At 45.5% G+C, this 144,179-nt stretch overlaps 1 protein-coding gene across 3 annotated transcripts; it reads left to right on the plus strand.

The window, feature by feature from the left end:
• The first annotated feature begins 3,575 nt into the window (after positions 1-3,575).
• On the plus strand, positions 3,576-96,307 carry LOC102217216 (transcription factor COE3-like). Of its 3 annotated transcripts, none has more exons than XM_023329010.1 (16): positions 3,576-4,300; positions 23,697-23,853; positions 24,913-24,976; positions 29,922-29,977; positions 35,366-35,439; positions 41,146-41,214; positions 69,565-69,646; positions 69,717-69,834; positions 70,665-70,795; positions 71,823-71,949; positions 78,770-78,858; positions 86,661-86,726; positions 87,848-88,022; positions 89,101-89,286; positions 93,134-93,223; positions 94,456-96,307. In XM_023329010.1, exons 1-16 carry the CDS (start codon positions 4,167-4,169, stop codon positions 94,485-94,487), a joined length of 1,650 nt encoding a protein of 549 aa, XP_023184778.1. In that variant the 5' UTR covers positions 3,576-4,166; the 3' UTR covers positions 94,488-96,307. The 3 variants fall into 3 exon arrangements, with proteins under 3 accessions (XP_023184778.1, XP_023184777.1, XP_023184779.1); XM_023329009.1 differs by having other exon boundaries at positions 3,578-4,300; positions 70,662-70,795; XM_023329011.1 differs by lacking the exon at positions 93,134-93,223 and having other exon boundaries at positions 3,578-4,300; positions 70,662-70,795.
• The last annotated feature ends 47,872 nt before the right edge of the window (positions 96,308-144,179 follow it).

Consider the following 144,179-nt stretch of genomic DNA (forward strand, 5'->3'; position numbering starts at 1 on the left):
GCCCTCCTTCACAGCTGTTCCTAATTCCCTGATTAACTCACCTGCAGCCAGTCTCCTCCACATAGAAACTCACATGTAGTTGTCATGATGGGTGGCAGCTTTCTGACCCACATGCAGAATCACACACAGAACCAGAGATAAGTTCGTCTAGTTACAATATATTCAAGAATATAAATAAGAATCTGTTTCTGGGTCGGGTCAGACCCAGAGAGAGGAGAGGCAGGTTAAGGTGAGCAAGATCATTGGATGTTTCTGACGGGTTCCCAGGAAGAGGAAGGGATAAGCAGGAATTGTGGTGAGTCTTTAAGGTCTGGGGAAACCGAAATGGACCGGACCGGAGCGGGTTGGCGGGTAAGGTGGTTCTGGTTCTTGCTCCAGAGCAACCTGGCCTACATGGCCCAGCTGATTTCAATTGGCAGGTGTTTGCTGAACTGAAGCAGGGAAACGAATGAAACATGCAGGGCAGGAAACGTTGAGCTACAGCAAGCGAGTGATCGGCTTATCGCCATAAATGATCCCAGAAGTTACTGTAATAAATGATGATATTGTTGTTCTGAGATCATTTACAATAGTGGAAATAGTCTAAGTGCAGGAACAGTTGCTCAAAAATCAAACTTTAAATCCTAGTGAATATTTAACGTTTGAAATATCCAAAATAAACAGAAAAAATTCCTAATGAAGTTTCTGTAGACAATAAAAAGGTTTAGCTGAGACCAAATCACCAGATGGAAGATTTTGGTAGAAAGAGAAACAATAAATGTTACAAATGGAAACTGAGTTTGTTTAGATTTTTTTTTTTTCATAAAAATCTGAACCACACAGATTGGATTCTTACAAATGTGAATAAGACTGTTTTCATAAATGTTCCTAAATCCAATTCATGTCTGATCTTTTCAAATGTGACCTGAGTTATTGACACGCGACGCGTCACGATTCTGGATCCTGATGAGCAGAACCAGGAAGAAAACCAGCAACCAACGGTGAGAATGAAGTGACTCAAGTTCTGGGCAACTTTAGATCTGAGCCACCATTAGATCCATGTAATGACTGTGTGGGGCTCTACTGCGCATGGGAGACACTTTCAGGTTGTTTGCAGTTCACACAGTTCGCATATGATCCACATATGTTTGGAAATATGCATAACAAATCTGATCTCGCAAAAAAAATCAAAATTGAGCTGTTAAGCCTGCAGCGTGAACATAACCACAGTTCTTTAAAAAATAATGGCAGTTTGAGCTGCTGAACCCGAAGAGAACGTCAGTCTGATGTTTCCTGAAATCCTCAGGCTGCAGGTTGAGATCCAATCAGGACAGAGACTCAGATCCACGTCCTGCTTCCTGCTCCAGTTTAGTAACTTCTTGGTTTTATTGTCGCATCCTCCAACATGTTTATTCCACTTCAGATCTGAATTGGATCGGATTCTATCGGACCCCTGAACCACTCAGCAGATTTGCTTTTGGATTTTTCTCATAACTCCTCAACTGGAAGCCTGAGCCAGCTGGAAATGGTTTAGCTGAGGTTCTGCTGCAGACAGATGTCCTCCAATACATTTGTTTAGTTGTTTTCTAGGAATCGTCTCTGTTTTCCTGCCTTGGATTTGCTGTAAATACATTCAAGATTTTCTGAGCAGTTTTAATATTTCTCTTAAGACGTTTCCTGGTTAGTTTCTTTGTTTTCTATCACAACTGATTTTTTCTTTTACCAGTTTTTTTTCTGTATCTCCAGTTTGACTAAATCTTTTAGTATGAAAAGATTTAGTTGAAACAGCAGCCAGTCTCTCCAGAAGCAGTTCTTCTAGTGTCCACTAAGAGGCGCTGCTGGTCTGCAGTAAGTTTTGCAGAGCGAAGCGTCGCCTGTGATCAAAGATTTTACAAAATGTTCGGTTCCGTAAGATGATGGCAGATGAGATGGAGACTTAAAGCTGCTAGAAGGTTCTGCTACAGCCAATCAGAAACTGTCTGAGGAGGTCAAAGGTGACTCCCTGCAGGTCTGAACGTGTTCACGGAACCACGGCTTAAAGACACTGAATTATGGGGCCCCACGTTTGGAGGCCTTAGTCCTCGACGCGGACGTCGCGGGTCCGACTCCCGGTCCCAGCGACCTTTGCCCCATGCCCCCCCTCCTTGATCCCCCCCCCTGTCGCAAAAAATACGAACCTCAAGCGCCGCAAAAACTCTTCAGAGAAAAAAATGGAAAAAAGAAAGAAACTGAATTAGAGACCAAACCATTCCTGAATATTATTCCCAATAAAATCAAATTAATGGTCAGTTTATGGAAAGTTGTTGCATCATTTCAGAAATTCAGTAACTTTGGTGCTTTAATAAAATCAACAGCTTTATTTTCTCAGTACTGTCGTTCAGGAATCATAAATGTAAAGTTTTATTCACTGACTGGTTTAGTTGCAGCTGAAAGCGGTCCGGTCGGGTCCGGTCCGTGTTGTTGGTTCTGAAGCTGCTGGGTCTTGATTCGGGATTCAGGGAAGTTTGAAAGGAATGAAATAAATTGGATCTCAGCAGGTTCGTTTTCAGTTGGTCACGTGTTTAACCGTCTGGTCTGAAATGATTTCTGATGAGACTTTAATTGATTTATTGTTGAAAAGCTTTTAGGATTTTCTAAATGTGTGGCTTTAAAGGACCGAACTCCAAACGGACTGATGAGGAGGAGGAGGAGGAAGAGGAAGAGGAAAAGCACATTTGCTGTAAAGTAACGTGAATTAATATCTGCAGTGACTGAACCGATATTTCATTGATGATCGATGGATCTGTTGTTTTCCTCCTCTTCATCATCTTTCTCTTCATCTCCATGTTTGCAGCTTCAGTCTCGATACTGAAGATTTTTCCAGGATTTCCAGACGTTTCTGTTTCCCAGGAGGAATTCACTGGGCTAAAGGAGAATAAATATTTAATCAGCGCTGCTCTGGAGTTTCTGCTTAATTAGTGGATTTGTGAAAAAAGAGAAAATGCGCAGGAATCTCAGCATCTTCATCCTCAAAACGTCAAAAGCCGCGATCAAACAACTTCCAGGATGTTAGTGATGAAATGTGTTTCTTGTTTTCATTGGAATCGGTTCCGTTTTAATTTGATGTGAAATAAATCTCTGGCACTGAAACGCATCTTATTAGCGGCTCCTGCTGTGCGGAAAGAGAAGCAGAGCGCCAAATGTCTGCGGAGTTCAGGAGGAAAAATCTGCGCCAAACCAGCGCAGCGCAGCCCAGCGCCGTCAGCCTGAGCCGCAGATTCTTCCGCAGAAGTTTAGGAAGTCCGGATGGATCCGGGTCTGGATCCCGGGTCCAGAACCGGGACCAGAACCGGATCCAGACCCTGTAGCTCCCGAGCTGCTGCAGACTAAATCAGCTGTTAATGGATGTTGAGCTTCTCGTTGCCCTGGTAACCCTCAGCGGTCACGTGTCATCAATCTGAGCTGTTAACTTTTTCTTCAGCGCGCGCAGCTCAACACGCGGAACCCCATATTTGGAGCGGGCAGTGACGCAATCAGTGCACGCAGCCAATCAGGCGCCGGAAGTGAGCCTCGTATTCAGATGAGCAGTCCTTGTATGGTCGCGCCCCGCCCCCTCCCGCTCCACGCGGGTCCCGCGGGACCTGCGGAACCGTGGAGCCCGAGAGAAGGAGCTCTCCGCCGGGACGGAGGAGCCAGAAAGAGCCGGGGAGGGAGGGCAGATTCTCGCCGCCCAATCCCTCTGCTCCCCCGGGAGCCGCAGCCTTCCTCGGCTCGTCCCTCCCTCTTGTTTGCTAATCATTTCATTTTAGCCCCTTTTTGAAGCGCTGCCTGGTTTTTTTTAGCCCACTTTTCTTTTCCACTCGGTCCGCGGCGCTCGCCTGTCTCTGATCCCGGATCCCCGGACTCTCTGCCCGGATCCTCCGAGATGCTCTCCGCGCTCCTCCAGCTCCGACCCGCTGCTGGGATCTAAACCAAGCCCGCTGAAACCCCGAGGAACCCGCGGCTCTTCTCTGGATCAGGACACGGCACTTTGAGGAAGCTCCATCCCTCCTCCTCATCCTCCTCCACCCCTCCTCTTCATCGCTCCTCTTTTCTCCACCTTAATCCAGGTGGTCCTCTGGCTTGTTTGAGCGGCTGGTGCAGGGAGGATTATTCTTCATCTACTGTCTTGTTCCTGGTGAAGACAAAGCTCCCAGAAGGACAATCTGATGTTCTCCATCCAGGACAGCCTCCCCCGGGGGGCCCTGACCATGAAGGAGGAGCCGCTCCCCACCGGCATGACCCCGGTCCGCTCCTGGATGCAGGGCGCAGGGATTCTGGACGCCAACACTGCGGCCCAGAGGTAAAACCTCCCCGAAGCGCAGCTGCGTTTAGGCAGCGAAGGATCTGCGAGGCTCCGGTTCCGCTTAATGCAGAAAACAGGCAGCGGGACGAAGTCCGCCTGCAGGGCTCCGGAACCAGAACCAGAACCAGAACACGAGCTTTTTAGATCCAACTTCAGCTGCATGGAGAGACAGAAACTTATAGAGTTTTAGTTGAATCTGAACTTTAAAAGTTTCAAAGATTAAAATTTAGATCCTTTCCTGAAGCTTTGCTGCTCCGCGCTGTTTCCTCAAAACCTGAACAGATTCACTCATTCACACATTTCATACATTCATAAATGAAATGTATGAAAGGACATTTATTGTCCTAAATGTCCAGGAACATTTAGGACAATAAACCATAAAAATTGTTTATAGTTGGGCCGAAAATTCAAGAGTTTTATTCATAAAACATTAAATAAAATAAAATAAAGGATACATTTATTTATTTTTTATTGAAAAGAAAAAAAAATCAATTTAAGGGAACCACGCGGTGATAATTATTTGCACATTATTAATAATATTATTTTCAATCATACATGAACTTTTTACAGTAAGGACAAAAATCTGCGGCCTAAATTAAATCTTATTCTAAAAGCAGAAGTTTTTCTTTAAAAGTTAAACTCGCCGCTGTTTTGACCTGAAACCTGAAACCAGTAAATAACTATTAATATAATTATATTCCTCTACAAATTCTGAACGCAGCGCTTTATGATTTGATTAAGAGTTTGAAATATTTGTAGTTTTTAATCAAGCAGAAATTTCATGTTTAACTTCGGGTTTGAATTTAAAACGCGTAAAGATTAAAGATTCACGCATTTCCTTCAAATTAGTTTCAATCATTTTTCTATCTTTTATTTTTCAGACACAAGCCAGAGACTTGAATTATTCTAATTTATAAAGTCAGTTTCTTCTATAAAAGTCCGTAAACGTTAACAATTGATTGAATCCCGGTCCAGAACACGGAACCGGGAACGAGGCTGGAATGACGGGAAATGTTCAGAATAAATCCCAGTTTAGTCCGAGGGGACAAACTGCGAAAGTTCTGAATCGTGACGTGTGAAGCTGGTTCCGATCCTACAGCAATGGGTCCAAACGAGCCCAGATTCCGGGTTTGTGAAGCAGCGAATCTGTAATTGATTCGTTTGGTCTGCAGCTGAATCAGAGTTGATCAAATGTAACAGTTTCCATTTAAGATGATCGATAAACTGATTAACGATCATTAACAGAGAACGAGACACAAATTCTGTCTGTAAGAATCAAAGATGAAATCAGAAATAAATCAAAATGACGAACCTCTAAAGTCCAACAGGAAATGGTCGAAATTTGATTTCTAGAAATAAAAAACAGGCATAAAATCTGGAGAAAACGATTTCAAGTTCTGGACTTTGTTTCTGAAACAGAACAGAACCCGTCTGGTTCCGGTCCAGATGACGAGTCAGTCCGGACAAATCCGGCTCTTTAATCCTGAAATATTGTGAGGCGAACTTTGACTGGATGTTCCGGTCCAAATGGACTCGGTTTCGGCTGTAAATCAAATGAAAAATGTTTGTTGGAAATGAAACTTGTGACGGGATTCTGTGGAAATGCTTTTATATATTAATAATATTTTATATTGAAATGTGAATAATTAGTGCGAATATTTGGAGCTTTTCTGGACCCGCGGAGTCAATTCAGTCCGTGTCACATGGAATATGAATTATATTACAAGAGCTGCACGATTAAAGATTTAGTCTGCAATTAGAAAATGGAGTGAAATAAAATCTGACAGGAATTAATAAAGTGATCAGAAGTTCAACTCTGAGCCTGAAACCAGATGATAAAAATGAAATAACAGAACAAAAGAAATATTGAAACATTAAACCAAAAGCATTTTTTCTCTTCACAAAATGGGAGTTTTTACTTTTGACTGATTAATAAACGACTTTTCTTTTCCTTCTCAAAGATTTAAACTCATCGCAACAAATGTTGGTTTGATGCATGAATGAAAAAACCCCAAAACAAATCAGACATAAAATCATCTGAATCAGTTCCAGTTTTTTAAATGCTGCAGTTTGGACTGAACTGATGATGATGATGATGATGATGAAGAAGAAGGTGTCTGAAAGGATTTGAAATCTCTGGATGTTTTGTCAACATTTGGTGATTATTTATTTTATGAAAATTATTCCTAGATTTTTCCCAGAATGAAGACGAGAAACGAAGCAACGCTCCGAGTGAAACTCCTTCAAATTATACATTTCTGCTTTCATTTAGCTGATATTCTCATCTCCTCCACAAATAATCAGAACTAAAACTGAACATATTTAAACATTTCATTAAATCTCCCAGGTGTCAAATTTTCTGAAAACAAATTGGAAATATTTGTAATTTTCTCTGAAGCTGGAAAATTTTTAGAAAGAACTAAAAGAATCTGTTTGTGTTGAAAACATTTCTCCTCCTAACAGGATGAGTTGTCTGCTTTCCAGACCTTAAAACTGTCCCTGAACGCCTCAGTCTGACTCTCCTGCTCAGGATTTTTGCAAACTGCCTCAAGTTGAAAGATTTCAGTTGAAACCATGAAACGTCCTGAAAGCTCCAAGCTGCAGGTTTGACTTTCTAAAAGATCTTTAGTCGTGAGAAAAGTGGAAAAGAAGAACCTGGTTTAATTCGCCGTCCGTTTCAACCCGACATTTTGGAGAGAAAACGAGTCGATGAGGGGAAATTTTTGCTTTTCAGACGAGAGAGAAAAGAGGCAAATATCAATTTTTACAGATATTTATGGTTTATTTTATAGGAATCTGAAAGTCTAATGTTATAAAGTGTGTGTGTGTGTGTGTGTGTGTGTGTGTGTGTCTGTGTGTGTGTGTGTGTGTGTGTGTGTGTGTGTGTGTGTGTGTGTGTGTAAACATGGAGGAGGCTCATACTGCCATGTCACTGAGCAGAACAAGCCTTCATCCCAGCTGACCTTTGTCCTGTGGGGTTAGAGGTCATTAGCACCTGCAGCAGGTGACGGTGCGTTCAGGGCCTCTCTGGGATCAGGCGTGTTTTTCCTCTTCCTCCTAATTACCACGGAAACACGACCTGGAAAACTTGTCTAACAGAAGCAGGAGCTTTTCTTTCTCGGCGGCTCAATTGTTGAAACGCAGCAACTCGTTGGTCGAGACGTTGCTCCGTTGCATATTTCTGTGCAACTGCATGTTTTTGATGGACCGGCGACCCGTCCGGGTGACCCCGCCTCTCGCCCCGTGACCTCTGGAGGTCGGAACCAGCAGCTCCACTGGGGATAAGCGTGTTAGACAACAGATGGATGTTTGCAGCGACGCTCCGGCTGATCAGGAATCATGGAAATAAATGGAGACGAGGAGCCGGAGCTGCAGGTGAGCTGAACTTTATGACAGCAAGCCGCCATAAAACAACTGGAGAATATTTTCCATCATCTCTGGTTTTTGTCCTGTTGAATCAATTTATCCCCAGAGTTTTCCGTCACCTTCTCCGCAGCCTCTGCTGAGATCGGCTGCAGGATGTTTGACAGAATAAATGATGCATTTCAGCTCAAACGGTGGAGCAACGGCAGCTGCAGCTGCAGCCGCCCGGCAAACATCCATCCTCCGCCCACAAGAGGAAGATTTCAACTTCACCAAACCGGAAAAAATCCCTAATCGCTTCAAGACGAAGCTGAGAAAACAGGAAAACACCTGCAGACCCCAAAGCTTCTGATTTACTGAAACCTGAACACGACACCGACAGAACTGGGTCAAGCGCCTGACACGTCTGAAAGGCAGCGGGGATTTCCCGCAGGCCCTGAATGCAGCACGCTGACGGATTACAATGCTTTATTTTGGTGTGGCCGGTTTCATCGCCACTTCCGACCCAGAAGGACGGAGACACATTACAAGTGAGAGTAATCTGATTACAGCAGACAGATCCTAGTGACCGACCGAGCGCCGGGTCCAGTTTCCAGGTCAACACATCGTAGCAGGAGGTCAAAGTTCACAGCTACGGCCAGTTGATCCTCACTCTCAGCAGGGTCAGATATTTACATACATTCATGGAAAAAATTCATTGTCATATCAAATCAGAAAAAAGTTTCTATTCAGCTCCGAGATCGGCTCACCTTTGACCTCCAGGTGATGAAGACGCCTCCATCATTATCATCAGACGTCCAGTTTGAGTTTGGTGTCCCACAGATTCTTTCCACACGTGAAGCACGGCGGTGGCTGCATCATGGTGAGGGGCTTCAAGAACCTCCAGAACCTCCAGCGTTGCTACAAAGTGGATGAAGGGTAACGGTTGCCGTCCTGATGCCCGGAGCAACCAGTTGACCCGGTTCCTCCGGCTCCAGGAGGAGCAACGGGTCAGAACCGCAGCAATCTACAGTGAGAAGTAAAACCAGAACCTTTGACCTGCATCTGACAGTTGATCGGACCGATCCACCGATTTGGCAACCAGTCAATTTTCTGGAAGATAAAAATCTGATAAAATTTTGCTGAACTGAGCCGGTCCGACCCAAACTGACCCGGTCCGACCAGGATTAGTTCAGTGTCCTTCAGATTGGAGGCTTCATGGCTCAGCAAGCAACGAGCAACGGCTGCTGAGCAACTTGTAACATCCACTGAGACGTCAACCTGCAGGGTTTGGCAACAGGGCTAGTAGTGGAGAAGGCAATGGCAGGTTGCCAAATGTGGCAATCAGCCTGCTGCGTGGCGGCAATTTGCCGGGGCGGCGGCGTTGTCTTTCCTGCAGCCTCGTGGCCTCAGGGGGCGGAGCCTGCTCTATCGCCGCCATGAAAACTCCCATGATGCATTTCTCCCAGCTGCAGGGAAACATGAAGGCGATGAAAACCAGGCGTGTCTCTTCACAGATTGATCATGAATATGAAACAATAAATAAAATATGGAAATGAAAGCAAAATGGCGCAAAAGCAGAAAGTTCCAAAATGTCTTCCAGCGGTGAAAACTGGAATGTTTACCTTCCACAGCGTTTCACCAGTCGACTCAGCAGATGATCCCTCATCATGATGCTGCCGACGCAGGAGTCCAGCTGCTCGTTTTGTTTGTCGTTCTTTATTTCCGTACAACTCAGGAGTTTGAACTGGAACTTCCTAATAATTGCTGCAAATGTCTCCCATTGCCTGTTGCCCATTGCCCATTGCCTATTGCCACCGGTTTGGTTTGAATGAACCTAGTTGTCTGTTCTTCATAGAGAGAGAAAGAGAGAGAGAGAGATCATCTCCTCGTGTTTCAGTGTTTAACTCATTAGTGCACATTACACAAATAAGAGCAGACCAAACAGGTGTGTGTGTGTGTGTGTGCATGCGTGCGCGTGTGTGTGTGTGTGTGTCAGAGACGGAGTGTATTCAGAATAAATCAGCTCACACAGAGGAGCGCAGGACAATATGTGCATATTTTAACAAGCCAAGCTCAACATCCACAGTAATTACAGATGGGGTGTGTGTGTGTGTGTGTGTGTGTGTGTGTGTGTGTGTGTGTATGTGTGTGTGTGTGTGTTTGCTTGTTTGTGCTAATTATATTCATACCGGATGTTTGCGGCGCCTCCTGCATGTTTTAACGCGTTGAGTCGGATGTCAGGAAGTTTTTGTTTCATCCAACAGATTTAGAGGAAAAAACCTTCTGATTACCTGAAATCGGGATCCGACCTGCAATTTAAGACTTACTTAAAAATCCTTTCAAATGGCGACGATTACCATGAAAATGTCAAACATTTAAAGTGAATAAATGAGACCAAACTGTTAGGAGCACAAATTAAATCCGTTATGATCTGAAAATGATGTGTTTAAATAAAACATACAGCTGCTTTCATTTCCTCACTTAATTTCTTTGTAAAATATTTACTGATTTTTCACAGCAAAACTTCAATAACCATTTAGAAATATTCAATCAAATTTGCTAATCAATCGAATTTGATTTTGACAAAACTGAGTTAAGTTTTCTGTCTGAGACTTTCTGTTCAAAAGTATTCATCCATGCAGCAAAGACATGTGCATTATTATTATTATTATTATTATTATTATTATTATTATTATCCTAACTGAATATCTGACTGGATGAAAGCAGATCAGGAAGTTTTAACACCACAGGGAATCAAACCAGAGACGCTGGAGGGACACAGTGCGCTGGCTCCGCCAGGGAGTGTGTGTGTGTGTGTGTGTGTGTGTGTGTGTGTGTGTGTGTGTGTGTGTGTGTGTGTGTGTGTGTGTGTGTGTGTGTGTGTGTGTGTGTGTGTGTGTGTGTGTGTGTGAGGTGAAACCTGCTGACGGAAATTAATCCAAATATTCTTGACTCTTATTTAAATATATGGTATGATGTGAAGAGCTTCTAGTCAGTAAGACAAGAGACAAAATGGAGACAAAATGGAGACACCATGTCTCCATTTTGTCTCCATTTTGTCTCCATTTTGTCTCCATGACTGGAGAAGTTCAGTCAGTTCAATCTGAGGACAAATTTAACATCTCTTAGGTGTAGAGAGACATTTTATTCTATTTATATTTTAAAATCTCAGACTGTGTCCACTCTGAGGTGAAAGGGGATTTTATTTATTTAGCACATTTTCAGCAACCAGGCCGTTCAAAGTTCTTTACCTGAATTAGAGGAAATACAAATAAAACAACAAAACCAAAAGACAAAAAGGAAACAGCAACAAAAAGCTAAATGTTGCTTCTCCATGTTGGATTCTTGTTCTGGGTTGATCTGGACTCCACAACCCATAAACTAGCAGCAGTTTCTCTACGTTTTGCTCCAATATTTCTACGTTAAACTTTAGCTTTAAAGTTTAAAGCTAAATGTTGGTCTAAAGTAATAAAAACTCCACATTTCATGATCTAGCAGGAGCTACAAGTCGACATTCCTGCCAAAGTTTTGGTATTTTGCTGTTTCAGAGTCTTTATAAAGATCAAGACGCTTCTGTTTCTGGCTTTGAGACCCCGGGTACATAATGATACATTTAATAACATAATACATTTTAATAATAATCATAGTAATAGATGTTCTGCTGCAGGTCGTTTGGTTTGCGAGGAGCAGAAAACTGGAAAACTGTTGGTTTGATCTCAGAGAACGAGTCAGTTCTCCGCTGAGGCTCTCGCCTCGTCCTCCTGACAGAAATGGTTTAATCTGCAGAGTCTTTACTGGGATCACTGGTTTCAGGAGATCCTCCAGTTAAACCCGGAGTGAAGCGACGGATCTGGCAAGTTTTTCTCAGAATCAAGTGAGGACACAAACCACTGGCTGTGCTGCTCAGTAATTGTTTGCAGAGCGCTCCACATGACTCGTGCTGACCTTTAATTTCAGGCTTTGTGGTGAATCCGTGTGTGTGTGTGTGTGTGTGTGTGTGTGTGTGTGCGTGTGTGTGTGTAGTGAGCTACTCTCCGGGCGTGCCTGTGCAAGCCGTGTGCCATCGATACTGTTTTTATTGCACCTTGTGCCAAGTGCTAACAGCCGGTACGAGTGGATGCAGCTGCAATTAGCATAATTGAAATAATAATATTGCTGACGAGCGTTGTGAGTGGAGGCAGAGCGTCGCCGTGACGATGGGCCGTCTGGCCGGCCTGCAGCATCCCGTTTAATTGGGATAATGGCTGCTTTAGTGATGCTGCTGCCAGATTCACTCCATGTTTGTTGATTTGTTTTTTTTATCAGGTTTTGGATCAAAATCTGTTTCCAGTAAAAAAAAAAAAAATCTAATTTAAAAACTGCTTCAGATATTTTTCTACATTTATTACTGAAATTATAATTCAAAGAAATGATTATTTTCTGACTTATTTTTTATGTCTACAGACTAGGTTCTAATTTTGCACCCAATATTTAAATTTTTTTCCATACATGGAAGTTTGTTTCATTTAAGATAATCTTCAGAAATCCTGAAAATAACAAATGATATATTGTTTAAACTGTAAAATGTTCTGTAAGGAAAATCTCTAATTTTTCTTGCACTTTTGCTCCCGGCTGAGGAATGTTGCTCCGACTTATTATGGGATGTCTGTCACGATTTGCGGTAGAGAGATGGTGAGGCAGACGCAGAGGACTCAGGTTCGTGTGAAGGAGATGAAGATTAATGAAGAAATGATGAATAATGATGAAATAAAAAGTCCAAAAATCCAGGCAGCACAGAATGAGTGGAAGGTTACGTCTCAAAAGTGGTAGCAACTGGAAAACCAGAGATGTCTGACAGCAGACCAGACAGAGAACAAGGAGCACCGGTGGGTTTAAACACACAATCAGCAGAAACTAATCAAGAAGTAGACGACACAGAAACAACCAAACCCTTCAATGTCTCTGTGGGTCCAAACAGAAAGAATGAAAACTGTTCAGCTCTGGTGGTGAAGCGTTACCACGTAAGGAGGCGTTAGCCACAGGTTGGACTCCTGGCATGGTGACCTTTGCCCCCTAGAGCCAATAAAACTATTCAGCCTCAATGGCTCGACTCAATTTGAATCCTTCTGCCACTGAAAGGAGAGAAAAATAATTGATTTATAAATTATTCTTTTAATAATTTATAAAATTATTATATTTTAGCACATTCACTTCTTTCCTCTAAGTCTTACACAAATACTTTACAACAATGTAAAAGTTTTTCAGTGTATTGCAAATTTATTGAAAGTAGAAATCAGGTCTGCATAAGTTTTCCGAGTCTCTGCTGAATACTTCCAGTCCGACGGCTCCTCTAACGGCCGGTTCGGTCCATTCTTCTCCAGCTGCATCGGTTCAGACAGACGTCTGTCGGCCATTTTCTGATTTCACCAGACGTTCAGTCTTCATTTCATCAGACCAAAAATCTGGTTTCTCCTGGTCTGATGGTTGTTCAGGTTTCTGTAAGGAGCCTCTTTGGTCGGGCCGCTGCCGTCTTTCTGTTCTGCTCTAGTTGGGTGAACAGTTTGAAAAGCCAGCCAGTTCAGTTCAGTGGTACCAGAACTGAAGGTTTGTTCTGGTCCACTTTCCATCCAAGGTGGTTAAAGTCTTTAGTGCAGGTCTGACTGTGACCAGAAATAAAACCAGGAGCTTTTTAAACCAGACTTCAGCTGATTGAAAAAACAGAAAACTTCTCTAGAACTCGACTTCCAGCCAGCAGCTTAGAGACCGTTGTGGAACGGCCCAACATGGCGGCTGGCCCAACATGGCGGCCAGGCCGTTTACAAACCATTTATCCTGTTTTTGTAAACACCCTTTCACGGGACACTGATGATGACGGCGTATATAGACATTTAATTGTAAGTTTGCATAAGATTGGGTAATGTCTTCTGGTTTCCAGATTTGTAGTGGATCCTGTGATCTTCGCCTCAGAGATTCATCTTTGTACCTGGATCGCGGCGTCATGGTGACGTTTGAATTGGCCTCGCTGTCTTTGACTTCCATGTTCAGCTGCTGCCACAGGTTGTCATCAGAGAAAAAAATAAAATGCATTCATTGCAATTACATGGGTGATTTGTTAGAACGTTAAAATAGAAATAAACACAATTAACAATCATGACAAACCTGAACTGGAAGCAGATGGTTGAGCTGAAGGTCTAGTTCAATCATCTGTTTTCTGGAAACTCCAGGGTTCGTCCCAGAGTGTTAACCGGTTCATCGTCCTCACGGTGTTCTGACTATCAGTGCTACCTCATCAGATCTTCCTACCGCAGCACGGATAGATGGCTATGTCTAAAACTGCTACTGTCATGCTTACAAATTAAAACTACATCAGGTTGTTGATGTTAAATATATTGGATAACATCATTTGAGTGACTGAAGTGGAAGCTTAGCAGTTATGGTTAGCTTAGCATTGGAACAATTTCTATCAATGACGAAACCACAATAAGATCACTTCCTTCATCTGAACATCTACCTGTTTAAAGTGAAAAGCTGTAGATGTTTGTACTAATCCTTTACTAGAATATAATACCTGTTAAAAATATTTAAATACAGAGGTTAGTAAGAATAAAACAGTATCAGACAGAGGAAACAGGTTTTTATTTGAATTAAATTAAACACAGAAAAATACAGATCACAGCAACTTTTTTAGCATTAATCCATTTTATGTCAGTCTGTTATCAGCAGCAGCCACAATGTGTCACTTGTTGTTGCGCAACACCCCCCCCCTCCTTTCTGTCTCTACTCTCTCACTCTCTACTTCCTCTTCTGAGAGGGGAGATGTGCTACCAGCTCTCCATCTAACGGGTTAATTGAGTTTCCTAAATCTGCCGGGATTTACCCTGTCCAGAACTGAAGCAAACTCTGTTTAAGCTGGTTTCGAGAAACGATTCACCTGATTTTTAACGGCCTACATCCAGGTGTCTCACCCTTCTTCCCTCTGTGAATTAGCCAGACTGAGCAGCCTACAGCCAACTAGTTTCACAGAGCACACCTGTTAACGGTCGCTCGTTCTCTATTTTACAACTTGCATTTGTTATTGAACCAGGTAGGTTTTAGTGACTCGGGCGAGTCCCAAGGATGTTGTTTTACATTTGGGCTACCAGCAACCTATAAAACATTTTCCACCTCTTCCTCTCCAGAATCAAACATCATAGCTATTTTACAACCATCAAAGAACTTTAAGGTGACTCATTAACTGAATGTCCACAACATCTTTTAGATTTTCTTTATGCTAAATATTTTATTAGTAAGGCATTTTTGCAAGGGTCAGTACAGCTTAATTCAGTAGCAGAAATAATCAAATAAGTAAAATCAGTCATCTAGTCTGTCTTTCCCTACTGCTGACTGAGAACTAAAAAAAAAGGGAACCTTTGAGAGAGACGGACGGAGTTTGGTGTTTCGAACCCCAGACCTGGCCTGATGATGAAGAAGGTGTTGCAGCAGGAGGAAGACGCCGATCGATGAAGGCCAGGATCTCCGCAGGTCTGATGATGAAGAAGGTGTTGCAGCAGGAGGAAGACGCCGATCGATGAAGGCCAGGATCTCCGCAGGTCTGATGATGAAGAAGGTGTTGCAGCAGGAGGAAGATGTTGATCGGAGAAGGCAGGAATCTCTGTAGGTCTGATGAGCTTCTTCTCCGCATGGATGGTGAGGTCACACAGGACTTGGTGCTGGCAGGAAGGAAGGCACCAGTTCTTCTTCTTTGTCTTTGCCTTTGTCTTCATCTTTGTCTTTGGGGTCTGAACCCAGCCGATGAGAGAAGTGCGATTTGAAGCCACAGGTTGTGGGGCTGACGGGTTGGTCCCCATGGCCGGACAGTCTTCGGCTCCGTGGCCCCGGCTCTTCTTCAGCTGCAGAGTTCTTTGTCCATCTCGATCTTGGCTCGAAGCTGCCCGGAGGATCCAACGAACGGTTCCTCTTTTGCACTCACCTTTTATAGGGTTTCTGACTGCTTAGACAGATGATCTCATATCCATCACTGTCTTACAGACATTTCCTGATGTCTGTGCTAATGTCTCAGAGTTGCTCAACCTCCTGTCTCCATTGCCTGCACAACCTTTCACCTACTCTCTAAATAAGGCGTTGATCATCTCTGCTCTCCTGTTAGTTCCTTGCCTTTCACCTTTCACCTACTCTCTACCTCCAACATATCAGTGATGTTTAATTGCAGTTACACCTTTTACACCATTTCAAGTTCAATGTCAAAATCACATTTATATCACATTTATTTTCTTTAGCTTCTCTGATCTAGCATTCATTTATAATTTTATAACCATAACTTATATCACATTTATTTTCTTCAGCTTCTCTGATTTATCATTCATTTATGATTTTATAACCATAACTTATTAATTATACTTATTATAATCTTAATGTGAGTTATTACAGATGTTTTTCTGAAAAGAAACCAAGAATAATACATGATTCTAATTATTTAATACTAAAGTTACAGTTACTTGTTTTTCTTGTAAGTGTTCCCACAAATATAAGTGTAAGTATTATTACAAGTAAACCAATATTAATATAAGTATTTTACTTTGAATCTTATGAAATTACTCAAAATATTTAGATTTCATTCTTTAAAACTTTCATGCTTTAAAATAAAGAATAGTCTCATTTATTTTTATAAATCTGCAGGCCGGAAACTTACTTCCTCTTTTTCCAGGAAACCTGCTTTCCCTGTTCAATGACTCTCTCTGACTGACTATGATTTCTTATGATTAAATAGAGAAAAGTAGAATTAAAGCAAAGTTTGCATGAGACAAAAACAACACACACAACTAGATTTATTTTATTGACACTTAAGTCTACTGTTGGGCCTTGATGTCACTTGAGTGATTCATTTTAAAGATAACTTTATTTATTATTACTGTTAAACTAACTTTATTGACACTTAAGTCTACTGTTGGGCCTTGATGTCACTTGAGTGATTCATTTTAAAGATAACTTTATTTATTATTACTGTTAAACTAAAATCTCCAGCATGGGGAAGTGGGATGAGCTCGGATTTTCTTGACACCCCCTCCACGAGGTCAGACCTTTCACATGCCGGGAGTCCATCACACTCCTGCAGTTCGCCGTCCTCATCCCCTGGAAAGAGAAGATGTTCGTCTGGGATGTGAAGATGCAGATTCTTCATCCTCAGTTGTCACAGAGAGCTCAGTGTAGTCATCAAAACTCCACTTCTCTTGACACCCCCTCCTTGGAGTTTTGATTTCCCCCATGAGGTGATGAATGTCGAAGAAAACTTGGATCGCTCTGATTCTTCTACAGGAACCTTCGCTGGATGAACTGTCGGTTCTTCAGGATGTGGGATGATTCTTTAGGGAAGGGAAGATGGGCTGAGACAGAAGGCCTCAAAAAAAAAAAATTCTGGCTGTTCAGCAGAGCAAAGCAAAAAGCATAACGCTTTATCCGTAATCATGATCCTTTTCCATAGCTGGGGTTGTTAAGGGGTACTGGAGTTGTACTTTAGCATAGTCCAATTTCTTCACGGCCCTCCCAGTCCAAAGCCTTGAAGTTGTTCTTTGAACGGCAACCTTCCTGTAATAGTGGCCAGTCTACTGTAGGATGGCATGGTGCTTGATTCTCTGGCCATCTTCTCGTAATGTTCTGGTTTGCTGTAGCTAAGAACTGGCTTGAGCACTGCTTCCTCATGGACCCCTTTCTTCATCAGTAGTACTGTGTTGAAGTTCAGTACTTACTTTACAAAATCTTGGGCGTTGAATCTCAGCTTGATCCCCGTAGCTGCAGGCCGATCTTGAGCTTTAATCCAAACTCTCTGCCCTGTTTTCAGTGACACTTTGAGCTGCAACTTCCCTTTTCCTTCCCTGAGCAAAAAGGAGAAGCGTCTTCGCCTCCCTGCTTTCTGTGACGTGAACGGAGTTCCTCTGCAGGGGAAGACCTGCTCTTCTAGCAGTTGTCACTGTGTCCATCAGCACCAAGAGGTACTTCTCACCTCTCTTTCCTGTTGTCCCCATTGGCTCTGCTACATCCATGCAGACTGAACCCCATGGGACTGTGCTCTTGATGAACAAACCTTCCATCCGCTGCCCTCGGCGACCTGCGTTGTATTGACCACACACTTCACAGTCCCTCAGCACGCGTTGGACTTGTTTCACTGGGATCCAAAGATCTTGCTCCTCCAGCTCCTTACGGGTAGGTCGTACGCCTGCATGTCCAAGGGCCTCATGCACGCTCCGCACGACCTCGACCACGCCCCACGTTGGGCGCCACTTGTTGTTGCGCAACACCCCCCCCCTCCTTTCTGTCTCTACTCTCTCACTCTCTACTTCCTCTTCTGAGAGGGGAGATGTGCTACCAGCTCTCCATCTAACGGGTTAATTGAGTTTCCTAAATCTGCCGGGATTTACCCTGTCCAGAACTGAAGTAAACTCTGTTTAAGCTGGTTTCGAGAAACGATTCACCTGATTTTTAACGGCCTACATCCAGGTGTCTCACCCTTCTTCCCTCTGTGAATTAGCCAGACTGAGCAGCCTACAGCCAACTAGTTTCACAGAGCACACCTGTTAACGGTCGCTCGTTCTCTATTTTACAACTTGCATTTGTTATTGAACCAGGTAGGTTTTAGTGACTCGGGCGAGTCCCAAGGATGTTGTTTTACATTTGGGCTACCAGCAACCTATAAAACATTTTCCACTTCTTCCTCTCCAGAATCAAACATCATAGCTATTTTACAACCATCAAAGAACTTTAAGGTGACTCATTAACTGAATGTCCACAACATCTTTTAGATTTTCTTTATGCTAAATATTTTATTAGTAAGGCATTTTTGCAAGGGTCAGTACAGCTTAATTCAGTAGCAGAAATAATCAAATAAGTAAAATCAGTCATCTAGTCTGTCTTTCCCTACTGCTGACTGAGAACTAAAAAAAAAGGGAACCTTTGAGAGAGACGGACGGAGTTTGACGTTTCGAACCCCAGACCTGGCCTGATGATGAAGAAGGTGTTGCAGCAGGAGGAAGACGCCGATCGATGAAGGCCAGGATCTCCGCAGGTCTGATGATGAAGAAGGTGTTGCAGCAGGAGGAAGATGTTGATCGGAGAAGGCAGGAATCTCTGTAGGTCTGATGAGCTTCTTCTCCGCATGGATGGTGAGGTCACACAGGACTTGGTGCTGGCAGGAAGGAAGGCACCAGTTCTTCTTCTTTGTCTTTGCCTTTGTCTTCATCTTTGTCTTTGGGGTCTGAACCCAGCCGATGAGAGAAGTGCGATTTGAAGCCACAGGTTGTGGGGCTGACGGGTTGGTCCCCATGGCCGGACAGTCTTCGGCTCCGTGGCCCCGGCTCTTCTTCAGCTGCAGAGTTCTTTGTCCATCTCGATCTTGGCTCGAAGCTGCCCGGAGGATCCAACGAACGGTTCCTCTTTTGCACTCACCTTTTATAGGGTTTCTGACTGCTTAGACAGATGATCTCATATCCATCACTGTCTTACAGACATTTCCTGATGTCTGTGCTAATGTCTCAGAGTTGCTCAACCTCCTGTCTCCATTGCCTGCACAACCTTTCACCTACTCTCTAAATAAGGCGTTGATCATCTCTGCTCTCCTGTTAGTTCCTTGCCTTTCACCTTTCACCTACTCTCTACCTCCAACATATCAGTGATGTTTAATTGCAGTTACACCTTTTACACCATTTCAAGTTCAATGTCAAAATCACATTTATATCACATTTATTTTCTTTAGCTTCTCTGATCTAGCATTCATTTATAATTTTATAACCATAACTTATATCACATTTATTTTCTTCAGCTTCTCTGATTTATCATTCATTTATGATTTTATAACCATAACTTATTAATTATACTTATTATAATCTTAATGTGAGTTATTACAGATGTTTTTCTGAAAAGAAACCAAGAATAATACATGATTCTAATTATTTAATACTAAAGTTACAGTTACTTGTTTTTCTTGTAAGTGTTCCCACAAATATAAGTGTAAGTATTATTACAAGTAAACCAATATTAATATAAGTATTTTACTTTGAATCTTATGAAATTACTCAAAATATTTAGATTTCATTCTTTAAAACTTTCATGCTTTAAAATAAAGAATAGTCTCATTTATTTTTATAAATCTGCAGGCCGGAAACTTACTTCCTCTTTTTCCAGGAAACCTGCTTTCCCTGTTCAATGACTCTCTCTGACTGACTATGATTTCTTATGATTAAATAGAGAAAAGTAGAATTAAAGCAAAGTTTGCATGAGACAAAAACAACACACACAACTAGATTTATTTTATTGACACTTAAGTCTACTGTTGGGCCTTGATGTCACTTGAGTGATTCATTTTAAAGATAACTTTATTTATTATTACTGTTAAACTAACTTTATTGACACTTAAGTCTACTGTTGGGCCTTGATGTCACTTGAGTGATTCATTTTAAAGATAACTTTATTTATTATTACTGTTAAACTAAAATCTCCAGCATGGGGAAGTGGGATGAGCTCGGATTTTCTTGACACACTGGAATGATAATATTACAATAATATTACACAGCTATTACAGCTTCAATCTATAGTATCGCTACCAACATCTATTTAGCAAGGTTCAATTAAAAAAGAGTGTAATTAAACTAAAATATTTTAAAGTATGGGGACAAAATAGCCCACAAAACAACGTATTTTGTCCTGATTAACAATAACTTGTTTACAGTAGTAACAACATCACAGACAAAATAAAGCCATAAATATATTTATAAGCTGCTGTCATGTAAAGTAAAACCATGAAGTAACTCAGCAGCTTAACGAAAGCCAGGAATAAAATAAATAAATAAAAACTTACCGTAATCTGCGATGAAATAAAACACATGAAACTTCCACAGGTAGGATAAGAAATCTGCTAAGTCAGCAGATTGTGACGTAGCATCGATGTGAGCATCACCACGAGGTAGGACGGCTCGATGGGCAGCACAGATAAACAGAACACCTGTTGGTGAAGAGCTCAGGTGGCAGTAAGACAAAAACCTGGGAGCAAATCCGACGTCTCACCTGCAACAGAAATTAAAGTGAATCCATGTAAACTAATTCAAATATCCAAAAGAAAGGAACTGGAATAATCTGAAAGAAAAATGGTCAAAAGTGAAAATGACAACGGAATAATCATTATTTTCCGTGATAAGATCAAAACGATCCAATTTTGATCATTTTGATCTTAAAAACTTCCTCTTCCATGTATAGATGAACCATATGCGAACACAAAGTATCTCCATCCAACAAAAGTCAGTTTCTCCCTCATAAATACAATTTATCCAAACGACACAGGAAGTGTATCGGTCACGTGGTTTTCCTTAAAGGGACACGCGCACCGAGGTTTCACTAGATTTCTCTCAGGATCAGCAGAGAAAACTCGGCTGTCAGGGATTCCTGGAAATGTTTAGCAGGAAAATAAAGACATCCGTAATCCAAGAACGGGTCAGAACCGCCATGTGGCCAACATGTTTACTCCTAACTGAGCCAGGTTCTGGTTCTGCTGGGAGTTCTTCCTCCACTGTCGCCCTCTGCTGGTCAGAAGGACTGATCCTGCAGGTCGACTTGAGGCTCTGCTGGTGTTCTTCAGACTGAGCCTCGTTTGGGCCCAGCTGAGTTCTACTGGACCGGCTCCGAAGCCGGGTCTGACGGGAGCAGGGTTGAGGTTTGATGCCGGACCGGGTCGGCTTGTTTCCTCTGATCTCCTTCGGTTCTGGCATCAGATTGGACCCGGCTTGGTGGAGGATCAGAGGAACCGGTCAGGAAACGATGAACTGTCTCAATTGTTATTTCTGATCCGTTCTCAGGGTTCTGATGATCCTGATTAGAACCGGCTGGTTCTTCTGTAACCGTGACGATCGCAGCCAGGTGACGATCTTCCTGTTGTCCCTGAAAATCTGGATGTTCATCAACATTGGGCCGATTTCTTCAAACTGCAGCCATGTTGGGACGAGTCCGAGTGTCACATGGTTTATCTATTGTTGCATCCAACACCCTGGACCGCCTTGGGGATGCAACACCGAGCTTCACAGAAACATTTGTGTATGTGGGCTGTTTATGAAAGATAAAAAAAAGAAGAAATTTAGCTAAATGTGTCACTCAAGAAGCTGTAAAAACATCTGCTGTTCTCTGCCTAATAATAATAATAATTTATTATTATTAGTCCCTTGCTGACTAATTATCTGATTATCTGGGCGTTGTCATATATAGACTTATTACTAGTAAGTAATAAGTAATAAGTCTGATCAGATGTGGATGATTTTATTTCATAAATCTTACAGAAATCAGAAAAATCTGAGATTTATCACCAAAAGCTGAACTTTAGTGTCACTGAAGCGTTTTCGCTCCTCAGCAGAATAACAAACAGGAATCGTTCAGATGTACCTGAGACCTGCTTCAGCATATTTCATAAAAATAACCGTCATGATTAATGATTGCAGCTGAGCCAATTTCCTCTCAGATGTTTAAGGATTCATTGCTCCCATTGTTTCCAGTGTGGGAGTTGGAGGAGGCTGCTGGTTGTACTGGCAGACAGGTGTGAAGCTGCTTTTTCACACAGGAACACACTGATTTCATTTGATGGTGAAAGTGTTGAAGTCATGGCTGCCGTCTTTCTGCTGCTGTTATTTTTATCTCCACACTCGGCGGCTCTTATTCCCAGCGAGCCTCCATTAAAACGGCCAAACACACCTGAGCTGCCGCTCCGCCTGGAGTTCCTCTGCAGCCTCTCCACTCGGCGTCCGGAGGCCAAACGCTGGGAGTCGGGAGAATTCGCTTTCAACAAACCGGCCTGCAAATGAGGCATTAAGCATCGGTAATGGAGGCTCAGAAAGGTCAGGGCTGTATTAATCTGCCGTCGGGGGAAAACAGCCCCGAGTCAGGAAGCGACGGGAGAGCCGGCCGGCAACTTTCCAAAAACAAACCCAGAGCATGAATAAATATTTCTCCGTGATCTGGCGTTTTATTGATCATGAAGTGTTTTAGGAAATGAGATTGATGTGAAAATATTTGGCTGCTGTTTGGAGCGTTTTCCCCTGTTGGTTCTGAGTTCCTGCCAGCGAAGGTCAGAGGTCGCCTCCTGCAGGAACATTGACCCGTAGCTCATTTTTCACAGGCTTTAAATCACCGCTTAGATGACCTCTGACCCCTGTGATTTTTACATCAGAACAGAAATATTTGCTTAAGCAGTTTAATTTTCATATTTACATTTTTTTTCAGATGTTGATTTTTGCATCAGTTGAATTTTTGGAAAATTGATAAATGTTCTCTTCCTTAAAACAGGAAATAAGTTCATAGTGTTTCTGTGAATCTGTAAACATAAATAAATATTTTCTCCACACTTTGGTTTCATGAGACCCAATTAAATCTTTTTCACTGTAAAAATCTCTGTGACTTTAAAACAGCAAGATCTGCTCTGATTGGTCCAAAGTGGGTCGTTAGGTCGGCTGCTGTCTGTTCCAGGAGCGAGAAAAGAGAACAGTCCTTTTATTGTCCATAACCTGATTTTTTATCATTTCATTGGACCAGATCCATTTCCAGTAATAATGAACAAAGTTGATCTTTTTGTCCATAACAACCTGCGGTAAACGGTTCAGGTCCGTCTCCGTTGGATCTAATGGCTAAATCCTCCTTTATTGCCTGTGATTAATGTTCTCTTTGCGTTTCTCAGAGTTTTCATGTAGAATCACACATAATTTCACAACAATTAGCCGACTTCATGTAGAGACACGTTTGCTGATGTCAAAGTGAAAATGAGATGAGAGTCGGTGTCGTCATAATGAAGACGAGTCCTAATTTTCTCCAGGTTGTCCTGCATGTTCTAGAAAAGACTCAGTGATCCATTCACGGCGTTACGCATCCAGAACACGCAGGGGGTTGACCCACCAGAACCAGACGTTCAGCTCTGTTGAGTTAAACCTGGTTACTGCAGATTTGTCAGACCTGAACTCAGGTTGAAACCCAGAAAGCTACAACCTGCATATTCTAGCTGCAGGTCCACCATGTTTGATGAGAGCGCTCAGACTGCTGTTGTGTGTTTCAGCGGCGTTGGACTGGCCCGGGCCCACTTTGAGAAGCAGCCTCCATCCAACCTGAGGAAGTCCAACTTCTTCCACTTCGTGCTGGCGCTGTACGACCGGCAGGGCCAGCCGGTGGAGATCGAGCGGACCTCCTACGTAGACTTTGTGGAGAAAGACAAGGTAACTTCAGATTCACTGTTTGGACTTTGAGCTGCATTTCTGAACGTTATCTGGCGACTTCTGCTGTACGAAACATACTTGAACACGATTCCTGACCACAGTGTCCGCCATGACCCAGCTTATGATTAACTTAAGTTTAATCAGCTTCTGCTGAAATGTTCTGAAGGGCCCAAATCTTCCAGAACTTCGGACATTTCTGAGCCAGAAAGCCCAGCAGACCTGCAGAGGAGTCTGTGAGGAGAATATCAGGACCCATTTAGACAAAACAAACCCTAAATTGGATTTTTCTGGCTGATTGGTGCAACCTTCAGTTTTCTCCCTGTAAAGGAATCCTGAGGTTTTCCCGTCAGGGTGAACGTTTCTCTGCTGCCTCTCAGTGAAACCAGAGTCACTGTAACATCCAGGCAGGTTGGAGCTGTTTGTTCTTTGATCTGCCGCCAGCTGGCACCAACTTTGTCCGCCCACTCGCTCACCTCGGCTTTGACCTCTAGTCTCTCGGCCCTGCGCACTGGGACTGGGCCAACGCTCACAGCCACGCTTGGCATCGCACGGCCGAGCAGTGAGGCTCTGACGCCGGAGGAGAGAAATAAAATGGGGAATAAATGTTGTGACGAAGGAGAGCAGAAGGTCAGGAAGGCAGGGAAAGTACGGCAGTATCCAAATATATTCCAACTCTGTCAGTGTTGCTTCATCTGATGAACGTGTGCAGGGCCCTCAGTCCAGCTTCCACCAGCTCAGAGGGACAGAAACTGGTCCAGGCTGCATGAAGGGAGTCTGAACATCAACTCGGTTAATTCATTATTCCAAATTCTCGTCCCATCAGTTGTCGAAAACATAACGTTTTTCCCATCGCAGGGATTCCTGCAGGCTCCATTACATGAACTTCCCCAAATCTCAGAGAACATGGTTTCCAGGAGAGCTGATTCCTCAGAGTCACTAATCTGATCGGTAACCCTGACCGTAACCCCTGACCCCTACCTTGACCCTGAACCCAGACCCTGACATGGTGCAGACTTGGTGTGACATGTTTACAGCAGGATTTCTGCTTCTGTTTGGCAGGAATATAACGGAGAAAAGACCAACAATGGGATCCACTACCGCCTCCAGCTGCTCTACAGCAACGGTAAGTCCAGCAGAACCAGCCGAGGTCCGGTTGGAACAGACAGCGGGTTTGATCAGAAGCATTTAGGAGCCACATTATTTCCCAGCACGAGTGAATCGTTTTAATCAAGATTTGGTTCTGGTTCTTTGGGCCTGCATATTTTACTGAATTTCTCTAAGTCAAGTTTTCATGGATGATGGTTCTGGTCAGGTTCTGCTGTAGAAATCCACTCTGTTTAAGATGTCAGTTTGTGTTTAAACTCACTGTATGCATGAAGCACTGCAGGAATAATTTCCTGGAATGACAGAATGTCAACAAAACTCTTCTAGTTGCACTGAATCCAAGTTTTTGGTGAAACTTTGACGGGTTGTGACATGACAGCGTCATAAACATGAATAAGCTTTTTTTGGACTTTGTTGGATTTCTCATCATTAAATATCATCGTTTATCACTGCCACCTGGTTCCACCCCGTCTGCCTCACCACCCACCACCACTTCATGACAAACTTAACATTAACCAAGAATCATCATTTGTCATAAATATGTCATAACAGTTTCCAGTTGACAAAAATTAAAATGTTGTTAGTCTTAACTGTGACAGCTAAGAGATTATTACCATTGTATGATTAATATTTTCCCTTAAGATGGCGCCGGTGCAGCTGGCTGCCTGCAGATGCAGCTCCCGTCGTGTGTGTTTGTCTGTGTATATTTGCTGTAACCGATTAAGGATCCGTGCTTGAAGAACCCATGGATCATCAGTTGGGCTTTCCACAATGGCTGGATGTGGTTCTGTCGATGTTCTCCGCGTTCTTCTGCTACTTTTTATACTCTTGGTTGCGGAGAACCTCGCCGAGCGGAGTAGCGGCATTGTTTGCTCGCGTGAACGGCTGATTGCGCTGTGTGGGCCTCTGCTGCTGCCCGGAGACGGGCCTGTGGTCCCGGAGGAGACGACTGGGCTGCAGGTCTGGAGTTAAACGGAGGTAGAAGAGGAGACGGCGCAGGCCAGCGGTACCGGCGATTATTGTGGGGAACGTGAGGTCTTTGGGAAATTGGACAGACGAACTCACGACGCTGGTCAGGACCCAGAAGGAGTACTGGGAGTGCAGTATCTCTGCTTCATGGAGACCTGGCTGCACTCGCTTATTCCGGACTACAGCATGGAGGTCCCTGGATTTTCCTTGGTGCGGGGGGACAGGGACTTTTCCAAGAGTCGGAAGAAGAGGGGCGGCGGGATTGCACTTTATGTGAGTGAGAGGTGGTGTAATCCCGGCCATGTTAACGTGAAGGAACAGATTGTAGCCCGGACATTGAACTTCTGGCTGTGGGAATGTGCTGTGTTATTTACCGAGGGAGTTTACGTCCGCCATTTTGATCGCTGTTTACATTCCCCCATCAGCTGATGCAGCGGTGGCCTGTGACGTCATCAGCTCTGACACAGCCAAACTCCAGACTCAACACCCGGACCTTGTTATTGTGTCTTGTCTCTATGCTGTAACTGCAAAGTAATTTCCCTGCTGGGATGAATAAAGTACTTCTATTCTATTCTATTAAACATTGTACTTGTTACAGATTTCATTAAGTTTTATGACACTGTCAAATGCTTTAATAACAGAGTCATTAATTCCTGTTACATCAAGTAGAGTGAAACAAGTATCAACAGTTATGAAGATGTTATTAAGTGTTATTAGTGTCAAAAGCTTTAATAACACAGTCATTAACACTGAACTACTTATAACTACCATCATAGCTGTAATTATACATTTATTCCTTTATACATTGGAATAAAACAAAAGATAATTTGTTCTTCAAACAGAAGGTTCAACTTCTGGTCAGCTTATTGTAACGCTAAAATACTGATTAAAAAACTAAAACAGAATGAATTATTCTTTAACTGAAGGAAATCGGTTCTTTCAACAGTCCTAATATTTTTGCTCTGATCGTGTCAGCCATCTCCTTGGTTATAGTCTAACGCTCTGATAACAGAGACCTTCTCGCAGCTGCTGTTACAATTTCTTGAGTTTATCTGACCCATAAAAAGCGTCACAATTTTAAAGGCTTGCTTTCTTTGGTCCAACACTGATAACTAGCACAATATTTAGTTCTCATGAATTTTACATCCAACAGTCCACATACAGTTTGCAGTATGTTGCTTAATTTTGTTCTATCAGTTTTAGATACTGAAATGTCTCCCCACCAGCAACAGTCAGAGGCAACATGCAAAATATACATAAACAATACAGACTTCTCAAAAAATGCTATGTTGTTGCATTTTGTTCAAGCTGCAGTTTATAACTTTAATTAAAAAATATGTTTTCTCCTCATTTGTTAAAGCTGTCATCATATCAGATAATCTGTGAAAACTATCAATCTCCTCCACTTGAGCTGCTATTGCTAGCTAAAGTAAAGCAACGTTCCGACCAAAACAACCAATTAGAACCAGGAGGAGGGGCTTAGCACTGTCAATCAACCTCATTCACTCACTGCTAAATGTGCTAATGGTGGAGAAACAAGTTATTACAGAAATACTGTTTATCTGCTGTCACTGGTAGCTAGACTGAGCATTCACAACAGGCTATGCTAGCTGCAGCATAGGGATGAGCAGCACCACATGAGATTGTGATTGACAGCACTAAAACCCGCCTCCTGCCTCTGATTGGTTGTTTCTAGATAATACTGGGAGAAGAAAGAGGAAATAGATTTTTCACAGATTATCTCTCATGCCAAACTGTCACAACATAATGACAGTTTTAACAAATATGTAAATATATATAGATATATATCTTTTTGAAAACCTGACTATTATTTTTCTTAGCACCATAGCAACAGCTAAAGTCGTTCTTGTTTGGAACAAACCATTTCCTGCAGATCCAGGGGGTTCAGGTGAAATATGGATGTGTGTTTTTTGTCTGGGAGTGGGAACATTTAATTTTTACTGCTAGAAGAAATTTTAGAAAACACAATATAATTAATTTTGTAATACAAGGGCCCAATTTTTTCAAATTTCTATGAAAAAAAAACACTATTTTGTGGGGGGTCCCTGTCAGTCAGGGGCCCTTGGAATTGTCCAAACTTTTTCCCCCCATCCAGCGCCCCCTGCTGACGGGACAACCCCCCTCTTCTCGACTGTCCGACCGTGACGTCTGCCTTGCTCCTCCTGAGCGTCACACAGGAGGTTAAAGGTTTCGGACGTTTTGGAAGGATTTTTGGCTTTAATGGTTTTTCTGTGACACTGAATTGACAGGAAGGTGGGTTGAGGGGAAAACCTGCGGCAAAAGTCAACAGGCCAGGACTCAAACCCATGATGGCGGAGTCGAGGACTGGGCCTCGGTGCGGGGGTCAAACTCTGACCCCGTCAGTCCAGGTGAACATTCCCCCTGCATGTTCTCCAGCCACTTTAGTCCCTGGACCAGGATGAACCCATCCAGAACCACAACCAGTTGGCTTTGTTGTGAGGTCAAAGGTCTTCCATGGTGTGAAAATGTTTGAAGGCTTTTCTCTGAGCTGGTGAAGAGAGAAGGAAACCGGGAAAGTTCTGATGGGTTGGTTCTGATCCAGTCACCATCAGATCATCAGAGCAGTTTGGGGAATGCTGGCGGTTCCTCTGTAGACCGGCGGTTGGTTCTCCTGGTTTCCGTCTGACATCAGGCTTCTACAGACTGCAGATTCCTGGAGCGGCAGCTGAAAGAACCTCAGACGGGTTTTTATCTTTGGTTTCTGCTGAACAAACTGAACCCTCTGTCTGAACCACATTAAGCCCAAATTCAGCCTTTTTGAGCAGCTGAGATTTGCAGCATGGATTGGTGAAGTCGAGTTAACGATTGCCGTTTTCCCAGGTGAGGCAAAGCGACTCACATGATTTAAGATGCGTATTAAAGGTCACCTCAGCTGTGCAGTTTAAAGTCTGGAAAAAGTTTCTCATTATCAGAGCTGCAGACATCTGGAATGTGTGACGGAGCGGACCGGTCCGTCCATCGCGTGGTAGCGGGGTTCCTGGGCTGATTGGATACACTCCGCTCGGCCCGCGCCGGCCGGGTCCGGACCCCCGCAGAAGACCCGCATAAAGCGGGACATAAAGGAGCGTTTTCCTCCTCAGGCCAATAAATCCCCTTAATATGCAGTGGCGGATTAGCGTGGTACGGAGGTAATTGACCTCATCTGCAACCGGGATGGATAGACGCCATTTAGGCTGCAGAGCGAGGAGTGAATCATGTCAATTAGAAAGCAGAGAAGAAGAAACGGCCCAAACAACGAGGCGGCGCAAATCCATTTCTTCCAGTACAATTAGAGGCGCCGCGCCGCTAACAGGTGTTCCCGGCAATTTTCCTCCTCCGCCCCATGTCGCGTTTGTGTCACATTTACGCCCCGAAGCATCGCTAATAAAACACAAGCAGTCCTGATTGATATTTAATTTGTCTGAGAGCGAGGGTTGCTCCATCCGGTGGAGGCAACGGGGGGCAGAGCGGCAGCGAGAGGCAACCGCCGGGAAATAATGATAAACGCTCTGCAGCATCGCTAATGCTAACCCCAAAACAATGCGGCAATGCAGCAACACGGCAACAACGCTGCAACACAGCAACAACAGAGCAACAACGCGGCAACAACAGAGCAACAACAGAGCAACAACGCTGCAACACAGCAACAACACGGCAACAACAGAGCAACAATGCAGCAACACAGCAACAACGCTGCAACACAGCAACAACAGAGCAACAATGCAGCAACACAGCAACAACGCAGCAACACACCAACAACGCAGCAACAATCTGGAAACACGGCAACAACAGGGCAACACAGCCCCTGGCAGATTGTTGCAACATTTCTTTACAAAATGTTATCAGGACTCAGTTTGTTGCAAGACATCTGGATTCATCACATATTCATGTGTTCATGTGTTCATGTGTTCATGCTGTCGGCTCCCAGAGCGTTTGGTTTCATTTTTCTCTGTTTTTGCTTTTTGTGTTTTCAGGAATCAGAACCGAACAGGATCTTTACGTCCGGCTCATCGACTCCATGACCAAGCAGGTGAGACGGCCGGCTAACACACCTGGCTAACATACCTGGCTAACACACCTTGCTGACACACCTGGCTAACAGCTTGCTAACACAGCTTGCTAACAGCTTGCTAACCCACCTGGCTAACCCACCTGGCTAACATACCTGGCTAACATACCTGGCTAACAGCTTGCTAACACAGCTTGCTAACAGCTTGCTAACCCACCTGGCTAACCCACCTGGCTAACACACCTGGCTAACCCACCTGGCCATTAAGCTCCAACCAACAAACCTCAGGATGATTCTCATGTTGGTTTTTGACTAAATGTTTGTTCATCTTTTGCTTCAGGAAGTTTTTCTGGTTCAGCTGCTGAAATGTTTTATTCTGACTCACCTGGCAGCTTTTACTGCGTTTTCACCTGAACTCACTTCACCTGCAGAGAATCAATTGTCATCCAGTTGCTGCAGAATCACGACCTGACTGGGTTAACTGAAATTTGAACTGTAATTTTATGTCTACTAAGCTAAAAACATATAAATATCTGTCTTGTTTGGATGAGGATATTTTAGCTCAGGTTTTGGTTTGTTTCAGATCAGGATTCAAAACGATCCCGCCTCTTCGTCCTCCTCTTCCTCTTTAGTTTCTCTTGTTCCTGCCTGCAGCTCTGATGCGTTTTCCTTTCCAGTCGGTGTAACTCGGTCCTGCAGGTTTTCCCATTTTTCCCGTTTTCACTCAGAACCCCTTGTGGGGTTTCAAACTGTGAACGACTTTTCCTCTTCCTCCTCCTCATCCTCCTCGTCTTCACTGCCAGTGGAAAATGTTTCCAGTCAGTCCGACCTCCCAGCCTCCATCAGCTGCTCTTCCTTCGTTTTTATGCTTCAGCGACTTTAACGACGGCTCAGTTACCCTCACACCAAACTCTACATGAACGTTTCCAAACAAGCTTTAGTGATTAACGTCACAATTCATCTGGACAAAATCCAGAAAAACAAACTTTGTTGAGGTTTTCCTGAACTGAGTCTGTGACGTTTCATGTGTTCATCCAGTCAGGCTTCAGCCTCCGCTCAGAGCCCACACATTGTGGACCATCTTGCTGACAGTGAATGTGTTTCACGGAGAGCGCAGCCTGAACGCCTCATGAACTGCTGCTTTCCACCGTTTTCTTTCAGCTAAAGTGAAATCTCAGTCGGAGTAAAAAGCCTTTGATAAAAATGTGACTGAAGCTGTTTGATCGCCTGAATCTGTCAGGATCTTCGGTGGTTTTGGTTTTTTCCTGGGTTTGTAGTTTGGTTCATTTATTATCTTGAATAAATGATAAATCATTTTGATCAGATCAAACTCCTTCTGCTCTTAGTTATTACAGTTTATGCTTCTGATTTATGTTGTGCTTATATTTTTGTCTTGTTAGGTTTTCCAATGGTTAGGGTTTCCTCTCCCTCGCCCATTGTGCCATTCTCTCTCCTGTCGGCCAATCAGCTGCAGCCTGTCTCCCAGTATTTAGCCTCCTGCTGCTTCCTGTGATCTCTGATTTTTAACTTCATGTTTATCATTTTTCATTGAATCATTCATATTGACCATTTCTGCCTTTGGGTCGGATCAAATGACGCATCGTGACAGATTTGTGAAAATGAAACAACAACATTTTTTGCAACTTTTGTTTTAAATAAAAGAAATCAGTACAAATAAATGTATACTAAAATAAAAGAAACAGATATTACAAGTGTGACATTTACATATTAATAAGTGCTTTTAGTAGTAATATCTATAGTTTGCCATTTATTAATGTTGCCTCCAAACTTACCAGATGGAAAATATTGTGTTGAAACATAAAGGCTGACTTTAACAGGAACTGGTTCTGAAGCGTTCATGGTTTACTAGTCCTGGTTCTTCATTCGGTCAAGAATCTCCACTTTGGTAGAAAAGAATATTTCTGTCATGATTTGCAGTTTCAGAGGTGTGGACCCAAAAGCAGAAAGGTAGAGGCAGCAACTGAGTTTGATGATTTAATGAAGATCACCAAAGAGAACAAAAGTCCAGGCAGCACAGGTGAGAACTGAAGCTAGAAATTCAAACACTGGTAGCACTGGAAAACTTGACAAGGCAACGACACGACAAGGATCCGACACAGATGACTATAAATACATGAGATAATCAATGGAACGAGACAAACTGGATCAATGAAGAGCAAGACACGCAGACACAGGGACTGAAACAACCAGAATCACACAGAAATCCACATCCTCACAATTTCACACAGAAGTGAAAAAACTTTATAAAAAAGTAATTAGGTAACAAGGAAGGGACTAAATTTCTAAGTTTAAACTCGCAATTTTTCTAATCAGGCCCAACAGAACCAAAGAGCAGTGTCCCATTGGGTGGCGCCACTTCAAGTCAGCTGTCGATTGGCTGATTTGCCGTGGGGACAGGAACCAACAAAACCCCAACAACACCAACACTCACACCAACAAAACCAACACACACCCCAACAAAACCAACATCCACACCATCAAAACCAGCACCCACACCAACAAAACCAGAACACACACCAACAAAACCAACACGCACACCAACAAAACCAACACGCACACCATCAAAACCAACACGCACACCATCAAAACCAACACCCACACCAACAAAACCAGTACCCACACCAACAAAACCAACACGCACACCATCAAAACCAACACGCACACCAACAAAACCAGAACACACACCAACAAAACCAACACGCACACCAACAAAACCAACACGCACACCATCAAAACCAACACGCACACCATCAAAACCAACACCCACACCAACAAAACCAGAACACACACCAACAAAACCAACACGCACACCAACAAAACCAACACGCACACCATCAAAACCAAACAAAACCAACACGCACACCAACAAAACCAACACACACACCATCAAAACCAGCACCCACACCAACAAAACCAACACCCACACCAACAAAACCAACACCCACACCAACAAAACCAACACCCACACCAACAAAACCTACACGCACACCATCAAAACCAACACGCACACCAACAAAACCAACACGCACACCAACAAAACCAAACAAAACCAACACGCACACCATCAAAACCAAACAAAACCAACACGCACACCATCAAAACCAACACGCACACCATCAAAACCAACACGCACACCAACAAAACCAACACGCACACCAACAAAACCAACACGCACACCAACAAAACCAACACGCACACCATCAAAACCAACACCCACACCATAAAAACTAACACCCACCCCAACAAAACCCACACACACACCAACAAAACCAACACACACCCCAACACCACCGGCTCGGCTCTGTCTGCATGTCACGGATCGATGAACCGAGCCGCTCCAGCCGATCAATAATCACTAAAGTGGCACAGTGACGACACGCTGGAGACAAGAATCCTGACACACACCTCACAGTGACAAACACACACTTTGCTCCCAACTTCACCTCCTGGAGACGACTCCCCATTGGTCGAAGCCAGACCTTTACAAGACTCCCCATTGGTCGACGTTCCTCAAATTTTGTCCTTACTGGCAGAAAACTCAGATTTTTTCACTAACCATAAAATAAAGCAGAGATGTGAAATACTAAACATGACATCAATGATCCAAACTCTCTAAAGACACTCGGCGCAGCTTGGACCCAGAGTCCGGGTTCACATGGACCATCAGAACCTCCAAGGTCCAGAATTGGTCACCAACTCAGTGAGACGTTCTGGACTGTCTTGTCCATCATATCTTTTAGTGATGAATGTAAATGCTGACATTAGCCTTAGCAACTACATGTTTAGTCTTGAGATGCTATTTTAGACTAGCATAGCTTCTGAGAGGCTAACTATCAGCGCCGCCAGCGTCAGACGTTACGATGAAGCAGCTAAGGAGCGTCCAGCTGTTTCCACCAACGCAGCTCCTGATGCGGCCGCATGCCATCTGCTCTGGTCCAGAGCAACAGAGCAGGATCAATAACGCTCAACTAGTCGTTATGCTAAAAGTATCGTCCCCCAGGGGTGTGTGTGTGTGTATGAGGTTTGTTTCCAACATAACAGTGGATGAGGTAGTGGGAGGTCAGAGCAGGAGAACACACACTCAGGATCTTAGTGGAGAACATTTACAGTCATTGTCAAGTTCTGTTAGGTTTAATTTACTGTTTAATCCCCACTTGAAGAGGACAGTCTCTACTGTGGAACATAACTGGATTTCACTCATGGAGTCTTCATTTTGGTTAGTCCCTCTTTATTTTTCACAATTTTTGTGGTCCAACCACATAGGTGAAAAACCTCAAAACAAACAGAAACGCATCTATTACAATCTGAAATTAACAAGATAAATTTCCACCCCTTCAAACCATTTAATCCTAAAGTATAATAAATAGCAAATGTTTTATAATAAAATTCAATGCCAATAAATAAATTAGCATATTTAACAACATTTAATTTCATAGTCAAACATCCTAACCAACATTTTTTTCACTTTCTACTTCAACCAATAAACACCAAGTGTATTGTCTTTTTTTTTCTTTTTCTTTTCAATATTAACTCTCAAACAATCAATCCAAGTCCATGTTTATGAGCAACAGTATTGTAAGCTTACCGGCTGTCCTTCACAGTTTTTTAGAAACTTTTGCACAGTTTCAATTTACGTGCTACCAGGATTGTTTGCTGTCATGCTGTGTCACTTCAAAACCAGGAGTGACAGCTCAGTCACCCCTTAAGGACCTACACTCTGATTGGTAGGAGATTGAATCCACCTGGTTCTCATCACTCCAGCAGAGAAGAAAGCTGCAGCAGAGGGGAGTGGCTTGCTGGCAGTTTGTCAGAACAGTCATTGTGCTAAAACACACACAGGTTCACAATCTGAGCTCTGACAGGGAATTCTGGGAAGAATGAGGGAGGGGCGGAGGTCCGTCCTGATCAGCTGATAAGAATCCTGGTTCTGGTTCTGTGGGTAGAGCAGCCATCTTGTGACCAGAAGGTTGTAGGTTTGATTTCAGCCCCTGAGCAAAGCACCAAGCTGCATGTGGCTCCAGAGCAAAACGTTTACAACTTCAGTCCATTGATGATTCCAGCGAGCCGGTCCAGAACCTAAAGGGGACGAGTCCTAAAGGGGATGAGTCCGAAAGGGGAAGAGTCCGAAAGGGGAAAGACTCTCAGGTTGAGGAAGTGATGCGATCATCACTTCCAGGAAGTGAGGAAGTGATGCAATCATGTAGTGATCTTTACAGCAGGGAAATCTAAACCCTGCTGGAATCTGCTCAGCTGCTGAGTCGGGATTCTTCTTTGTTCCAGTGAACTGGTTTATTCCCAGATTAAACTGGTTTGAATGAAACGGCAGAGTGTTAGAGAAATGTTCTCCATGTCAGAAGTGACCTGCGTCTCCCACTTGTGTCTCTGCAGCCGATCCTGTACGAAGGTCAGGACAAGAACCCAGAGATGTGTCGCGTCCTGCTCACCCACGAGATCATGTGCAGGTAAGAACCGGCGGCCAGGTGAGTCTACAGGTGACCCGTCGCCCTGCGGCGCCTGCATGAGCTCTGCTGTCCTGCAACAACATCTGGAACAGCACCAAGCATGGGAACCACCAGGAATCTTGGGCCCCATGACAAAAAATTGATTAATTTTGTAATTGACAGGGCCCCATTTTTTTTAATTTCTATGAAAAAAATAATCTGCGGTGGGCCCCCTGTTGGTCAAGGGTCCTAATTTCAAGGGGCCCCTATACAGGGCCCCTGGCACCAAGTACTGGTGAAGGGTTTTATTGGACAGTTTGGTCGGTGGTTTCTGGACATTAACGTCTCTAAAACCAAACGATGTCAATTGATTTTAGAAAGGATCCGCTTTATGCATCCGTTTTATTCAGATTGTTCAACATTATAAATATCTTGGAACAATTATCAATAACCGCTTGACCTTTGAGGTCAACGCAGATGCGGTCTGTGCTACGACTCAGCAGCACGTGCATTTTACCAGAAATTAAGGAGTTTTAATGTTGACATTGTTTTAATAAAAAATATTTGACTCGTTTTATTGAGTCAGTTTTAACCTTTTCTTTACGTTGTTGGTTTGAGGGTCTAACCCTGAAAAATAAGCAGAGAACAATCTGCATTATATGGTAGTAATTGATAAGAGCGTTAGCGCTACAGAGCCAGAGTAAAGAGGAAGGCTAAAGCGATCCGATCTGACCGTCATCGTCCTGCTTTCTGCTCCTAGATACTCGGCGATTAAATGTAACACAAAGACGTCTAGATGTTCACTAGACCTAAACAAACTGTGGTGGCGTATATTGTACAGCGTGCTACATGGATGTTGTGGTGTGTTTTTATTGTTATTATTTTTTATGTATTTATCTGCAGTTGACCTTGCTGTCTCCAAAGCTAATTTTCCAGTGGCTAACAGGAGCTAACAGGTGTCTGATGTGAACTCTGAAACATGCAAACACAAAAAAAAACTAACAAAAACAAAAAAAACAATTAATCACAATCAAAACTAAAACCTCAATAGCCTTATTAGCTTAGCTATACAGCTGCTGCCCAAGCTGCCTGTATGGGAGCTGAGAGCAGCTGGCAGGAGGGGGGAGGGGCCTAATCAGTGCTGTTCCTCTGTTATCATCATTTCAAACATAAACAGCTGTTAAGTCATAAAATGCTGACTAGAAAAAAAAATTCCCCTCTAGAGCAGCGCCCCTAGGCGTTGAATACAGTGCATAGCCACCTTTTGCGCCACTGTTTGTAATAATAATAATAATAATAATAATAACTGTGAATTAAATAGAAAACCTTAAAAGTAAGGGGGAAAACAGAACAGTTGGGAAACAGCTATTAATAGCATTTAAATTACTTCAAATGAACAGACACATCGTCACTAGATACTGTCTGGGAAGTTGTAGCTAAAATATTAAAATGTTCAACTAGGAAACGGTTGCAGAAAGTTGGTGTTGAGTGAAGTTTGCTGTTAGTAATTACTTCAAGTGAACTGCGCCTGTTTCCACGTTTCAATGAATCTGTATTAGTACATATGAATGGTTACCGTCTCATCAGTCTTAGAGCTAAGAATAAGTTCGAATCTGCTGGTTCTGATGGGATTTGTTACACACTGGGGTCTGGTACCGGTACCGGTAAAAGATTTTGAGAACGGCTTCACTGTAGGGAATTTAAAACACAAATTCATCTGTTTATACATTATAGTTTTTTTCTTATTCTGAAATGTTTCTGGACTGTCAGCGCTGTGATGGAGTCTCTCTCTCTCTCTCTTTTCCTCTCTTCCTCTCTCTCTTCCTCTCTCTCTCCTTTCCTCCCTCTATCTCTCCCTTTCCTTCCCTTCCTGGAACTCAAACCGTTAGCAGCCAAGTTTGATGTCTGTCTGCGTCTGCTGGACCAGCTGATGCTAGCACTCCGTGTGGCTAACAGCTGATGCTAGCCCTCCGTGTGGCTCACAGCTGATGCTAGCAGTCCGTGTGGCTAACAGCTGATGCTAGCAGTCCGTGTGGCTAACAGCTGATGCTAGCAGTCCGTGTGGCTAACAGCTGATGCTAGCACTCCGTGTGGCTAACAGCTGATGCTAGCCCTCCGTGTGGCTCACAGCTGATGCTAGCAGTCCGTGTGGCTAACAGCTGATGCTAGCAGTCCGTGTGGCTAACAGCTGATGCTAGCAGTCCGTGTGGCTAACAGCTGATGCTAGCAGTCCGTGTGGCTAACAACTGATGCTAGCAGTCCGTGTGGCTAACAGCTGATGCTAGCAGTCCATGTGGCTAACAACTGATGCTAGCAGTCCGTGTGGCTAACAGCTGATGCTAGCAGTCCGTGTGGCTAACAGCTGATGCTAGCAGTCCGTGTGGCTAACAGCTGATGCTAGCAGTGCATGCATCTGGACCGGACCTCCAGCGATGGGAGAAGTTGTAGTTTGAACCGTGTGAGGTTCTGCCGCTGCATCGATCCGTTGCTGCAGCTCCAGCCGCTTCTAATGATTCATTAAAGCTCCTAACTGGAATTATTGTCAGATGGAGCAAGAAAATCTGATTTAAATGCCAGGAAATTCATGCAGCTGATCAATAATTCAAGGCCTCGTCATCCCAAGAATTCTGTTGGATCGATCAGAACCATGAAAGTTCTGCTAACTGAGATTCAGCGCAGATTTGAGAACATCTGCAGCAAAGGAAATCATTTCTAACCGCTAATCTGATGGTTCCTGCAGACATGACGCCGTTTCATTTGGAGGGAAAGAAGTTCTGCTGCAGAACAAGGCCCGGTTCTGGAAGAACCGGCCCGTCGTCCTGCTCGGTTATCAGAGCGTCACGGCCTCGGGGCGCTGGGTTTCACAGGATGTGACATCACAACCCGGATGTTCTCTGGGGGTCCTGAAGTGCAGCTGAGCGCTGCAGCCGGATTGTTCTGTCTGCAGCAGCTGCAGCAATTTGTTTTATTTCACCTCCAACACACACACACACACACACACACACCTCTCAGTCATTAGCCGGCCGCTGTCGGCCGCCCGGGGCCGGGGGGAAGCGTCATTAAGGCGGCACGCTGGACGCTCAGCCAAGGTTTGTTTTGGTGTTTGGAAAGGGGCCCCGGTCCCCGGAGGGGCCCCAGCAGAGGCTCCTGGGGTCCGGTTTGTTTATAACATTTCTTTGGCGGTTTGGAGGAGCTTGTCACCACAGCAGCACCACTGGGTTTCCAATGCTAATTGGTCTCCTGGAACTTTCACTAATGGTTCCTCGTAGCTGGGGAATAAATTATTATGGCAACAGTCGCGCGGCAGCAGCCGCCCAGACACAAACACTGCGCTGATTTTCTGATTTTTCTCTACTTACAGATCAAACGGCGTGATAAATGATTCATAAAGCGTCTCATTTGGCATTCGAAGCCTCGATTTGACGCTTGTTTGTCAAATGGCAATTTGATTCAGGACAGCAGGGGGCCGATGCTGGAGTGTAATTGGACGTCACGGGTCAGATGCAGCGTGATTAATTTTTAAGAATTACCGGAAGATATGCTAATGCTGCTCAGCGCCGTAAGAGAAGAAGAAACTTGTCAGAAGATTAGATCTGATGTTGACTTCATGTCTGGTTATTAATGATGGATAAATTCCAGGAAATTCATTGGAACAAATCTGGGAATGTTTCCTCTGAGGCTGAAACGGGAACGACTCGGATCGTCTGAACCGGATCCGATTCATTTCATTTTACTGTGAAAATGTTCATAATGGCAGCTAGCAATTTTTCCTGCGCTTTGACTGTCAGGCAGCTTTTCGCGAAGGATTATGGGAACAAACTCAAGCAGGTCCGTTTACATGTGAACCTTTAAATGCATTTCTTCTGATCCAGGATCAGTGATGCACTGGAACGCTTACTGCGCCTGCAGGCGAAACTCAGGGCTGCAAAAACATTTTAATAATCCTCAAAAAAAAATTAAAGGTGGAATCAAAATGATCCGGTTCGGATTCTTTCACTTTTCATACAAACTTTATTTTCATGTTTTAAAAAATGTTAATAGAATCTGTTTTGATTCTTTTTTAAATTTGTTTTATTGTCTTTTTTTTTTCTTTCGAAAAATTTTATTGTTACTGTAAACATTTAAAAACATTACATTGTTGCAATTATTCAGAAATTTCTAAAAACTTACAAATTCATCAGTTTAGGCTAAAAGAAGCTAAGAACAAGAATTATAAAATACAAAATCTCTGTGGGTTAAAAGTTGAGCAGGACCGGGGTGACTCCCTCCCAAGTCCGGAGCCGTCCCGTCTTTCCAAACAGCACTTGGTGCTCAGAGGGGATCCCGCCCTAAAGCTCCTTCCCTCCTGCCTCACCCGGAGAGCCAGGCCGCCGCTGCTTGGACCTCTGTTCGTGGAGCGCCGGCTCCTTCGTCCACGGAGGCGCAGGCGATTCTTCTTGGTGGCTGTGTCCTTGGCGCGCCACCTGCAGCCCTTGGTGTTCCTCTTTTTGCTGCCGCCATCCGGATCACAGCCACGGGGGGCATCTGCCTGCGCCTGCTCACCAGCAAGTTTCTGGAGGTCCAAGTGGCGTCTTTGATGGTGGCGAGGGTGAGCCACATCTCAGCGAAGTCCTTTCTCGTCATTTTCAGCTGGCTCACCCCGTACAGCACTAGCTGTGCATGGAGGACCTCCCTTGCTGGCAAGTGTGGGAATTGCAAGGAGCCGGCCTTCGCCCACAGGTCCACAGCAGCGCTGCACTCCCACACCAGGGGCCACACCGACTCCGGCGCGCCACAACCGGGTCGGGGGCAGATGGACGTTGCAAACATGCCGCGGGAGCATAACGGCTCTGACCGGCAGGATCCCATGAGCCACCATCCATGACATCCTGGAGTCTGTTTGGAAGGACGGGATGGCTCACGTTTTATTGTCATAAAATTATCCTTAAATATTTCAGCTGGATTTTTAGGAACATAAACTTTTTTTTTTGCGTCATGAGTTGAAAACCCGTTCCGGTTCCGGTTCCGGTTCTGATCTTCACTTTAAAGGTCCAAATGTCAGGGGCGTGCTATGGTGGCGCAGCGGGTTAGCACGCCCCACGTTTGGAGGCCTTAGTCCTCGACGCGGACGTCGCGGGTTCGACTCCCAGTCCCGGCGACCTTTGCCCCATGTCCTCCCCCTCTCCTCGCCCTCCTTCCTCTCAGCCTGCTGTGGAAAAAATCCGCAAAAAGTCTTCGGAGGAAAAAATGGGGAAAAAAAGTAAAAATGTCCTGCGGGACTCAAACGCTGAGCTCCACCCGGCTCTGCAGCGCCCACATAGAAACCCAGCGCTCCTCAGAGTTCTAGTTCTGGACGGCTGCAGCAACATGTGGGGGCGGGGCTGTGACCTCTGACCCGCAACAGTTAGCGGTTAACCGCTAGCCACTCTAATGTCATTTATTCAAACTCCTGAAATGTGTTTGGGTCAGAACCATCCAGCGGTTCGGCCCGTCTGGGTCGGTTCTGGACTCAGCCCGGTTCAGGCTCCAGAACTGCCTGAATGGGTTTTGTTCTGGTTCTGACTGATCGGTTCTGTCGACATGGGGAAGATCCCTTCCAGGCCCGGTTCTGAGATGAAGACGATGCTGCAGACATGAGTTCAGATTGGGTGGAAGAGTCGACAGAACCAGAACCAGAACCAATCTGCTACCAGGTGGTTCTGAAGACTCTGGCCCGTTCTAACGGTTCTCTTTCTCTTCCTTCCACAGTCGGTGCTGCGACAAGAAGAGCTGCGGGAACCGGAACGAAACGCCTTCGGACCCGGTCATCATCGACAGGTAGGAACACGCCTGACCTCACTTGACCTCACTTGACGCCGCTCTGATGGGTTCAGCTTCCTGTCTCTCTTCACTTCAGGCTGGTCAGTAATCTGGGCTCATGGTACTGGTTCTGTTGGTCGGTTCCGGTTCCGGTCGGTGAACAGCAGGTGTTTCTGAGCCTTTGGAGCAGCATCAGTCTGAGCTGCGGCCTAATTAAAGCACGGCGCAGCTGGCGCGGCGGCGGCTCCGTTTCTGCTTGTTTCTCACCTCCCACTTCCTGCGAACCGTTTCATCAACACCAGGAAGCGGCGAAAACACGATCAGAGCGGCGGCAAGTCGAGGCCGCCGCCGCCGCTTCTCCTTCATCTCCGAAGATCCGGGAAACAGCTGCCGGTTCTGATGAGCCACTGACTCTGCACCAGAAACAGCAGAACCAGAACCAGGAGCCTTCTGCTCAGTTCAAACCGAGTCAGGAGCAGCAGAACTCGTCCTCGCTCCGTCCTTGGACCCGGCGTCCGTCTGTGATTGGCTGAGTTGCTGCAGGGGGGCTAGGGGGGGTTGGTCTGTGGCCAGGTGAGACGCTTCATCCAGCAGAGCTGCAAGTCCCAACCTGCCAGACACACCCACACACACACGGAGCGACCTCTCACCTCTGATGGGTTTTTCTGTCGCCTCTCGATGTTTCATCACACAATTCGGCTCAGACGGCCTTTCACAATAAAAGCACAAACTGGGGACTCAAATCTCAGCGGACTTCTGGTTCTGGAGGTTCTGGTTCTGGAGGTCCTGGTTCTGGAGGTTCAGGTGTTTGGTTAGAAATGCTGTTGATTTGTTTTACTGTGTTCTGCTGGTTCTGAGTCCAGTTGTTATCGGACCACTGAGGTTCTGGTTTTTTTGGTTTGGACCTTTCCTTCAGTTCTGTTCCAGTGCAGAAATAACAAGTCAGTGTTCTGGTCTGATTGGACCGGTTCTGTCCTGCCTCCGATGGACCAGCTGAAGCTCTGCTTCCTACAGCCGGGCCCGATCCAACCAGAACCAGGTCAGGTCTCAGTGAGTCAGTGTTTCCTGTCCGAACTTATTGGTTCCTTCGGCTTCTCTGCATTTGACTCTGTGACTCTGACACAGGAACCGACAACCAAGACACACACACACACGCACACACACACACACACACCCCTACACACACACACACACACACACACACACCCCTACACACACACACACACACACACACACACACACACACACACACACACACACACACACCCCTCTCTCTGGACCTTTGGTGTTGTTGGTTCTCGGTTCTCTGCTGATTTACGGCTCCACTGGTTTTGCTGCGTTTTGGAGCTCGTTAACAAATGCAGGGATTTATTGCTGTGTTGCCCCCCCTTCCCCACCCTTCTGCCCCCCTGTGTAGGTGGGTGGGGGATTGGAGGGGCAACATGGCGCTTTTCAGTGACACATCATGCAAATGATGCAGCTGCCGTAAAGTCGGCCTCTGGCTGGATTTAATCAAACATCGTCTGTTTCTGGACTCCAGTTTCTATTTTCCCTCCATCACCTAACATGGTGCAGCGCCACCTGCAGGCTGCCTCAGGTTTAACTGTTTGCAGTGATGCAGTCTTTGGTTGCATGAGGCTTTCAGAGGCCGCCCCGCTGCAGCCGCCCCGCTGCAGCCGCTGTGTGTGAATATAAATGCGAGCCGATGCTCCTCTCATTCGCTTTGTTTCCCCGTTTGCCGGTTAATGGCTGAAATCCTGCCGAGGCAGCAGATCGCGGCGCTGACGGATCGCCGCAGCTTCACTGTTATTACACGCTAATATTGCAATTAGATGGGTGGCCAAGTTGCCCGAGCGGGGCAATAAATTGCCACAGAGTGTCAAAGCGGTGGAGGAGGCTGGGCTGTAATTACCCGCAGCGCCGGCGGTGCCCCCGCCTCCCTCACCTCCTGAGCCTTACATGGAGGTCACGACCCCTCAGAGGCTCCATTTACAGCACTGGGGAGGCACGCTTAGCGTGATAGAGAGTGACCTTTGACCTCAAACAAGCAGGGGCCTCACACAGACAACTCGCACTAATGTGAAAGGACTGACATCTGAAGCCGCGCCTGGCCTCCATCTTGGATCTTAAAACAAGTTTTCAGGCAGAAAAGGCGTTGTCCTCTGGTTCTGGTTCTGAACCGGAACCGGAGCGGATCTCTAAGCCGCTCCGTGATTTCTAAACTACCAGCAGTGTTTTACAGTGCATTCTCTGAGCCCTAACTTCCTGGTTTTAGGCAGAACGCCAGCTGCAGCGTTCAGGATCAACACTGAGGTCCAACAGAACCAGAACCAGCTTTGCGGTTCTTCCAGTCTGTGTTTATGTGGATGCCATTGAACACTTTGACTAGGCCAGTCTCAGCACTGTTGTCAGTGATGCTGATTTAACCAGATTGTTGTTCAGATCAGATCTTGAAGGAAAGTTAGGATGTGAAGAGGAGACGACAGATTAATTATTTCTTAGATTTTATGGTTGACTTGTTGAAATTGAATCATTGTTTTCTGCATATTGTTGCTCTGGATTTGGTGTTTAGCTGCAGCTGTTCCCACCGAGGTCCACATCTCATTACATCACTAAAACAATTTTTAGAATTTTAACAAAAACAAAACAAGCAAACAGCAGCAAAGAAGATGTTGTGGCAGAAAACATGACATTTTTTCCATTTCTCTGTGAAGAAGGTTTCAGGTCAGCTGCAGGCGTTGTTAGATCCAGTGGCTCAGTCAAAGGACGGTTGGCTAACCTGTCAACGGTGGTAAACAAGGTACAGGCGACGTTGATGTTTTTGCTTATGATTCACCCAAAGAACGTTTGGTTTCATAATAAATATGAAATTCAGTTTTACATCATTTCCATTCAGCCTTCAAGGCTCCAATCACTTCTTACCAGTGGAGCATTTCTCCACAGAGATTTCTTCCTTCCACACAATCTTCACTACAATGGAACCAATGGTATCTGACATGTATATTGAAAATGATCTACCAGCTCATCTCCTGGCTTACAGCACAGAGAGATTTAAAGTTTCTGCTGAGTTTTCCATGAAATAATGTTTTGTAATAAACACTTTGCTTTGTAATTCAGCAGAGATTGAACTTTCAGAGTTAACAGAGAAATGATGCGACAGAACGACATCAACAGAGATATTAATAATATTCCCAGCCTGACTGGTGATCAGCTGCAGCGTCTCCTCATGTGTTTCCTGCCCAGCATGTTGAGTCGAACCGAAGCTAGCAGCAATAGCTCAGCTTTTTGCCCCTGTATCTTCAGGTTGTCAGCATGGATGTTGAAATCTCCCTCAGTTATTAATCAGTCATAATCAATAAGATAACAGGTAAAAGCTCATTAAAGTCATTGGGAAAATTTGCGACATTTTTAGTTTTTGCATAAAGTTAGTTTCAGAGATTTTAACTCAATTCTCAAATATTAAAAGGAGTCAAATTAAACTTTTTACAGCTTAGTGAATCATAAAGTATTTTAGCTCCCTTATACTTTATTTTCTCACTTAAATTATTAGGAGTTGCTGATTCAGTCAGTGCTTCGTTATTGTTATCCAACATTTATCAGATCCAGTTTAAGTGACTCTGTGTTTCTAATTCTTCACAGTGAGTTTTCTTTGGACAGCGGATCAATGTGAGGATTACATTTAAATCACTGCCTTTATTTTTTCTGTTTGCTGTTAATTTTCAATTTCATCTAGACAGGCATTCTGCCGAGTCGCATTCTGCCGAGTCGCATTCTGCAGGATGACCAGTGTAAACGTCAGAGTTCAGATATGCAGAGTGCAGGAGGTTCTGATGAAGTTTTGCTTTTTGGGTTCTCAGAAGAGAAGTGATCCATGGCGGTTCAGTTCAGGCGTTGAGAGGCATCAGTCCTGGGGGAGACGCTTCTGATGAGCTGCTGTGGCTTCAGAAGGTGTTGAAGGGGAAACAGGAGGAGGAGAACCGGCAACTTCGTCTCCAACTGGTGTGATGATCGCTTATCGGTTTGTTCTGGCACAATGTGCTACCGACATTCAGACGTCCCTTCGCATTCAGACGTTTCCTTCGCATTCAGACGTTCCTTCGCATTCAGACGTTTCCTTCGCATTCAGACGTTCCTTCGCATTCAGACGTTTCCTTCGCATTCAGACGTCCCTTCGCATTCAGAAGGTACCTTCGCATTCAGACGTTCCTTCAGACGTTCCTTCGCATTCAGACGTTTCCTTCGCATTCAGACGTCCCTTCGCATTCAGAAGGTACCTTCGCATTCAGACGTTCCTTCAGACGTCCCTTCGCATTCAGACGTTTCCTTCGCATTCAGACGTTCCTTCGCATTCAGACGTTTCCTTCGCATTCAGACGTTCCTTCGCATTCAGACGTTTCCTTCGCATTCAGACGTCCCTTCGCATTCAGAAGGTACCTTCGCATTCAGACGTTCCTTCAGACGTTCCTTCGCATTCAGACGTTTCCTTCGCATTCAGACGTCCCTTCGCATTCAGAAGGTACCTTCGCATTCAGACGTTCCTTCAGACGTCCCTTCGCATTCAGACGTTTCCTTCGCATTCAGACGTTCCTTCGCATTCAGACGTTTCCTTCGCATTCAGACGTTCCTTCGCATTCAGACGTTTCCTTCGCATTCAGACGTCCCTTCGCATTCAGAAGGTACCTTCGCATTCAGACGTTCCTTCAGACGTTCCTTCGCATTCAGACGTTTCCTTCGCATTCAGACGTCCCTTCGCATTCAGAAGGTACCTTCGCATTCAGACGTTCCTTCAGACGTCCCTTCGCATTCAGACGTTCCTTCGCATTCAGACGTTTCCTTCGCATTCAGACGTTCCTTCGCATTCAGACGTTTCCTTCGCATTCAGACGTCCCTTCGCATTCAGAAGGTACCTTCGCATTCAGACGTTCCTTCAGACGTTCCTTCGCATTGAGACGTTCCTTCGCATTCAGACGTTCCTTTGCATTCAGACGTTCCTTTGCATTCAGACGTTTCCTTCGCATTCAGACGTTCCTTTGCATTCAGATGTTCCTTCGCATTCAGACGTCCCTTCGCATTGAGACGTTCCTTCAGACGTTCCTTCGCATTCAGACGTTCCTTCGCATTGAGACGTTCCTTCGCATTGAGACGTTCCTTCGCATTCAGACGTTCCTTCAGACGTTCCTTCGCATTGAGACGTTCCTTCGCATTGAGACGTTCCTTCGCATTCAGACGTTCCTTCAGACGTTCCTTCGCATTCAGACGTTCCTTCGCATTGAGACGTTCCTTCGCATTCAGACGTTCCTTCGCATTGAGACGTTCCTTCGCATTCAGACGTTTCCTTTGCATTCAGACGTTCCTTCGCATTCAGAAGGTACCTTCGCATTCAGACGTTCCTTCAGACGTTCCTTCGCATTCAGACGTTCCTTCGCATTCAGACGTTTCCTTTGCATTCAGACGTCCCTTCGCATTCAGACGTTCCTTCGCATTCAGACGTTTCCTTCGCATTCAGACGTTCCTTCGCATTCAGACGTTTCCTTCGCATTCAGACGTCCCTTCGCATTCAGAAGGTACCTTCGCATTCAGACGTTCCTTCAGACGTTCCTTCGCATTGAGACGTTCCTTCGCATTCAGACGTTCCTTTGCATTCAGACGTTTCCTTTGCATTCAGATGTTCCTTCGCATTCAGACGTCCCTTCGCATTCAGACGTTCCTTCGCATTCAGACGTTTCCTTCGCATTCAGACGTTCCTTCGCATTCAGACGTTTCCTTCGCATTCAGACGTCCCTTCGCATTCAGAAGGTACCTTCGCATTCAGACGTTCCTTCAGACGTTCCTTCGCATTGAGACGTTCCTTCGCATTCAGACGTTCCTTTGCATTCAGACGTTTCCTTCGCATTCAGACGTCCCTTCGCATTCAGACGTTCCTTTGCATTCAGACGTTTCCTTTGCATTCAGATGTTCCTTCGCATTCAGACGTCCCTTCGCATTGAGACGTTCCTTCAGACGTTCCTTCGCATTCAGACGTTCCTTCGCATTGAGACGTTCCTTCGCATTCAGACGTTCCTTCGCATTCAGACGTTCCTTCAGACGTTCCTTCGCATTGAGACGTTCCTTCGCATTGAGACGTTCCTTCGCATTCAGACGTTCCTTCAGACGTTCCTTCGCATTCAGACGTTCCTTCGCATTGAGACGTTCCTTCGCATTCAGACGTTCCTTCGCATTCAGACGTTCCTTCGCATTGAGACGTTCCTTCGCATTCAGACGTTTCCTTTGCATTCAGACGTTCCTTCGCATTCAGAAGGTACCTTCGCATTCAGACGTTCCTTCAGACGTTCCTTCGCATTCAGACGTTCCTTCACATTCAGACGTCCCTTCGCAGTCAGAAGGTACCTTCGCATTCAGACGTTCCTTCAGACGTTCCTTCGCATTGAGACGTTCCTTCGCATTGAGACGTTCCTTCGCATTGAGACGTTCCTTCGCATTCAGACGTTCCTTCAGACGTTCCTTCGCATTCAGACGTTCCTTCGCATTCAGACATTCCTTCGCATTCAGACGTTCCTTCGCATTCAGACGTTCCTTCGCATTCAGACGTCCTTCGCATTCAGACGTTTCCTTTGCATTCAGACGTTTCCTTCGCATTCAGACGTTCCTTTGCATTCAGACGTTTCCTTCGCATTCAGACGTTCCTTTGCATTCAGACGTTTCCTTTGCATTCAGACGTTTCCTTGGCATTCAGACGTTTCCTTTGCATTCAGACGTTTCCTTCGCATTCAGACGTTCCTTTGCATTCAGATGTTTCCTTTGCATTCAGACGTTCCTTCGCATTCAGACGATCCTTCGCATTCAGACGTTCCTTCGCATTCAGACGTTCCTTCGCATTCAGAAGGTACCTTCGCATTCAGACGATCCTTCGCATTCAGACATTCCTTCGCATTCAGACGTTCCTTTGCATTCAGACGATCCTTCGCATTCAGACGATCCTTCGCATTCAGACGTTCCTTCAGACGTTCCTTCGCATTGAGACGTTCCTTCGCATTCAGACGTTCCTTTGCATTCAGACGTTCCATCGCATTCAGACGTTCCATCGCATTCAGACGTTCCTTCGCATTCAGACGATCCTTCGCATTCAGACGTTCCTTCGCATTCAGATGTTCCTTCGCATTCAGAAGGTACCTTCGCATTCAGACGATCCTTCGCATTCAGACGATCCTTCGCATTCAGACGATCCTTCGCATTCAGACGTTCCTTCATACGTTCCTTCGCATTGAGACGTTCCTTCGCATTCAGACGTTTCCTTTGCATTCAGACGTTTCCTTCGCATTCAGACGTTTCCTTCGCATTGAGACGTTCCTTCGCATTCAGACGTTTCCTTCGCATTCAGACGTTTCCTTCGCATTGAGACGTTCCTTCGCATTGAGACGTTCCTTCGCATTGAGACGTCCCTTCGCATTCAGACGTTCCTTCGCATTCAGACGTTCCTTCGCATTCAGACGTTCCTTCGCATTCAGAAGGTTCCTTCGCATTCAGACGTTCCTTCGCATTCAGAAGGTTCCTTCGCATTCAGATGTTCCTTCGCATTCAGACGTTCCTTGGCATTCAGACGATCCCTTCTCATTCAGACGTTCCTTCGCATTCAGACGTTCCTTCGCATTCAGACGTTCCTTCAGACGTTCCTTCGCATTCAGACGTTCCTTCAGACGTTCCTTCGCATTGAGACGTTACGTCGTATTGAGACGTTTCCTTCGCATTGAGACGTTTCCTTGGCATTCAGATGTTCCTTCGCATTCAGACGTTCCTTTGCATTCATACGTTTCCTTCGCATTCAGACGTTCCTTCGCATTCAGATGTTCCTTCGCATTCAGACGTTCCTTCGCATTCAGACGTTCCTTCGCATTGAGACGTTTCCTTCGCATTGAGACGTTTCCTTGGCATTCAGACGTTTCCTTGGCATTCAGACGTTCCTTCGCATTCAGACGTTCCTTCGCATTCAGACGTTCCTTTGCATTCAGACGTTTCCTTCGCATTCAGACGTTCCTTCGCATTCAGACGTTCCTTCGCATTCAGACGTTCCTTCGCATTCAGACGTTCCTTCGCATTCAGACGTCCCTTCGCATTCAGACGTTTCCTTCGCATTCAGACGTTCCTTCGCATTCAGATGTTCCTTCGCATTCAGACGTTTCCTTGGCATTCAGACGTTCCTTCGCATTCAGACGTTCCTTTGCATTCAGATGTTTCCTTGGCATTCAGACGTTCCTTCGCATTCAGACGTTCCTTCGCATTCAGAAGGTTCCTTCGCATTCAGACGTTCCTTCGCATTCAGACGTTCCTTCGCATTCAGAAGGTTCCTTCGCATTCAGACGTTCCTTCGCATTCAGACGTTCCTTCGCATTGAGACGTTTCCTTCGCATTGAGACGTTTCCTTGGCATTCAGAAGGTTCCTTCGCATTCAGACGTTCCTTCGCATTCAGAAGGTTCCTTCGCATTCAGACGTTCCTTCGCATTCAGACGTTCCTTCGCATTCAGAAGGTTCCTTCGCATTCAGACGTTCCTTCGCATTCAGACGTTCCTTCGCATTCAGACGTTTCCTTCGCATTCAGACGTTCCTTCGCATTCAGACGTTCCTGCGCATTCAGACGTTTCCTTCGCATTCAGACGTTCCTTCGCATTCAGACGTTTCCTTCGCATTCAGACGTTCCTTCGCATTCAGACGTTCCTTCGCATTCAGACGTTCCTTCGCATTCAGATGTTCCTTCGCATTCAGACGTTCCATCGCATTCAGACGTTCCTTTGCATTCAGACGTTTCCTTTGCATTCAGACGTTTCCTTCGCATTCAGACGTTCCTTCGCATTCAGACGTTTCCTTCGCATTCAGATGTTCCTTCGCATTCAGACGTTTCTTCGCATTCAGACGTTTCCTTCTCATTCAGAAGGTCCTTTGCATTCAGACGTTTCCTTCTCATTCAGACATTCCTTTGCATTCAGACGCTCCATCCATCGCATGCATCCATTGTTCTGCATCCATCGCTCTGCATCCATCATTCCACCGCTCTGGATCCATTGCAAACCTCTACAAGTGTGATTATAAGGTCTGGCGCTGAGCGAGCCAGGCAGTCGGTGGGGCTTTAGTACTTGACACGTATTCTCTGAACAGATCCTTCATGGATGATAGAAATGTCGGCACAATCAAACCAGCGGCACCTTCCAAACAAACCGCTTTGAGTGAGAGGTGATAATGTATAAAACATCTTTACTATGATCAACATAATGTTGGTTTTTCACATCTTTTACAAATATTACTCTGTATGAAATGGTTGAAGAAACCCCTTGTGACGACCCCCTGCTGTTTTGCACTGTGGCCGGCTAACTATGCTTCAGTTAAGGTCTTGGAGATGGGAGGCGCTTATGGTCCACCTGCACCGTATCTATTGAGCACTCGCTTATTTATGGAGATCGAGAACCAGATCCAGAGGCAGAGCCTGAACCAGACGGCCTGAGGCGCATCTGTTGCCTGACTCAGTGTTGGAGCCAGTTTGGGGTTCTGATCGACCGCATGTGGAGGCGTCGCCTGACCGGACCTTGGAGCAGATGTCGAGACCTGTGGGGGGCCAGCCGGTCCGTGTCCGAAGAAGATCTGTGCCTGACGGAGGACCAGATTGAGGGGCGCACACACCGGTGTAGCGGTTCCTACTGCTAGACTTCATTTTAATAATAAAAGAATCTAGAGGGCTTAAAACGGTTCATGTCGTGCGCCCCCAGATTGTTGTTGTGGTCATCTGAGCTGGGCTGGAACTCATTAATAAAAGAAACTTCAGTTCCCTTCAGGAACCTTTGAAAACGAATCACGTCCATCAAAGTTAGGTTTGCAGAGAGTAATTAAACCTAAGGAGAGCTTTTACTTTGACTTTCTGCTGACGGCTTCATGGATACGTCTTCATTGTAGGAAAGAAACAACAGATCAACATGTTGGTCTCGCAGTTATGACGCTTTATAGTCTCATGGGAGGAGAAACGGCAGCAATGCAGCTGGAGATTTAAGGAGGCGATTCAGGAGTGGAGCAGAAGAAGCTTTAAGCTTTGTTTCATCCAGAAAAACCTTCAGAGATCCAACAGCGAAACATGGAACTCTCTGTCATACAAGGTGCAATAAAGTGAGTCTGAACCCGAGTCGCCTCCGTCTTCTGGCCCAGTTTCAGTCCCGCCTCTGTTCTGTCGCTGGATTCACTTCCACTTGGTCCGTTTTTAGTCTTCTCCCTTAATGAAAGTGTGATTGCTAAGGCCTAGTTTTCATTCTTTCATGCTTCTGATCTGGTTTTGATTTGCCCTCAGTCGGGTCAGCAGCTTCTCAGTCCGGCTCCAGTTTGTTGGTCTTTGGTTTTGTTGCCTGGTTTTGGTCCCAGTTTCTGGTTCTGTCCTCCGTGACAGCGACACATCAGGAAGAGGACGGTGAGAAATGTTCTCTGGTTTGTTAGTCAAATGAAATTGGAACAGTAGATCTGAAGTCTGGACTCGGTGCAGGGGTCAGGGGTCGTCTGTCCCAGCAGACGCTTCCCAACAATCGGGGCGCATCGATCGGGACATCGCGGCCGATCGGAGCCGCGCAGATTAACGGTATAGATTTACAATAAAACAGAACATCACCGAGCCAGAGAGGAAGATGGAGGATGAGGAGGGGGTTGGGGGGTGAAGGGGGGCTGAATAAAACTTCAGCGCTAATTGGAGCATTTTATGCTAACTTGTTGCTATCATGGTGGTTCTGACTTAGACAACAGGAAGTGCTGAGAAGGTACTGAGTAATGCATTGTGGGAAATATAGATCATAGCGATCTACTCAACAATTTAAAGATTTCTGTGATCCAGAACCAGAACCGTGGGTCTGAGACGACCCATATCAGGTTAGCAGTCACATTTTCACTGAAATACTTTTTCTCTAAAAACAAAAATCCATTTTTCTGCAAAGTTAATGTTTTGCTGATGATTGAAGAGACTGAAAGGGTTAACTGGGCCTGCCTGGTCCAGAACCTGGTCCAGAACCTGGTCCAGAACCTGGTCCAGTTGGTTGGGAGGAACGGTTGTTAATCAGCAGCTAGAATATGAAGAAGTGTGACATCACTTCCTGTCTGATTTTTTCTCAGAGTCAGAGGTTAGTAGTGCCGATGGTTCTGTTCTGGTCCGTAAGGTCCAAATTAAAGTTCTGACTCACAGTGTTGTACCTGATGATTCTCCCAGCGTTCCCAGCGTTCCCAGTCACTACAATGAACCTTTTCCACTTGAATGCTGAAAGTTCAAACGTTTGTTTCTTGTCGCATTTTGTTTCGACTCTGGAATTTTATTTTCTGCCTTCAGGTGGGTTTGTGAAAACTTTCGTGTTCCTTAGATAGAAGGAAATCCAAAAGATCTGAACTGGTTCTGGGATCTGAACTGGTTCTGCACTGGTTTTAGGTTTTCGATCCATGTTCAGTTGCAGTGAGCAGAACATGCCGGCAGCTGCAGTCCGAACCTCGGGTCAGGTGACCTTTAGGTTAAGTGACCTGTGGGTCGGGTAACCAGTGCCTAAACATGGCGGCGTCTCAGGCTGAGGCCAGACGGCGCGCCGCCGCCACAGAACGCATCGGGTCGCTGAGGGACCGGCACCAGAAAAAAACCTTCTGCAAGCGGGTCGAGTCGCCGTTACCGTCATCAGCTGTAGTTTCATGGCTGCAAATCTTCTTCACACACACACACACACAGCGCTACTGCTCAGAGGTGAGACTCTCTCTGCTCGATCTGACGGAGTGTTGGCCTGTGTGTGTGTGTGGGTGTGTGTGTGAGAGAGAGAGAGAGAAAGAGAGAGAGAGAGAGAGAGAGGAGGTGTTCAGGCTATCAGCCTCCATGTTGCAGCTTGTTTCTTCTCTCATCTTTAACTCCCTGAAAATAAAACAAGACGACTCTATTCCTCAGGATCAGAACTAAATTTAAAGGTGTGTGAGTTTCGTGGTGTGGGCGGGGGGGAGGGGTGCAATGAAGCAGAAGAAGACGAAAAAAAGCAGAAGAAGAAAATCTCCAATTCATTGAGATCAAGTCAATAACACTGTAATATTTATGAAGGCTGGAAGCCAGGCTGCCCTAAAACCCAAACTCCAGCAATCCTGAATTATAAATTGGTATTGATCTGTGCGTGTGCGTTTGTGTGTGGGTGTGTGTGTGTGTGCAGCATTTTTCGTTCAAATGAGAGATTGTTTTTGGGCCTGCATGAAAACAGAAAGTCCAGAGCAGCTGGTTTGGAAACACTTTTTAACGGCAAGAAAAAAATAATGTGTGTGTAGGGGTGTGTGTAGGGGTGTGTGTGTGCAAGTGTGTGTGTGTGTGTGTGTGAGTGACATCACAGTGTCCTAACTAAACTTTCTTCAGGCAGCAGTTAATTGTTCTTACACTTCAGAATAAAAACTTCTTTAACATGAGAACATCCTAAGTTCTCAGTTTGGCTTAAACACTGACCTCAACAGCTAGCTATACCGCTAACCATACAGCTAGCCCTGCCGCTAACCATAATGCTAACCGTATAACTAGCCCTGCCGCTAACCACCGCTAGCATCTTTAGCTCTGGCTTGCTGTGGGTTATCAGTCTTTTGGAAGATGAACTCCTGACCAGCCTTTAGCTTTTAGCAGGTGTTCATTCAGGACTGTTAGCTCAATGCTAACCAGCTTCCTTGTTTCTACTGAAAAGCCTCCCTCAGCATCAGGCTGCCACCACCATGCTGGTTTTCCTTCACTGCGTGCAAGAAGAAAACAAAGTCAGGGAGAGAGCAGAAGAAGACAATGAGGCTCATGTTTCGTTTACTTTGATGTTTCGCCATAGCAACCACCAACAGCCATGACAACCAGTTAAACCAGTAACTGCCCAGTTTAAAGGATAAAAGCCTGCTGCTGCCCAGGTCACAGAACCTCCAGCCGGTTCTACTGGCCGAAAAGTTCTGGAGGTGACAAAATGCAATCTGGCAGAACAAGCAGGAGGAGGAGGAGGCGGACCGGGGGTTTGATCCTCCGCCTCGTCTTTCTTCAGCCTCGCAGTAAAACCTCTAAGCAGGGAGCGCCATCTGGACCGGGCCCTGTGGAGGCGTAACGGGCCCAGAAGCTCGGGGTCGCGATGCTTTACTGCCCAAGCCTGCCGCCTGCAGATGGCAGCGGGCGTGCCGCTGGAAAACGCCAAGGTCGCAGCAGCATGTGGCGCGGTGGGGGGCGGGGGGGCAACCACTGGAGCCATGGCAACATCAGGGCCGCGCTATGCTACATTAAAGAGCAGCGCTAACTCACCATATGGGAGGACGAGCTATCAAAGCTAATAGCTGTTAGCTCAACACACACACACACACACACACACACACACACACACAGTTAGTAGAAAGCAGAGTCTGTGTGCAGCTGGCGCCCGGACCAGGCAGAACATTATGACCGCTGGTGACCTGTCGGGGGGCATGGTCAGCATCAGAATACCTGCTGGGTTGGATTGACACTGAGAGAGTTGGACCGTGGAACCGGTCCAGAACCTATTGAACTTATCAGACCAGAACCTGGAGCGATGGACTCGAGGTACTTGGTTCTGTTAACCTGAACGGGACCGTAAATCCACTTGCGGGGCGATCTGTGGTTCTGGACACGGAGACACCATCAGAACCAGTGAAGTTCTGTCCGGGTTCAGAGCAAGGTTCTGGTTCTACTGGCGAACCGGTCCTCACACCTCCTGCCGTCTCCCTGGACTAAAATCTGGAGGTTTTTCTCCACAGCGATTTTTCTTCCATCAGAACCAGAACCAGAACCGGGTCTGTGCTGCAGGCTGTTGCTCGCTCGCCCCTCTCTCTCTCTGCAGGTAAATTGAGTTTCAAGGTGAGCGACTCATTCCAGGAAGGTCGGCATTTGTCTGGCGGGGGGTTATGCTGCGGGAGTCTGTCAGTCTGAGGGATGAGGTGGAGAACCAGGTCCAACAGAACCGGGCAAATCATCTCCAGGTGTGTCTCTGTAATGCAACCTGCAGAACCGGGTCAACAGAACCGGGTCAGAGTCTGTAGAACCACTTTCTACCCCAAAGTTTCTCCTTATTTTACTTCCAGAAGAATCTGAATCTGAGGCTCCAGAACTTCCTGGCTCTGGTGGTTCTGATCCATTTCCCTGCAACAGCCGCTCCAGTTGGTTCTGAAGATTCTGGATCTGCTTCATCCCAAACCTGCTGCTCTTCTTCCTCACCGCCGGCTGCTCCTTTACCGCCTTGCGCTGTTTCCCTGACGACACCCCAAGCCCGATGGTGCCGCCGTAAACCGGGCCAGCAAACCGGGCCAGCACGGTTCTGCCAGGCCCATAAACTCCTCCTGTTCCTCCTCCTCCAAAACTCAGCAAGTCAAAATGGCGGAGGCTGATGAGGATCACAAAACGTCTGGATGGAGAAAAACTGCCTCAAATTTTTATACACAAGATATCAGCTGAAACAAGCTAATGTGATCGGCTAATGCTAGTGCCATTAGCTAGAGCTGGCGTCATTAGCTAGAGCTAACAAAGTTAGTTAGAGCTAGCACTTGAACTGACACCAAATCCAAATACGTTGGAAACTGACAAAGGGATGTTTAAAGTGACAATTAAGGATCTTTAAGAATTTGTGACAAACTAATCCCATTAAGCTGAGAAAATGTTTTGATCCCAAAGCTAACTAGCTAGCTAGTGGCTTTCAGTTTGGCATTACAAAGCTGAAGTTGAAGTTGGCTTCTGATTGAAAACGGCTAAATGGTAATCCCACCCACTTTTTCACAACCTTTAGCATCAGTAATGTGCTGGAACCTTAAAACTAAAATCCTCGGACACTTCAGGGTAGCGTCCTAACCCCTAGCCCCCTAGCCCCTAACCTCTAACCCCTAACCCCATACCCAAGCACAGAACGCAGCGTCGGGCCGTTAGCTACAGAATTGATCGTGGATAGCGTTGTGCTACTGAACCTGTTCTGTTCAACACATCAGTGCTTAGTTCAATGGAGACTGGTTGCTGTTTATTATGAGCTGGAAGCTAACGGTCAAGGCATGTGTGATGACATGTTAAAATCACAGCGCCATCTGGTGGCCTGGCATGACAACTGCAGCTGACTGGAGGCCTCTTGTAAAACCTGAAACTTTTACAACCAACGTCAGAAAACACCGGCAGCTTCCAGGCAACGTAGCCTGAGCTAATACCACACAAATAAACACATACAGCTCTGAAGCTGGAAGCTGGTATCTAACTGGTCTCTGACCGGTCTGTACTGGGAAGGCTGGTTTCTGTTGAAGTCATTTCAGAGGGACGCGAGTAAAACGGATAAATATTCACAACATGCCCGTCTCCTAATCACACCTCACTAATCTCACCTGTCAGATCCCAACCTGATGGACCAATCACAGAGCTCGCTCCTGGAGGATGCTGGGAAGAAAAATGGGCAGCGATGAAGTCAGAGATAAGATAAGATAAGATTTATTTGTCATTGTCATCAACAGATTACATCCAGATTGAGATTTGCTCGACTCGGGTTAAGATGCAGGTTATGTGTATATACATAATATACAAAGATAAAGAAATAAATAGTACAAAATGAGAAATAAATAGACATCAGAAGATGGTTGCAGCGCCTGGAGGTGTCGCAACAGAATTGACATTTTTAACCAAGTGGTGTCAAGAACAGAAGTTCTTATGCCTTTGAATTTAGTGCCATGATTGCCATCGGGTAAAAACTGTTTTTTAGGCGATTTGTCCTGGTTTTTATTGCTCTGTATCTCTTGCCTGATGGCAGCAGCTGGAAGAGACCATGGCCAGGGTGTGAAGAGTCATTTAAAATGTCCAAAACTTTCTTGTGGAGCCTGGAAGTGTAAATCTGTTCCATAGTGGGGAGGGGGCAGCCTATGGTTCTCTCTGCTGCCCTAACAACCCTCTGGAGCGCCTTCTTGTCCGCGGATGTGCTGCTGCCGTACCAGACACACAGACCGTACGTGAGCACACTCTCTATGGAGCAGTGATAGAAGGCCTGCAGCAGGTCTGAGGGGAGACGGTTCTTCTTGAGTATTCTCAGAAAGTACAGCCTCTGCTGTGCCTTCTTCAACAGCTCCTTGGTGTTGGTGCTCCAGGTTAGCTTGTCCTCCAACTCCATGCCCAGAAACCTGAACACTGGGACCCTCTCCACACAGGTCCCACTGATGGTGAGAGGCTGGATGTCCGTTTTGTTCTTCCTGAAGTCGATCACCAGCTCCTTTGTTTTGGAGGTGTTGAGGAGCAGGTTATTGACTTTGCACCACTCTGACAGCCGCTTCACCTCATCCCTGTACTCCAGCTCCCCCTTCCCGCCTGAGATGAGACCAACAACAGTCGTGTCATCTGCAAACTTTATGATCTTGTTGCTGAGGTGGTTGGAGACACAGTCATGAGTGTAGAGGGTGTAGAGAAGTGGGCTGAGCACGCAACCCTGTGGTGATCCGGTGTTCAGGCTCAGAGCAGTGGAGGTGTGGGGGCCCAGTCTGACCCTCTGGGAGCAACCTGTTAGGAAGTCCAGGATCCAACTGCAGGTGGCTGATGGGAGCCCAAGGTTTGCTAGCTTGGACACCAGACGTTGGGAAGTATGGTATTAAATGCTGAGGTGAAGTCCACGAAGAGCATTCTGACGTAGCTCCCCTGCTTCTCTAAGTGGGTCAGGGCAGCATGAAGTGCTGTGGATACAGCGTCCTCTGTGGACCTCTTTGCTTTGTAGGCAAATTGGAGAGGGTCCAGCTCAGCAGGCAGGCCAGCGAGGATGTGACTCCGCACCAGTCTCTCCAAGCACTTCATGAAGATCGGTGTGAGTGCCACTGGACGGTAGTCGTTCAGGGTGTTGATGTTGGTTCTTTTCGGCAGGGGGACAATGGTAGAGGACTTTAGGCAGGGAGGGACAGTGGCTTGAGACAGGGACTGGTTAAAAATCTTTGTGAAGCTAGCGCTCCTCTTCCTCCTCTGGGTGCTCCGCAGAGAGCAGGGCGCCTAGTTCAGATTCAGGTGTGTGTAGGAAGTGAGAATGATGGACTGCGCTGTGGGTGTGTGTGAGTGTGTGTGAGTACAAGCATCGACCCATCGATCGGAGTCGCTGTGGCTCTCCTGGTGCCGGCAGGCTTAACTGTTGTTGCTGCTGTGGCTCTTTAGCCGTCAGTCATTAATTAATGCCCTCACACTGTGAGCTCTCTCCACCTGACACTCACACACACAGCTGTGACTGATAGCCACTCAGAGCGTTTGATCCAGCCGGTTGACGGTAATGAAGTGGGGACTGAGGGTCGTCTGCAGCCTTTGATTTCCTCTGGGCTCAGCGCGTCGACGCGCAGCGTGAGCCGACTCCTAAACACCTCTGCCACGTTTTCCTACCTGAGCCGAGCTGCTGGGGTTCTGACCCGGTTCAGGAGGTCCTGGCCTCCTGAACCGCTAGCCGGATTCAGCTCTCACCAAACCACGTATTTAAGTTGACCTTCATGTTGTGGGTTTGATTCTGTCTCTCCTTCCTGCCTGCACTTTTATTTTGTTGACACATCCCATGATAGTCTGCGCATCGCCGTGGTAACACAGCGTAGAACTATGGTGATCGGGTTTGCTTTTCCCATTGGAGGAACCAGAACCTGCTGCTGCTCTGAAATGTGTTGGCTTGTATTTACATGATGAAGGTGATGATGACGATGGAGTTCTCTATTTACGGAGCAGGAAGTGGATGTTCGCCGGTTCTCCTGGGAAACGTCGTTCCATGCAGCTGTGTACCGATGCTGCTGACCTTTGACCTTCACAGCAGCAGAAACACGATCCGGTCGGGAACAAACCAGAACATTTAATCTTTCTGCTAAATTACTGAATAAATGAGCTGAACATCAGAGATATTTCTAGATTTCTATCATATTTCTAGATTTTAATCTTCAGGTTCTTCATCAAATTAAAGTTGTTCTATCTGTTCATCTTTCCAGAGTTTTTCTGATCATTCATTGAGTTCCTTTGAAATGTGGAGGTTAACATTAGCATTAGCTGCTACATGTTAGCATTCAGATGCTGCTTCATGCTAGCACAGCTTTGCTAACAGGCTAACTCCTTTTTGCAGTATTTTCCGGGATTCGATCGGTTTGAAGCAGAAATGAACCGAGAAGCCGCTCCAGCGCAGCTGTTAGTGGATTAGCTGCGCGTCAGGTTTACAGTCGTACCAGAAACTAATGCATACAAAGGTTCCACTTTAATTACTGTATGCCAAAAAAAACAACAAAAAAACTTTGTACAGGTTTTATTTAATGAATATTTATGTAATTAATCAAAATCAAGGTGTTAAAGTCCCAGCTGATTGTAGGTAAGATGTAACGTTATCCGGCACAGGCTGATGCAGTTTTCGGATCAGTTGGTTCCGTCCCACACTTCCAGCATCGCTCCACAAGTGCTGCGTTTGTGGGGCTAAATGAAACGCTCAGGACCGTTTTCACCTGCTCAGGCAGCGTCTGGCCCCCAAGTTAAAGATAAAGACAACTCGCATACATTTGCATCCATAATGCGGGGCGGCCGCCATTTAATATGCAAATTCCCTGAAATATTACTGAACACCTTCTGTTCAGAGCGAATACATTTGAATTTGCAATTAGAAAGATCCTGTTTAATTAATGAAAAGTGTTCATTTTTGGCTGCTCGCTAATTTGATTAGAGGTGTTGACGAGGCGCTCAGAGGGTCAACCTGATCAGCTGACCTGCTGGAGGTCAGGGGTCACTGATTCAGGCTCTGCTTTTTCCCTCATTGCCGTCTGTCAGGAGAGATGGACGATGTTTCTAACACTCTGGTTCTGTTTGGACAGATCTGGTTATTATGGTCTGCACATTAGCACTGCTTTTATTTTGAAAAGCAGAAATATGCCTTTGGAGAGAATTGATTGGTTAAAGCTAATTAAAGTTCCCAGCTGTGAAGTCAGCAGCAGGCCAGCTGACCTCTGACCTGGGGCCAACTGACCTCTGACCTGGGGCCAGCTGACCTCTGACCTGGGGCCAGCTGACCTCTGACCTGGAGCCAGTTTGTGTTAGGCTGTTTCTTTTCTCTGCTCTTTCTGTTCTAAATCTGATCAAAGCTTTCAGCCGTTCCAAGGAGCCATCTTGGTTTAGGGTCATGACCTTTAACCTGGTGTCTGGCCAGTTCTCTGAGGTGTTCTCCTCTGGAGGACGATGGGTGACCTTGGACCAAGGGAGGAAATCCCCTCTCATTATTGCAGGGGACAATAAATGGAAATTTCTTCGGAGCCATTTTGGGGGTCGGCCAAGTTGCAGTGAAATGTTTGTAACATAAAATGTTTCAAGTTTTTAATGCCTTCAAGCTGCAGGAACAAAAATGACTAGTTAGTGGTAATGCTTGTTTTCCTCACTAATTAAATTAAAATATAAATGTTTGGATCGGAGTTTGGTTCAGTCACTGATCTAAACTGCTACACCTTTACAAACATTTAAGGTTTAATACGTAACTGTTTAATAAAATTCCTCATAAATATTGATTTATTGCAGTGGCTCTCAATACAAGCTATGCATTGTTGAAATCATAACTTGTTAAGTTGCTTTATTTCTAACCCTTTTCTGGTTTTCCCGTCCTGGTAGGTGAATATCTAGGAAGAATCATAACTTTAAATTAACGTTCAAAGCTCCAGGGTTTTTATGGAGAAACATTCAGATTTTATTGTGTGTTTTTTAAAGCTCAATGTTGAAGATAGTAAGACATAAAGGCATAACTGTCTGTTTTTCTATCTGCTCTGCTCTCAGCTCCTTCACACTGAGCTGTCAGCCTCTCCTCCCATTTCAAACTCTTCTTATTAACATAAGAGTTAAATAAAGCTAAATATGATTAGATATTTGCTACATTTAACAAAAAAGTTTAAGTCTATGAAAGCAATGCATCAGTTTAGCTAGTTTTGATTTAAGGCTTAACGGGGAAGTTAATCAAGATTCAGTCAAGGTAATGAAATAAACTGCAGTCTGATTTTTGTTCATGTGTTTCTTCTTATTGAGCAGAGAAAGGAAATAAAATGTGTTTCATGTCTTGCTGTAAGTTTTTACTTACTGGAGGGTTTATTGTTTGTGCTGCAGAGCCACAGCTAAGAGCTAGCTAGCAGCTAAGAGCTAGCTAGCAGCTAAGAGCTAGCAGAGCAACAGCAAACAGCAAGCAGAGCTACAGCTAGCTAGCAGCTAACAGCGAGCAGAGCTACAGCTAACAGCTAGCTAGCAGCTAACAGCTAGCAGAGCTACAGCTAGCAGAGCCACAGCTAACAGCTAGCTAGCAGCTAACAGCTAGCGAGTACCATTCAGCTTCTGTTGCTGTTTTGGACTGAACCATTGTTCTAATAATGGGGGGTAAAAAAATAGATGAAAGGCAGATTTATTTTGTTCTTTGTTTCTATTGTCTTTTTATGTTGATATTGTTTAAATTCAAAAGTTTCCTTCATATTTTCTTTGGGGGCTAGGGGGATTCTGGACTGGGGGGTCTGGACCCTTCAACCCCTTGGGATTTACCACCAAGCCTTTGACCCCTCTAAGCTCTCTCAGAACCAGAACCTCCAACGGAACCGGACCAGCCGTTTGAAATAAACGGAGGTGATCCGGTCATCCTGTTCTGCTGAGGAACCCGTCCTATTCTTCTTATTAGACATGAAGTTCTGGACATCAGAACCATCTGTGGACCTGCTGGACCTCTTCCAGAACCAACGTTCTGGATGTGGACTCCTCTTTTGGGTCAGAACCGGGTGCAGCGGAGCGGCTGTTTTTGCCTTTTAGCCCTCAGATTTTTTTGCTGTTTTTCTTTTAAATTGTGGTTTAATTTGGCTTCTCCCTCCGATGCGTTCAGTGTCAACTTCAAAGCCAGTAAATTACATTTACTTTGTAACGCTTGCATCATTATTCCTCCTCTTCATCAGCCGCTCTGTCTGCGCTTTATATACATCTTTAAGATTTAATGGCTGTTCTGAATGTTTTTAACTTTTACACTTATTCACTCTAAAGTTCAGTTTTTCATCAAATTCACTTCATGGTTCAGATTGATAAACGGTTCCTCCTGGTCTGGTTCTGGTTCTACTAGTACCAGAACCGCTCATGATGGATCACCTTCCCAGGAAACCGAAACTTTATGGATTTTAGTCCAAATGTTTTATTTTTTCACTCATAATTCGACAAATACAGAAAACAGAGTCTTTGCTTCCTGCAGGAAGTGGTTCAGGGTGAACTGAGCAGAACCCAACACCGGTCCGGTCCGGTCCGATCAGTAGCTCGGCTTCCTGCTGCTAATTAGTGAGTCTGAAGCGGCTGGAAGCGTTTAGCCGCCGCTCAGCAGCGCTTTGCTTCCCTCCGTCAGGCGGCAGCTGGAAGGTTAAAGTGGCATGAAGAGATATTGAAGCTAAATGCTCGGAGGCCGCGCCGCAGGCGTTTATTCAAATCAGCAACTCTTCTTCTTCTGCCCTAATTCTGGTTCAATAAAGCCGGACGCCGAGCCGTCAGTAGTCAGACTCTTCATGAAGAAGCTCCGCAGCCGGAAGAGCGGCGCTGCGTTCGAGTGCTGCGTTCAGGCGCTTTTAGGTTCTGCTGCGTTCAGGCGGTGCTGCGTTCAGGCGGCGCTGCGTTCAGCTGCAGGATGTTTGGCCATGATGGACATGAGGCCAAATCTCTCAGGTCTCAGATGTCAAACTTTTCAGGAAAGAAATGAGTCGGTTTTTGGGTTTTTACCTTCAGGCGGTTTGGAGTTGATCTACGGGGCTTTAGACGGATTTCATCAGACGAGAAGCTGAAGGATCTTCTGTTCCTCAGAGAGGAAAGAAATCCTTCGCTTCGCCGTGAAAAAACCTGCAACACGGCTCTTACGAGGATTTTTCCTGACAGCACTGATATTAGAGCTTAAACAGAAACCTGGAATTATAAAATAATAAATGAAATGAGGCACATTTTGGTTTGCAGTGAAAATCTGAAGTTGGGAGGGAATTTAACTGGTTGTAATAATTGACCTCTGACCTCAAAGAGGCCTTTAGGCACTGCATTGATTGGCTTCAGCTGTTGACTTGGCTCTGAAAACTTGGCGGCGTCCCAGAAGGTTCCAGAACCGAACCAAGTTCTGATCGCTTGGCATCTTTCCTGACAACTTAGCGTCTCTTTTCAGCTGAACAGCAGCGACTGTTGAAGCAGAAAACACCAAGTGTGTGGCGGTGAAACCGGGCCGGCGCTGATCCACGCTGCTTTTCCCTTGAAGGAGTCCCGGGGTCTGCTGGAGTCCTGGTTCAGGACCCCAATTATATTTGCATATTTAATGGGACACATTTCAGGTTCCTGTTAAAGTCATCGCTAATTTATCGGGGTAGCCGTGTTGCTGAGCTTTGCTCCGAGGAAGCCGAGTGTTTCCAGGTTCCTCCGGGTCGCTTCCGGACCGTTCCGGGCCGTTCTGGGCCTGTTCAGTCTGCTCATCTCACTACGACTCCCATCATCCCCTGGGGCTGAGCTCGTCTGGGTGGCGATGCGGGGGTTAATGGGGAACAACTTGGGGGAACAAAAAGCAATAATGAAGTTAATTATAAAGACTTAAAGAGACAGAACCGACCCAAACCCGGTTAGTCTTTTACAACGAGGAACCGTGACATGGTGGGTCCAGGCTGAGGAAAAAACATTTAGTGACTCTGGTCAGTTTACAGAAAAGATGTTGGACTGATGATGGTGGTGATGTCATCACTCTGCATCCTGTCTGGGAAATCAGGTTCTGTGGTTCTGGTTGAATCCATCAGGAGTTCTGTTCACTTCCTGTTTCTCACCGACCAGCAGGAACCAGAACCGGTCCAGCAGAGAACCAGCCGAAAACCAGTATTATTCAGGGCAAGAGCGGGTAATGTGATTGGCTGAAACAATGGAGAGCTACTGTTCAGGGCGCGCGGTCCCGGTTCAGGACGCGCGGTCCCGGTTTTGGGACCCCCTGTTGTGACAATAGAGGCCGGCGGCTGTTCATGAGGCTGATCTGTTCCTCGGACTGTTTTAGTGCCTCATCAAATATTTAGTCTGATTGTACATGGTCCTGTAATTGCCATCTTGGCTCGTGAATTATTGATGGTGTGTAGCCAAGCCCTCACACACACACACACACACACACACACACACACACACACACACACACGGCTGGCTGATGTGCTGTAATAAGGCCAGACACACACAGGCTGCTGCTGCTGTGAATCATCACACGCTGCTGCTGTTTCATATCCTAATTAGCAGCAGAAGAGCCACTCAGTAATTATTTGAAGAGGCCGTTTCAACAACACAGAGAGTCAATATTAGACTTTCCTCCTAATGAGGCGCCGCGGCCTCTTCCTCCTCTCCTCTTCCTCCCCGCCAGCCGCCTTCAGGCCGCTTTATCTGCTCTCTGCCTGCTTCTGTCTCGGCGCCGCTTGGCGCCCCGATCCTCCACGCTTCGCTCGTTAGCAGCGGCAGATGAGAAGTGACGGCGGGGCGGCGAGCCGCTTGTTACCGCGGCGGCCTCCCCGCTTGCCGCGCCTCCTTCTGGGTTTTCTCAGCCGTAAGATGAGTCTGCGGCGGCGGCGGCGGCGGAGTGCCGGTCGGGGCTCTCCGGGCGGTCAGCTGCTAAACGTGTGGCGGCGGGCCGCCTGCCGGGCGGCGCAGTGTGAGGCAGCGGCGCTTCAGCTTTAAAAATACTCTTGTTGAAATATTGATTTTCTTTTCTGTTGCTTTCTCTTTCTGGGCTAACATAATAAGTGAGAGACTCCAGGGAGAGACAGGCTGGCAGTGTGTGTGTGTGTGTGTGTGTGTGTGTGTGTGTGTGTGTGTGTGGGTGTGGGTGTGGGTGTGTGTGTGTGTAATCGGAGCTCCGTGTAATTGCTTCCCATAGTGAACTGGGTGTGGTTGGGTGACATCATGGGGGTCAGAGGCTTCTGGTTCTGGTTCAGTTTTAAGCTTCTGGTCCTTCCTGGTTTTACAACAAAAATAATATTAATATAAGCTGCTTGATTATTAAAGCTTCGATGAGCAGATCTGAAACACACCAACAGCCACGCAGAACTGAATCTGATCATATTTACAGTTATAAACACAGAACTTCTTCAGATTCTTGTTTTCCACTCTGCAGACTGCAGTCAGCTTCAGAGACAGAAGCTGCAGCCTAGAGCGCCTCCTGCTGCACTGGAGGAGCTGTTGGGATTTGAACCGAAGTCTTTGTTCCAAACTGGGGGAGTGCAACCCCAACACGCTCCACAAACTGGGAGGAAAGGAGCCTGAGCTGAAGGCTGGGGAACCACTGAGGAGACGACAGGCTTCAGATGGAGGGCTAACAGCAGCTGGAAGCTAACGTTCCAGTAGCTAACCTGCTGATAGCATTAGCTAGTAATTGCTTGAAGCTAACTTGTTAATATTAGCTGTCCTAATGAATCACTGACGCTACAAATTCACACAAGATCTCAGGTAGTGCAGCAACGCAAAAGAAAACTCCAGTTCAGTTGGAGTCGTTGGGACGTCCAGGGTTTTGGATGGCCCAAAGGTTTCGGTGCCAGTGAAAGGAGAAGGACCTCGCTGCAGCAAACAGGAAGGGCGGGACGGACCTCTGTCAGTCTCAGACCTTATTTGGAAACTGAACCATTGCACTCCGGAAGTGAAGGGGGCGCTATTTCCTATATTATCCACGGTCTCCCGTTTTTATTTTCTTTAAAATCTGTGATATATCTTCACCTTTAGGAAGGATTTTCACTCTCAGCATTTATTTGAACTTTTCTCTTTTATTTACTTCAGTGCAGCTCACAGTTTTTAACAGATTCTGTAGCTTTCTGTGAACTTCTACATCTGCTCCTTAGTGGCATCTTTTCGGGCCTGATACTGCCTCTAGTGGCGTGGGGTGGTAACACAGCTAATATAATTACATTACTAAATCAGATTAGCACAAAATCTTTATTATTTATTATTAATTTCAACATTACTGGAACCGTAAAAGATAAATGATATTCTAAAACATTATATTTTTTTATTTTATAAATAATGGAAAAATATAATCTAATAAATAATAAAGATTTTGTGCTATTCTGATTTAGTAATGTAATTATATTAGCTGTGTTACCACCCCACGCCACTAGAGGCAGTATCAGGCCCGAAAAGATGCCACTAAGGAGCAGATGTAGAAGTTCACAGAAAGCTACAGAATCTGTTAAAAACTGTGAGCTGCACTGAAGTAAATAAAAGAGAAAAGTTCAAATAAATGCTGAGAGTGAAAATCCTTCCTAAAGGTGAAGATATATCACAGATTTTAAAGAAAATAAAAACGGGAGACCGTGGATAATATAGGAAATAGCGCCCCCTTCACTTCCGGAGTGCAATGGTCCCATTTCTAAATAAGGTCTGAGACTGACAGAGGTTCGTCCCGCCCTTCCTGTTTGCTGCAGAGAGGTGGACTTGAGTGGTGGTTCTGGTCCTGTGTATTCAGTAAAACCTGAAGCGGATCACGCTTCCGGACCGGTCCAGGATCCATCTAGGTGATCTGCTGATGCAGCCAGGGTTGCTGCACAATCTGTCCAAGCAGGAGCCCAGGATCCACTCTCCTTCAACGGGTCGATTCAGAACCACACCAGGAGATTCTGGCTCCAACTGAACCCGAGCAGCTGCACGGTTCTGATGTTCAGAAGCGGGTCGCTGTGAATCTGTGTGTGTCAGTGTGTGTGTGAGCCTCTGTCTCCAGCTGCGTTTTAATCCAATCCGTATCGATCCGTGCCAGCTCTCTGAAGGACTCGGCATCGTCTGAATGGAGCACCGTGTTATTCTGTTCGCTGCCATAAAGGGCATTAGAGCCTCCAGAGCAGCAGATCAGCTTTCAGTCGATACACACACACACACACCCCTGCACACACACACACACACACACACACACACACACACACACACACACACACACACACACACACACACACACACACACACACACACACACACACACACACACTGTCTCAGCGAGGCTTGGTTCACAGAAACACAACCAGGTCTGGTGTTCTAGTTTCACACAAGATTCAAGACAATCAGGAGGAAAACCTGCGTTCACAGCATTTTCAGGAACTCTGTGATCTGCATTGGGGTCAGAGGTCAGGAGACACGGATCCCCAGGTCAGATTGGTGACAATTAAGGGAGATTTATCAGATTATCAGGAGCTTTGAGATGAACGACTGAACCTGAACGCATCCCAGGATCCTCTCTAAAGGTCCAGCTGTCGTCAGCTCTGGCGTTCCTCACAGCAGCATGTCGGGCCTGCAGCACATCAGGTTCATTACCGCCACCTGCTGGCCTGGAGAAGAATCACGGTGCTGACCTGAAATAATGACGTTAACCTGAAGTAACATCAGGAGAAACGGCGCCAAGATTCACTGATGTGGAGATTTAAACGGCTTTGGTCCGTAAGTCGGTCTGGACTAGAGTTTAGTTCGTTTACTAAAGTTACAGTTATTATCAGAAACAACATTTGAAGGGAGCAAACGCTGCAGCGACGAGGCAAGCAGCTGAAGCCAAACCAATGAAACCAGTTCACACTAGAGGTTAAACCAGTAAAGCTGACTAATGCGCTTCATTTGGCCGGAGCAGACCGAAGGTCGTTTCTGCTTTATGACGTCATCATGAAATATTACCTGAGATTCTGCAGGAACATCGTATTTTTCATCATGTTTCAATGAATCTGAGCCTCAGAACAGTTCTTCAATCGAACAGTTCTTCAATCGAACAGTTCATCTGTACATAAAGCAGTTCAATAACCAGAGAAGGACGCTGGTGAATCCATTAGCCCTCCGTCGCAGGCAAACCTGACCTCTGACCTCCTGACCTGCGGCTCTGTTGCTCCGGGTGTAGAACCTGCTCCTCCAGGTTTCCCAGCATGCCTTGCTGCAGGGGGCGGAGCCTCCCGAGGTTATTCCCTGGTTAATGTGACATGTCTGTCGTAAGACTGGATTATTATGGTCATAATGTGGCGATTAAACAGGAAGAGACGGATGAGCACAGATCACACGGCGGAGGCATTATGGCCGCCATCCATCCAGATACCCCTCACCCCTCATATCTATGCCCCTCTGCTGCTAGGCGTAAATCAGGCGGCCATCTTCATCACGGCGGCTCCATCAGCAGCAGAGAGGGGCGTGGCCACTTCCTATCACATTCTGACTGTCAAAATAAAACAAATATAAAATCATAGTTTGCTGATTGTTGATCAGCAATAAATTCACTCTGTTATTATTAAACTATGGCGTTTTATCAAACTGAGTCAAACTCAAGGCCCGGGGGCCGACTGTGGCCCGTCGTAGCGGTTTATGTGGCCCTGTCACATAAACACAACCTTCAAGTTAACAGCTGTGAGTTTCAATATTAGTTTATCAATCAAGCAACAGTTTTCATCAGTATTCTGCCTCATTACATGATCAATATTATTTCTCACCGACTGCAGAGACCAATGTTTATTAATACAGTTTGTTAGTGGATTGTTTAATCACGCTGTAATGGATAATAAACTATTTTAAATAAATTGTGTAAGTTATTTAAAATTTGTACATTACTGCCAGTTCTTTGCAGGCGGCCATGGTGGTTCTGACCCAGTTCTGATCGAGCTTAAACCTGTTCATTTTTGATCAATTAACTACACAGATTTTAAGGGTTTGAACAAAATACATTTCTTTTTTAAGCCTACAGTGGTCCTGAGCTGGAACCTTTGTATTCACGTGTTCCTGGTACGACCGTAATCTGACGCACAGCTACATCAGCTAGCAACCCGCGTCGTTCTGCATGGAGTTAGCATGTTCAGTGGCTTCCTCCCACTGTGGTCCAGGGACCCCGCCTCTTGACCTTTGACCTCTGGAGATAGGCAGCACCCTCATGACCCCAGAGGGATAAGTGGGTGAGAATATGAATGTAGCTGAAATCGTGCACGTCTTGGTTTTTATTCATATTACTAGTTTTTGGTGTTTTCTGCAGATTCTTACTTTATCAAACATCATTTTCTTTTATCAACATGACTTTGGAGGCTAAAAGCAGTTAGCCTATCAGCAACGCAATGCTAGCCTAGATTAGCATCTGAATGCTAACCTGTAGCAGCTAACGCTAATGTCAGCATCCACATTCCTAAAGAAGTTCCATGAATGATGAGAAAAACTCTGGAAAGATGAACAGATAGAAAAACATTTATGGAGAACCTGAAGATTAAAAACTATAAATATCTGAATTTCAGTTCATTTATCGAATAATTCAGCAGCAAAAAGAGTTTGGATAATTACTGGCTGGTTTCAGACCGGCTGCTCTGCTTGGCGGTTCTGACCCGGTTCATCAGATGAGGTTCTAATCTAATGAAACCAGAACTGATCCAACCCTTGTGTTGTTTCCCTCCAGGTTCTTCCTGAAGTTCTTCCTGAAGTGCAACCAGAACTGCCTGAAAAACGCTGGGAACCCGCGGGACATGCGGCGGTTCCAGGTGAGAGCCCGGCGCCAAGTGTTCTGGTCGGGTCCATTAAGGCCCGCCCCCTAAACCTGCCTGTCCCCAGGTGGTGGTGTCCACGACGGTCAACGTGGACGGACACGTCCTGGCCGTCTCCGACAACATGTTCGTCCACAACAACTCCAAACATGGCCGCCGCGCCCGGCGTCTGGACCCGTCCGAAGGTAAGCCGTCCGTCAGAACCAGCAGATCCGACCCGGCTGCGTCCCGTAGGGTCCAAACGGCCCCACAGTGTCCCGTAGGGGTCCTGTACCATCCTGTAGGGCCCCGCTGCCCCATAGTGTGGCGTAGGGACCCTGTGGTCCAGTTTCATTCCGTAAGTACCCCATAGCCCCGTAGGGTCCCCTCAGCCTTGTAGCGGTCCGTAGGGGCCCCGTGGCGCCCATAGTGGGGGCCCTGGGGCCCCATTGTCTCTAGGCTGGGATGTTTTCAGAGGCGATAAAGCTCCAACATCTGCTGCTGCTCCGTCTGCTGGAGCTCAGAGATAAACTGCCAGCAAACCGCCTGCCCCCCCCAGCCTGTTTCTACCCCCCCCCCGCCCCCCCAGCCTGTTTCTACCCCCCCCCCCCGCCCCCCCCAGCCTGTTTCTACCCCCCCAGCCTGTTTCTACCCCCCTGCCCCCTCCTTTTGTCCTTTTGTCTGCGGCCCCTGAATGCGCTGCGCTCCGCTGCAGCAGCTGCAGCGTTTCTTTCGCCCGTTGAGGTTTTCCGGCTTTCATCCAGATTTGTTGATGAACTCGGAGCGGCGACTTACTTGGAAATGTTGGTTCGTTTGTCGCTCGGCCGCCTTCATCTTTGACCTCTGACCTCTCAGCTTCCTCGTAGCTGGAAACTGAATTAAAACACGTTTTTCTGAACGCACCGCCATAGATCGGACCTGCGCCGTAAAGAGACTCTGTCTGGACCACCCGCCGATCAGCGCCCATGTTGGCATGGAGAGGTCAGAGGTCACATAGTGACGCTGTCGTTGTGTGTGTGTGTGTGTCTCCAAGCAGCCACGCCGTGCATCAAGGCCATCAGTCCGAGCGAGGGCTGGACCACCGGCGGCGCCACCGTCATCCTCATCGGAGACAATTTCTTCGACGGCCTGCAGGTCGTCTTCGGCACCATGCTGGTCTGGAGCGAGGTCAGGGCCATTTCCATGTCCGGTTCTGGTCCGGCCGGGTCTTTCTGTAACTCTGCTCCGGATCTTTTCCACTGGTTCTGGTTCTGCTCAGTGACTGGGTTCCTCTGAAAACTCTTTAACTTGTTTTAGTTTTTAACTGAGCAGTAGCCATTAAAGGGTCAAGGGTTAGGGTCTACCTTCTGCGGAATGCGGGTCGCAAACGTTCATCCAACCGGAACATCCAACCGGAAGTTTTCCTGTTTCATTTTCCAGGTTTTAAGTCCCAGCTGGTGAAATCATGTGAAGTTTACTCTAGATCAGAACTAGAACCAGTTCAGTGATTTGGACCAACGCTGCTCGAGCCATCATCATCATCATCATCACACGCTTTGATCAGCGGCGCTGACTCAGATTGGAGGGAACCTGCTGCTTCTTTCATTCTGCAGAACTGGTCCAGCAACATCTAGACTTGTCGCTGGTCCAACTCACCAGAACCATCAAGGTTCAGTCCAGTTCTCCAGAGTTCTGCTGATGATCCAGTTACTGGACCCAGATGTGTGGGCCAGAGAACCCAGAACCCGATTCTACATGAGAATCCATTGAGCGGAACAGATCCGGCCGAACCAGAACCACATCAGAGCAGAACCTTTCATGGTTCTGGGTAGATATGTGGATCCTCAAGCTGGTTCCTGACATGTGTAACAACCTGACCCAGTTGGTGGTTCTGATTTCAGCAGACCTGGAGGGGAAGGAGGCTGGTTCTACAGGTTCTAGAACTAATCCCAACCCTGCAGCGATTGTGTTTTTACAGTGCATAATTGCCTATCCTAAAAGTGCATCATAATCTATATACCAAACTAGCCTTTCTGCAGAACCCCAGAAAGTTTTAGGGGCAGAAGAAGAGTTCTGCAAGGTTCTACATGGTTGGGTTGGTTCTGACTCCAGAACCGGTTTGGGATGATGATGATGATGATGATGATGATGATGATGATGATGATGATGATGATGATGATGATGATGACCTGGTTCTCCTCGGTTCTCCATGCAGCTCATCACGCCCCACGCCATCCGGGTCCAGACTCCGCCCCGGCACATCCCCGGGGTCGTGGAGGTCACGCTGTCCTATAAGTCCAAACAGTTCTGCAAAGGAGCGCCGGGACGCTTCGTCTACACCGGTGAGTCTCCATGGTGACGAATAACCTTCCTCACCTGTCTGCCTCCCCCTTCGTGGCTCCAGGTTTATCTGCAGCCCAGTTCTGGTCCACTTGGTTCTGGTCCACCATCTATAGGAGAAGCCTGACGCTCTCTAACTGGAACCAGGACCAGGTTCTGACTGCAGTGATGTCATGAAGAGAAGGTTCTTCTCTCTGGTTCTCTTGGCGATAGGGAGGTTCTGGTTCTCTAGCTGGAACCGGACCGGTGCTCCGGGCCTCCCCAGAGCTCCCCCAACGCCTCTCTCTCCTCTCGCCCTTCAGACTCATTGTGCGCCGTATCTCGCTCGCCATCGAAGCGTTTACCGCCTGCGATTATTCCTCCGAATATCCAGATGTCATTCAAAGCAGCAGAAAGGTCAGATGAGGGCGGCGGCGAGCGATAAGTAAATGTCATGGCGTCGGGCGCTGAAGGAGCCCGGCTTGTTCGGCTGTCTGTTAAACACCGTTTATCGTCTTCCAGCCGCCGCGGACGCTGACAATGGCCGACTGCTTTTGCAATGCTAATCTGAGATCCCAACCCAGATAGAGAGGCGGTTCTGCTCCTCGGGAACCCGGCAGGGGGTCCCGCACCACGCTCACCTCTCGTCGTGCAGGAGACGAGTCATTCAGGGCGGGCCAGAATGTCCGTGGTGATGATTAAAGTTCTGGTTGCCCTCAGATGTTCTGATGGTTCTGGTTCTGACAGCACCGCTCATTTAGAAACCTACTGAGCATGCTCAGTGTAACTCCTGGTAGGTGTGTTCGTCTGGAACACAGAACCAGAAGCGATATTTCTGGCTTCAGAATGTCCAGAACCAACAAACCCGATCCTGCAGCGTTGACCCGTCCAGAGCCATGAGTCTCCAGGTTTCTACAACAATCCTCACAGACATTCCTGTGAATCCTGGTAGCGACCCGTCTGATGTCCGGTCCAGATGGCATTTCCCTCTTCTCCTGTCAGTGGCAGCTAAAGGTACCAAGCATTGTGATCGGAGCTTTGGGTTGGACCTTTGGGATCAGAGCATTTCTATCAGATTGTTTCCCACATTCCCGCCTGTCTTGCTCCCCTCGGCTTAGAGCAGCTTGAGGATTTGATCCGGCAGCTCCGCTCTGAGAATCTGGCCGAAGGCGAGAAGCGCCGTGAGGAATGACAAGGAGCGTGTAGCAGAGCAGGAGATAAACGGATTCCTCCTGCAGCTTTCTGCTCTTCATTTACACATCTCCACCGTTCCGACCACGTTCCCAGGCGGGAAATGCTCTTCCTCTCTTGCGGCTGGGTCTGGGAGCCGTTTGGATCCGTTTACTGACAGCTGATCGACCAGAGGTTTGTTGCTAGGGAACGGCAAAGGATCAATAATGGAGAGACAAACAGATTCAGGAATCAATAAATGAAGATGTTTCCATGTCGGACACTTCTACTGTTTACTGTAGTACTGCAGCGTAGGGTAGTGTATTGTGGTGTATTACGGTGTATTAAGGTGTATCGCGGTGTATTGCTGTGTATTGCTGTGTATCGCGGTGTATTACGGTGTATTAAGGTGCATTACGGTGTATTACGGTGTATTACGGTGTATTACGGTGTATTACGGTGTATTGCGGTGTATTGCGGTGTATTACGGTGTATTATGGTGTATTACGGTGTATTACGGTGTATTACGGTGTATTACGGTGTATTAAGGTGTATTACGGTGTATTACGGTGTATTGCGGTGTATTGCGGTGTATTACGGTGTATTACGGTGTATTACGGTGTATTACGGTGTATTGCGGTGTATTGCGGTGTATTACGGTGTATTATGGTGTATTATGGTGTATTGCGGTGTATTACGGTGTATTGCTGTGTATTGCTGTGTATTACGGTGTATTACGGTGTATTGCGGTGTATTGCTGTGTATTACGGTGTACTGCTGGGTATTGCGGTGTGTTAAGGGGGGTGTACACGTGGGGGGACTGATGGGTGCTGAATTATTTCAGCGTTTCCAGAGAGCTGGGTTTTCCCAGGAAAGTCAACCCTTCCCAGCTCCCTCTTTATTTCAGCATTTCATCACCACAGCTCCTCCTCTTCCTCACTCCTCTTCCTCCTCAGCTGCACCGGAGGTTCTGAATCGCAGAGACCCAGGAGGAGAGAAAACTGAGATGATGAAGTCAGACAACAGGAAGAGGAGGTCAGGTTTCAGGTTTGATTGTCTGAGAAAAAGATTTGTGGCCCCAACTAAAGCCAAACCGGACCTGACTGAGAGCGGGTCTGGTACCGGACCGGTTGGTCAGAGTTTCTGGTTCCAGAGCAGTAAACGTTCTGCTGGTTCTGATGGGTCTGGTGTTGAATCTGTGTCTGAGCCTGTCGGTCTCTGTTGGTTTGTGTTTCAGGCCCGGTTCTGCAGGAACTCTGGCATGTTGTGCTTATCAGACCTTTTCCAGAATGGCCGTCTTGATCCCTGGAGTTTTGCTGAGATTAGCAGCCCTTCAAAGTAAAGCGCTCGTTGTTTCCGGTTGATTGCAGCTGATGTAGAAAGTTCCCCTGGCATTTGCTGCAGTTCCTCTTCGTATCCGAACGGAGCGTCAGATCATCTGCCGGTTCTGGTCCAGATGTGTGGATGAAGCTGTGGTGCTCCTCTCTGATCTGCAGCAGCGTCTCGGATTGACTCGTGAATTTTTATTGTTTCATTAGTGTCAGAGTAACACATGGAGGTAATTATGTTGAAGCTGCTGCGGCTCGGCGGCTGACCCGCTCCTCGTCGTCATGGAGGCAGAATGAGAGCGACGCTCCGTCAGAACCATCCACAGCGAGCATTAGGATCGTCCCGACTGGATCAAGCCGATGGAAACATGAAGCTGCAGGCACTCCAGATGCTTTGGTTCAATTAAAATATAAAATTATTTCTTTTTCATGTTCTATTTGTCAGGAAATAACAGTTTATCTTTCCAGAAGGTGTTAGCAGCACCAAGCGGTTTCCTCTGAGTCGGAATCACCTCCTTCCTCCCGGGGCGTTGTGTTGAAAGCTCCCATCTGTCTGAGGAACTAAAAATACCAGCAGCAGATGTTTAAGGGAAGCTTCTCACCTGAGCAGCAGCTTCTCGGCTCCAGAGGCGTCACCAAACTCAAATCAACTGCCATCCGTGACTGACGGGTCGCACAGAACCTCTCAGATGACCCAGATAGCAGACGACACTATAAATCTGTCGCCACAATCAAAACGGAGATGAATACTCTAGTAGTAGTTTGGGTGACCCATAGATTTGGGTGCCCCGTAGTTTTGGGTACCCTGTAGTTTTGGGTACCCTGTAGTTTTGGGTACCCCGTAGTTTGACAGTTTTTCCTGGTCTTTGAGTTGGTGCTTTTTACCGTTGAGCTGTCTATCAGGGACTTTCTGTCCTTTCAGCAGAGACACATTTCATAGAAGTCCACTTCAGGGACTTGTGGAACTAATGGTGAGTGATTAGTCGTTTCTGCGAGGCATTTTTAGCTGCTGTTCCTGAAAATAACAACTCGTCGGATTGGAGGCCTATTTCTTCTAGGCACAGGTTATTATTGGCTAATTGGCAGACTGACGCCACCAATCACAGAGCTCAGAGAAGACTCTTCAGGGAAGAAGCGGGAAGAGAGTTGGAAGGTAACCTGAGGTTCTCAGGTGGGAAGAGTGAGAACAAACTTAGAAAGTTGTCCTCATTGGAGGACGCAATGGGAGGTGATCGGAGACGGTCTATCCACTCTTCAGTGCTGACCTGCGGCGTTTCCTTGTCTGGGTGAGGAAATGGCGGAAGAGATGAGGAACCAAAATAGTAAAAAAGACAAACAGATCTTGCTGGTGGGAAGTTATTGGTTAAGGAGGCCAGACTGGTCGGCCCTCTGTTGTTGCCATGGCGTCTGAATGATGAACTGATGGATGGAGGAATGAAGCTGCAGATCAGATCCCTCAGTCGATGCCTTGTGGCCACTTGAAAACAAATAAGCATGTTGCCCCCATCATCAGTAGCATTGGGCGGTGAGGCGGCGCTGACCCGCATCAACCACCGGGCCAGCTGGCGGCGCGCCGTCCAGGATGATCAGAGCAATACAGCAGGAAGCCACGTAGCGTCTGGCTGAGTGTTCCTGCCACTAACGCATCGTCTCCATGGAAATGCAGCGGTAACGGCGGCCCGGTCCGTCTCCTGGGTGGAGGACCGGAGAGAAAAATGATGGATAAACACAGAGAGGATGAAGAGGAACCTCCTAAGATGTTCCAGGGCTGAAGCTGGACTGGGACCAGCATGTTTACTGGGTTCCTGAAGCAGTTTTTGTCCTGGTTGAACTGGTTTTATTTGGAGCTCCTCCGTCAGAATGCAGAAGTTTCTGTGCTGACGCTCAGCCTCGTCTCCTCTGAAGCTGCAAATCTAGCTTCGCTAAATTAGTTTAACACGGCGCCCGCCTCCGCGCTCCGCTCCTCTTCCTCTCCTCGCTCTCTTAGCTGCCTAATCAGTGAGCGAGCCCATCAGCAGGACGCCGACCAACCATTTGATCCCCCAGCCAGCGGAGAGCAGAAAGCCGAGAGGACCATAAACACTTGATTAAATATGGGAGGAATCAGCCGGAGCCGAGCGACGGCCGCCGCGTCCCCGCTCGCTCAGCAGCAGAGGAAAATCAATAGGAATTACCTGGGAGAAAGTGGCACTGATGCCTGGAATTGCAGCATATGTTTACACTAAATCAGGCAATCTGTCTTCATATGGCGCTGTAATGCGAGGGGTCGGCCCGGGGGCCGGGGTCGCTCTCCAGTTACCGCCTGTTTGGGGGAGGCAGAAGCGGTTCTCTGAAAGCGGCCAATGGAGTGTGAGGTCAAAGGTCGGCCAGATTTTAATGAAGAGACTCGTTTCTGTCAGCGGGGGGCTGATGCATCTCTGAATCTTTGTCCTGACATTCCTCCAGGAAGAGTCGGCACGTCGCCGTGAATCTTTGGCACGAAGAAGGGAGCATAAATATTCAGAGGCCTCAATCCAACAGACATGTCCTAGTCCAAACCCCCGGGACCGGGAACCAGCGGTGGGTTGGCCTGCGGGTGTTCGGAGGTTCTGCAGAGAACACGGCCGTGTTCTTTGATCTTTAAGGGTGGTCGTCATGGTGATGAGAAAAGGAAGAAAACCTGCAGAAGACCCGAGGCTGGGGTCAAAGTTCAGCTTCCACCCTGAATGTCCAGCCATCAGATCAGAGCTGATTAATGGATTACAGTGGCCTAGTCAAAGTCCAGACCTGAGAATTGGAGAATGCTTTAAAGTTTCCAGCTGGGCTCCACTGCCTCAGGACTCTCGGCTGAATCACCAACCAGAAGAGCGGGGTTAAAGGTCAAGCTTTTGGGAGAGGAGCAGATCTTCATCAACATGTTTGGTGTTGGAAAGGAAAACAGAAGAAAAAGTTCTGAGGTTCATCGAACCACTTGTAAGTGGGACTTTGACTAGACCTCAGCCGCTCCCATGGAGTTCCTGGCTCGCTCCAGAGGTTCTGATGTTCGCGGGCAGCTGATTGTTCTTCTTGGCTGCTCCTCCTCCCTCCAAAAAGTCTCTCTGGGATCCCGAGCGCCGCACGGCGTGAGGAGGTAATAGATTCTCTGTTTCCTGTCTGGGAGGCGGGCGCAGCAGGAAGTTGGCGGCGAGGGCTGCGTCCCTCAGCGCTCTGTCGCCCCTCACACATCATCATCCCCGCCTCAGCCTGAAAGCCCTTTTTCTCCTCCGCCGCCGCTCCAAACCTGCTCCGACAAATTTGATTTAGCAGCTCGCCGCGATCCCATTCCCGGAAAAGAAAACAAATATTGTTATAATGGTAATAACATCTATTCGGAGCGGCGGCGACAAACGGCGGCGCAGCTTTTGAAGGAGACCCCTCTGAGCTGCGGACGGCTGCCTTATTCTTATTCATGAAAGCGGCGGTTATGCATATTAGCACAAACTAGCTATTCTCCTCAGCAGCAGTTCAGGTGTCAATCATCCTTACAGGATACAAGAGGCAGCAGCCACAGAGCCGAGGGGGCGGGATCGCCTGACAAATTGTCCCCAAAGTCAAATTTGACAGCCTTTTATGATTAATGGGCTTGATTATGGAGAAGTGTCTCCCTGAACTCATTTCCGGGTGTTTCTGCCGCTCCGGTCGCTGCTGCAGCAGGACGGCTGATTGTTGGCGGAGCTGAATGAGCGGAAGGAAAGAAAAGACGGTTTGGACTGAATTAAGGCGGAATGAGGCCATTCCTTAACCACCAGCAATTCTGGTACCAAAGACCAGCCAGAGGACCGCCGGGTTCCTGAAGGGTTCTGTAGATTGTTCTCTTCATCGTTCTTTAGATCGTTCTCTAGATCCTTCTCTACGAAACATCCACATCGAATAGATCCAGAACCGTCCTGTTCTGGACCCGTCCTCAGGTCCATTTCCACACCTTCTCTCTTTGTAGAAGTTCATCGTCCGGTGAAAGTTTCTCTTTGTTTCTGTGTTCTGGTGAAGTTCTACTGTTGGCTCTGGTCCATGATTGGTTCATACCGGACTGGTCTAGTGAGAGACGGAACCAGGCCCCAGAACAGTTTGGTTCTTCTTTCAGACGGTCCAGGTTGGTTCTGGAGGAACCAAGAGATTCTCTTTGTACGATGGAACCCGGAACCAGAGACCTGGCTGAGAAGCAGATAGGCAGAACCAATCGGGCCGAAGCTGAAACATTCGGAACCAGAACATCAGTAGAACTCAGAGAAGGAACCGGACCGGATGCTAAGTGCAGAACTTCTGAGCTGGTCATGTGACCGGGTTCTGGTTCTGTTGGGCTCTAACCGCCATCCTGTCTCTCCCGCAGCGCTCAACGAACCCACCATCGACTACGGCTTCCAGAGGTTACAGAAGGTCATCCCCCGTCACCCCGGAGACCCCGAGAGGTTACCCAAGGTCAGTGCAGCGCCGCAGGTCAAAGGTCAGACTGCAGTCGGACCCACGACGCACCTGTCAGTCCGACGCCTATGAACCGGCTGAGTGGGTTCTGTCTGGTTCTGTTTGTTCAAAGCTCCATGGCTCGGTTCTGCTGGTCCGAGGGTTAGGGTGCTGACCGGGTCGGGTTCTGATCCGTCTCATCAGGGAGGTCCAGATGTTCTGATCCTTGAAGCAGAAAATAATCAGGATTTTATTTCTTTTGCTTTGAGGGAAAAAAAAAATTTAAATCACATGAAAAAATGCTACAAAATAAAATGTATTTAAAATGTTCTAAATGCATTTATATCAGTCTCCAATGATATTATATATATATGTATATATATAATTATGCTTTTATAATAACTCTAAGTACATTTAATCAGTTTTTTCCACATTTTTATTTCAATTTGAACGTTTCCAGCTCCCTGATTGGTGCGTTCAAATATTAAAAGCTGAAAACTCCTGCAGCCTGTAAACGCATCATCTAGCTGCTGGGTCTGGGTTCTGGGTCCAGAAAGAAACTGATGGAGGTTTTGGGAGGATGACAAAATAAAATAAAATAAAATAAAAATATGCCTTAAAATCTTTGTAGAAAATCTTTGTAGTCCCACACAAATATAGAAAATGTAAAACAGAATAAAGACGAAGTCGATCAGGTTGTTAATTCAAGCAGGAATGATGGGAAAAACTGCGGCTGGACGTTGGCATCAACATCGGCGTCGGGGATGTCTGATGTCTGATGTCTGATATCTGATATCTGATGTCTGATATCTGATGTCTGATATGAAAGAGCTACATTTACGTTAGTCTAGTTTCTGGTCTTTTTTCCGCCTTATTAGTGCTGTTCTAGCGTGGAGGTTAGCGGCCTGTTAGCAAGGAGGGTTAGCATGATATTAGCAGGGAGGTTAGTGTCCTGTTAGCAAGGAGGGTTAGCGCTGTGTTAGCAGGGAGGTTAGCATCCTGTTACTGGAGAGTAATGTTAGCGCTGTGTTAGCGGAGAGGTTAGCGTCCTGTTAGCAGGGAGGTTAGCATGATATTAGCAGGGAGGTTAGTGTCCTGTTACTGGAGAGTAACGTTAGCGCTGTGTTAGCAGGGAGGTTAGCATCCCCTTAGCGGGGAGGTTAGCGAAATATTAGTGGGGAGGTTAGCGTCCTGTTAGCAGACACGTTAGCATGGTATTAGCAGGGAGGTTAGCATCCTGTTAGCAGAGAGGTTAGCGCTGTGTTAGCGGGGAGGTTAGCGTCCTGTTAGCAGAGAGGTTAGCACGGTATTAGCGGGGAGGTTAGTGCCCTGTTAGCAGAGAGGTTAGCGCTGTGTTAGCGGGGAGGTTAGTGTCCTGTTAGCAGAGAGGTTAGCGCGGTATTAGCGGGGAGGTTAGTGCCCTATTAGCAGAGAGGTTAGTGCTGTGTTAGCGGGGAGGTTAGCGTCCTGTTAGCGGAGAGGTTAACGCTGTGTTAGCGGAGAGGTTAGCGTGGTATTAGCGGAGAGGTTAGCGTCCTGTTAGCAGAGACGTTAGCGTCCTGTTAGCGGAGAGGTTAGCGTCCTGTTAGCAGAGACGTTAGCGTCCTGTTAGCGGAGAGGTTAGCGTCCTGTTAGCAGAGACGTTAGCGACCTGTTAGTGGAGAGGTTAGCACGGTATTAGCGGGAAGGTTAGCGTCCTGTTAGCGGAGAGGTTAGCGCTGTGTTAGTGGGGAGGTTAGGGTCCTGTTAGCAGAGAGGTTAGCGCGGTATTAGCGGGGAGGTTAGTGCCCTATTAGCAGAGAGGTTAGTGCTGTGTTAGCGGGGAGGTTAGCGTCCTGTTAGCGGAGAGGTTAGCGCTGTGTTAGCGGAGAGGTTAGCGTGGTATTAGCGGAGAGGTTAGCGTCCTGTTAGCAGAGACGTTAGCGTCATGTTAGCGGAGAGGTTAGCATCCTGTTAGCAGAGACGTTAGCGACCTGTTAGTGGAGAGGTTAGCGCTGTGTTAGTGGAGAGGTTAGCGCGGTATTAGCGGGGAGGTTAGCGTCCTGTTAGCGGAGAGGTTAGCGCTGTGTTAGCGGGGAGGTTAGCTCTGTGTTTCCGGGGAGGCGGCGGCGCCTAGCTGAAGCTAACTGAGGCAGATACCGGCAGGCGGCAGCAGCTGCTGCCTCAGATGGACTCTGACACTCCAAAGCAGTTTCCAAATTGAAACCATTTATCAAAATCTGACATCGGAGATCCAGTCCCTAAAAAAGCAGTTTATTTGTAAATTGATACTAATAGTGAGCGCACATCGTCTGGCCTCTGCGGCGGCCTGATTTACAGCCTGCTCTGCTCCTTTGAAATATTTATTTATTCAGAAGAAAACTCAATAAGCCCTGGGATCGCCTGGCTCCCAGACGCTCCGCGGGTCGGAAGCCCGGCGGGGGGAGGAGAGCCGCCGTGAGCTGACAGAGCGCCATGTCGGCGGCGGCGGCGACGGCGGGTTAACTGGAGCTGTCACTTCTCTTTAGTTTTCACCTGCAGCTGCCACTCCGCCACGCAGGGAGGAAGATGGAGAGAGATGTGAGGACAGATTGATTCGCTGTTGGCTTCGGCTGCAGGGAAACGAGTTAAACTGAATCTAGGAACAATCAGAGCAACAACAGCTCTGCTTTCCTCAGAACCACTTCATAAATACAGAACGCAATTATTAAGAAAACTAAATCTGATTATCAGGTAATAACGACCAATAGTTCAGAACATGGAAATGAGGCCAAATTAGCTCTTATTCAGATGAATTTGCACCAAATGTTTTGTGAATAAAACATAAAAAATGATCTGAGATAATATCTCACTATATACTGTCTTTATTTGCTGGCATTATGGAAAACAGTGATGCTAACTTTAAGCTAGTTAATCCAAATCGTTTTAATAAGAGAAAAATATATTAGTACCAACTTATTACTAATTTAATGATTATGAAACACTGAATAAATCCTGAATTATTTAAACATTTTAAAGAAGGTGTGGTTAGCTGTTAGCATGCTAGCTGTTACCGACACAGAGACAATGAAGACTATAGTTGGAGCATTTCCATCCAGAAGAGACAAATTAAAGAGCTGATCCAGGAGAAAGGTCAGAGGTCAGCCAGTCTCCAGTCAGACCGACCGGTACCAGCAGAACTTTAGTCTTTATCAACGATCAGAGCAAATTTTCCTCATTAAAATCTGTTAAAAACATGAGAAAATATCCATAAGCTACTTAAATCTGATCGATGCAAAGATCCAGAGCAGAGAGATCTGGATGAAGCAAAGCTGAAACGCGTTTGGCGAGTAGCGTGCGCAGCTTTAGCTCTGACCTTTGACCCCATGCTGACTCGCTCAGCGCCGGTCCAATCCGGGATTATTAACTCCATGAATGAGGAGATTTCCACTCTTCATGGGGAATAACGAGCCGAGCCGGATTCATGACAGGAATTTCAATGTTTCCCTGTGAATCACTGCTCCTCTTCCTCCTCCTCCTCCTTCTCCTGGGGGGCCGGGGGGCCAGGGGGGTTCTATCTGAGGCTCTGGGTGATTTATCATTGTTAGGGCCGCTGTCTGATGGCTTCTCCTCCAGGGTCACGATGCTCCTGCTCAGAGCCGCCCGTAATTAAACCCTGAGAAACGGTTGGAAAATAGAGCGAAGAGGAGGAAGAGGAGCAGGAGGAAGAGGAGCAGGAGGAAGAGGAGGAGGAGAAGGAGCAGGAGGAAGAGGAAGAGGGCAGAAGTCAGGAAACTCTAATCCCACTTCCTGTAGCTGAAACATTCCTGATGGTTGGAGACTCCAGATCATCAGAGCTGTTGTCTGCAGGTTTCCAGGTTTCTCCAGGATTTCCAGGGTTTTTCAGGATTCTTCAAGGTTCCACATAAATAACTCTGCGGGGATTTTAAGACTTTAATACTTTTCTGACTTATTTTCTTCATGTTGTAGCTTGTTTTAATATTTTCCCCAAACCCTTTAGCAACAGTCACAAACATGAATATTTATGACTGTCATCATTCAGTAAATAATGACATCATTTAAAATGTCTTTATGACAACCTGACATTAACCAAGAATCATCTGTTATAAATATGTCATAACAGCTATTAATGATCAAAATTTTAAACATTTTATATTTTTGTGTATTATTACATAACCCTGTTGTTTGTTGTTAGTCTTAACTATGACAGTCATGAGACCATTATAATAGTGACATTAATATTTTCCTTTACACATTAAAATAGTTACAGATGTTATTAAGTGTTATTAGTGTCAAAAGCTTTAATAACACAGTCATTAACACTGAACTACTTATAACTACCTTCATAGCTGTAATTATACATTTATTCCTTTATACATTGGAATAAAACAAAAGATAATTTGTTCTTCAAACAGAAGGTTCAACTTCTGGTCAGCTTATTGTAACGCTAAAATACTGATTAAAAAACTAAAACAGAATGAATTATTCTTTAGCTGAAGGAAATCAGTTCTTTCAACAGTCCTAACATTTTTGCTCTGATCATGTCAGCCATCTCCTTGGTTATAGTCTAACGCTCTGATAACAGAGACCTTCTTCTTGTCTTCATGTCCAGGAAGCAGATCTTTGAAGGAAATGCTCAGAAATTATAGCTGTTCTTGTTATAGTTAATCATGGTGAATTCAAACTTGGTGAATCTCTTCAGGACATTCTCACAGTGGGTGGAGACTCAATCCACTGAGGTCACTTCAAAAACCAATAAACAAAAAACAATGTGATCTTAATTCAGAATTTATTTAAATACCATTTTAAAAATGTCCCTTGCTGCAAACTGTCAGGATGGTAGACTGGCAGACAAATGTCTAGTTACATGACTGGTTGTTATAAAGTGCAATTATTAATACAATTAGCATAAAGACTAGAGCTGAGCAAAATTATTCTGATCAAATATTTGTTTGGCAGAAATTCATACAGCCTGTTATTCAGATTGCATCATTTAATGTATAGTTTTAGGATCTTTTCACTTAATTAGCATTTGAAATTATTTCCAACCAGATACTCTGGCTTATGGATGTTTGCAAGAAGTTTATTAAATAAATAGAATAAACACCAGTTTTTCATTTGACAACAATTAGTTGTCTAAAACGTAACTTGTTAACTGGTGGATGTTAATTCCTGTTCCCCCCTCACCTGGAGAAAATAGTAACACAAAAATGACTTACCTAATTTCCTTGGGGATATTTCATCTGCTTCTTCCTCTGGTGGCTGGTCCTCATCATCATCCTCCACACCTGTAGCTCGTCTTCATTAGCCGCCTTTGCCCCCCACCATGTGTCCTTAGGCTGAAACGGGTCTTTATGTGGATAAAGTTGCCAAAGCAAAGAACACAAGCACCATGTTGCATCAGCCAAGTTGCTAAATAAAACACATAACGGATAACTTTGACTAACATATTAGCTTTTAATTTGTCAGATTAAAATTGGAGGGGAAAAACTTATTTACCTGCCTATAAAATATGTTTAATATTAAGGGCTAACCTTACAGTAATGGAGTTTAATAACTTTAGCTAACATTAACTTACAGCAAGGTAGCATTAGCTTGAATGGCTCATAGCTAACATTATAAAGAAAGAAAACATAGTCAATGTTTTATTCTCAAATAAATAATAATAAATGTAAAGTTAATAAAACATATACCTGATATGTATTAGGCAGCACTTTGTCTTCTTTTTAAACAGCTCTGGCTGTTAGAACTTGAGACCAACAAGATGAAAGATTTCTTCTTCACCAAAACACTAAACGCCTGTTTGCTGATAACTCTGTTATTAAAGCGTTTGACTCTAATAACATCTGTAACTATTTCAATGTGTAAGGGAAAATATTAATGACACAATTATAATGGTCTCATGCCTGTCATAGTTAAGACTAACAATAAATAATTACAGTAATGTAATAATACTCAAAAATACTTATGAGATATTTATGACAAATGATTCTTGGTTAATGTCATGTTGTCATATCAAAGACATTTTAAATAATGTCAACTTTGCATTAAAAGTGTCATTATTTACTGAATGACACTTTATGACGACAGTAATAAATATTCATGAAGACTTATTCATGTTGTTATGTCAGTTTTTGCACAACCCTTCAAATAAAGTTACCATATTTTAGTTTTACTTCATTTTTCTCAGTATATTCGTGTTTCAGGGAGAATTGTTCCACTTCCATTTATCCACATATTAATATAAGTATAGATATTATTATTTATACTGGTTTGGATTATTTAGATTTTGCAAATATTTTTTAATTTTTTTCCCACTATACTTTATTGTTTGTGTTTTAATCATCTATTTTTTCAATAATATTCAATAACACAGAACAATTACTAATATAATATTATATAATTTCTGTTAAAACATTTTATTAACATTAATAAAAAATTAGTATTTTATAAAAAGGGTTAAATAAAGTCTAAAACTTTAAAGTTGATAATCTCTGATAAAACAGAGATTAAATTCAATCCAGAGTTTTGAAATAAAAATGAATTAATATTTAACTGATGGAAAAACTTGTCTCCTTTCCGATGAGCCAATTAACCAATCAGCAGCCAGATCCTGCTGGGAGCTTCAGCTTTATCGGATCGATCCGACAGGAAAGCCATGGACCAGTGGGGTGTGTGTGTGTGCGTGTGTGGGTGTGTGTGTGTGTGTGTGTGTGTGTGTGTGTGTGTGTGTGTGTGTGTGTGTGTGTGTGTGTGTGTGTGGCAGCTAGCAGCCAATTAGCAGCTCTAACAGCTGATCCAGAAGCAGCACAAACTGAAAGTGTCACTTAGACACAAAATCTGTTCATTCAAAGACAAATAGAGGAAAAAGACGTGAAGGACATTCTGTCTGTTTGATCAGGTCAGGATTTATTGATCAATGTAGAATACAAACACACCTGGAAGCACCTGGAAACACCTGGACAGGTGAATTTAGAGAGCTGGTGATGGCAGCATCATGGAGGCCTCAGAGGTCTCATTAACTGGAGAAGGATGCTGCGTCTGTCAGGGTGTAATGAAAACACACACACGGTGGAGTGTGGGTGTGTGTTTGTGTATTTTACACAGCAGCTGCTGAGTCGTGGCGTCGCCGCTGCTGCAGCCGAGCGAAGGAGACATTAACTAACTTCTGTTTTCTAATGGAGATTAATGAAGCCACAGGAAACACACACACTCAGGGTAACACACACACACTCAGGGTAAGATCCAGAGACGGCGTTTCATCTGAGAGGTTGATTAGTTTGAGTCTGAGAGAAAACAAAAAGGTTAAAGTGAAATAAGAGGAAGAGGAGGAAGATGATGAAGATGAATGGATGGCGACCAGAGGAGGAGGAGGAGGAAGAGGAGGAGACGTTCAGTGAGGATGAGGAATGTTTGGGATGAAGAAGACTTTGTTCTGCTCTGGGGAATCAAAGCGTTTGATTGGTCTGATCAGTGACAAGTTGAGGATGTTCATCATCATGGAGGAGCAAAATCAACCGGGCCTGACGGAACCGAGTCGTTGATCTGAAGAACCTTGGAAGATCCCAGGAGACGCTCTTCCTGCAGGAAGTGACCCGGTTCTGTTCTGGATGACGGCCAGAACCAGAACCTGCACCATACAGAGCTAGGTGTTTTCCTCCTCTCCGACCTTTGACCTTTTCTCAGCTCGGGTTCTCTTGGGACTTTTTCTGTTTGGATGAATCCAATTTCTTCTTCTCCCGTCTTTTTGCTGCGGCTGATCTGTTGCCATAGCAACCAGATGAATGCCGTCCTCCAGTCAGAGCGGCCATGTTCTGATCTGGGTTTTCTGTCATTCTCAGGAGGTTCTGCTAAAGCGGGCCGCCGACCTGGTGGAGGCGCTGTACGGCATGCCGCACAACAACCAGGTGAGCCCGACCCGGACCGAGCCGACCCGACACACAACCCAAGGTTCTGATCATCAGTTCCGGGACCATTCACAGATTGGTTCTGAAATCTTTAAAAACAGTCTAAGGTATATCCTAAACATCAGAACCGGCCCGATCGGATCGTCCAGTCGTGCGATCGTCCAGTCGTGCGGTCGTCCAGTCGTGCGGTCATGCGATCGTCCAGTCGTGCGGTCGTCCATTCGTGCGGTCATGCGATCGTCCAGTCGTGCGGTCGTCCAGTCGTGCGGTCATGCGATCGTCCAGTCGTGCGGTCGTCCATTCCTGCGGTCGTCCATTCGTGCGATCTTCCAGTCGTGCGTTCGTCCATTCCTGCGGTCGTCCATTCGTGCGATCGTCCAGTCGTACGTTTGTCCAGTCGTGCGATCGTCCAGTAGTGCGTTCGTCCAGTCGTGCGATCGTCCATTCGTGCGATCATCCATTCGTGCGTTTGTCCATTCGTGCGATCTTCCAGTCGTGCGTTCGTCCATTCCTGCGGTCGTCCAGTCGTGCGTTCGTCCATTCCTGCGGTCGTCCATTCGTGCGATCTTCCAGTCGTACGTTTGTCCAGTCGTGCGATCGTCCAGTCGTACGTTTGTCCAGTCGTGCGATCGTCCAGTAGTGCGTTCGTCCAGTCGTGTGATCGTCCATTCGTGCGATCATCCATTTGTGCGTTTGTCCAGTCGTGCGATCTTCCAGTCGTGCGATCTTCCAGTCGTGCGATCGTCCATTCGTGCGTTTGTCCAGTCGTGCGATCTTCCAGTCGTGCGATCTTTCACTCGTGCTTTCGTCCATTTGTGCGATCGTCCAGTCGTGCGTTCGTCATGTCTTGCGATCGTCCAGTCGTGCGATCGTCCAGTCGTGCGTTCGTCATGTCGTGCAATCGTCCATTCACTGTTTGTCCATTCATGCGTACGTCCATTCATGCGCTCATGTCTATCACGGCTCCTGGTTTAGTTTTCTCTGTCCTCAGATGAAACCTCCGTCGTCAGCAGTTGTTGGATTATTTCTGGGTCAGGATTTGTGCCGTTTGGCTCCGTGCTTCCTTTAACCAGCTGGCCACGGCCTAGTCCAAGTCTGACCCGTGTCCTCCCTCTCCGCAGGAGATCATCCTGAAGCGCGCTGCCGACCTGACCGAGGCGCTCTACAGCGTGCCGCGCAGCCACAACCAGCTGCCGTCGCTGGCCGGCTCTGCCGCTCACTCCGGCATGATGAGCGTCAACTCCTTCAGCAGCCAGCTGGCCGTCAACATCAGCGAGGCAACGCAAGCCGACCAGGGTGAGCCGTCCCGCGTTTCCTCCCTCTCAGCCGACCGGGGTGAGCCGTCGTCCGGTTCTCCCATCCAGCAGCTAACCAGTGAGGTGATGGGAAACCTCGTAACTCCACCGGTTCTGTTGAAACACGGCGAGGAGCTGCAGCCTCTGATTGCTGAATAATGAAATCTTTTACGCCACGTAAATAACGTCAGCATCTCACATCCACTTCCTGGATCAGAGTCGGACCCAGAACCAGAATCAGAACCCAGCTGCTCCAGAAACAACCAGGAAAATACCTGGAGGTCAGCTGCAGACAGTCCGGATCAGAACCAGAACTCAACTGGAAACAAGCAGGAAGTAGATCAGAAAGTAAAACTCCAGATGTTGACTTTGCTCTGCGGTCTGGTTGGTTCTGTTGGGATCGGACCAGCAGGAAGCAGCAAACACATGTTTCTGATTCAGGAAGTGGATTTGCTTCCCACGCCGTCCAAACTCTCACACCAACAGACACATGTTTCCTATCGGCTGATGGGAATCCCCGAGGCCGGCAGGGTCAGGGGTCAGGGAGAGGGAGTGGTGATGTCACAGCAGGAAGTTCCAACATGGAGGGAAGAAAAAAACTATTTCATTCCCGTCTCTACCATCAAAACGTTGAACCTGGGAAAGTATTCACCCCCCAAAAACACGTGACTTCTCCAGAGTGAAAATAACATTGGATGGATGCTGCAGCATCTTAATCAGATGCAAGTCCAGACTTTGACTAGGCCATACATTAACAGTCCTGAGCATCCAGAGGACTTACTGTTGAACCTTTACACATCCAGGAGTACAATCCATGACTCCAAGTGGTCCTGAAGCATCCCAGACCGTGATACTGCCACCACCATGTCTGACTGTAGGTACAAAGTTCAGGCTTTGATCTGCAGAGGGCGCATTAACAAATGAAATCATAAGTGAGAAACTCTTTTATTTATTTTAGCTTTGTCTCGTGTTTGATGATCAGAAACAGCAGCAGGACACGACAGGTTGTGAATACTTTGTTCTTGTGATGGCGTTCCTCAGTACATGTCTGAACAAGCTTCCTGTTTCTCCTTCTTCAGGTTATTCCCGTAACTCCAACAGCGTGTCACCGCGTGGCTATGTGCCAAGCTCCACGCCGCAGCAGTCCAACTATAACACCATCACGTCCTCCATGAACGGATATGGCGCCGCCGCCATGACCAACCTGGGCGTTCCCGGCTCCCCCGGATTCCTCAATGGATCCACCGCCAACTCTGCTTACGCAAGTGAGTCAACGCCGGAATCAAACCTTCAACCAGCAGAGAGACGTGCAGTGATGAGGAGTAGAGATCGACTTCCTCACTCTTCATCCCTGGGAGAGGAGCGACTATGTGGGACTTTGGTGGTGCTGTCAGGGAACGCTTCCTGTGAAGGAATGTTGACCTGGAAATGTTGGGGTCAGGGAAACTCGCAAGGGAACGTGGGTTTAGTTAGCCATGAACTCAGACATTCAGAAAAGATTCAGGTATTCTTCAATCTTTAGCCTCATTGATAGAAAGTTTAGAGGAAGGTCAATGTTTCACCTGTCAGTTACACTGTAAACACAAAGTCTCTGATCAGAGGTGAGGTTTGGTTTTCAGATGCTGAATCTCTTAGGCTTGTTAAAACGTACAGATCTGATCTAAAGAAAGAAATGACTTCAGATCTTTGTCATTAGCTGCTGTTAGCTTGTGCTAGTGTCAGTAGTGCAATTGTAGGTTACAGTCAACCAGATCTTAGAATCAATATTTGGCAGATTTCCTAAACTGTATCTTTTTAAAATTAATACTTAATCCCAGGGTTAGGGTTAGGGTTAGACAGAATCCCTCAAATGGTAATAAAACAATGTAAAGGGAATGCACATATAGTATAGCCTCTTTATTTATGCTTCCTGCAAAAAATATAAAAAATATGTTCACTCTATTCTACAATAAATGGAAAATAAAAACTAAAGCTCACTGTATCTCTTAGCTTTAGCATGCTAATGGTATGTTTAGCATGGTAATGTTAGTCTTAGCACACTAAAAATGTTATTAAAATTATTTTAATATAAAACTGAAATATCAGAAGAAATGCTTCATGTTATTTTCACCTTAAAGCAAAATGTAAGAAGTTAAAATTATAACTAGCTGTAGGTCTTGGCTTTGGGATGCTAACACTATTATTAGCATGTTAATGTTAATCTTACACACTAAATGTTATTAAATTTAGCTTTACATGTTAGAATAAATTATTTAATGTTTTAACTCAAGGAAAATTTTGGAAGTTGAAATAATTATTTGTAGGTCCTAGCCTTATCATGCTAAAGCTTTCATTAGCATGCTAATGTTAATGTGAGCACAAGGGTTAAAGTTAGCTTTATTTCACAGCTGGTAAGGGTTAGGGTTATAAAACATAAAGCTTCACATATAGTAGAAATACTTCAAAACCATAAAGAAGAATTTAGCTGTGGGAAAGCCGTAGAACATCTCCGGTGAGGATCAGAGTTCTGGATGGAAAACCTCTAGAGCAGGATGAAGATGATGGGTCCAAGCTGATATGAAGCTCCAGAATCAGGCAGCATCACGTTGCATGGATGAGGCAAACGTCGTGTGTCGGGTCCAAACCGAGTCCGCCCAGACTAGAGCTCAGCAGGTGAACAGGAAGCTGCTGCTCACACTGTTTGCTGCAACAACTGATTTTCATGTCTGCAGCCGGAGGGTCAGTGGGGGTGGATCTGTTAGTGGTGTGTTTGTGGTGTTTTAATGGTGTGTTTGTTGTGTGTTTGTGGTGTTTTAATGGTGTGTTAGTCGTGTTTGAATGGTGTGTTTGTGGTGTTTTAATAGTGTGTTGGTGTGTTAGTGGTGTGTTTGTGGTGTTTTAATAGTGTGTTAGTGGTGCGTTAGTGGTGTGTTTGTGGTGTTTTAATAGTGTGTTAGTGGTGCGTTAGTGGTGCGTTTGTGGTGTTTTAATGGTGTGTTTGTGGTGTTTTAATGGTGTGTTTGTGGTGCGTTAGTGGTGTGTTTGTGGTGCGTTAGTGGTGTGTTTGTGGTGCGTTAGTGGTGTGTTTGTGGTGTTTTAATGGTGTGTTTGTGGTGTTTTAATGGTGTGTTTGTGGTGCGTTAGTTGTGTGTTTGTGGTGTTTGAATGGTGTGTTTGTGGTGCGTTAGTGGTGCGTTTGTGGTGTTTGAATGATGTGTTTGTGGTGTTTTAATAGTGTGTTGGTGCGTTAGTGGTGTGTTTGTGGTGTTTTAATAGTGTGTTAGTGGTGCGTTAGTGGTGTGTTTGTGGTGTTTTAATAGTGTGTTAGTGGTGCGTTTGCGGTGTTTTAATGGTGTGTTTGTGGTGTTTGAATGGTGTATTTGTGGTGTTTTAATAGTGTGTTAGTGGTGCGTTAGTGGTGCGTTTGTGGTGTTTTAATGGTGTGTTTGTGGTGTTTTAATAGTGTGTTTGTGGTGTTTTAATGGTGTGTTTGTGGTGCGTTAGTGGTGTGTTTGTGGTGTTTTAATGGTGTGTTTGTGGTGTTTTAATGGTGTGTTTGTGGTGTTTTAATGGTGTGTTAGTGGTGTGTTTGTGGTGTTTTAATAGTGTGTTAGTGGTGTGTTTGTGGTGTTTTAATGGTGCGTTTGTGGTGTTTTAGTGGTGTGTTTGTGGTGTTTTAATAGTGTGTTGGTGCGTTAGTGGTGCGTTTGTGGTGTTTTAATGGTGTGTTTGTGGTGTTTTAATGGTGTGTTTGTGGTGCGTTAGTGGTGTGTTTGTGGTGTTTTAATGGTGTGTTTGTGGTGTTTTAATGGTGTGTTTGTGGTGTTTTAATAGTGTGTTAGTGGTGCGTTTGTGGTGTTTTAATGGTGCGTTTGTGGTGTTTTAATAGTGTGTTAGTGGTGCGTTTGTGGTGTTTGAATGGTGTGTTTGTGGTGCGTTCGTGGTGTGTTTGTAGAGCGTAGTGAAAGCACCCGCCAGGAACTCTTTGTTGTTTTGGCTGCTGTTTCTAAAAGCTCAACAAGTCTCAGAGAGACTCGTTTAGACAGCAGTGAGCTCAAACCGTGTCTCCATGCCAGGCGATGCGGTTGTCCCCGGTGACCAAACAACGCCTGGCCGAGCTACAGCTTCCTGCCGCCAAGCCTTGGTGTGTGTGTGTTTGTTTCTAATACCTTGTGGAGACCATTTTCCTGACATACTACGTTGTGGGGACCCACTGCTCCTTGTGGGACCGAAGCCTGGGCCCCACAAGGGCAATTGCTGTTTTTGGGTCAGGGCTCAGATTTAGGACTAAAGTGTGAATTGAGTTTTGGTTGGTTAGGATTAGGCTGTAGAAATGAATGGAAGTCAATGGAAAGTCCCCACAAAGACAGCCACGCAAACGCGCGCGCGTGTGTGTGTGTGTGGGGGGGGGGGGGGGTTGGGGTGGGTGTGTGTGTGTGTGTGTGTGAACACCATCACACATTGTCCTCCTCCTCCTGTCCATTCCTCCATCCCTGCTCCTACACTAACACACTAACTTCCTTCATGCTTTCCTTCGGTCTGATCCATGAACTACCGGAACAGGAAACATGAAGGAATGTGGGGTTCTATGAATCACGTTACATTCCAGCTTCTTTCCTCACCGCTTCATGTTCTGATGAATCATTCACATAATCTGTGAAACTCCAGGGAAACTTTGAAAGGAACAAATCCATGTTTTCCAGAGAAAATTCCTGCTTATGGCAGAGAGACGTTGAGAGCTAAATGTAGAAAACATCTTTAGTTAACAACTGATGTAGAGGCCAGCCGTTCCTGAACGCATCGCCCTCTGTTGGTCCCTGAATGCATCTAACCCTCTGGCAGAATTTCTCTGGAAATGTTTGGACTGTTCCTTCACTGAGAAAGAAACTGGACAGCAGGTGGATTTACTCCTCACACACACCTACCTGTGCAGGGGCGGGGCTCCGGCTCTCTTCAGGTGTCTTTATTCCTTCAGGTTATGGATCAACTTTGCTCCTTCAGGTCGGGGTCCTCCTCCTCCTCTTCATCTTCACCTCCCCTACCCCCCTGCATGACTCACCCGTCACCCCTCGTCTTCCTCACCTACTCCTCTTCCTCTGCCTGATTCATTCTCTGTCCATATGATCTCCGCAGTCAAGCAGAAGAGCGCCTTCGCCCCCGTCGTGCGGCCTCAGACCTCCCCGCCCCCCACCTGCACCACCACCAATGGCAGCAACCTCCAGGGTGAGCATTCCCCCCCCTCCCTCCCCCCGTTAGCCCCTCCCCCCCGGTCCCTGGCGGGACGCCCATCATCAATCAGAAGTCAAAGTTGATCCATAACTGGCAGGAAGTTCAGTTCACATTCTGCTGAGTCGGTCCAAAGAACAAGGAAAGCTTCTGTTCGTGATTCTGACCCAGACCCAGATCAGAACCTCAGAACCCAGAGCGGTTCTATTCCGGAGCAGCGGCCACCTCAGCAGAACTGCTGCCTCCAGACACGTTCTTCTTCTGTGGTTTTACTCATTTCTGGTTTAAACTGGAGGAAGACGAATCATGAAGCCAATATTTACCAGCATTACCAGAGAATATTTATCATGTAATAAGTAACTTATGTTTGTGATGGTAGGATCTGCCACCTGCTGGCAGGAATGGAGAACTGCATTTGGCCCAAATTTACAGAAATAACGGCGCGTTCTGTTTCCACGGTCCCTGAGGCGTCGTTCCATGCAACAAATGCACCGCAGCTGCTGAGCCTCACCCTGGAGCTGAGGGCCGCATGGGGCCACCATGGAGCCACACGGGGCCACATGGAGCCACCATGGAGCCGCATGGAGCCACCATGGAGCCGCATGGGGCCACCATGGAGCCACCATGGAGCCACCATGGAGCCACCATGGAGCCACACGGGGCCACATGGAGCCACACGGGGCCACATGGAGCCACCATGGAGCCGCATGGGGCCACCATGGAACATTTACACAAAAAAATATTTCATTTGGCATCAAGTTTCTCATTTTAGTTCAGGAACAAGAGCAAAAATCTTTAAGAAACATTTTTAATACTTTACAATAGAAATGATTTCATTAACTCTCCAAAAATGTCTCGTGTTTTTTCAGGCTCTGGCAGATACGTTTATGATTGAGATGATTTCTGATGAAACTCAGAGGAAGAACTAAAAAGTTCACCAAAATAAATCATCTGTACTGAGTTATTTTTCAGTATCAAGTTTAAGTAAATGAAGGTTTAATCTTAATAAAGAATAATTTTATGAATGCATTTCAGCAAGAGGATAAAATGACATAAAGTAATTCAATTAAACTGATAAACTGATCAAATTCATTCATAGGATTTGATTTTCTTAGTTTTTTAAACTAATTTCTAAATATTCCAGAAATGTGAAATGTTTTTAGCCATTAGCATATTAGCCTGTTAGCCTGTTAGCATGTTTTTGACAGGTCACTGTCTGTGTATTTCAGCCATGGCCGGCCTCATCGTGCCCCCCATGTGAGGAACTGCTGAACCAGAACCGCCAGCAGCAGGACTTCCCGGATGGACCCTGCTGGTTCTGCTCCTCTGGAACTGGACAGGTCCAACGGCAGCTGTGGTTCTGAAGAAAATGCAAAACAGAACATTTCCTCCTCCACAGACCGGACGTTTGGGTTTCCTGGTACCAGGAAGCGGTTCTGGTTCCGGTCCAGCTGGTCACACGCTGCTGCTGGTTTGTTCCTCCTCTGATGCACATCTGGATCTTTTGCTGCTCCTCCAGACGTTTGCAGCTCCAGAGTTGGTTCTGTTGGACTCTAGAGGTTCTCCAGAACCCGTCCTGGTCCCAGTGGATCCAGTCGGACCTAGTCCAGTTCATTCTGTTTGGTTTGTTTGAATCCGAGCCGGACCAGAACGTTCCGGTCCAGCGGAGTGTTTTCCTTCTGGTCCCGTGCCGTCCGCCATGTTTGTTTCCTCAGGCAGGAAACAGGAAGCTGCAGAGGTCAGCTTCCTGTTTCCTGCTCACGTTTCTTTCTGTAGTCCGGTTCGGTTTGTGTCCGGGTCTGACCCGGTTTTGTTCCTTGTGATTCTTTTCCATGTTTTTCTGAGCGATTCGATCCATAAACCTGGAAATCTTTTAGATCCTGTAAAAACACAAACCAAGAAAATAATCCTGTTTTTGTAAAAAAAAAAAAAAAAAAAAGAAAAAAAAAATCAGGTGGCGATTGACCTCAGAAAGCAGGAAGTAAAACTTTCATCACTTTTGTACAAAAAGCTTTTTTCCGATATTTAACTTTTTGTAAACGACTTTGTGTTTTTGCTGCTTTTCCTCGTCGGTGTTTTATTGTGAAATCTATATTCTTGCTTATTTCTAAATGCACTGTCATGGTTGGAGCACTAAAGAAGAGAAACGATGAAACCACAAACCGTCCCTGCCACGACAAACCTTTATGCTAACCTCATAATGTCACGCAATACTCCAGGACATTCCAGGATATTCCAGGATATTGCTACATCAGGGACAGAATGGTTGGTTCTTTTTATGAGCATCAGATTTTAAAACGTTCTGTCCCCTGATCCGGATCATCAGAACCGGGTCCAGGTTAGATCTCCAGAAAAAACAAAGGAACATTTTAGCAACATCAAGAACTTAAAGTTTTGAAAATTTGGTTAAAATGTTCAAGTTTATGAAGTTATTTGTTGTTTCTGTTTTGTTTCTGCAGAGAAAAGAGAATATTTCAGTTTTCAGGATTTTCTCAGGTTCTCCAAAACTTTCAAGGTTTTCATTTCTTCACTCCCAGCCATAAGAAATGATTCTGAACATTAATATGAGATCCTGTGAAGTTTCAGTGAAAAACTGATTATTTTAGCTTTAATGTCGACGTTCGCTCCACGTCTGGCTCCGCTCTCAAAATGTTCCATTTCCTGAACTGCTCCAGGTTTTTCAAGGCTTTTCAAGGGAGCAGGGTTGATGGTGACTGGGAATAAAATGCTGTTTCCATGGGAACCTGCAGCTCCAGTTACTTCCCCCTGAACTCTGCGACCTAGGACCAGCCGTCTCCAATCAGGTCCTCAGTTCAGAAAGGTTTTGTTTTCTTCAATGTGAAAGAGGCCAGAGGTTTATGATCTTTGTGAAATATGAAATATATCAAAGTATATCAAAGCACAATGTTTACTTATTGTCTTTAGAACGGACCCCCGGGGCGGGTTGGGGCCCCCGGCCCGGGGCCTGGGTTTTTCTGTCTCCGGCTGTAAATTGCTGCATGTCTTCTGTTCTCAGATGTTTGCTGTGATTCGTGCTTTTTGTACAGAAAAGGTCTAATAAAGATTAACGTTTGGCTTCAAGCTGCCGTGTCTGGACCTCTGCTTTCTGCCGGGCCCAAACCGCTGGTTCTGAAGGCCCGGTTCGGTTCCACTGTTCTGGACTCATCTGAACCAGCTGTGAAGCAGGAAAACAGCTGATCCTCTCTGGGTCGGTTCGGAAACGATGGTTGGATTAAAATCGTCTGAATGTGACTGACCTGAGATCAGCTGACCTGCTGCTCATCCAGGAGTCTCAGCCTCCTGATTCTGGTTCTGATCAGGTTTCTGTCTGTAGATTAATGAAAATGCTCCACTAACTGACTGACTGGTGCTCAGTGCTTCCGACTGAAGGAAAGATCTGACTGAGCCCTGGTTTCTTCCAGGTAATTAAAGGTGATGCTGAGATTAATGTAAAATAATCTATTTCATCTTCATGAAGCCAGGAGGAACATTTAAACTTATCCTGATCATCACCTCCCTGTTTAACTCGCCTGCTTCCTGTTTAACTCGCCTGCTTCCTGTTTAACGCGCCTGCTTCCTGTCTAACGCGCCTGCTTCCTGTTTAACGCGCCTGCTTCCTGTTTAACGCGCCTGCTTCCTGTTTAACTCGCCTGCTTTCTGTTTAACGCGCCTGCTTCCTGTTTAACTCGCCTGCTTCCTGTTTAACTCGCCTGCTTCCTGTTTAACGCGCCTGCTTCCTGTTTAACGCGCCTGCTTCCTGTTTAACTCGCCTGCTTTCTGTTTAACGCGCCTGCTTCCTGTTTAACGCGCCTGCTTCCTGTTTAACGCGCCTGCTTCCTGTTTAACGCGCCTGCTTCCTGTCTGATTAACTCAGTTCCTGAAATAAATGGACTTTTTTTTTTTTTTCTCTGAAAAGTTTTTGCGGCGCTAGCGGCTCGTAATTTTTTGACAGTAGGCAGACAGGAAGGAGGGTGAGGAGAGGGGGGAAGACATGCGGCAAAGGTCATGGGGACCGGGAGTCGAACCCGCGACGTCCGCGTCGAGGACTAAGGCCTCCAAACGTGGGGCGTGCTAACCCCCTGCGCCACCACAGCACGCCCCATAAAAGGACTTTTAATAATATCCTAACTTATTGAATGGGTTTGTATTATCTGAATGTCATGTCCAAGCTGGATCGCCAGGTTCATATATTCATGTTTGAGATAAATACACTTAAAAAAGTCACAAGCCACTCAGCTATTTTCATATGATTCGGCTTTTTGATATTTCTAAGTGTTTTTCTAAAAATCACAATTTAAGTTCCATGCAGATTTTGGCTGTTTTCAGTTTTACAGGAGTAACTGATGCTTTCTCAAACTTTACTGATTTATTACAAACAGCAATAAATCCGTTTCTTCACCAGTTTGCGCCTATTCGTGAAAATTTCACTCTGCAGAAATAATTTACGCATCAAAATGGAGCCCCGGCTGTCTGCTTTGAGGAAATATAATTGTCATTGTCGTAGGTTTTATGGGTTTTTTAAAGTGTTTAGCGCAGGGGTCACCAACCTTTTTGAAACTGAGAGCTACTTCATGGGTACTGAGTCATACAAAGGGCACCAGTTTGACACGCTCTTCTGAAATAACAAATTTACTCAGTTTGCCTTTAGTTATACATTATCAATAATGATTAATGATACTCATCTATGAGAAGACACTGATCATGTTAATGTTTTCTCCCAATAATTAGCAATGAAAACAAGGTGGGAAACAGATATCAATATTCAGCACTTTATCTCTTTTAATCTCAGTAATTGTCACATTTTTAGATAATCACTTACATCACTACATTTCATAGGAAAAATGTCCAATTTTCACTAGCCACTCACAAACATTTTTTTTTAGCAAATCATGAACTATGTTGCACCATGTTTCAAAAAGTTATCAATTATGTAATGTTAAAGAAAAATCAACTTACATATTTTTAAATAAATCTTGTCACATTTTGAACTCATGACCAAATCTGCTGCATTTTTAACAAAATTATAACTTATATGTCATGAACACACTTTTAAATTGAACACAATTCCTCAATATTTTAATTAAACTTTGCCATGACACTGCCATGTTGCCACTAACATCTGGCATTGGTTTCTTTATTAGTGAGAAGACTGGCATTGCATGCTGTTCACCAGTGCACTGTAATCTGGTGTGTAACTTGAAACTGCAACTGTGAGTGCATCTTTCAGATGTGCATCAGTGAGGCATGTTCTGTGTTTGTTCTTAATGAAGTTCATGTCAGAAAACGCTGATTCACAGAGATGGGTTGAACCAAACAGGCTGGCAACCTTCATAGCTGCTGTGCATACACCACTGTACTTCTCTGTGTCAACAAGGGACCAAAAGTTTGGTGCAGTCTGGTAAACTTTGAGGTATAGGTCATTTTGCAATGTTATGATTTCCATCTCCACCTGTCCAGCATCCAAGTTGAATGTTGCACTTAGTTTCTCAGCAAAGTATGTTGTGTCCACATTCATGAAAGGATTGGAAATGAATGACACACATGGCTCAAGCTGATCAAGATCACAAAACCTATTCTCAAACTCTTGCCCAAGTCTGTTTATGACTTCACAGTACTTTTCTGCAACTTTGTCAAATGTCTCAGATGCAGAAGCATTGTTTTTCAGCACCAACTGCACAGAGGGAAAGTGCAGCACTTTTTCTCTCTGTAAATCCACAGAGAATTCATCTTGGCTTTAAATGCATTTAAAGCACTTATCATATCAACAACAGTTTTACCTTTGCCTTGCAACTCGCAGTTCAAGACGTTTAGTTTCCCAGTAATGTCCGTCAAAAATGCAAGGTCAAGGGTCCACTCTGTGTCTTCTAGCAGTGAGACGTCTTCGCCTTTGGACTGCATGAACTCTTTGATTTCACCCAAAAGTGACAAAAAACGAAATAAAACTCGTCCTCTGCTGAGCCATCGGATTTCTGTGTGTAGCAGCAGTTCACCATATTCAGCTGACATCTCCTCCAATAGCACCTTGAAAATCCTGTGCTGTTTAGCTTTGGAGCGGATGTTGTTAATGATTTTTACAACGGGAGTCATCACGTGCTCAAAGCCGATCACTTTTGCACATAACGCCTGCTGGTGAATGACACAGTGATAATGCAGAAATGTTGGGAAGTCTGGGTCACCTTTACAGTGAGCGATGAAACCTGTATGTCGGCCGATCATAGCAGGAGCCCCGTCTGTTGTCACCGCCACCAGTTTTTCCAATGCTACCTTCTTCTGCACGAAAAACTCCTTCAGCGTGTTATAAATGTCAACTCCCCTCGTAGTTGTCTTTAAGGGCAGTAGTGTCAGGAGTTCTTCTCTTGTGGAGAAATCTTCAAACACCATCCGGATGAAGACCAACAGCTGAGCTGTACTGCTGCTGTCCACGGACTCGTCGCACTGGATGCTAAACCACCTGCACTTTGCCAGATCCCGGTCCAGCTGATCGCCCAGGTTACCAGACATAGCTGACACTCGTCTAGCCATCGTAGATGCCCCCAGTTGGACGTCGGAGAGAGTACAGATTAGATCGGTTCCATTTTTGTCATCTTTAAGTACAGTGTTAGCTATTATCATCATTGCTTCTTTGACAACTGCTCCATCTGAAAATGCCTTCTTCTTCTTGATCAGAAAATGTGTAGCTCTGAACGAGGCTTCGGTTGCTTTTAGTGACTTTTTTCCCGCCCTCGTGAAAAAAGATTGTTGCTTACCCAAAGCTGCCTTTAGCTCACTGGCTTTTTCTGCACGTACTGCGCTTCCCGGTGGGTAGTTAGCATGGTAATTTTTGTGACACGTAGTGAAATGTCTCTCAATATTGTGCCGCTTTGCCGTCGCTACGGTCGCCCCACAAATGAGACACACGCAGGTTTCTTTCACAACCGTAAAAAAGAACTCCTTCTCCCATTCCTCGTTAAAGTGATAAGTTTTCTTTCTTTTTTCAGCCATATTTTTGGGGAAAGAAAATGCATTCAGCACCCATCTTCGCTGTGTCCGCTAGCCTACGTTACATTGGCACTGGTTTTCTCATGCGCACAATACTGACCATTGAATTAGAACTAGAGTAAGTCAGAGTTCACCCTAACTTTTCTAAACGTCATGTATAATGAGGATATTTTTAAGATACTGTCATTTTTAAAGCTATATAAATGCAAGTGTGATTAAAAAAGGAATAGCAACAGAATAAAAAATTTTTTAGACACAGCTCACTAGTGAGTTGTCCTATTTTTAGAACGGGCTTGCGGGCGACTCATGTGGTCCTTGCGGGCGACCAGGTGCCCGCGGGCACCGTGTTGGTGAGCCCTGGTTTAGCGCTTCCTCCATCGGGCTCCATGTAACAGAGACATTTTGGAGTCGCTCCGCCTCCTGAATGGCTGCAGGTAGAGACGCGTTTTTAGCTTTTGACAGTCTTAACCCTCACACTCCTCCATGGGCTGCCACCTTATCGTGGTGGAGGGGTTTGAGTGTCCCAATGATCCTAGGAGCTATGCTGTCTGGGGCTTCATGCCCCTGGTAGGGTCACCCAAGGCAGACAGGTCCTAGGTGAGGGACCAGACAAAGAGCAGCCCGAAGACCCCTTATGATGGACAAGAACTTTGGACTTGGTGTTCCCTCGCCCGGACGCGGGTCACCGGGGCCCCACTCTGGAGCCAGGCCTGGAGGGGGGGCACGATGGCGAGCGTCTGGTGGCCGGGCTTTTACCCATGGAGCCCGGCCGGGCTCAGCCCGAAGAGGAAACATGGGCCCCCCCTCCCATGGGCCCACCACCCGTGGGAGGGGCCAAAGGGGTCGGGTGCAGTGTGGGATGGGTGGCAGCAGAGGGAGGGGACCCTGGCGGTCCGATCCTCGGTTGCAGAAACTGGCTCTTGGGACGTGGAATGTCACCTCTCTGGTGGGGAAGGAGCCGGAGCTAGTGCGTGAGGTCGAGAGGTTCCGGCTAGAAATAGTCGGTCTCACCTCGACGCACGGCTCTGGTTCTGGAACCAGTCTCCTTGAGAGGGGCTGGACATACTTCCACTCTGGAGTTGCCCAAGGTGAGAGGCGTCGGGCAGGAGTGGGCATACTTGTTGCTCCCCATCTCGGCGCCTGTACGTTGGGGTTTACCCCGGTGAACGAGAGGGTAGCATCCCTCCGCCTACGGGTGGGGGGACGGGTTCTGACTGTCGTTTGTGCTTACGGGCCGAACGACAGTTCAGATTACCCACCCTTTTTGGAGTCCTTAGAGGGGGTACTGGAGAGTGCTCCTCCTGGGGACTCCCTTGTTCTGCTGGGGGACTTCAACGCTCACGTGGGCAATGACAGTGAGACCTGGAGGGGCGTGGTTGGGAGGAACGGCCCGCCCGACCTGAACTCGAGCGGTGTTCTGTTGCTGGACTTCTGTGCTCGCCATGGATTGTCCATAACGAACACCATGTTCAAGCATAAGGGTGTCCATATGTGCACTTGGCACCAGGACACCCTAGGCCGCAGTTCGATGATCGACTTTGTCATCGTTTCATCGGATCTGCGGCCGTATGTCTTGGACACTCGGGTGAAGAGAGGTGCGGAGCTGTCCACTGACCACTACCTGGTGGTGAGTTGGCTCCGGTGGTGGGGGCGAAAGCCGGTCAGACCTGGCAGGCCCAAACGTGTTGTGAGGGTCTGCTGGGAACGTCTGGCGGAATCCCCTGTGAGACGGAGCTTTAACTCCCATCTCCGGCAAAACTTCGAACACGTCCCGGGGGAGGTGGGGGACATGGAGTCCGAGTGGACCGTGTTCCGTGCCTCCATCGTCGAGGCGGCCGATCGGAGCTGTGGCCGCAAGGTTGTCGGTGCCTGTCGCGGCGGCAACCCTCGAACCCGCTGGTGGACACCTTCGGTGAGGGATGCCGTCAGGCTGAAGAAGGAGTCCTATCGGGCCTTTTTGGCCTGTGGGACTCCGGAAGCAGCTGATGGGTACCGGCGGGCGAAGCGGCATGCGGCTCGGGCGGTTGCTGAGGCAAAAACTCGGGCGTGGGAGGAGTTTGGAGAGGCCATGGAGAAAGACTTCCATACGGCTTCGAGGCGATTCTGGTCCACCATCCGGCGTCTCAGGGGGGGGAAGCGGTGCAGCACCAACACTGTTTATAGTGGGGATGGTGTGCTGCTGACCTCTACTCGGGACGTTGTGGGCCGGTGGGCGGAGTACTTCGAAGACCTCCTCAATCCCACCAACATGCCTTCCACTGAGGAAGCGGAGCCTGGGGACTCTGGGTTGGGCTCTCCAATCTCTGGGGACGAGGTCACCGAGGTGGTTAAAAAGCTCCTCGGTGGCAGGGCCCCGGGGGTGGATGAGATCCGCCCGGAGTTCCTTAAGGCTCTGGATGTTGTGGGGTTGTGTTGGTTGACGCGACTCTGCAATATTGCATGGACATCGGGGGCAGTTCCCCTGGATTGGCAGACTGGGGTGGTGGTCCCCCTGTTCAAAAAGGGGGACCGGAGGGTGTGCTCCAATTATAGAGGGGTCACACTCTTAAGCCTCCCTGGCAAGGTCTATTCAGGGGTCCTGGAGAGGAGGGTCCGTCGGATAGTCGAACCTCAGATCCAGGAAGAGCAGTGTGGTTTTCGTCCTGGTCGTGGAACACTGGACCAGCTCTACACCCTCGGCAGGGTCCTGGAGGGTGCATGGGAGTTCGCCCAACCAGTCTACATGTGTTTTGTGGACTTGGAGAAGGCGTTCGACCGTGTCCCTCGGGGAGCCCTGTGGGGGGTTCTCCGGGAGTATGGGGTACCGGGCCCTTTGATACGGGCTGTCAGGTCCCTGTATGACCGGTGTCAGAGTCTGGTCCGCATTGCCGGCAGTAAGTCGGGCTCGTTTCCGGTGAGAGTTGGACTCCGCCAGGGCTGCCCTTTGTCACCGATTCTGTTCATCACTTTCATGGACAGAATTTCTAGGCGCAGCCAAGGTGTTGAGGGGGTCCGATTTGGTGGCCTTAGGATCTCATCTCTGCTTTTCGCAGACGATGTGGTCCTTTTGGCTTCATCAGATCGTGATCTGCAGCTCTCGCTGGAGCGGTTCGCAGCCGAGTGTGAAGCGGCCGGGATGGGGATCAGTGCCTCCAAATCCGAGGCCATGGTCTTGAGCCGGAAAAGGGTAGTGTGCCTCCTCCGGGTCAGGGGGGGTGTCCTGCCCCAAGTGGAGGAGTTTAAGTATCTCGGGATCTTGTTCACAAATGGGGGAAGAAGGGAGCGGGAGATCGACAGGCGGATTGGCGCAGCGTCTGCTGTCAAGCGGGCGCTGTACCGGTCCGTCGTGGTGAAGAGAGAGCTGAGCCAAAAAGCGAAGCTCTCGATTTACCGGTCGATCTACGTTCCCACCCTCATCTATGGTCATGAGCTTTGGGTCATGACCGAAAGAACGAGATCGCGGATACAAGCGGCCGAAATGGGTTTTCTCCGTAGGGTGGCTGGGCTCTCCCTTAGAGATAGGGTGAGAAGCTCAGTCATCCGGGAGGGACTCAGAGTAGAGCCGCTGCTCCTTCACATCGAGAGGAGCCAGTTGAGGTGGCTCGGGCATCTGGTCAGGATGCCTCCTGGACGCCTCCCTGGTGAGGTGTTCCGGGCACGTCCCACCGGGAGGAGGCCCCGGGGAAGACCCAGGACACGCTGGAGGGACTATGTCTCTCGGCTGGCCTGGGAACGCCTCGGGATTCCCCCGGAGGAGCTAGAAGAAGTGGCTGGGGAGAGGGAAGTCTGGGCCTCCCTTCTGAAGCTGCTACCCCCGCGACCCGACCTCGGATAAGTGGAAGAAGATGGATGGATGGATGGATGGATGAACCCTCACACTTCAAGAACGTTTCGGATTCTAGTTAGTTAGTTTAAATGAGAGGAGTCAGTTTAAGATGATGTTCTATCAACATATTAACATGCTAACAGATGCTAAAGGGAGCCATGATTAACTGTAATCATAGAATTTATTTGAGAAATATTTATTTTAGATGTAAATCCAATACAGTAATAACATTGTAAACTGTTGATTTTTTGATTTTTTTTATTTTAAACTATCGTCACACGGAAGTCGCTATGTTCTTCACGCTGCAATGCATTCTGGGTAAATGACAGTGATGAGTAACGACCTTTTCAATTTGAACCGGAACTCTTTGAAACCGATGAAATCACAGGAGGTGATGAAGATGAGGAGGAGGAAGAGTTAGCCGTAGCAGCTGCTGCTGCCTTCAGGTTCATAATGAAACAATGAATGAGACTCACCTGGTCACCGGTAAGTCCTTCTGTAGCTCTGTGTCCGGCTCGGTAACGGCTGCTTAGGGTCCGGTGTCGGTTGTGGTTCCACATCCAGTACAGGCGGCAGTAGCTTTAGCTCCGTTAGCCTTTCAAAGCGCGCCCAGCCCTGCCTGTTTCTACGGTACGGAGTCCTCGAGGGGACATGGGGAATATTTTATTTTGCGTTCCCTCGCAATATGCTTAATGCAATATTTGCTGGTCTATTTTGTATACAGTCATGAATGTCAATTAACATATCATATATATACATATTTAAAGAGCCTAAATGGTGGTAGAGCGCCCCCCTGAGTTAACTCCGGGAATCTCTTCTGCCCTTGTGTCAATCATCTCCAGGCCATTTCTTTGTTCTGTGATTTATTCCATTTTCATTATCATGCTTCAAACTTTACAAGGACTGACCAGGACAAACTGCGCTTCCTCATACACACGACGTCAGTCACCTTCTCATTCATACCTGGTGACATCACGCCCACATCGACACACCCACCACCCAAGTGTCCAGTCAAATCAATAATTGCTTATTTCATTCGTATGGCTCTTACAGAGCCTGAGTGAAAATGTGTTCATTATTATTAACTCTTTGGTGCAAAAAACTGATTGAAACTCGATTTATTCACACAATCAAAACTGTCTCATTACCCGCGATAATAACTCCATAGTCCAAATAGTTTAGATGTATTTTTATTTCTTTCCTACTTAGGGAAAGTTTCTGTTTATATCATGGGTTTCAGGGTTTCCTGCAGTGTATTATAAGCCTGGCAGCCCGTCATGCTTTACTAGCCCCCCGCCAGGCTAAGCATTGCTTGTTTTTGTTTTTAGAAAAATTAATAATAATGGGTTATAACCATTTGATCCAGATTGCAAGCATCTCTGTTGCTCTGAGCGTTTCACTGGCAGAGCAGATTTATTCCTAATAGATATGTTTATAGTTTATGTATTTAAAGCCAGCAGAGCGGACCAACCACTCCGCTGCAGCCTCAGCGCTTTGCCACGATCTGTCTAAAGTTTACCTCAGCAAGATCACACTCCTCCTTTCACACAGCTAAACTGGACGCAGGCTGACCTGTATGGATATTTACATCAACCCCCTGTGAGGAACCATGTTTCTTTGGCGAACCCCACATCAAGGTCAGAGTCTAAAACCCGCCGTGTTAGCTCTGGTTGTGCAGTTCTATGTGAACCACAGGAATAACTTGTAGTGGCTTTCAGAGGAACGTTGAGGAGCGGTGAGAATGATTTATATTTGTGAACAAAGAATGATGTGGCGTTTACATCTCAACAAGCTGCCCAGCGTGTGGCGCTGTTTTCCCTGTGAAGTTCGTGTCTGTGTTCCGGGTTGGCCGGAGCGTTAGCGGTTAACGAACCAGCGCTAACCTCATCATGCAGGTTCAGCCGCTGAGGAGCTTTCACTCTGGTTTTATATTATTTTATGATTATTTTTAGTATTATTTGTCCGGTAACACGATGCTCCAAACCATACCAAATGTTTTGTCCACTTAGTCAGCCAGAGTTAATGCGCGCAGCTGTGTGGAGATCTGAGAATCTCGTCCCTTAAAACTCCAGCAACCAAAACAGTTTCTGTGACTCTTATTAAAACTCAACAGACAGAAATGTTAGAGCTACTAAAGCCACATTAGCAGCATTAAATTAAATCTCCGTTTGTTGCTCATCATCAGTGCAGCAGATTGAACTCATCCTGCAGGGCCGGTCCAAGGCTGCATGAGGCCTGGGGCAGAATCTGACCTAGGGGCCCCTCTTGCTGCTAAAACCATCAGCACCTCTAACAGCTTCTGGGTTGGATTTAATCTGGGAGAGAGAGTGTAGATTAACTGGCCAACCTGAAAACAATCAGTTATAATTACAGTTTATTCATTTGTATTTGTGAACAAACAGCTCAAACTCACAGATTAAACTCACAGCATCAGATTGTTGCTATGGTAACAAAACAATCCAACGATGAAGACTGTTCTTTGAACTTTTACAAAGTAAACTTGCCAGCTTCTTAAAATCTTACATATAAATGTTAATTTAAAATCTTTTAATTTATGTTGAAACCATTAAATCAAATTTAGCAGCATTGATAATCTCAATAATCAAATGTTACATTTATATATCTGTGTTAAAATATGAGCATTTATGGCCCCTGAAGCCCTGGGGGCCTCATGGAGCCGCTGACTTCATTTGGATTAAACAGAAGTGAAAATAATTGATACTCATTCTAATTGTGTTTTTGATTTGTTGTTTTTAAGACTAGTTTTGGGTTTAAATATAGTTTCACTGGAGATGTTTTCCTGTAACATTTAATCACCCAGAATTATTTTTTACATTTTCTGTCAACTTAACATCTTTAAATACAAAAACATGGTGGACCGACCGCCGGGCTGAGCAGGTTTACTGGGAGAAACTCTGTGTTTGTGGTGCATTTCTATACTAAAAAAAAGATATAAAACTTCAGATTTTCCACAATGAGATATTAAAATTCATGGAAAAATCTTGCAAAACTTTATATGGACCTTACCAGAGGGGCCGCGTTTCATTGGCTGAGGCCCATTCTACTTGGTAGCGCGGCGACAACGTGCGTGGCCGTCTCACAAACACACTTAGCTTCCCGTTAGCTAAGTACAGCATAATGGCAGAACTGATACAACTTGTACACCTTGAAGCCTGTCTGCTACACAGTCTGACGTTAGCTAAACAGATCAATATGCAACGTGTCTGTATCTGACATACACTAAAGATTTTATTTTAGCAGAAAAGGCTTTGGACTAAACTGTTACTCTGTTAGCCACGTTAGCACCAAGTACAGCTAGTCAGTCAACCATCGCTGTGTTCAGGGAAGCTCTGATTAATAATCGAGAAATAAATATCAAGCCTGGAAACTTGATACAGTAACGGACTGAATGTTATGTTTTTAACGTAATCTTTCCTCGTCTTGCGGGGCGCAGGCGGTTGCCACGGTAACAGGTGTGTTTAAACTACAGAGAGAGAGAGAGAGTAAAAAGGTAGGAGTGGTTTTGAGTTGATCACCTGTTCAGGTTATTTTACCTTTGTTTCCCTTTGCTGTGGCTCATTACAGCCGCTGTAGTTTCTAAATGTTGGACTAATTACCTCGTTAGTTTGTGAGTTTACGTCATTCACAACAAACATCAAACAGAACAAATATATTTCATTAAATGTTAACAAACAAATGGCTTCTACCGCGGTAATTATGTGAAATTAAATTAATTATATCCCAACTTCACAAGATTTGCCTTTACCTTTACAGAGCTCTTTGGTTCCTCCTATCAGCCTGTAGCTTCTCATATTGAGGTCAAAGTTCAGATCTACCATAACGGACTGACACCTGCTGGCCTCAGGTTTGCAACCAGCTTGTGACTGAGAAACCAGTAACCTCCTCCCAGATGATGACATGAACTTGTTAGTTCCTCTGTCCATTTAGTAGCTGATATATTGTGAAAATCCGCTAGAAATGATTCACTAATCAGTCATGTTACCTAGAAACAACCAGGCTTTGTTTGTGAGACTTGTGGTCACGTGGGTCGGTTGTGGGCGGAGCTTGGTAAGGTCCATTAAAGCAGAAAGTACGGCGCCAGAAAGAAAGGCTTACAGGATTCAGTTATGCTTTATGAACTCATCAGTATATTATTGCGAGGGAACGCAAAATAAACATTTTTCGGACGGAAAGGTTTTGCATTCCCTTGTAAAACCTTTTGGATTTCTGCGGAATACATTTTTTCATTTCCTCCTGCCTTGCATTGAGAAAGGAGTTCATTTTGGAGCAGCACTCAGGACAACAAAACAAACAGGTAAATGTTCTTAATTTACTGTATGTTTAGCCATTTTTGTTTATCTTTAGCTACATTTATGACAACTATGTCAATTATGAATGTGTCCATTGGAAGAAAAGGTACTTCAGACATCTGTCTGCTTGCTTCAAGAAAAGAGTGACGAGGGGGGATGCAATGTTAATTTTGGTGACGATAAATGAATGATTTCGTCGACGACCATTTTTTTGAGGACAATAACGAGACTATGACAGAAAATACAACTTCTAGCTAAAGTTGCTTCTTTCGCTGTAACGTCAGTAGTTTCGGGTGTCGCTGTTGTACAGAGCGTGAGGGATTTATGGCAGGGATAGGATACCGTCTCTTAAAATACGGAACCCTTCTTTATTTGGCAGTTAGACTCAAGCGAAGTAATACATAGCAAATGTGTTTTTCCTCAACCTGTTGAGACCCACAGAAGTCAAACTAAAAGATTCAAATATTGCTTAGATCTGAGTTTGGTTAAGTCACTGATCTAATCTCTGCTACACCTTTACAAAAATGAAGACTAAATAAAAACAAGTTTTAATGAGTAACTCCACTTAATAAAATTCCTAATAAATATTAATCTATTGCAGTGGCTCTCAATACAAGTTAGGTGTTATTTAAGTTACAATTTAAGTTGCTTTAAACTTTTTTTTGTTTGGTTTTTCCATGTCCTGGATGGAAGAGAACCTATAAATATATAGAAGTTGAATATCTGGGAGAATCATAACTTAAACTTAAGGCTCAGCACCAGAGTTTTCTCAAAAAATATTCAGATTTTATTTTGTAGTTTCAAAGGCTCTACGTTGAAGATGCTAAGAAATAAAGGCATACTTTATTTTTTGTCAGCTGCAGTAGCGCTTCTGCTCTTGGCTCCCATACTGAGCTGTCAGCTAGCGCTAACGCTCAGCTGCTCCAGTTTCAAACTCTTCTTATGAAAGTAAGAGTTAAACAGCTAAATATAATTGAAATATTGGCTACCTTGGACAGAAAAAAGTTTAAGTCTATGAAAGCAATGCATCAGTTTAGCTAGTTTTGATTTAAGGCTTAACGGGGAAGTTAATCAAGATTCAGTCAAGGTAATGAAATAAACTGCAGTCTGATTTTTGTTCATGTGTTTCTTCTTATTGAGCAGAGAAAGGAAATAAAATGTGTTTCATGTCTTGCTGTAAGTTTTTACTTACTGGAGGGTTTATTGTTTGTGCTGCAGAGCCACAGCTAAGAGCTAGCTAGCAGCTAAGAGCTAGCTCCTCTCTTCAGCTCTAACGGAGCCGGTACCATTCAGCTTCTGTTGCTGTTTTGGACTGAACCATTGTTCTAATAATGGGGGGTAAAAAAATAGATGAAAGGCAGATTTATTTTGTTCTTTGTTTCTATTGTCTTTTTATATTGATATTGTTTAAATTCAAAAGTTTCCTTCATATTTTCTTTGGGGGCTAGGGGGATTCTGGACTGGGGGGTCTGGACCCTTCAACCCCTTGGGATTTACCACCAAGCACCAAACATGGGATGGAGTGGCTGGATCCAGAAGAAAACATCGGCATTCCCAGGTGAGAGGAGCTTCCTGCAGATCCTGAGGAAGAAAAGTTTCACCTGCATTTATGGAGAGGACAAATGGATTTCGAAATAAAAGCAGTCCACCTCAGATTTACTTCAGCCTGAAGGTTTCTAAGGCTGTTTCCAGCTCTACAGGCTTTTATTTTGGTAGTGGTCAGACAGGAAGTGGGTTCTGAGAGAGGAGGAAGACGTATAACAAAGATCAAAAGGTTAGGACTCGAACCGGGCCGAGTCGAGGACTGGTTCCCCCTCCCCCCAAGTCTCACCTCTGCACAGCATGATACCACCTCTACCAGCAGAGCTGCATCCAAACATATGGAGACCCGGTCCATCTGATCCGAGTCCTCACTGGCTAATGGTTAGGGACAGGACTCGGCTAGCGAGTCTCAGCTAGTGGGACTTGTTTAAACGGTCTCAGCTAGCGGGACCGGGACTTGGCTAGCGGGACTCGGCTAGCGGTTTGATATTTGTAGCGTTTTATGAAGGTAACACTTCCTTTACTGTATAAGGTAGAGCAATGCCTGAAAAAACGATGCTGTCACTTTAATTCAAATTTATCTCCTCCTCTTCCTCCTCCTCATTTCTGTATTAAAGTTCCCAGCAGGTTCCGTTGGTTTTATGACTGCTGCCGTCTCCGCTCTGCCTTCCTGGATCTTCGGTTAATGGCGATCGGAGAGGAAGTGAAAGGAAAACCTGGCTGATTGCGGCCATAACTCCTGCTCATACTAATTACCGGTGGTTGTAAAATAAGTCAGAGTGGTCATCCTAATGAGTTCACCAGAGACCGATTGTTAAAGTCCATTAAAAAGATCTATTTTCCTTCTGCTTTCATATTTGTGTTTTCTCCCTGCTGAACTGTCAGCGTCGTTTTCTCAAGCAGCCAAACAAACTCCTGCTTAAAGGTCACGATACCGCATCTTCACCGACTCTGCAATTAACCGTAAATTAAGCCGGAGAAATGGTTTTCCTTATAGCTGGGAGGGAAATCTTCCATGGAGGAGGAACCCGGAAATGGGAACTCACAGCTGCTCTCCTCATGTAAATTATTCCCGATGTTTCAGCTGCATTTCATTCCTGTCAATAAACACCTCGCAGGTTTATGGATGTCAGCGATTAAAGCTCCGCAGAGGAGCAGAAACTCCACCAGACATCCGTCTGAGTAATGAGTCTTCTGACAGGCAGCAGCTGGAGAGCAGGAGGCTCTGGAGGTTCTGATCCACCTGCACAGAAACCAGCCATCCTCCAGAACCAGAGTCCGTCCTGCTGCTCGCCAAAACCACCAGGTACCGCCAGGAGCTAATGGCTGTTGTGGCCTAGTCAAAGTCCAGACTTTAACCTGATGGACAACATCAGGTCTGGTTGGCTCTGAATATGTTAATAAATTTAGAAGAATGATTCCGTTTCATCTGACATATGAACTACAAACATGGCCGTTTGAAACAAATATGGACTCAAAATGGCGCCTGAGGATGGAGGTGAAGAAACAAATTTGTCTCATGTGAATCTGGGTGGCGACATGTGAAGCTGGTGGCGACATGTGAAGCTGGTGGCGACATGTGAAGCTGGGTGGCTACATGTGAAACTGGGTGGCTACATGTGAAACTGGGTGGCGACATGTGAATCTGGGTGGCAACATGTGAATCTGGGTGGCGACATGTGAAGCTGGGTGGCAACATGTGAATCTGGGTGGCGACATGTGAAGCTGGGTGGCGACATGTGAATCTGGGTGGCAACATGTGAAACTGGGTCTCATGTGAAGCCTCCATCAAACATCTGCAGCCTGGAGTATCAAGCACTGTGCCGTTTTCACACTAAAATTTGCTGCCTGAACAAATTTAGAAAAGTTCGGCGCACAGAAAAATTCGGATGTATGAAGCCGTTCGCAAGTGGCTGCGCACCTCTCCTTTATAAATCCCAAACAGAGCAGCTGCTTCAGGTTCGGGGGTTGGGGAGCGGCAGGGTGTTTATCAGAGCAAAGACTGATCGTACCGTCAGCCTTATTGGTCTCCACAGGAAACGCTGCGGCCGTCTTGCAGATTGCTGCTTGATGAGGAAAATGCAATTAAAGGTTTTATTGGCTGCTTCCCAGCCTGCAGGTTCGGCCGCCCCGGAGTCCCAGGATGGAGCGTCCGGAGCCGGAGGCAACATTAGCAACGCCGCTGCTCCCGGAGGAGCCGCCGCTCATCAGCAAACACAACTTGATCCAGTCAGATCTGCTGGAGGAAACATGGTGAGCTGAAGCTGGAGGAGAGGAGAATGTTCAGAGAAAGCTTGAGGGTCATAGCTTCAACTGTAGCTACGGATCCAGCTTCTTTTATTCTGAAACTCCAGGGAAAATGAGGACATGCAGATACAATATGATGGAGAAAGGAGCTTTTGGATGGCAGCATGCTGGAATCCTGCAGAGGAAATCTGGAGCCGTTTAGGAACATCATCAGGTGATGTTCATGTCTTCATGCCGCCGTTCCCTCGGGAATCGTTTCACACACATTCCCGGCTCCGTCTTCTTCTGCGGTTCTTTACGTGCCTCCATCCGTCAGCCGCTGGCTCCAACAGCTTCACTGCAGCTCCTCCACTTGTTTGATGGCTCCGCCGCTCCGAGCCAAACGTCTTTTAAAACCATTTTCCTCTGGAGCCTGGAGTTATCCTGGAAACGTTCCCGGGAATAATGTGACAGAAGAGCAGCCGGGCTGCCAGGAATCTCCTCAGATTGTTTTAGGCAACGTTCATCTGCCAACAGGAAATGATGCAATGCAAACAGTCGAGCTTCAGATTCACTTCCAGCAGCTTTCAGCTGGACAAGAGAAACTTGCTGCTGCAGGAAGGAGTTCAGACCACCGAGCTTCCTCCTCTTTCACCTCCTGCTCCTCTTCTTCCTGCTCCTTCTTTTCCTCCATCTGCTCCTCCTCTTCCTCCTCCTCTTCCATCTCCTCCTTCTCCTCTTCCTCCTGCTCCTTCTTTTCCTCCATCTGCTCCTGCTCTTCCTCCTCCTTCTCCTCCTCTTCCTCCTGCTCCTCCTCTTCCATCTCCTCCTTCTCCTCCTCCTTCTGTTCCTCTTCTTCCTCCTCCTCTTCCTCCTGCTCCTTCTCTTCCTCTTCCTCCTGCTCCTCTTCCATCTCCTCCTCTCCTCCAGATTCCCATCGTTCCTTGATGTATTTTTCCCGGATTTCTGCCGTTGCCGGCGGCAACGATCCGGCTCAGGATCGCAGTTCTGATGAAATCAAGTAATTTGGTTGTTTCTGATTTCTCTTCGCCTCATTAATGAGGATCAAAGAGAATGGGAGAGAAGAGCATCTTCATTGGTTTGTTTCTCTAAAAGAGGAAAACATCTCCGCTCGGTGTGGATGTCGATCCGCGGCGGAGCGGCGGCTTCCTCTCACCTGGGGCCCGGAGCTGAAACACCTTTCAGAGCAGCAGGAACAATATTTGATCAGGGAATCACCTCCGTTTCCTCTGAACAACATTTTTAATATTTTAGCTGGCTCTCTGGCTGCTGATCAGCGGTCCGGCCCGCAGCCTCCTGCTGCCTTCGTCGTGTAATTAGGACCCAAATGTTCATAAATTATGTTCCTCTTTTCCTCTCAATTAGCTCAGAACATTGGAGACCATCAACAGTTAGCGTGGCGCTGCCGGAGTCACCAGGGCAACCGGGTTACCTGCAGCATGCTAGCTGCTGTAGCCCCGCCCACCTGCCTCCTCTCCTCGGGGGGTCATCTGATACAGGAAGTCCACCTGAGATAAAACCTCCCAGTGGCCAGGTGGGAACACTGGGCCACTCTCCGCTGGCCGAGGCTCAGCTCTGACCTCTGACCTTCAGCTGGACATATGAAACCAAACAGGAGACCCAGGAACACACAGGCCCACAGCATCACTACTCTACCGCCGAGCTTCACTGTAGGAGCTGTTTCTGCTGGTCTGATGGGAGGGGCTTTGTCCAGGTGGGAGGGGCTTCATCCAGGTGGGGCGATGAAGGACCCAGCTCTCTGGAACAGTGTTGCTTTTATCTTTAAAAATCTGTTTGGTTCTTGACCTCTGACCTCAGGCGGTTCCCAATTGATTAGCTGCTCTGGCTTCTTCTCACTCTGGAACGGCCTGGAGATGTTCTGCAGAACCTCAGAACCAGACCAGAACCGGATCAATGCTGCTTCATGCAGGGGAAGCTCTTCCCAAAGGACCCTGAACCCACACAGCAAGCTGGTTCCAGTCTGGTTCTGGTCATGGTTCTAGTCCTGGTCCTGGTTCTGGTTCTAGTCCTGGTTCTGGTTCTAGTCCTGGTTCTGGTTTTGGTCCTGGTTCTATCAATCAATCAAATGTTATCTGTATAGCACATTTCAGCAGCAGGCATCTCAAAGTGCTTTACATCATATCAACACAGAAACACAAAGCAACATAGAATCAATAATCAAAACATGACATTAAGTCAAGTTACATCAATAAATTTGTAATTGATTACATTTCAAATACAATCCTAACCAGGTGGGTTTTTAGTCTATATTTAAAAGAAGTCAGTGTTTCAGCTGTTTTACAGTTTTCTGGAAGTTTGTTCCAGATTTGTGGTGCATAGATGCTGAAAGCTGCTTCTCCTCGTTTGGTTCTGGTTCTGGGGATGCAGAGCAGAACCAGAACCAGAACCTGAGAGGTCTGGAAGGTTGATACAACAACAGCAGATCTTTAATGTATTGTGGTGCTAAGCCGTTCAGTGATTTATAAACTAACAACAGGATTTTAAAGTCTATTCTTTGAGCTACAGGGAGCCAGTGGAGGGACTTTAAAACTGGTGTTATGTGCTCTATCTTCCTGGTTTTAGTCAGAACTAGTCCTGGTTCTGGTTCTAATCTTGGTTCTGGTTCTGGTTCTAGTCCTGGTTCTGGAGGAGGCCGTCTCCTCTCTCGATGATCTGGATCAGAACCTGAGGGAACTTGGTAGTCTGGTGTTTGGATCAAAACCATCGGAACCGTTTGGGCCGTTTGGATCTCTGAGGCAGGAAAGGCGTGGCCCGCAGGTCCATTTGGATCTCATTAATGTTCTGGTTTGGCCCGTCTCTCCCACGGACAGCTGGGTCACGCGGTTCTAGGCCTCCAGCCAAGGCCCGGTCCCACCGGACCCGCACCGGCCAAGACGGGCCGGCAGGAAGCCTCCTCTTCCTCCTGCAGCGGCGTGGGAACCGTCCTGATGATGCGAGTCGGTTCTGATGGGACGCAGAGCTGATCGGAACCAGAGAGTCCAAAGTCCGCCCAGGTTCTGACCCGTCTAGATAACTGAGGTGGTGGAACCATTGGAACCAGTAGAACATGGCGGTTTCCTGTTCCTGCTCCAGGTCTGATGACATCCTGTCGTCTGGCAGCTCGCGCCGCCGCCGCCGCCGCGGCTCATCCAGGTGTGGATTTGCTCATTATTAGCGTTATTGAAGGTGTGTAATTGAAAGGCGGCGGATTAAATGAGATGTGCTAAAGTTGCACCTTTTCCTCGCCTAGTCGCATCAGGTGGATCTAATTATTCCTGAGGCCCGTTTTTTATTAATCGTCTATATTGATTTCTGAACTCCCCGGCTGCCGGCGGATATGCTAATGCGGCCGCGGCGAAGCCGGCATGGCGGCCCTTTATTATTTTATAAGTACATTTTAATGTGGACTCAATTAAAAGTCAGCCGGCGGAACAGCTAAATCGGCCCGAGTGCGAGCGGCGAGACTCGGGCGCCGATCCGGGACGGATCAATTAGTGAAGATCAAACTCCAGCTCGTCTGCGGGGAGCAAGGAATGCTGGGATTCCATCAGGCCACCGCTCCATCTTCCTGTTTCTAATCCGTTTTGTCGTCGTCGGTGTGGAAAGAGTCACGACCCGGAAAACTCCTGGTGTCAGCCGGAGGTCGGAGGTCGCTGCAGCTTTTCACTGAATGGACCTTCCTGGTTCTGTTCTTATTTCTGATCCTCCATCAGAAGTCAGTCTGTTGTTGTCACGGCAACAACAATAAGGTATAGTAATCAGGGGCAAAATGGGCCCACAGCACCACCGCTCACCACCGTGCCTCGTCCTGGTTCTGTCCGTCCAGCAGGTTCTGTAACCGGTAGAAACGGTCCTGTTAAAGTAAAGCCAGCGGGACGGGTCAGCGACCTGGTGATAGCGGCATTGTGCCGGCCAATCGGAACATCCTGCTCTGATTGGCTGTTCCTGATCTGATGATGGCCTGGCGATGACCTTTGGCCCCTCTGGGCCGGGCAGCAGCTTCACCATTTCCTCTCGGCTGCACCAGAACCGGCCAGATGTCTCGGCCCGTTTCGCGCCACTCCCAGTGAAACCAGCACAGCTTCCTGCTGCCTCAGCGATGGAGGACGGACCGCCACAGCCGCTGGTTCTACTGGTTCTGACCCGCTAACTGACCGATACAGGTCCAATTTCACAGGACAGAACGGTTCTGTCTGCAGAACCGGATCAGGACGAAGATCGCCTTCAGACCCGACAAGATGCTGGTTCTGAACCATCAGCTTACTGGTTTCATTCCGGTTTCTTACTGTTTTTTTTTTTTCTCTGAAGAGTTTTTGCGGCGCTAGTGGCTCGTATTTTTCCACAGCAGGCTGAGAGGAAGGAGGGCGAGGAGAGGGGGGAGGACATGGGGCAAAGGTCGCCGGGACCGGGAGTCGAACCCGCGACGTCCGCGCCGAGGACTAAGTCCTCCAAACGTGGGGCGTGCTAACCCGCTGCGCCACCACAGCACGCCCCTCATACTGGTTTTCTGCTGGTTTCTTACTGGTTTCGTTCCGGTTTCTTACTGGTTTCGTTCCGGTTTCTTTGCTGGTTTCTTACTGGTTTTGTACTGGTTTTCTGGTGGTTTCTTACTGGTTTTGTTCTGGTTTTTTGCTGGTTTCATTCCGGTTTCTTACTGGTTTCGTACTGTTTTTTTGCTCGTTTCTTACTGGTTGTGTTCCGGTTTTCTGGTGGTTTCTTACTGGTTTCGTTCCGGTTTCTTGCTGGTTTTCGGTTCTTACTGGTTTCGTTCCGGTTTCTTACTGGTTTTGTGCTGGGTCTCTGGACGTCGTCAAGCCGCCCCTGTCTCTCCTGTCCGGTCGGTGTGTTTTGTGGATTTGGGAGAATATTCTCACATAGAACACATTTGCAAAGTTCCTTGATTCTTCTGGCCGGCCCTTTGTTTCCCAGCAGCCTCCTCTGGTATCTATTATTCATCGAGTTTAATGGGCAGCTGATATTTTGGGGAAACGCCATTTGCAAAAAATCAATGAAACAAATAATGAGCGGCTGATGTTGAGCTGGAGAGCTGACAGGAGGAGAAGGTGATGGAAATCAAGGATAAACTGATCTGAGTCCAGATTTCAAGCTGATTAATAAATAAATGATGTGCCCCCAACAAAAAATGAATAATTCAGACATGCAGCCATAAAAAAGGGTCCTAATAAACGCTGGCCCACATATTGAGATGCAGCTAATGACCTGAATGCGAACGATGGACTCGGATGAATTTTAAGTGTTTCTGTTCGGTCGTCAGGGGAGACATTTAAAGGGACGGCGCACGCTGACCTGCTTTCGGTCGGGTTCACCTTCTGCCTCAGGACGCTTCGCTCTTATCAAACCTGACGCTGTTATCACAAAGAAACCAAAGAGAACCCATAAGAGGTTCTGGACCCACTCTGCTTTGCTGAATTGATTTTGTGGATTTTTCAGGATGGACGGCCTATTTAAAGTCAGGCTGCAGCTTCCAATCATATTTATTTCCAAACTTTGACTAGGTTAGCATGATGCTAAAGCTGCTCTGGCTAGCGTGACGTTAATGCCTCTTTTTGTCGTCCTGCTCCCATCATGCTAATGTTTGGTTGATGTTTTCTGCGTTAGAGCGCCGCTCTGGTGGTCGGGTGAACCCAGAAGTCTGCTTGGTGACCCGGGTCGGTCATGGTGACTTAATCGAGCTTCTGATTGGTCGATGAGCCCCGAGTGACGTCTCCTTCCCAGGAAGCTGCTGAGTCCAGAAAGATTTAGAAACAAAGAACCAAACCGTGAAGTTTTCCTTCAAGAGAACCAGAACCAGTACATTAAACTATTCCCACTCCTCTCCCTTTCTGTCTTTATTTCCAGCTAATTAATTAACACATTAATTAGAGAACAGACAGAATCGTTTCCTTGACGACGTGATCGTGTTTATTGGCTGGACGAAGTTCTGCTCACATTATCAGGTCAAACAGGAAATGATCAACGTTTCCTTCCAGCTTCAGGTCGACTCTGAGCCGCCGATGCTCAATTAATCGGATTCGAATGAACATTTCTCCTCGTCTTCATCACTGAGCATCTGACCGTCGGCTCTCCGGGCGCCGCCTGTCAATCCCGGCACAGAGTTTTCCCAGAGACCCCGAGGGTGGTGCTCCGACTCTACAGTAATCCTGTTGTCGGTCTGAGGCGGCTCCGACCCCCGCTGCAGCGCCCTCCGTCCACCGGGGGGGGGCTGCAGCCACGGCACCGGCTAATCAGCTGCAGCGAGACAAACGTCACCGCATCCTGCTTCAACTTCCTGTCAACATCAGGAAGAACCTGAGCCACCTGCCGGACCCAAACCAGAACCCGGTCCAGAACTCGGTCCAGAACCGCTCCACAGGTTTCAGCTCTTAGTTTGATCCTGAATAACTTCCATCACTTCTGAAAGGAAAATTAGAGAAATTCCAACATCTGATTCAGACTTGAAGCCTAAAATCTTCTCCAGAATCTCTAAGAGAAACCCGAGAGCCCTTGGTGGCCCCTGGGCCCCTTGGGGCCACCAAGGGCGTGTGAGCTGACTGAGCAGCACACACTCTGCTTGTTATAAGGATGGAGAGGAAATTAATGTTTCTGTTGCAGTTCACTGTTTTCACCTGTAGGCTGCGCTAACCAGTTCCAACATGGCCGCCGTCACATCAGCAGTATCAGCTTAGTAGCATCGGCCATTAGCGATGTTCGTAGAGTTACTGCGAACTTTGGCCATCAGAACCTGCTGATGGGCCCAGAGCCCAGTCGGTTCTGGTTCTGTCGGGCTGCAGAAGTGAATGGAAGTCAATGCAAAGTCCCTGTGAAGATAGGAAGATATACTGTGTGTGTGTGTGTGTGTGTGTGTGTGCGTGCGTGCGTGCGTGCGTGCGTGCGTGCGTGCGTGCGTGCGTGCGTGCGTGTGTGTCTTGGGACGTGGCTTTGCATTAACCTCACTGTAAAGGTTGAGAGGAGGATGAAGAGCCGACCACTTCATCTGAAACGCTGGGCTGTGAATAAAGGTCATCAACACACACACACACACACACACACACAGCAGTATCTGGAGAGGATCTGAGCATGCTCAGTTCTGAATAGTGACGATAAAAACGAAGAGGAGTTTTTGTGTCGATTTTCTCCAGATTTGGAACAAAATGCAGCAGTGGAATATGCAGCGTTCTGACTAAAACCAGGAAGATAGAGCACATAACACCAGTTTTAAAGTCCCTCCACTGGCTCCCTGTAGCTCAGAGAATAGACTTTAAAATCCTGTTGTTAGTTTATAAATCACTGAACGGCTTAGCACCACAATACATTAAAGATCTGCTGTTGTTGTATCAACCTTCCAGACCTCTCAGGTTCTGGTTCTGGTTCTGCTCTGCATCCCCAGAACCAGAACCAAACGAGGAGAAGCAGCTTTCAGCATCTATGCACCACAAATCTGGAACAAACTTCCAGAAAACTGTAAAACAGCTGAAACACTGACTTCTTTTAAATATAGACTAAAAACCCACCTGGTTAGGATTGTATTTGAAATGTAATCAATTACAAATTTATTGATGGAACTTGACTTAATGTCGTGTTTTGATTATTGATTCTATGTTGCTTTGTGATTCTGTGTTGATATGATGTAAAGCACTTTGAGATGCCTGCTGCTGAAATGTGCTATACAGATAACATTTGATTGATTGATTGATTTGGAACATCAGACCTGCAGGTGGCTCTCTGACATTCCTGCTGACGGTTTCATAGCTGCAGCTGCAGCGACACATTCAGACGATCGGTCAGCCAAAGAACCCAGGAGGATCATGGGAGATTCCTCCAGCTAAAGCAGAGCTGCGATGCTGCGGCTCCGGGCCCGGTTCTGGTGTCAGACGTAAATGTTGCTCTGACAGGACGGATGTTGGAAACACGATGGCAGCGCTTCCTGTCTGCACAGATCCAGGCCTTCAGGGAGACTCTGGGACCCGGGCGGACTGGAACATGATGCGTCCTGTCAGGGGGCCGGGCCCCTCCCGGGCCGCGGATGAAGCTTCAGCAGCTTCTCTAATGGAAATAAACGCTGCTGCTGTTCAACCTGACAGGTGTTTTCATCACCTGCCTTCTTCGCCTCAGACCATGATGATGATGATGACAGCTTGCCATGACAACGATGAAGATAAAACAGGAAGATCTGCTGGTTTCCTCAGGATGAACATTTCATTATATTGAGATGTAAATTTACCCCCATGCAGTAAATCAGCTGATCCGATGCGACAGGCTGTTTCCTCCTGATGGTCCGGTTGACCCGGTTCTATTGGTACCAAAACATTTAACATGTGGTTCTCTCTCTCTCTCCAACCTGTTCCCCTCCTGGCCTGTGGGGGCGCTGCACCAAGAACCACTGAAGGAAACGACACAAAAACCTCTGAAGACACTGAGAGCAACTTCCTTCTTCACCAGATGGAAACAAGATGGAGGCGTCAGATTTTAGTGTTGGAGGATTTCCCTTTAGTCTTTGGCTGAAGACCAGGAGCCATTTCTGCTGCTAGCGCTAGGCTAGCATGTTAGCTTTGGTTGTATTTACCCAGAATGCCCTGCGCTGTAGTCCTAACGATGCAGCTGTAGGACATTTTTTTTAAAAGCTCTTTTCACAGATAAAACGTAAAAAGTTTCCTGGGGTTTTTTTTTTCAAACTTGAAGTTGGTCATCAGAATGGCACTGAGCCCGGTTCTGGTTCTGGTTCTGGTTTCTTCCTGTTAAAGGAGACTTTTTATAGTTTTAAGGTAATTGGATGATGAAGTGATGGATTAATAAGTGACGCGGCTTTATGAATAAACTGAGGAGCCAACGTTCCTCCGACTGTCAAACGTGGAGATGAAGATGTGAACAAAGTTATTAATGCATGAAATTCATTAAACATTCATGAATTATTAAACTGTGTGAGACTGAGGAGTTATCATCTGTCAATGTGGTAAGAGAGGAAGGATTTCTGTCAGCGCCACAAAACGAGTCGGAATAAAGACGAACCTGGAGAGAAGGACCTCTCTGCAGCAAACAGGAAGGGCGGGACGGACCTCTGTCAGTCTCAGACCTTATTTAGAAATGGGACCATTGCACTCCAGAAGTGAAGGGGGCGCTATTTCCTATATTATCCACGGTCTCCCGTTTTTATTTTCTTTAAAATCTGTGATATATCTTCACCTTTAGGAAGGATTTTCACTCTCAGCATTTATTTGAACTTTTCTCTTTTATTTACTTCAGTGCAGCTCACAGTTTTTAACAGATTCTGTAGCTTTCTGTGAACTTCTACATCTGCTCCTTAGTGGCATCTTTTCGGGCCTGATACTGCCTCTAGTGGCGTGGGGTGGTAACACAGCTAATATAATTACATTACTAAATCAGAACAGCACAAAATCTTTATTATTTATTATTAATTTCAACATTACTGGAACCGTAAAAGATAAATTGTCTTCTAAAACATATTTTTCCATCTTCTTAAGGAAGTAGAGCTAATTAAATGTCAAGCAAAACTTTTATACATTATAAATAATATTGATACAGTATTTCTCCATCAATTATAGGAGGAATAAAAGAAATAAGACATGAGAAACAACATGATTGGGGGATCACGTGATGCACGCTGCGGAATAGTCGTGCGTTTTTCATCTCCTCTCTGGGTTGAAGTAAATCTGTAATTTAAGACAACAGTCCACCATGTGAGCTGAAACAGTAGTTGGGGTAAGCTTCCACATGTCTCTAGATCATTTTTTTTGTACCTGCTGCATCGAGCAAAAAGAAGAAAGGAGGTCGGAAAGGTGGGGCTAATGCTAGCATACCCGCAGCTAGCCGAAACGACCATGACGCTGTGGCTGAAGACGTGGAGCAGGGCTGCTTTCTGACTGACGTGGAAGAAGCTAACACTCTAAAAGAAGACACCATAGTAGAGCGAATATTGAAGAAATACTGGACAGAAAAGTAGCTGCAATTCTTAAACCAGTTTCTGAACTCAGAGTGACCGAGACCATCCGCGGGCAGGCCTGGTGAGACTCCACAGCTACATCGATGAACAGAAGATTCTCAGCGCTGCAAGGAATAAAGGAATAATTCAAGTAGAAGATCGCAGAGTCTCCGTTTACCTGCGGAAATCGTCAGAAAGAGACGGGAGTCCTCAGGCGCTCGGCCGGTGTCAAGTACGGTTATCAAGGTCTTCAACCAGAATGGGACGATCACATCTCTTTCTGATATGAAACAAATTAACGAATTCATCAAGACACTTCATAAATGACTTCACATGGATCTTTCCACACGTCCGAGTGGACATAAAAGACTGAGTAATGTTGTGAGGTAAACACTGAACACTCATAAGATGGTACCTTAATAACATTATTCATAATTCTACATAAATTAGTTCTGCTTATACTGTTTTACAAATAAGAGCGGTATGTTGAGGCGAAACATCTTCATTATATTCCACAGGGGGCTTAATATTCAGACCCAGAGAGGGCAGGGTGCTTCATTCCTTTTTCTGATCTTGGTTTTTCACTGGACCCCCTCTCCCACCTGCTGTACCTTAGAGTTGGGTATGACAAGTTGGTTATTGCTATCTTTTTATGTAGTTTGTTATGGTTACTGTTTCTGGTCCAAGCTCTGTGTAACATTCGGGTTTTTGCTTGGAACCTTTTTGTTGGTTTGTCAGCACAAAACACAATTTGAAGCAGGCATGTTGCAGTTTAACTTTGTATCTTACTTGTGTCTTTTTAAAAGACAGCATAAAGTAACATACTGATATACTCTGGAGATGAGCATTAAGGTTTGCACATGCAATGTAAAAGGTTCTAATAACGCAATGAAAAGGAAGGCTATCCTAAATAGTTTAAAGAAGGACAGGACTCAAGTGTCAGGATCTGTTTTTCTGTGTTTATTTCGAGTTTTCTGTGTCTCCGTGTTGTCCTGTTCTCCCCTCGATTACTCCCAGGTGTGTCTCGTTCCCTGATTACCTCCTGTGTATTTAGTGTCACCTGTGTGTCTGTGTCATTGTCGGGTCCTCGTCATTGTTTCGTCTGCTGTCCATTCGTAAATCCTGTTGCTACCAGTGCTGAGCCTTTGCCTTCCGCTCTGCTGTGCTGCCAGGATTTTGGACTTTGGATTGTGTTCTTCCCTCATTAAAACCATCATTTCTCACTTCAACCTGGGTCTACAGCGTTTGCCTCACCACCGTACCACATGACATCAAGTAGTGTTTCTACAAGAAACTCATCTCATTGATGAGGAACATAACAAATATTTAAGAGAATGGGTAGGACAAGTTCATTTCTCATCATACTCAACAAATAAAAAGGGGGATTATAATCTTAATACATAAAAATCTCCCTTTCACAGCTTTAGACACATTTAAAGACTCAGAAGGAAGAATCATCTTGATTAACGTATTCTATATGGAGAGAGTTTTTTGCTTGGCAGTGTATATGGCCCAAATATGAATGATGAGGATTTCTTTACGGTCCTTCTCAATCAAATTGCTGAGATGGATTGCCCAAACATACTTATCGGCCGTGACTTTAATTGCTCCTTATGCCCTCATATGGACAGGTGCCGCCCCCCGCCCCCCCCCCCCCCCAAAACACCCAGTCTAAAAACTCTAGGGCAATAAAAAATATTCTAGAGGAACTAGATTTAATGGACACATGGAGGCATTTTAACCCCTCAATAAAAAGTTTCACCTTTCACTCGTTGCCACATTCAACGTTGACACGCATCAATTATTTGTGTATGTCGAATCATTTGGTCCACTTTGTGGAAGAAACAGAGATGGGAACTATTTCCCTCTCTGACCATGCTCCTGTTAGGCTGGCCATGCAGCCGCCCAGACCACTGGATCGCACAGCTTCCTGGAGGTTGAATAGATTGCTGCTGCTAAATGAAGACTTTACTAAATTGCTAGAAGAGCAGACAGACTTCTTTTTAGAACTCAACACTGTTATCCTTTGCTGTATTTTCTACAGTTAAATACCACAAAATGCCCAGTAAAACTGCCATAAGACATCTTTACAAGTAGTTACTGTAATTTGCATTGCATTATGGGTATAGTACATAGCAGAGGTGGGGACTCGAGTCACATGACTTGGACTCGAGTCAGACTCGAGTCGTTAAAATCACGACTTGAGACTTGACTTGAAAAAATGCTCAAAGACTCGGACTTGACTTTGACTTTTATGCCATTGACTTGGGACTTGACTCGACTTGAAGCTGTTTACTTGAAAAGACTTGATATTTTTTACTCAAAGTCTTAAAATTTAAAACACATTATTTATAAAGTGGCGTCATTAATTAATTTCACTCATTCCGTATCAATATGCGCAGACCGTCACTATGGTTTTCCTCTCTCCTTATGTATGTATGTGTACGTAGCTGCAGCACAACCAATCAAATTAACAGGATTTGGACGTTTAAAAAAACGCGGCAAAGCTGCAGAGCTCAGGGAACGAAATACGAAATAACCGCTCGAATATGCTTCCGCGAGTAATTTCTTTTGGCTACGTAGGTTATGAACTTTCGACTAAAAAACAAACTGCAACTTGTAAAACATGCAAGAAGAGAATATCGGATGGAGATGCCACCGTCCAACTTTGTCCGGCATTTGAAGCTTCACAGAGATCGGTAAGTGGCGCTTTTCTTTTGCTGTAAGATAGTTGACTTTAGCTAACTTCGTGTTAGCATGTGTACTCCGGGTTAAATTGGTGATTATTTACCATAAATCCGGTCCTTCAAATGCCTCCACAAATAATGTGCACCGTGTTAGCTCAGGAAGCCGGTGGATAGTGAGCGGGGCTCCGGAACAGAAAGCAGATTCTGGACCTGAACACAGGGAACAGAGTCTCTCTGTCCCATCATGATGATGAGCGGGTCTAGTATCATCTAAGGATGGTTGGTGTATTTGAAGACATCTACGTTGGGAAATTATATTGACAATATATTGTTTACTGCAGTCAGTGCATTAAGTCAACTGTTTTTGACTTAATGCACTGACCAGCGTGACTGTCACATGTCGCACAGAACCCATTTCCAAGTAGTATAGCTTTGCTGGGAAAAAAAAAGACCAAATACAGTGACTGTCCCAAATAAATTTTGTGTTTAGAATATCTGTCCCATATTTACGGAGGACTGAAACTAACATACTTAGAAATAAAAGCAGAAAAATAAATGCACCAGACCTTCCTGAGTTTACTTGTGATAACTTCATTTATACTTATTTAATTTTTTGAAAACTATGATTGTTGTAGTGTTGATGTTTATTTATGAATAGAAGGAGTAAACTGAAGTCAAATGTAATTCATGAATGGCTGTAATTTATTTTCTGACATCTGTTTACTTCTGACAGATTTGAAGAATACCAGATGAATAAGAGGATCACAAATGAACCTCAACAGCCTTCCATATCACAATTTCTGGACACTCGTGCTGGGCAGTACAGTATGAATCATCCACAGCAGAAAGCCATTACAAATGCCTTACTACGTGACTTAATTATTGGTTGCAATCTGCCCCTGTCTATTGTGGAAAACAAGAGTTTTCGACACTTTCTGACAGTAGTCGACAGCAAATACAGCCCAATATGTCGCAGAACAATGACATCAAAAATAGAAGATCTTGCTGCTGAGAAACATTTGATGTTAAAAACCCAGCTGAGCCAGACTGATCATGTTTCAGTGACAGTGGACATTTGGTCAGACCGAAAGATGAGGGGTTTCCTTGGCATCACTGTGCACTGGATACAAAAAGGAATTGAGAGGCTCGAGGTAAAATCAAAACTGTTGGCCTTTGAGCGCTTCAAAGGCTCGCACACAGGTGAAAGAATCTGTGAAAAGTTTGAAGCTGTATGCGATGAATACAACATCAAAGATAAGCTAGATTACATTATAAGTGACAATGCTGCCAATATGCGAAAAGCATTCACTGTATGCTTTCCCACTGACCAAGGTGAGGAACCTGATGATAATCATCGTCTTGACGACCCAGAGCTCTGGCATGACTTACCCTTGGAAGATCAGGAAACAGTCGGTGCTTCTTTGGGAAAGAAACATCGCCTGCAATGTTTTGCTCACACACTTCAGCTGGTGGTGAGAGATGGCCTGACAGAGACCAAAGTGGCATCTCCTGCCCTTTCAAAGCTATCTAAGCTCAGCTCACTGCTGCACACAAGCACAACATTGAAAGATGTGTTTGAAGCTGAATTTGGTGAACGGAAAAGCATTCCTGCTTCTGTAATCACAAGATGGAATTCAACAGTGAGACAAGTGAAGGCGGTTCTTCAATGTGAACATCTAAAACTCTGTGCTATTCTTGAAAAGGCCGGGCACAAGAAGTTGTTGTTCACAATACGAGAGTGGAACTTGTTGAAGGAGATGGTGGACATCTTGAAACCGTTTGAAGAAGCAACTGATTTGACACAAGGTGAGAAAATAGTCACGATCAGTGCTGTTGTTCCATCCGTGCTGTCCCTCAATCACCACCTTGAGAAACTGAAGCCGCAAGTCCGTTTCCTGAATGGTCTGGTCAGCAGTCTCCAGGCATCTTTGAACAAAAGATTTCTTGGAATTTTTATCAGTGTACAAATGGCGAGAGCAGAAGAAGGGATCACTGCACCCTTTTCAGATCCAGTGTACCTCAAAGCAGCTGCTTTGGATCCAGCGTTTTCTCTGTTGTGGGTGGAACACCATGTGTTGGGCAGTCAGGACATGAAGACAGAAGTGACACAAAAAGTTAAAGGTAAAGACTGTATTTGGTGTTCTTTTTCTGTATTATTTATTTATTGTCTAAAATTCTAATACAGGCTCTTTTGCCGCTGTTACTTGGATGTTTTCTCAGATCTGATCCTGGAAAATGCTGCAGATCCTGCAAAGTTGGAGCAACACGTGACTCCTGGTGATAAAGATCAAGAGGACTGTGAAGATGGAGGACTGTTTGCTGCTTATTGTAAGAGGCAGAAGAAGGATGTCCAGACAAGTCCAGCACTACAGCTAAGTCATTACCTCCATATTGCTGATGGACAGAACGCCCTCTTGTTCTGGGCAATGAACATGCACACTCTTCCTTCACTGTTTAATGTGGCCACCAGAGTTTTGGCAGTGCCTGCTTGCAGTGCTCCAGTGGAGCGTGTCTTCAGCTATGGTGGCATCATTTTACGTCCTCATCGTGCACAAATGACAGACAGAGTTTTGGCCAGTTTGGTCTTTTGCAAATGCAATGCAGAATAGTTAACTGAAATACAGTATCCTCAATTGCAGATTTCTGTTAATTGTTCAGTTGATATATTTGTTTTGTTTCTTATGTCACTCAAAACATGGACACATAAAAATACATGTTCACTCAGTGACCAGGTCAGAGAAAAGAGGAAAAAACTGCTGTTATGGTTCTTTGTATTGTGCTGTGGAAATGTCAGCATTTTTGTCTTTTTTTTATTGAATATCAAGTTTAACAGAACTGGGCAATAAAGTGGTCCAATTTAAAAATGTTTTTATACTTTGTGTTCAGCTACACATGTTCTATCATTTGAGATAAATACATATTTTAAAAAGAACAAATGGTCTATTATTTGAATTTTATGTATAATTGCAAATTATAAAAAAATAAAAAATAAAAACGACTCGAAATGACTTGAAATTAAAGGTTCCTGACTTGAGACTTGACTCGACTTTTGCCTTCTTTACTTGAGACTTGACTCGGACTTGAGGACAAAGACTTGAGACTTACTTGAGACTTGCAACACAGTGACTTGGTCACACCTCTGGTACATAGTATTACAGTAACTTACTGTATGTTTTGAATTTGCAGTAATTTACTGTTTACACATTACAGTAGTGGTACTGTACTTATAATATACAGTAAGAATTATATTTGATTTCCAACGGTCATCATACACTGTTAGCCTTTGCTGTATTTTTTACAGCTAAATACCACAAAATGCCCAGTAAAACCACCATAAATAGGGTGACCATATTTTCAGTTGGGAAAACCAGGACACGTTGTAGCGAGGGGGGGGTCTGAAAGCGGGGAAACTCTTTTGTAAATAGTAGGTAAACATACATTTGCGCTTTCTATGTTGTTGGCTACTGACAGCCACGCTATCTATCTTCTGATTAAGAACAGGGCTGCCCGCACTGACGCGGCTCAGGGATTACGTCACACGCAGCGCTGTGCGCAGTGCCCTAGTGCCTGTAAATATAATGGTCCAACGAAGGTAATTTAAAAAACAGGACATTTCCTCACTTTCTAAAAAAAAAACCCGGGACGCCCGGGACAGGACGTGAAATACGGACATGTCCCGGGAAATACGGACGTTTGGTCACCCTACCATAAGACATCTTTACAAGTAGTTACTGTAGTTTGCATTGCATTATGGGTATAGTACATAGTATTACAGTAACTTACTGTATGTTTTGAAGTTGCAGTAATTTACTGTTTACACATTACAGTAGTGGTTCTGTACTTATAATATACAGTAAGAATTATATTTGATTTCCAACCGTCACCATAGCTGCTTCATCGTGGTTCCCTGTTTCTGTATTTTTACTCCTTTAGTGGTTAACATATTTTTAAGGCAGAAAGAGAGCATGTACTTTTGTTTTTTTCACATCCTAGCTAACATTAACATGCAGTTTATCTAGCTACGTCATCAAGCGTGGCTTCGCTTCCGACTGTTTTCTGATGACGTTTGTTTTAAACTCCGAAGCTTTTTCTCTCCAAGTGCAAGTGCAGCTCTGTCTCCGTGCTGTGGGCTCACACTGCTTCAGCTCTTCAAGACAGGTAAAAAACCACTTCTTAGAAAACTGTTTGAAGCCAAAGCCTAGTCTGGAAATGTACATTTTAGATGGAGTTAACGTAGCTTATAGCATCATGCTATAATGCTATAACTTAGCATTATAGCATGAGCTGGTTTGTGCTGGTTAGCCTGGTAAAATAACGTTACCTTTACGTTACTAACTCTGGTGTTTTATATAACTGGCATATTGCAACCTTATAAGTTACGTGTCTGTAAATGAGGTGAAAGAAATGAAAATATGATGTTGTTATTTTTTGAGCTGGTTCAGAATTAACGTTAGCTAAGGTGCTAATTTTACCGTTGAAGGTTTTAGCTTGACTTTTGCCGCTTAATCTTCCTCGGGCGGCTTTGGGTTGAGATGAGCTCAGTGCTCAGTGTCTGTTAGCATTGTTGCTACATCCTTTGTGGAACAATATAACCTAAACTAATAATTGATCCCCCCCCCCTTTTCTTTATTTTACATCTAATGACTGTTCATTTGTTTAAACCATGATCTTGCAAATGTTAAAAGTGCAGATTAGCTACGTAGGTCAGCAAGGATGAATTTCTAACATTGTTCTTTTTTTTCTTTTCTTCAGATGACTTTTTGTTTTAACTCCCAAGCTTTTTCCCTCCAAGTGGCTGTGCAGTTCTGTCCTGCTGGCTGCTAACATAGCTTCATCTCTTCAAAAGACAAGACAACAGGTAAAAAGCTCTTCAAACATATTTGAAGCCACAAAATAGTCTGGAAATGTAGAGGAGCAGCTAACCTGATCTATAACTTTGAGCTTGCTACAGCTGGTTAGCCTGTTAAGTACCATTACATCTCCAACATAGTGTATAAGAGTCTGTAAATGAGGACAAAGGTGAAAAACATTAAAGTAGTTTCTGTTATTTTTTGAGTTTGTTCAGCCACAGTGGCAGGTGGACAAAAAAGTTAATTTCCAACCCTGGTTACATATAAGGACTGTTCACATGTTTAAACCATGCTCCTGTAAATTTAAAGTTAAGTCAGTACTAACAGGTGCAACTATGTACAGGTGTAAATTCTGCAGCATTTGTACTTCAGAATTTACAGAATTTTGTAGTCATGTGAAGAAACATCAACACACAGCTAATTATCGGTTTACATGTGGAATAGAGCAATGTCCTGCTTCCTTCAGAACATTTTCTGCATTCAGGTCCCACATGCACAGGAGTCACCGCCATTGCAGAAGTCAGACTGAACACTTGTGGAATGTAGTGCTTTAAAAAATGCATTTAGCCCCACAAACTGTCATTCACATCCGCTGTTTCAGAGTGGTAGCAGGATGTAGGGGTAAAGTCTAGTCTAGTCTCCGGGATGAGGTTCTCAAAAACCTGTTGTAATCTGGGTGAACTGGCCCTTTAAATATAAATTACTACCAGTAATTCATATTTAAGAGAGTATTCCTTTTATGTTTTAAAGGTATCTTCCACCAAGATGTCTGTTGAAATGGAAATGACCTTACCCACTACACCAAGGGTAATCATGCTTGGTAAGAGGAATATTTTCTATCACTATAATTTTTTTGTAGCAATGTATGTAATTGTTATGGTAGTCTGTACTTTTACTCACTAGCGTTAGCCTGACAAGGGTTTGTCTATTTTAGGAAATAGCTTGATGTCTGCAACCCGGTGGATGGTCAGTATGGAGGAGAAGGTATTTTTCCAGCCTGAGCAACTACATGACTTTGCCAGCGTCCTTGCTGTCTTTTTTGGGTCGTATTCTGTCTTCAATCTGGAGTATCAGGAGTCAGCATCCACCACGCTGGAGATGATACAACGGCAAGTACTCTACACCAAGCCATTTATGAATTAAATTTAATGACAGTTTGACTGATGATGAAGAACCATAGCTGATTGCTGTATTGTACGTCTTCATTAAAAAATACAATTAATATATTTTATTTCTGTTAAAAGATTCTTTGTGAGGATCAATCCAGATGTTGGTACCAAATGCACAGCCAAAGTCGGTACAAGCCGCAAGACGGGAAGTCTTGTCAAGAGGAAAGTAGTCAGTGTCAACTCCCAGATCACCACCTTCTTCCAACAACTTGCTGAATTTGAATGGAGGACTTCCAACTAGGTAAGTATTTTACCAAATGTAAATGTTTATTATTTTGTTGTCTTTTCCTCCTATCTTGCATGCTCTGACTTTACTTTAGCCTTTTTAATCTGATTTTAATGATTATTTATAAATGCCATGTGATTCCTACACAATAGCCCTTTAGAGTAGCCTGCATCTTTTCTGTGTCCGTGGTAAAAAGTGGATGTCGCTGCATCTCTTAATAAATCACAGAAATGTATAAGTGTGTAGTCGTTTAAGTGTGGTGTATTTTTATACTATGCAGTTTTCAGTTTATTAGGCACACCTTTGCAGTAATCCGTCAGCACCAACAAAATGACTAAAAAGATTGTTGTACTTCATCGTCCCCTTGGGGACATTTGTAGTACGCAATCTTTTGAATTACTGAAGACTGACTGACTGCTTTTGCCATAAACAATCCAAAAACCTGAAGTGAAGCCAGTCCTGCTCATTCTTTATGCAGCTTCTATTATCACTTCAGTCCAATTGATTTTTTTTAAACAAATTATCAACTTAATGCTGCTTTATGACAAAGATTTTATGCATGTGAACATTGTCACTTCATCTTAATTTGTCAACTTCCTGTCGATTTGAAAACGTAGATAACTTCCTGACCATCTCATGACCTCCCACATTGTCTGTCTTATTCTTTACAGTTCAGCTTCCACAAGATGGATCCCACTGATTTTGTTTGACGAGTGGAATAAAAGTTCTTCTGTTGTAGGAAATGTGTTCTATGGTTTTGTTGTTTTACAGTACATTATATTGTATTGTGACATTGTTCTTTATGACATTGCGAATATGTAAATGGATTTTATTTCTACAAATCTGCTGAAAATAAACACCTGTTATTCACAGTACTTGGACTAAAATTTCTTTTATGAATTTTTTCGGTTTATGGTAAAATATTCTTATCTTAAAGAAATGTAAACTTTAATTTACAGTAAAACTCTGACATTATGTTGTGAAACAAGTTTACAGTAGACCAGCTTTACTATAAAATACAGTTACTGTATTATACTAGAAACTACATTTACAGTAATGCAGTTATAACTGTAAAGCACACTCAGTAAAAATTAACTGTGAAATATCATAACAGTAAAGGTACTGTAGAATGGTAATTACAGTAACTTGCTGGCAACAGTGTTGCCAGTAAGTTACTGTAAAATTACAATAAAAGGTCTAACAGTGAATGACAATAATAATACTGACCCCAGATTAGTATGGGATGCTTATAAGGCATAGATGCGGGGTATAATAATATCATATTCCAGTCGTACGAGGAAAGAACAATTAGCAGAACAAAATAAAATTGAAAACAAAATAAAAAAACTGGAAGAGTAATATATTTTATCCAAATCAGATAAAATTCTAGGGGAACTAAAAACAGCCTCACTATCTGATATAATAACAAAGAAAGCTGAAAAGGATATATTATTTGCACAGCAAAAGTTCTTCGAACACGGTAACAAACCAAATAAATATTTGACAAGACTAGTAAACAATTCCCCTGGCACAAACTTTATATCCTCAATTCAAACGGTCGTCGTTATATGGATAAATGAATGCTTCAAACAGTTTTATGAAAAACTGTTTTGTTCCAAAGTAAAAAAAAGGTGCACTAGAACATGAAATGCTGGATAAATTAAATGTACCACAAGTGGCACCAGAACAGGCAAACATATTAGCAGGACCTATAACAACTCTAGAAATTGAAAAGGCCGTCTCTTCACTACAGTCTGGTAAATGTCCAGGTGCTGATGGATATCCAGTTGAATTTTTTAAAACCTTAAAAGGCAAAATTAGCTCATTATTACAACGAGTCTTTAATACATCACTTGAAAAATTGAAATTACCTGATACCATGTATATGGCAAATATTATTGTAATCCCAAAAAAAGATAAAGACCCAGAATAATGTTCGTCATATCGACCAATTAGCCTGCTTGGTGTAGACATGAAGATTTTATCCACTAGATTGGAAAATGTAGTTTCCAACATAGTCAATATAGACCAAGCTGGCTTTATAAAGGAGCGTCTGTCATCAAATAATACTAGACGACTTATCAGTATCATTCCACACCTTAACCAGACACAAATACCAGGCATCATTGTTTCAATGGATGCTGAAAAGGCCGTGTCGAATTGGAGTATATGTTTGAAGTGTTAAGAAGATTTGGACTTGGAGAAAATTGTATAAATTGGGTAAAACTTTTTTATAAAACGCCTACGGCATCCATCTTGACAAATGGCCTCCTATCTGCTCCCTTTGGACTCGGTAGGGGGGCGGCGCAGGGAAGCCCTCTTTCTCCTTTTCTATTTGGCTATAGAGCCACTTGCAATTGCAATTAGACAAAGCAATGATATTTTATACTAATAGGAAAAAAAGTGTATAAAATATTATTATACGCTGATGATATACTTTTAACTTTGACAGACCCTGTGAAATCTATCCTGGCTCTAATTGACTGTGTCAACAAATTTAGTAAGATATCTGGGTTTAAGGTAAATTACGGAAAATCAGAAATAATGACTTTAAATGCCTCTGACCAGGGAGAACCAGCACTCTTGAAGCCATTTCGATGGGTTACTACAGGATTAAAATATCTAGGAATACACATTACACCTAGAACTAACCAGCTGTACTCTGAAAACATCAATCCTATGATTATTCATATTAAGGATAAGTTGGTGAGATGGTAGAAGCTCCCATATCCTTTCTGGGGAGAGTTAACCTTATTAAGATGATAATTCTCCCTAAGTTAATTTATCCAGTGTCTATGCTGTTTTTGTTACCAGGATACATGATCTATGGAATAATGGAAAATTCAAGACATTTGAGGACTTAAGAACACAATATGACATCGTCTCCAGTAGTTCTGTCACGATAACAAATTTTGCTGAACAATTAATTGTCTCAAAAATTATTGCGATAAACAATAATATTGTTTGAAGACCTTTTTACACTGATTTAATGGAAATGACGTAATAATCCATGTGATTTCCTGCCAAAGATAGATACACTTTATTTTCAAAAGAATATTTAACACTGGAACTGATAAACCTAAACAAAAATAAAATGGATTCTCAGTCCCCATTGTTGGAGCCTATTAAGAATTGGATTAATTTATTTTTGCTAATGTATTAAGGTTACAGATCTAAATTTATATAAATAATATATCTATTGTAACTTGTTTATTTATTTGTTTTGTTTAGACCCTCCTCCTTATCAGGTGGCCTCCTGCTGTGATTAGGCAGCGGAAGCAGCTGCTGCAGGGCATCTGATTGTTTGGTTAAGGAGCGAGGGGTGAAATAGTTTTTCCACCGCACCAAATAAAGTTTAATTTTACATTTTTTGGAAAGTCAACTAGGAGAGTGTTTCTGTTATTTTTGTACATTGAGAAAGTCACCGTTTGCCACCAGAAAACTTTCCGCGAGTGCTTAGTTTTGGATGAGTCGGAAAACCCTCCTCCTAGAAACTACTCTGGCACCTTTTGATTTTTGATTTTTGTTAAAATCCAAGAGTAGCCGTAACACCCATTAACAAAAAACTTTACTTGAAAAAAACTAAACAACATAAAGCCAAAGTGGAAATACATACAGATTGTGAAGTCTGTATATTATGTTGCCCTTCAGTAATAATTAGATTTAAATAGAGAAGATGGGCACATCGACTACCTGATGCAATAATTCACACTACATGATTTTTTGCTCCTATTTTTCCCCTTACAACAATCTTAGATCGTTGGTCTTTCTAAGATTGTGTGGTGTGTTACGGTAGATCGTCGTTGCCGCTCTAATCTAAATCAGGGTTTTTCCCCGACTGGGAGCTTAACCAGCCTGTTGAATGTGACAGGCAGCCAATCAGAAAGCCAGGATTCTCCTCCGTGTTTTCTGAGGGGAAATTACGGAGGGGAATCCCGAACAGCTGACACAGACACAACACGAAGTCCAGCCGGTGGAAACAACATTAATGTTTATTCAACATGCAAAGAATATAGAAATGACAAGAGGAGGAGTTGGAGCGAAATTGCTACCGCAGTTGATAAACCTGGTAACTTTTCAGCTGTTCTTCGTTAACGTGACGTAAACAGGTTCTAATGATTTTCATTCAGTCAGGACTTTACGCTGACACTAGCCACATGCATTGCAGGTAGATTGTAGTAAAGCATTGATTAATGTCTGGTTTTAAAATTAGTTCACTGAACTTGTAGCCATTATTTTGTGCCCATTGTTGGACACCACACGGCAGGACCGAACCCGATTGAACCGTTATACCTAGGATTTCTGTCGGCTAATGTGTGGTCTCTGTCAGGTTTTGAAAATGTGCCGACAATCGGCCGACAGCTCTAAGATCCTGTCGTGTGCGCTGGGCTTTACACTGAGGAAATGAGGAAGGGAAGAGTCAGTGGAGAGCACCGGAGTTTAGCCTTTTTTCATTTGGTGTCATCAACAGAAAGAGAAAAAGGCCGGAAGAGACGATAATGCCGATAATTAAAATGATGTCCATAGTTTTAATTTATCGTACGATTAATTGATTTATCGTTTGACAGGCCTAGTCTCCAGGGACTTTTATAAATATCTTCAGCTAAAGCATTACGTTAAGGCAAAAATGGACTCACTAGAGCTCCCAAGGGATTATTATTTACTTGAAAAAACTACTCTTGATTGTCATAAACATGGGAGATTTGTGTCAAGATTTTATACTGAATTATAATCCCTAAGGAAAGATAATATGGAGAATTTAAGATCAACCTGGAACATAACTCTGAAAAGTACAATTGATTCAGAAGCATGGGAAGATATTTTGACTCTGCCTTCCAGAATCTCAGTATGTAACCATTATAAAGAAATGCAATATAATATTATACATAATGTATATATATCTCCATATATATATAGCAAGTACAGACCAGGAAGTTCTCCTAATTGTCCCAAATGTAAAGTAATCACAGGGACTAGAATTCACTGTTTATGGGAGAGTAAAATTATAGAGTCATTCTGGCGAGGAGTATGTCGAGAAACCAGCTCCGCTATAGGAAACAAACATTTCTCCCCAGTCCGGTCCTGTGTCTCCTTGGGTTCATTCCCAGTCACCTGGATACCCACAAAGAAATTGTGCAATTTCTATTGATGTTGGCCAGAAAATCGATAACGCTTAAATGGGTTGGTTGTGATGCCCCTTCGATCCAACTATGGAAAAACTTACTTTCTGAAGTTATTGTATTAGAAAGATTGAGATATTGTATGAATGGGAAATTCTATGCTTTTAAAAAAAGATGGGAACGTATTCTTGAATGCTTCAAAATTTCTAAATTAAAAAACCAATAATGTGAATCCGAATGATGTTTATGTATAAATTGGTTACGTTTCTCATACAATTGCTGTAATTTATGTACATGCCTCCAGTTTTGTTTTCTGTATCAGTGCCGTATAAGTTTTGTCCTGTTATTGTTCTTTCCTTTTCTCTTTTTGTATAAATGTTCAAAAATACATCATAAACATAATATTTAAAAAAAACAACATGATCAACTGTAATAAAAATACCATTTACAATATATACATAAGAAATTTAACTGAGCAAAAGTCAATAACAAACAAATGAATTAGGTTCACAGAAGAATATCCAGGATTGTTAAACAGATACAAGCAATAATTCACAGTTTTATTTTTACGGTGCCATGTATATTATTCTGAGACTTTTTGTTGGTAGAGTTTTATATTTAGGAAAAAATCTGGTTAAACTATTTAGTCTTCCAAGGTGGAAATTTTTCCTTGACTCTAAAACGATAAAATAAAACTCTTTCATAGAATCACAATATCAACAATTTGTGCATCAAGTAAAACACTTAGCATGCTACAGGTAAATGTTATCATTTAGTTTGGCTAAGAATAATTATTGCTCTGTCAATAAATCCCTTCTAATCGATGTTCTTAGTTACCAGAGGAAAACAATAAGGCCTTCATGAGCTCAAACTATTACTTATTATTTTACCTGCCATTGAAAGTTTTCTGAAAATATTGTCTGTTGTTCTGCAGCTCATGTGACCAAAGCAGATGAAAAGTTAAAACGGTCCACAGTTAAAACTCTAGTTAGAACGTAAAGTTTTAACATTTTAACTCAACAACCTCTAACTAACTGGTTGTACACAACCTCTGGTTGGGTAACCCAAAGATCTCTGGGTCTAAAAAGATATAGTCTCTGAGAATAGTTCTTAAAGATATAGCCAGTGTTTTCAGCAAAACTGAGCTGACTGTCCAGGAATGACAAGGAATTTAAAACTGACCACAGTTTCAACAGGTTGGCCATCGAGTGAAACTGGAATCACTTTCAGGTTTTGTTTAAGTCATTTAATTAGCTCTACTTCCTTAAGAAAATGAAAAGGTATGTTCTTTAGTGAGGGAATTGATCTTTTACTGTGCCAGTAATGCCAGAATTAATAGTAAATTATAAGGACGTTGTGCTAATCTGATTTAGTAATGTAATTATATTAGCTGTGTTACCACCCCACGCCACTAGAGGCAGTATCAGGCCCGAAAAGATGCCACTAAGGAGCAGATGTAGAAGTTCACAGAAAGCTACAGAATCTGTTAAAAACTGTGAGCTGCACTGAAGTAAATAAAAGAGAAAAGTTCAAATAAATGCTGAGAGTGAAAATCCTTCCTAACCCTCTATGGCATGGCGTTGCCCTCAGGCAACAAACCACATAGCTGTACCTCACATTGCTCCTTTATTTTATTTTTTGGGGGGCATGATTTTTGACATATTTTTGTCCAAAAAATAGTTCTTTTATGAATATAGTTTTTGTTTGATTTGTATTTCATTTCTCATAATCAGTGTAGACAATCTTGGTGTTCTAGACCAATGTTACCCTGAGGCAACAAACCCAAATCTGGTTCCAGGAGGTGTCAGAGTCCGATTTTATGATTGACATGTAATTAGGGACCACCAAGCTCCCAAAGAATGCAGGAAAATATTTCTTCCCCACAAAAATAAAAAGTCATGCCATAGAGGGTTAAAGGTGAAAATATATCACAGATTTTAAAGAAAATAAAAACGGGAGACCGCGGATAATATAGGAAATAGCGCCCCCTTCACTTCCGGAGTGCAATGGTCCCATTTCTAAATAAGGTCTGAGACTGACAGAGGTCCGTCCCGCCCTTCCTGTTTGCTGCAGAGAGGTGGACTTGGACCTGGAGGACGGGTAACCGGGTCCAGAGGACGGACCGCCCACAAGCCGGTTAAACTGGCCCCGCCCCCTTCAGCACAGAGCAGCTCTTAGTCAGACCTGTCACTCTTTTTAATCTGCAGTTTCAGCAGAAAGTGCTTCCACCTTCATCTCTCTGCCTTCCCTCCTCCTGCTCCTCTTCCTCCTCCTCTTCCTCCGGCGGGTCCCTGGGAACCAGCCGCCGCTTCTCTAATCCCTCCCTCTTAATTAAGATTTCTCTCAGCTCATCTCTCCTCATCCTCTGTTTGGCCTGAAACTTTCTGCGCCTGACATGAAATCGATGGAAGAGGGGGGGGCTCAGGTATCGGATTGCAGGTGGGCCCCTGAGGGCCCCGGCCGGCCGCGCGGCCCGGCAGCGGCTCCTCGGCTGTCGGACAGAACCATGAGGCGCTAATAGGCTCCGCTGCGGTTAGCCGGGATGATCTGGATGGCGGGATCTTTACCAGGTCTCCGGGTTCGCGGGCCCGGCCGGCCGGCCCGGCCTGTCGGCGCGCTCCCAGGAATATCCGCCATAAATAAATGATCGGCTGAACTTTCTGTCAATTAGGAATCAGAGGGAGCTGGACTCGTTGTGAAGCCGCTTGCAGAATATTCATGAGCGGCGGCGTTTCCCGGGACGCGGCGCTCGGCGGGATTAGCCGCAGCTTCAGGTAGAAAATATTATTTACTCTTTGTTCAGGATCTCTCTCTCCGCGCTGCTTCCATGTTTGGCCTGAAAGTTGAGAGCGAGTCCAGGCGCAGCATCATTTATTCAGGAACTCGGCTGTTTCTAGTCGCTGGAGATGCTGCAGGACTCGGCGAACCGGGCCGGTACCGGCTCGGCACAAAACAAAGCTGCTGCAGTCCTGAAACTCCGAAAAACATTTTTACTTTAACAGTTCAGAGCAAAGCTGCGGCTGCAGGCCGCTGAGTGGACAGAACCGGAACCAGAACCAGATCCGGTCTGCTGCTGGTTCTGGTCGGCCGCAGTGAATCTTCATGTCGGACCTGCTCTCCTGTCAGCTCAGATTTCATCTCAATTCCTTCCCAGACTAGCAGCAGAACTGGAGAATCAGAGTGGTTTCTCCTGTCCACAGAAGATCTTTGTTCCGGTTCCTGGTTCTTCCAGGGGATCTGCAAGAACCTGGTGGTCCTCTGATGATGTCACATCATGACATCATTACAGAAAACAGGTGAAGAAGCTGCAGTCTGCTCTGGAACTATGTATCCCACAATGCACTGGGCTAACATCAGGACTAAAACATTGCTGCTGCGACTGAAGTCGGAGATTTCCAGACTGATATCCGAGTTAATTAAGCTAACTTCACTCATTCACTAAATGGGAAACTTAGCTAAACACATAAATCATTAGCAGAAGCTAATGCTAAACACGTAGTTGGCAGAAGCTAATGCTAAACATGAATATATTTGTCTCTCTTCTCCTTCCTGTTCTGAGATTCGCTAACAGTAAAATCCTCAGTTTCTGATTCTGTTACATTTTGTCACATTAAAGTTTTACAAACATGAAGAGACATAAAGTTCATCCAACTCATGAAGACGGGGAACAAATCATGGTAATTGGTTTGAAAGGATTAAAAATGGCAGTCATTTTGAAAAATTCCCACCATTTTGAAAAATGACCATCGTCCAAAAATAGCTAAGAAGCTAACTGGAAACTGCCTGCACTGTAAAGAACCACGCTGCTCCACAATGACAAAAGAGGCGACTGCTAATGCTAATGAGAAGCTAGTGGCTCAGAGCAGGAAGTCAACAGCAACCAGTTCAGACCCACATTCTGGTGTCCATCAGCTGAGTTTGGGCGACTCGTCTTCATGTCACCCTGCGATGGACTGGCGACCTGTCCAGGTGACCCCGCCTCTCGCCCGCTGACCTCTCACAACCAAACCAAGGATAAATTTGTTTTAAAATGTAAGAAATAGCAAATCTGATACTTACTGTAACTGAATAATAATAATGAATGAAAACATGTAAAGTATCTGAATACCAATACCAAGATTCAGGTTCTGGTTCTGGTTCTGCACAGGTTTCAGCAGCATGTCACCTTAACGTCGGTGTAGTCAATTGTTTACAAATGGCCGCCTGGTTCTGCTGCGGTTCTTTTCCAGATCCGTTTATTAAAATGCCAGGAGTGTCAGAATCAATGACCCGCATTATTCCTGACCCACCACCAACCTCCCCCGCTGCCCCCCACCTCCCCCGCTGCCCCCCGGTGCAGATGTGAGTCCAGCTCCCAGGTGGTTCCCTCTCCATCAGCGGTTGTGGAACTGCAGGATCGGCCGGGCGGCGATCCGTCCCATAATCACCTCGGCCCGCCGGATTCTTTTCAGCGGCTGGAGTTTCCCCGCCGCGCCCCACAGGTTCCCACCGGCCCCGCAGGGCCCCACAGGGCCCCGCAGCCGCGTTTAATGAATTTCCTGTCTTACAGCCTCAGAAATGTCAACACTCAATCAGGCTGTAATTGAATTTGTGCAGCATTTTCCTCCTAAAGCGGCTCCATTAGAACATTCTTCAGCTGGAAAACTGACACCGGCTCTGTTTTTACTGCTGCTAATGTCTCTAGCATGTGTTCGGACCGGACCGGGTCGGGCCAGGAGGGAGGCAGCACCGAGCTGCTGGGCCCGACAGGTTTACGTTCCAACAATCATGTGTCGTTACCATGCCGACTCTTCTTCTCTTCTCTAATTACGGTGGAGTCATGGCGGGAACAGCTGCTGTTTAACGGTTCTGGTCCAACACAAACAGCCAGAACCACGTTGGACCCGATCCGGCCGGTTCCGCCAGAGAAACAACTGTTTTTATTTTACTTGAACATCTGTTAACCTGACATTTATACATCATGTTTGACCTTTAAAGTTGTCCAGAACAATGGACCCTGCTGGACCAGGTTCAGTTCGGTTCCGACCCGGTTTGTTCCTGTGCAGAGAAATGGAGTGAAGTCGGTGTGTGTCCTGGAGGCGGTGAAGTCGCTGTGTGTCCTGGAGGCGGTGAAGTCGGTGTGTGTCCTGAGGGCGTGAAGTCGGTGTGTGTCCTGCGGGCGTGAAGTCGGTGTGTGTCCTGAAGGCGGTGAAGTCGGTGTGTGTCCTGAAGGCGGTGAAGTCGGTGTGTGTCCTGCGGGCGTGAAGTCGGTGTGTGTCCTGAGGGCGTGAAGTCGGTGTGTGTCCTGAGGGCGTGAAGTCGGTGTGTGTCCTGAAGGCGGTGAAGTCGGTGTGTGTCCTGCGGGCGTGAAGTCGGTGTGTGTCCTGAGGGCGTGAAGTCGGTGTGTGTCCTGAAGGCGGTGAAGTCGGTGTGTGTCCTGGAGGCGGTGAAGTCGGTGTGTGTCCTGCGGGCGTGAAGTCGGTGTGTGTCCTGAAGGCGGTGAAGTCGGTGTGTGTCCTGAAGGCGGTGAAGTCGGTGTGTGTCCTGCGGGCGTGAAGTCGGTGTGTGTCCTGAGGGCGTGAAGTCGGTGTGTGTCCTGAAGGCGGTGAAGTCGGTGTGTGTCCTGGAGGCGGTGAAGTCGGTGTGTGTCCTGCGGGCGTGAAGTCGGTGTGTGTCCTGGAGGCGGTGAAGTCGGTGTGTGTCCTGAAGGCGGTGAAGTCGGTGTGTGTCCTGAAGGCGGTGAAGTCGGTGTGTGTCCTGAGGGCGTGAAGTCGGTGTGTGTCCTGAAGGCGGTGAAGTCGGTGTGTGTCCTGGAGGCGGTGAAGTCGGTGTGTGTCCTGCGGGCGTGAAGTCGGTGTGTGTCCTGGAGGCGGTGAAGTCGGTGTGTGTCCTGAGGGCGTGAAGTCGGTGTGTGTCCTGAAGGCGGTGAAGTCGGTGTGTGTCCTGCGGGCGTGAAGTCGGTGTGTGTCCTGGAGGCGGTGAAGTCGGTGTGTGTCCTGAAGGCGGTGAAGTCGGTGTGTGTCCTGCGGGCGTGAAGTCGGTGTGTGTCCTGAGGGCGTGAAGTCGGTGTGTGTCCTGAAGGCGGTGAAGTCGGTGTGTGTCCTGCGGGCGGTGAAGTCGGTGTGTGTCTCTGTGTGTTTCCAGGATGAGGTCGCGGTTCGTTGAGGTGCAGCTGCAGCTTCGCTCGCTGGGAGAAGCATAAATCTGTTGGGCGTGTCGTCCGGCTCTGTGGGAAACTGCGGCTCAGACCTTCCTCTGGCTTGTGGGAACCCGCCGCCGCCGGGTCGTTCCGTCCGTTGCGTTGCTGAGATCGGAAGCGGGACGTGTTGGAGGGACTGCAGGTTTCCATGACGACGGAGCAGATGCAGGAAAAGCAAACGCCAGATGTGCAGAGAGACGATCAGGAGGATCAACCTGATCAGCTGATGGAACGCTCTGTTTAGTCCAGGTGATCAGCTGATCATTAGAGAATAATCAGGTAAATGAATAAATAATGAGCTCATTAATATGATGATGGTGGTGGTGGTGATGTATATGATTTAAATCAGATTTTATTTCCTGATTTAACGCCTTGGAATTAAAAGCTCCTGCTCTTCCTGAAGCTCCGCCTCCAGGAAGTCGTCCCAACATGGCTCCTCTTTTAACCTTTTAATGTTTTTACCAGCGTTGCTCCTATAACGAGCTTAGCAACTGATTGCTAATTACTGTTGGCTAGTCTGAAGGAGCAAAGTGTTGGCTTTCCAGGGAGGGATGCATCAGGGAGCGAGCAGGAAGTGATGTCGGGTGCAGGTGGTGTTTTTGGGTCCGTCAGAGAGACGAACCCGTCCCACCTGCAAGAGAAAGTCTGAACAGTCAGTGTCCAGCATACGGGGGGTCTGCAGGGAGCCTGGCTGCTCTTATTCTAACCTTTGACCTTAATCAGTCCTGGATGGAGGAGGCCCGACCCAAAGGCTCCGGGGCTCCTGCAGGGGACCCGGCGCTCCTGCGCGGCCCCGGGGCCGGCCTGACTAGGGGAATTTTGCGGCCTCTGGGGCGCAGGTCGTTCACATTCAGCTCTCCTTTTCCTTCCCTCCCAGGAGCGTCAGCTTGGCTCCGGCCGTGATGACTCCTCCAGATGTGCGCCTCCTCCTCGCTCCTCCTCCTCTCCATTGTGAGCTCCACAATTAACATCTATAAATCACGTCCCGAATACTTCCTGCTCAATCACTGGGGAATATTGGGGAACAGCCCAATAACTCATTACAAATTGGAGGCTTAAAGCAGCCAGAAAGATAAATTGTGTGATGGAAAAAACTCCGTAGCAGGACGAGTCTCGGCGATTCAACGACAGCTCGCTCTGCTAAATTAGAGGAAGACGATTAATAAAATCCTCCAGCAGTCTGTTTCCTCTGTGAAGATTCCTGCTTGTTTCCACCTGACATCCATCAGTGGAAAAGCTGCCAGATCCAATTAAAAGCACTTCTTCTTTCCTCTAAACTCTGAAGCGCCTCCAGACGGAGGGTTGCTGCAGCAAACATCTCCTTCTGAGAGGGAACCTGCTGAGAGGATTAATGAGGCCGATCGGGCCGCTGGCGGGTTCTCCAAGAACAACAGAACCTGCCAGAGAACATTCTGGTTCAACTGGAAATGAGGGAGGTTAATAAAAAGTCTTTAAAATCTGAGAGGAAAAGAAGATAAAATATTATTTAGGGAAAGAAATCTTTGACTGTTGGTGGATTTATCCTGCAGGAGGTCCAGTCAGTAAATAGATGCTTCCATGCACTGCCATCCAGAGCCACTAGACGGCGATGTTTGTAGAGATTTCGCTGCATGATGGTTTTCTCTATTAAAACAGTTTCTAATGGGAACATTGTCTGAGCTAAAGGAAGTCTCACCGCAGAGAGCTTTTCCATTCCTGGGATTGGTGCCGGTTTGCTGGGTCTCTGTTTCCTGGGAGAACATTTCAGTAGAACCACTGCTCCTCCTAACTGGACCAATCATATTACAGATCTTTGATTAATGACCTCCTGTTGGAGCACCGGACCACGCCCCTTACCTGCTAGACCACAACCTGTGGTCCTGTGACCACCTGTGACCACCCTGGTCCCCGACCCTCCGCTGGTC

Source organism: Xiphophorus maculatus, chromosome 23 (genome assembly GCF_002775205.1).
Source record: "Xiphophorus maculatus strain JP 163 A chromosome 23, X_maculatus-5.0-male, whole genome shotgun sequence".
Classification (NCBI taxonomy): domain Eukaryota; kingdom Metazoa; phylum Chordata; class Actinopteri; order Cyprinodontiformes; family Poeciliidae; genus Xiphophorus; species Xiphophorus maculatus.

What these genes read in the sequence shown, in the direction of transcription:
- LOC102217216 (XM_023329009.1), top strand. Translation starts at nt 4,167, where the DNA reads ATGTTCTCCATCCAGGACAGCCTCCCCCGGGGGGCCCTGACCATGAAG. An exon ending in ACTTTGTGGAGAAAGACAAG is followed by an intron (nt 23,854 to 24,912) that starts GTAACTTCAGAT and finishes TCTGTTTGGCAG; the next exon opens with GAATATAACGGAGAAAAGAC. An exon ending in ACCCACGAGATCATGTGCAG is followed by an intron (nt 35,440 to 41,145) that starts GTAAGAACCGGC and finishes TTCCTTCCACAG; the next exon opens with TCGGTGCTGCGACAAGAAGA.